At 37.5% G+C, this 122860-nt stretch overlaps 5 protein-coding genes and 2 long non-coding RNA genes across 9 annotated transcripts; all 7 read left to right on the plus strand.

The window, feature by feature from the left end:
• Positions 1-1071: 1071 nt before the first annotated feature.
• Positions 1072-20755, plus strand: gk5 (glycerol kinase 5). Its single transcript, XM_067453998.1, has 16 exons — positions 1072-1702; positions 1798-1891; positions 4480-4555; positions 4640-4733; positions 6905-7036; positions 7111-7186; positions 10973-11034; positions 12051-12124; positions 12218-12278; positions 12417-12543; positions 13274-13378; positions 13622-13716; positions 14169-14272; positions 18641-18700; positions 18785-18918; positions 19530-20755. Exons 1-16 carry the CDS (start codon positions 1574-1576, stop codon positions 19694-19696), a joined length of 1590 nt encoding a protein of 529 aa, XP_067310099.1. The 5' UTR covers positions 1072-1573; the 3' UTR covers positions 19697-20755.
• Positions 20756-21152: 397 nt separating this feature from the next.
• On the plus strand, positions 21153-27350 carry ppp1r7 (protein phosphatase 1, regulatory (inhibitor) subunit 7). Its single transcript, XM_067453999.1, has 10 exons — positions 21153-21278; positions 21960-22055; positions 22180-22235; positions 22330-22395; positions 22537-22667; positions 23400-23562; positions 23693-23809; positions 23890-23994; positions 24398-24484; positions 26057-27350. The coding sequence occupies exons 1-10, from the start codon at positions 21155-21157 to the stop codon at positions 26231-26233; spliced, it is 1122 nt and encodes a 373-aa protein (XP_067310100.1). The 5' UTR covers positions 21153-21154; the 3' UTR covers positions 26234-27350.
• A 1048-nt stretch (positions 27351-28398) lies between these two features.
• Positions 28399-43318, plus strand: ubxn7 (UBX domain protein 7). Of its 2 annotated transcripts, XM_067454000.1 has the most exons (11): positions 28399-28551; positions 30184-30340; positions 30437-30504; positions 33268-33333; positions 33426-33538; positions 35275-35421; positions 35526-35616; positions 38515-38642; positions 38723-39179; positions 40003-40082; positions 42533-43318. In XM_067454000.1, the coding sequence occupies exons 1-11, from the start codon at positions 28482-28484 to the stop codon at positions 42692-42694; spliced, it is 1539 nt and encodes a 512-aa protein (XP_067310101.1). In that variant the 5' UTR covers positions 28399-28481; the 3' UTR covers positions 42695-43318. The 2 variants fall into 2 exon arrangements, with proteins under 2 accessions (XP_067310101.1, XP_067310102.1); XM_067454001.1 differs by lacking the exon at positions 33268-33333.
• Positions 43319-56108: 12790 nt separating this feature from the next.
• LOC137090191 (serotransferrin-1-like) lies at positions 56109-62816 on the plus strand. 2 transcript variants are annotated; one of them, XM_067454002.1, is made up of 21 exons: positions 56109-56253; positions 56340-56491; positions 56589-56691; positions 57250-57429; positions 58423-58558; positions 58644-58699; positions 58836-58996; positions 59142-59286; positions 59519-59667; positions 59762-59858; positions 59960-59980; positions 60111-60272; positions 60373-60523; positions 60633-60700; positions 60803-60990; positions 61237-61399; positions 61522-61577; positions 61756-61801; positions 61929-62014; positions 62163-62208; positions 62336-62816. In XM_067454002.1, the coding sequence occupies exons 1-21, from the start codon at positions 56217-56219 to the stop codon at positions 62467-62469; spliced, it is 2337 nt and encodes a 778-aa protein (XP_067310103.1). In that variant the 5' UTR covers positions 56109-56216; the 3' UTR covers positions 62470-62816. The 2 variants fall into 2 exon arrangements, with proteins under 2 accessions (XP_067310103.1, XP_067310104.1); XM_067454003.1 differs by having other exon boundaries at positions 61929-61984.
• A 417-nt stretch (positions 62817-63233) lies between these two features.
• Positions 63234-67129, plus strand: LOC137090192 (uncharacterized). The gene is made up of 3 exons (XR_010907829.1): positions 63234-63541; positions 64695-64746; positions 65595-67129. It is a non-coding gene; the product is annotated as an uncharacterized lncRNA (long non-coding RNA).
• Positions 67130-89255: 22126 nt separating this feature from the next.
• LOC137090193 (serotransferrin-1-like) lies at positions 89256-95724 on the plus strand. Its single transcript, XM_067454004.1, has 17 exons — positions 89256-89394; positions 89481-89653; positions 89747-89849; positions 90522-90704; positions 91492-91627; positions 91713-91768; positions 91905-92065; positions 92190-92328; positions 93402-93550; positions 93645-93741; positions 93845-93865; positions 93969-94130; positions 94248-94398; positions 94509-94576; positions 94675-94859; positions 95076-95238; positions 95346-95724. The coding sequence occupies exons 1-17, from the start codon at positions 89358-89360 to the stop codon at positions 95375-95377; spliced, it is 2016 nt and encodes a 671-aa protein (XP_067310105.1). The 5' UTR covers positions 89256-89357; the 3' UTR covers positions 95378-95724.
• Positions 95725-95783: 59 nt separating this feature from the next.
• Positions 95784-96487, plus strand: LOC137090195 (uncharacterized). The gene is made up of 2 exons (XR_010907830.1): positions 95784-96074; positions 96149-96487. It is a non-coding gene; the product is annotated as an uncharacterized lncRNA (long non-coding RNA).
• Positions 96488-122860: the final 26373 nt, after the last annotated feature.

The raw sequence follows: 122860 nt of genomic DNA on the forward strand, positions 1-122860 counted from the left end.
TGACTTTTGCGCCTGCGTCTCTCGTCACGTAAGAAACAGCATTCTAAAACAGTGAGCTTAAAAGAAGTTCAACGTGCATCTCATTACCTTGTGTTATTATTTCCCCTTTCACTGCCACGGACGCATTGATTCTTTGTGAACTCCCGTTTAGGACTGGCGATGTGTTGCCTGTCTGCACGTCTGCACGCGTCCGTCACAGGACAGCGGTTAATCTCCTCAGCTCACTTCACGCGCAGTTGCGCAATAGACACTCCCTCAACCGCCACAGTCAGATTTTCCACCACATTAAAGAGAGCTTATTAACAACGAAAACGAATATTTATTTTTGCTAATTATTATTTTATTTCAGTTAGTTTTTTAGTAAGAGTAGTTAGTTTCGTTTAGTTTTAGTTTTTTATTTATTCAGATTTTTTAATTTTATTTCAGTTTACGAAAATGTTTTTTGACCAATAGTTTTAGTCTTAGTTTCAGTTTTCGTTTACGAAAATAACCTTGCTCTATTGTACTCCATTATTACACACCACTCTGTTTGCTGCTAGGATTATAAAAAAGTACAATGTAAAATTTTTAGTTTAGTTTGGCTCAGCAGTCAATTCTGCTGTTAAACACGATTATTTTAAAATAAACTGATATAAAGTTCAAGCAGCAGCAAATGCCATCGATTAACAACATAGCTCACAGTATGGTTCTCTTTAAAGGTTTTTACATGTTCAAAATCAAAATAAATAGAGTTTTTACTTCTGGAATCTGACTGTTGCACACTTGCGCTGACTGTATAGACAAAGTGGATTCCATAGATAATTTTTCGGGTGACAAAAAATCACGCAAATAATAGCCTAATGAGTACTGAAATCTCTCTTGCTTCTAAATTGAAACGTAATGGTATTGTTATTTAAAAGTAGTTTCACAAAATACTTCAATATTTATTCTTCTGAACAGCTCTATTAGCATATTTACGGTTTTTCGCAGCGAGAGCACATGACGTCAGCGGACTGAGAGTTCATAACCCTTTTGTCTTCAGAAAATGGTGCTCTGTCTCTTTAAGAACTCTCCACACCTATCGACTGATATGTGACGTACAGTTTTGTACAATCGTACTAATCGACCGCCCGCGCCCGCTGTTATTTGCTCTGTCTTAACCGAGTTTGTCGCGTGTTCTTCTAGATTTTGTTTCCTTTTATCATCCACTAATGAAAATAAGAGAGTGTTTTAGGCTCAAATTACAACTGTAACGTTAACCGTTAGATGTTTCGTTTGCCGGTTTAAAATAGGGCGCGAGACCGGTTTGGGAACGTTTGGGGACACAAACGTCATACAATACTTTCTATATTGTTTGTCCATTGAAAATACAGCTTTAAAGGAATGAAGTGAACACATTCAATCGTCTTTCTTAACGGAATAAACAAAGAACTGCCCGAATATGGCTTTCAAGTCTTTAGAGGAGTGAAACTTAAATGTCTACGGAGCAAAGTTGAAAACGGGATCATTTGACTTGAAGTTTGGATCCTCCCTGACATGCTCAAAGCCATGGTGACTCAAATAACTGCAGTTTTCTGAATAAGCGCATTGTGCAATGGGGACTCAGAGAAACGGGTTCTGCAAACGAGAGACTTACATTATCTCTGTTGATGTGGGAACAACCTCCATAAGGTGCCATGTGTACGATAAGAGTGCCAATATCAAGGGGTCCTGCTCCTCTAAGGTAAATGACAACAGGTTGACTGGAATAACTGACTTGACAGGATTGTGCCAGAGCCTTCCATGTGTGAAATCTTACAGCAATTATTGTTTTTACAGGTGTCTCTTCTTTATCCTCGGCCTGGATGGGTAGAGATTGAACCTGAGGAACTGTGGAAGGGGTTTGTCACTGTAGTCAAGGGAGCAGTTCGAGGTGAGACTTGTTATTCGGCTTCAAAAATCACACAAGCTTATAGCGCCCCCAAAAACTAGTTGGACACTTGTAAACACGTATCATGAACATCATTGCATCAGATATCAAAACATCCCATCTATTAGTATGCATGCTGACAAGTCATTCTATAGACAAATGCTGCATATTATATATTTTGTTTAATGAAAACAATATAATATAACATTTTAAGTATCAAATTTCATATAATTTTTATTTCGACAAGATAAATCAAGCACAACATGTTTATTGTGACTGTCTTCTGCATGTAATTTATTATTTATTTGTTATTTATTTGTATTACATAATCTTAAATAAAAAATAAAAAAAACACTAAAATAAAGATGTTGAACTGTCATTAAACTGACATTTTTGAGATTATTATATTCATTGTTTATTTACATACCAGAGGTGTATGCATATGTATATATAGATATATGTATATATGTGTGTATGTATGTATGTATATATATATATATATATATATATATATATATTATCAGAATATTTAAACTAGATTAAATTAGCTCCAACTAGATGGCAGATACCAGACTAAGACTCTTGTCTGCTATTTAAATAAAAGAAACATTAGCCTTTATAGACATTAGGCATGTGCCGATATCAATTTTTCATGCTGCGATTATTTGATGAAGTTTTATCACGATATACGATATTATCACGATATTTAAATAAGTTGCAAAAAAAAAGTGTTGCCATAGCATAACAGCTTTAAGAACTATTTTTGTAAGAACAAAAATAACTGAATGTTTAAATACAATAATGCACCAAAAATATATACAGCTCTGGAAAAAGAATTAAGAGACCCCTCATTGAGAAATCAATGTTAAGTGGTCTCTTGATTTTTTTCAGAGCTGTAAAAGTAAAATTTTCAAACAGATTAAAGTGCAAAAGAATTAGGCTATAAAGAACAACAGGTAGGCTTACAAATTACAATAAGGGCTCATTATTTAATGCATTACCTAAGATTGAGCAATAGCTACATTTGGTACAGAAAGTAATAATGTTTTTGTTAATGTTAGTTAAGAAATACTGATCATTGTTAGTTTTATCTTAGGTCCATTAAAAGTTATTTTGATTTTGATTTTAATGTTATTAAAAAGTAACTAAGAAATGAACATAGAATGATTAATTCTTTATAAGTATTTTTCATTGTCAGTTTGGTAATAATGAATTAACATGTTAACTAATGAAGTCGTATCTCAAAGTTATACTGAAATATAACAAATAATTAGAACAGTTCTAATTATTAGGGTTGTAGTCCAGATTAAAACATAAAAATGTTTAAATTTGAAAATAAATAGCCTATTAAGTCTTTAAGTATTAAGTATTAGGTGCTGTGATGAACAACATTGAGATTACAAAAACGAATGAATGTTTTAAAAACTACACGCGTTTTTTTGTTTGTTTGCTGGTTTCCGGGGTAATCGGCTCCATTCTGCAGTTTATCAGCGCCTTCTGCTGTCACTGAGCGGCACTTCAGCAGCGCGTCTCCTTCACCGGTTCAGTCATGTGCAGACGCACATTGGGCTTGTTTATATCTGAGCGCGTGTCCCTTTGACGCAGAATACAGCGGTGTTGAGCATTTATACGGTTGATGGGCAAAGTATTCTTGAGTGCATTATAAAAAAATTATAAATTGTTAATAAATTATTATTTACGATATTTTAAAGTGCCCACGATAACAATATCGTGCATATTCATTATCGTGATAAATCGCATTATCGAAAATCGGCACATGTCTAATAGACATAATGTTCTTGAGTAAAGAAACACTGTACTTACACAAACATCTTAAACGTTCTTTAAGTGTGTGGCACTTCATTCATGATAGAGGTGGGTGGAGTTATGTGGTTTGACCGACAGTTTGAGAATCCAATGGAATTACATGGTTTGACCACTTTTACATGCTTTGTAGCATTTTTTTGTAGTTATTTTTTTGGAGATTGGTCGTTTTCCACGGCACACCTGGCAACCTATCACTAGTGTGTGTGGTTGGGAAAAACTGCCGTAGACTGTCAGTGGAGGTACAGAAATCTCCCAGATTCTCACTTTTGAATATGAATAAAAGACTTACGGATTTGAATGACGTGAGGGTGAGTATATGATGACGATTTTTTTAGTTTAGTTTGTAACTTAAATTAATTTGAAACCCTTTAAACTTACCAAAACGATCATCATTTTTTAGAGAAATAGTAAAGGTGAATGCATATACAAACAAATTCTCCGTTTAGGTTTAGAACAAATTAAACCCAAGCCTCAAGTTGTTGACGTGGATGATTACTTTACTGTGAATTTGATTGGTCCGAACAGCTCTGGTTCAAGCATAGTTGCTCTACAATAGATCAAGTCTAGACCGAACTTTCTGACCTCAAATGTTGGAATCCAGGCTACCTTTAAATAGGAGGCCTTTGAATATTGTCTTGTAAAAAGGGGACCTTGTTGTCAAAGAGGTTTAGAACCACTGTGGTAAATTTTGTTGGTCTTGAGTTTAAAGGTCTGATGAAGGTTAGAATAATGACAGGTACCTCTTTATCCTCTGTGTCATTCAGACTCAGGCTTACAGATGTGCCAAATGGAAGGTCTTGGCATCTCAACCCAGAGGGCAACATTCATGACCTGGGACAGGTTAGTACATGTAAAATCCTGTGATGGCTCCTCAGAGAGCACCTTGTACTGACAGAGGTGATGTTTTTCTGTTATTATCTCCAGAAACACAGGAAAAACATTTCATAATTTCATCACCTGGCAGGATATGAGGGCAGACGAGTTGGTGAGATCTTGGAACGGATCCTGCACTATGAAGGTGAGGCTGCTGTGGATGATGTCCTCATCTTGTCGATATGTTTGTTCATTTCAGAATCTACTTAAGCCAGTCTCTCGAACAGAACAATTGACATTATCCAAATGATCACATCTTGGATCGACATTGACAGTTCATTCATACATTATTATTATTACCTTTCAGACATTTGTGGTCAGTAAGATTTATTTTTCAGCAAGGACACATTAAATAGATAAAAAGTAACTAAGGACTTTTATAATGTTACAAAATATTGCTATTTAATATAAAATCTGTTCTTTTGAACTTTCTATTCATCATAGAATCGAAAGATGAAAGATGCATCACAGGAATACATTTCATGGCAAAATATTTATTACAATTACAATTTACTGCTTTTTACAATTTATAAAGTTACTGCTTTTACTGTATTTATGATCAAATAAATGCAGCCATGAAACTTATTTCAAAAACGTACAAAAAATCTTTTAAACAGTAGTGTAATTTTATTACAGCAAATTATTAAGCAAATTAACAGCAAAAATTAACGCTTATACAATATTTATGCAAAACATAAATGATGTATTATTGGTTCCACAGCTGTTGGGTACAGTTAATGCTAATAATCTCCAAATGGTTAAACAATTGCTTATACTATTTAATAACAGTCAGTAAATAACAGTTCGCTGCAGTTTATTACTGCAAACAAAGTGTGTATTGTTTGGACTGTGACAGTTCGTAGTGTTTGTCATTCATTGTGTACGTCAATGAATGAGTATTCATTTCAAGTCCTGTAAGCTAAATAAGCAATACAGCAGTGACACAAGAACCTCTACGACTTTTCAAAGACAGTGAATATTTTGGCCTCAGTATTTTTGTGACACTGACACGTGCTAAAAGTGCTCATGTTTGACTCGGCAGAATTCCCTCAATAGTCGCTGGTTTGAGTTTCATGACCCAGTGTGGTCAGTTAATGCTCCTATGGTTTGCATCATTCACATTGTTTAGTTTGCGTCCCATCATTGCTGAGACAATCTAGTTAGTTTGAAAATTATGACCCATGTTATTGGAGTTGGCTCTAAGCATCCCTGATCCTGTATTTGTAGTCACAGATAAAACTGGTTCTTCTTGAACAAGTTTCAAAAGAGAAAAATGTTTTCACTATCTTATCATAGAGAACAAAGATCATTCCGGAAGGTGGTGGTGTCATCTGTTTTACTTTTTTGAAGTTCCCTTAAGGGGCTTTTCACGTCTCTTTGTTGTAACTACTGTAATGCCGTGTTTACACTGCCCGATTTTAGCCACAATTTTGACTCGCCGACAAATGTCCGAAAAAAGAATCTGCGATGACGGCCATTGAGTGAGCAAGATACAGGGCAGCAGGTAGTTGGGGAAGAAAGTTATAGACCAGAATATCAGTATTTAGATGATTTACAATTAAATCAAACCGAAACAAACCACAAAGATTTGCTTGACCAGCTGAACAGCAGCACATTGCAAACTGATTTATTTATGTCCAACTCAATTTGCAGAGCACTATCATTGGTCCCTGTGTCTCCAACCATTTTCTCCTCCATAATCTTATTTTCTTTTTCTCCTTGCACAAGAACTGACACATGTGTGATCTCGCGTTGTGATTGTGAAACATAGTTTGCGAACGGGACAGGGCTGTCGGTGATTCTTCCTCTTGTACAGTCATGTGGTGTAAAACCCCCTGTCGCCTATCCATTGTGCAGTGTGAATACACCAGCAACTGAATGCTGGCCCAGATAGTCATGCAGCGTGAAAAGAGCAGTGATCTGACGATTTTGAAAATCGTGCAGTCTGAACTCATCATAAGCTGCTTTAATATTTAAAATATTTAAAGTCGGCATAAAACGGAAGTGAACTAGAAAACGTTTGAAATTTGTTGATTGTTGTGATTTTGCTGTGATCCCTAGTGAGTGAGATTGTCCCGCCCTAAAAAACCTCTAAGAGAAGAGAGGTGATGTCTTTGCAAAAGGGAGAAGGAGTTATTTTATAGTTGCGGGCACATGAATAAAAAAAAATGCTGATGTGTATTAAATACTGTAAAATCTTCAGTATTTAATTGTAATACATTTTCCGTAAAAAAATAAGAATAGTCAATTTTGATTTTGTGACTAACAGCATATTTACTTGTATGTATGTATATATGTATGTATGTGTTATGACAGACAGTACGTGGTGTGATGAAGATGCTGTACTTCCTTACCAGACAGAAGCGGTTCCTTGCAGCCAGTTTGGTTGTTTTTACCACCCAGCATATGTCACTGCGTCTTGTCTGGGCCTTGAACAATATTCCTGAGGTAAACAAGGACTAGTTCAATTATGGCATTCTGGATTTGTCCTCTCTTTTTAACCTAAACTTCTCTCTTCTCAGTTGCGGCAGGCGGTCGAAGACGGCTCGTGTTATTTTGGGACCATAGACACCTGGCTGCTGTACAAACTCACTAAAGGTGGCCGTTTCATTTTGAAAATCTGATCGATCCTATTGTATAGAATTCACCTGAATGGTGGAATTCAGATCTTTATGTGCATAGTATTCTAGCTGGAATCCCTTAGCTATGGTCACACCATCAGTCCAAATCCGATTATTTGTTGGAATCTGATCTGAATGATCGACTGTCCAAACTGTGTATCGAAACTGTTCAGATCCGATCTGTGTGTTTTGTGGCACGCTTTCATTTTCTTTTTTTTTCTTTTTTTTGATTCTTTATTTATTAGACATTTAAAAAAATGTAACTATTTACAACAGAGCCCAAAATCCACCCACGATCACAAGACGTAAAAATAAGACTTGAAAATATTAACATGGATCCATTTAGAAAGATTAGTATACCATGTGACACAAATAAAAAGAAGGAAAGCAAAATATACAAACCTAAATATACAGACTTATAGATAAAGGTACATCTCAAGATTTTTACTTTTTGATAAAATCTTAAAAAGAGCACGCTTTCATTTTCCAGAATATCTTTGCTCTCTATTGCACTGACATTGCCTTGGAAGGCATATCCTAAAAAAAAACAACAACAGCAGCAATACAAACCCGATTCCAAAAAAGTTGGGACACCATACAAATTGTGAATAAAAACAATGCAATGATGTGGAAGATTCAAATATCAATATTTTATTCAGAATACAACATAGATTCATAAACTAAGAAAATGTTAATAATAATAATAATAATAGTTAGTAATAATTTTAAGGGAATCGCATCAACTAAACTCAAAAAAGTTGGGAAAAGCCCATGTTTACCACTCTGTGGTATCCTCTTTTCTTTTTATAACAGTCTGCAAATGTCTGGGGACTGAGGAGACAAGTTGCTCAAGTTTAGGAATAGAATTGATGTCCCATTCTTGTCTAATACAGGCTTCTAGTTGCTCAACTGTCTTAGGTCTTCTTTGTCGCATCTTTCTCTTTATGATGCACCAAAAGGGCCTGAAGATCATGGGTATCCTGTATTGTTTTCCGGCCTTGACCCTTACGCACAGAGATTGTTCCAGATTCTCTGAATCTTTGGATGATATTAGGCACTGTAGCTGATGATTACTTCAAAATCTTTGCAATTTTTCTCTGAGAAACTCCTTTCTGATATTGCTCCACTATTTTTCGCCGCAGCATTGGGGAATTGGTGATCCTCTGCCCAACTTGACTTCTGAGAGACACTGCCACGCTAAGAGGCTCTTTTTATACTCAATCATGTTGCCAATTGACCTAATAAGTTGCAAATTGGTCCTCAAGCTGTTTCTTATATGTACATTTAACTCTTCCAGCCTCTTTTTGCTACCTGTCCCAACCTTTTTGGAATGTGTAATGCTCATGAAATCCAAAATGAGCCAATATTTGGCATGACATTTCAAAATATCTCACTTTTCAACATTTTATGTCATCTATATTCTATTGGGAATAAAATATAAGTTTATGAGATTTGTAAATCATTGCATTCCATTTTATTCACAATTTGAACAGTGAACCAACTTTTTTACAATTGGGTTTGTACTTAAAGATTTGCAATACAGATATTGTCTTAGAAGCTGTCTACACTGGACGTGACAAAGTGACCGTTGAAAAGCATTTGTCCTTTATATCAGATATAAATAGAATGAGGCATCGGTGTAGACAACATCAGTGATTATAATGGGCAATATGTCTTTTGTTGCGTTGAATAGCACCGCATCGCACTGCTCGTGTCCAAAGTAGACACCGTGTTACAACATGATGAATAGGTCTCAAAATTCAAAGAAGTGTTTAGACCAGGCTGACTAGCATTATATTGTAATTTTCCACTCAACCTGCTCTTCGCAACAACACAACCTTGTTTCTGCAACAACTTTCAGCATGTTTCCTACAACAAGGTCTGTCATATTTACTTTTTACTTGCTGTAAGAATGTGACAGGCAGCAAAATGATCTGTTCAATGAAGTGTGGACAGATCTGATGTCTTACACCACTGACAGAAACTAACCCTAGAAAGCAGTTTTCCCACAATCATTGGCAAATGTGACCGGTATACTGACATTGTTAATGAGTAAATAATCATTTGCAATCATATCTACAGTGATGATTATCATTTTACAGTGCTTATTTTCCAACTTGGCACATCATTCATAAGGATGGCCAGGAGCCAGTGTGTGAGTGTTTGTATTTGGATGTATTTTACATTCACTGATCACATACACTACTGTTCAAAAGTTTGGGGTCTCTTATATTCTTATGCTCTTATGTTTTGTGAAATATTATTACAATTTAAAATGGCTGTTTTTTTCAGGATTTGACTGAAATTGCTGATCTGATGCTCAAGAAAGATTTATTATCATTGTTGAAAGTAGTTGTGCTGCTTAATATTTGTTTGGAAACTGTAAAAAAAACTTTTCTAGATTCGTTGATGAATAGAGAGAAATATAATATAGTAAATAGAAGTGTTGTTTTTTTTTATTGACCCAAACTTTTGAATGGTACACATTTTTTTCCCCAAAGCAAATACAATGCAAATTGTCCTTGCTTTGTAACAAATATATATTTGTCTTTGAAGCATTAGCTATAATGGCATGCACATAATAAATTTGGGTCATGTTTAAAAATCAGTAATGTTTTTATGGATTTATGGCTGTCATGGAGATATTATAGCGTTAACATTTTAATATACACCAATTAGGCATAACATTATGATTATCTCTTCTTCATGGCACCTGTTAGTGAGTGGAATATATAAAGCTGCGAGGGAACAGTTTGTCCTCAAAGTTGATGTGTTAGGAGCAGGAAAAATGGGCAAGCGTAAGGATTTGAGCGAGTTTGACAAGGTTCAAATTGTGAAGGCTAGATGACTGGGTCAGAGCATCTCCAAAACTCCAGCTCTTGTGGGGTTTTCCTCAGTGGTCACTATCTATCAAAAGTGATCCAAGGAAGGAAGAGTGGTGAACCGGCGCCAGCGTCATGGATGGCCAAGGCTCACTGATGCACATGGAAAGCGAAGGCTGGCGCGTGTGGTCCGATTAAACAGTTTAGCAACTGTAGCTCAAATTGTTCAAGAAGTTAATGTTGGTTCTGATAGAAAGGTGTCAAAATACACAGTGCATCACAATTTGTTGCTTATGGGGCTGCATAACCACAGATCAGTCCGGGCACCCATGCTAACCCCTGTCAACCGCCAAAAGCGACAACAGTGGGCCTGTGAGCATTAGCAATTGGACCAGGACCATGGAGCAATTGAAGAAGGTGGTCTGGTCTGATGAATCATGTTTTCTTTTACATCACGTGAATGGCCGGTTCGTGTGTGTCACTTACCTGGGGAACACATGGCATCAGGATGCACTATGGGAAGAAGACAAGATGGCGGAGACAGTGTGATGCTTTGGGAAAATATTCTGCTGGGAATCCTTTGGTCCTGCCATTCATGTGGATTTTACTTTGATACATGCCTACCTAAGTATTTTTGCAGACCATGTGCACCCTTTCATGGAAACGGTATTCCCTGGTGACTGTGGCCTCTTTCAGCAAGATAATGCGTCATCTGTTTTGACAGCAAAAGTGGGGACAAACAATATTAGGATTCAGATTAGGACAATATTAGGTCATAATGTTATGCCTGATCAGTGTAATATATATTGTCCCGCATACCAAAAATGTTGGTAAAAACAGCTCTGGCTATAAATAGTTTTAGCTGGTCAGTGTAAATATTAGAAGGGTAGTACAAATCTGATCTGCTTGCAGTAAGTTATTTTTTTACTGTCTGTTTGCAGGCCTGGTTCACGCTACTGATTACTCTAATGCCAGTGCAACAGCAATATTTGATTCCTATCAGGTCAGTTTGATTGATTGATTGATTATATACTTTATTAATCACAAAGGAAATTCAAGGAATCTAGATTCCAGTATTTTTTTATTGATGGAGTAGCCAGCTATAGTTATCGGGTACAGCTGTCTGATTACTTGTAATATTTGTGTAATTGCTGTTATCTGATCATTACCTTTGGATTGTGGACTTGAGTACAAACGAACGTGCCTGTCTAGAAAAATAGATAGTTTACCCAAAAATGTACATTCTGACATTATTTACACAAGTTTTTCCAAACATGTATAACTGTTATTACATAAAAGGAGAAAAATTGCTGATCTGTAATAAACAGTTGCTTTGAGAACCCAGACAAAATTTTAATAATTTAAAACATGAACTGTTCTCTTCTGTCATAGCATATAAAAAAATATAAAATTACAACCTTTGAAATTACTTTCCTGACAAGTCTTTTTCAGACTTTCCCCTACAACCTTCTGGGTAGATTCTGGCATGTTATTTTAAGTTGTAATAACATTTCACAATATTACATTGTTTTACTATATTTATTTTGGTCAAATACATGCAGCATGCAGCAAAAAAAAAACATTTTCAGAAATATTAGACTGTCAGTTCAGAAACATTAAAATAAATTGGAATGTTTGGCAAACAGAACAACACATTTTTGAACATTTGACAAAGCAAAATTATTTTCAGTCAGTGTTTATATTTTTGTTTGAAAATAATTAACTTCATCTTTACTAATTTACAAACACATTACGTGATTTCTTGTAAATCTTGTAAGTTTTCATCTAAATTATTTTTTAAACATTTTTTTTGTGTAGGCAGCATTGAATTAATTGAATTATTGGTCTATCATTTTTGGGTGAATTATACTTTTAGGGCATGAATTATGCCCACATTTATCTTGTGTTTGTGTTTTTTCTGGTATATTTTGTCCATACAGTGTTTTAGAGCATGTTTCTGTAAGTGGTGCTTGTTCATAGATACTGTCTGTGTTCATAGTGTGTTTGTGTGATCATCAGATGTGTTGGAGTGGATTTCTTTGCTCACTTCTCTCTATACCTCTCTCCATCCTTCCCACAGTGCAGAACACAAGGTATTCATGCACCCTGAATTGCTCCAATATTTCCAGAAAACGTTTTAGTCCATGTTTGACTAAATAATTGATACTCTCTTTACTTGTATTTAGTCACAAATTTGGATCATGTGATCCATCCATATTCGGGGTGCCCATCCCAATCATGTCTGTTGTGAGTATAATGCAGTTTTACTTGATTTATTTATAAAGAGAATACACAGTAATTAACATTTCTGTAAATGTCCCAGTTTTCTATTTTTTAATGACATGAACTTGATTGTGTTTGGTGCCACAACCCTACCTGTCACAGATTGCGGACCAACAAGCAGCCATGTTTGGAGAGTGTTGTTTTGACACTGGAGATGTGAAAATTACTATGGGCACAGGGACCTTCATGGACATAAATACAGGAAACAAACCACACACGTCTGTAGCTGGTATGACATTCCAGTGCTGATCTTACCTAGATTAATAAGCTCACAATATTCAGCTGTAAAATACCTACTAATAATTTACTAGAACTATTACTAATCAAAACCAACTACACAATAACACACAGCTAATTTAGACCCCATGTAATCTAAATTGAAGTTTTATGACTTTTAGTGTATAGTACCATTCAAGAAATTCATATTTTTATTCAGCAAGGATGCATTAAATTGATCATTAGTGAGGTCATGCTGGTCCTTTGAACTTTCTATTAATCGAATCCTGAAAAAAAGGATCACTTTCCACAAAAATATTAAGCAGCAACTGTTTTTAACATTTATAATAAGAAATATTTCTTGAGCAGCAAATCACCATATTAGAATGATTTCTGAAGGATCATGTGACTGAAGACTGGCGTAATGATGCTGTAAATTTTGCTTTGACATCACAGGAATAACAAAAATTTTAAATATAGTCATTTTAAATTCAAATTATATTCCACAATATTACTCTTTTTACTCGCTTATCAAAAAGATTAGCCTTAGTAAGCATTAAACGCTTCTTTCAAAAATATAAAAACATACTGACCCCAACACTTTGTTCAGGAGGGGACATTACTGGAAACAGGAGGTTAGGCATGATGTGAGTTTGTGTGATCAGTTAGAAAGGAGACACTGATGTGTCCGTTTCTTGATCCCTCTCTCCTCATGTGGTCTGTATGATGTTTTTTCTGAATAGGCCTTTATCCGCTGGTAGGGTGGAAGATCGGTACTGATGTTGTGTATCTGGCTGAAGGTAATGCTGCTGGAACAGGTTCTGCGATTAAATGGGCACAGGATCTAGGTGAGTATGATGTTTAAAGTGCATTTAGACCTACATGCAAAATAACTTCAATATGCATTTTGTACTACATAAAAAATGAAAAGAACCATTGAAGATTGTAGATGCACTCTCAACTCCATTATGAGAATTTATTTAACTTGATTGCTGAAAAAATGCTGAAATCACTTGGTGACACCGTTATTTTGTTGCTGTAATTCTATTATTGTAGTGTAATCTCTTTGATGCTCTGTTGATGTCTTACAGAACTCTTTTCTGATGTTAAGGAGACAGAAGCCATAGCTACTAGCGTGGAAGACTCAGACGGCGTGTATTTTGTGCCTTCTTTCAGTGGTTTACAGGTGTGTTTGTGAATAATATATGTGTATGTATGTATGTGTGTGTATATATATATATATATATATATATATATATATATAAATATATATATAATATATATATATAATATATATATATATATGTGTGTGTGTGTATATATATATATATATATATATATATATATATATATATATATATATATATATATATATATATATATATATATATATATATATATTAAAAAAAAAAGTTTTTGTTTTCCTAATCTTTTTTTTGTTAAATAACTTTCATTGTTGTCTATACAGGCAGGTCTTTTTATTGCTACTCTTTTACTCCATTGGTCCATCTCATGTATTTATTACAAATACAGGAGAAATCTCCTTAAATCATGTCATTGTCTGAATGAAATAGGTAATGAGATCCAAGATGATCTGAAATCTGGACGACTGTGAATATGTATGTTTGTGTGCCACAGGCCCCTTTGAATGATCCTAAAGCTTGTGCCTCTTTTATGGGCTTAAAACCTTCCACAACCAAGAGACACCTGGTCCGAGCCATTCTGGAGTCTATAGCGTTCAGGTGAGCTGATTTGCAAGATCTGACTGTATAAAGATCTCTCGTGATTCAAAGAATATGATCCGTTAAAGTTAGGAAAAAGCAGAAAGGATGGATTGTGTCAATGTCATAAATTAACCAGGGCTTTGGGAAAAATGGGAAAATTCTTGCCCTTAATAAAAACTAAAGTTAATAATTTCTGACACTAGTACTGTATATGACCAATAACACTAAAACTAGCCAAATTAATGAATGCACGTATACAGTGCCTTGCGAAAGTATTCCCCCTCATTAAACTTTGTGACCTTTTGCCACATTTCAGGCTTCAAACAAAGATATAAAACTAATTTTTTTTGAAGAATCAACAACAAGTGGGACACAATCATGAAGTGGAATGAAATTTATTGAATATTTCAAACTTTAACAAATCAAACTGAAAAATTGGGTGTGCAAAAATATTTGGGCCCTTTACTTTCAGTGCAGCAAACTCTCTCAAGAAGTTCAGTGAGGATCTCTGAATGATCCAGTGTTGACCTAAATGACTAATGATGATAAATATAATCTACCTGTGTGTAATCAAGTGTCCGTATAAATGCACCTGCACTGTGATAGTCTCAGAGGTCCGTTTAAAGCGCAGAGAGCATCATGAAGAACAAGGAACACACCAGGCAGTTCCGAGATACTGTTGTGGAGAAGTTTAAAGCCGGATTTGGATACAAAAAGATTTCCCGAGCTTTAAACATCCCAAGGAATCAATGCAAGCGATAATATTGAAATTGAAGGAGTATCAGACCACTGCAAATCTACCAAGACCTGGCCGTCCCTCTAAACTTTCAGCTCATACAAGGAGAAGACTGATCAGAGATGCAGCCAAGAGGCCCTAATCACTCTGGATGAACTGCAGAGATCTACAGCTGAGGTGGGAGACTCTGTCCATAGGACAACAATCAGTCATATACTGCACCAATCTGGCCTTTATGGAAGAGTGGCAAGAAGAAAGCCATTTCTTTAAGATATCCATAAAAAGTGTCATTTAAAGTTTGCCACAAGCCACCTGGGAAGATTGTGCTCTTGTGAGATGAAACCAAAATTGAACTTTTTGGCAACGTTATGTTTGGCGTAAAAGCAACACAGCTCATCACCCTGAACACACCATCCCCACTGTGAAACATGGTGTTGGCAGCATCATGGTTTGGGCCTGCTTTTCTTCAGCAGGGACAAGGAAGATGGTTAAAATTGATGGGAAGATGGATGGAGCCAAATACCGGATCATTCTGGAAGAAAACCTGATGGAGTCTGCAAAAGACCTGAGACTGGGACGGAGATTTGTCTTCCAACAAGACAATGATCCAAAACATAAAGCAAAATCTACAATGGAATGGTTCAAAAATAAACATATCCAGGTGTTAGAATGGCCAAGTCAAAGTCCAGACCTGAATCCAATTGAGAATCTGTGGAAAGAACTGAAACCTGCTGTTCACAAACTTTCTCCATCCAACCTTACTGAGCTCGAGCTGTTCTGCTAGGAGGAATGGGCAAAAATTTCAGTCTCTCGATGTGCAAAACTGATAGAGACATACCCCAAGAGACTTACCGCTGTAATCGCAGCAAAAGGTGGCGCTACAAAGTATTAACTTAAGGGGGCCGAATAATTTTGCACACCCAATTTTTCAGTTTTTGATTTGTTAAAAAAGTTTGAAATATCCAATTAATTTCATTCCAATTTCGTGATTGTGTCCCACTTGTTGCTGATTCTTCACAAAAAAATAGTTTCATATCATTGTTTGAAACCTGAAATGTGGCAAAAGGTCGCAAAGTTCAAGGGGGCCGAATATTTTCGCAAGGCACTGTACATATTATAGTGATGAGGTCCATTCTTCGTACATCGCTAACTCAGTCTGCTGGATTTGATTGTTGATGATTTGACATGGTCTTGTATAGTTTGGTTCTTCAAAGCTCATCCTGGACTTGCTGTCATGGCAACAGGTCTGTGAGATCAAACTATACTTCCGAGGAGGTTTATTTATCGTAAGCAAGATTAGACTGCATCTTTATAACGGCATTGCTACTTAAAATTTGTCCCAACCACTACTACTTTATTACAAGAGATCTTTACTGATCCAGGGGTAATACTAATTTATAATAATGATGATATAAAAATGAATTTAAAAATAATATTGAAATATTAATATCAAAAATAATAATGTTGTGTAGCCAATAATACTATAGACACTCCCACTTGATTGAGAGATTTATTTTTGATGGAATCATTACTTTATAATTTTATTGGAGTCTTATAATCTGTACAGTTAATCTGAGTTTTGCATTAATTTGAGTGATGATGGATATTATGGTAGTGGCTTGATTCAGAGAACTTGATTTTGACCCTTAAGAAACTAATTAATTCTGCACGTAACAATTGCTAACAACAAAAGGCTTGAACATTGAAACACTAGAAATGGTGAATACAAATGATTGGGAATCATGTTTAAAAAAACCTGCACATTTCATTTATCTATTATAACTTTTATGTTGTTTTGGTTGCTTGGCTGTTTCCTTTTAAATGTCCAGAAATTTGTCAAGTTTTTCATGAGGTGTCTTTTTTAATTTATATGATGTAATTACGCTGCAGTCTTGCCACCAGCCAATCGCTGCTTTGCTAATTGTGGTTTCGAGTATTGATGCATCTGTCATCTTCACTGAACACAAGAACATGCAGTAATCTCAGACAACTTAATCCAGATATTTTTTTAATCCAATCCACAAATTAGTTTGAAAGACCAAATTAGCTAGAGATCAGTTATCACGATTAAAAGATCTGGGATCTGTCAAATCAACTCGGATGTATTAATCGAGGTACAAAGAACGGACCCCAGGATTGCTTCCAATCATATGTTATTGTTCCTGTTCTGATAAAACACAACATACTACCTACCTACCTACTACCTACAATATACAACCTACTTAAATGATTAACTAACATCTTTGGAATGGAAAATATTTGAGTTAAACGGGTCACTGAAGATCAGTGTAAATAGACTTTGTCCTCAACCACATGTATTCTGAGGCATGTGTAATCCTTTTTGTAGAATTTAGCTTGGTATTTAACACTTTTCCTAGATTTATTGAAGTTGGCATTAAACAGAAGTTGTTTCAGTCTTTTCCTCTCTATTGTGAAGTATATCTAAGTCAAATGGCTTCTCGAAAAAATGTAGGGTAGGACTTCATTTTGTCCATATGGTATTGATTGGATGATTATTGTTTGCTTTTGCCATCATGCTAGTAAATATCATCAGAGAAGAGATGAGATGTTATTGAAAAAGGGGATAGAAGATAGATTACGAGGACACAAAATAATGATGTGTACTGATTAATCATTTATAATCAACACTTCAGTATTCCATTCCATTCATGACTTAAATGTAAGTGAATTATTCACAATGAATGTCAATCAGATATTGGCAATGCACTTTTAGTTTAACTTTCACTATAGTTCTTTACTGCAGGAAATTATCAAACTATAAAATTTGTAGACAAGAAAACCTGCCAATTCTTTGAGCACAACAACTCAAACAGTGTCTGCAGGGATGAAAATGTCACTTGAGTTATAAAGATAAAACATTGGCCATCTTAGACCCCTGATGAGGCTTTGCTTCACTCATCTCATTCTCACAATCAGTCATTATTGTAAACATAATGAGTTCTTCGATTGTCATCTGACTTGGTTCTGCCACTGCACATCAGAAAAAAGAAAGAAATGAAAAGGTGATTGGATGCAAACCACCCTCCTTTGGATGAACCACCCTCTCCTCTACCAATCTAGAGTAGTTAATCGAGACTTGTATATCAATAGAGACTCATTCCTACTTGGTTGCCCTTTTTACCCTTTAGAAAAGTTTCATACTTCAGATAAAATAAAGCCTGAACTCAACAGCCCTGGGGGGTTGAACTATGGATTGATTAACCCAAACCTTGTTTACTCGAGGTATGCTGGTTCCAAAACCTGATCTGGAGCAGGTTATGTTCAAAGAATGAGCTGCTATGCTTACATGCATACCCTGAAATTTACAAGTTGAGTAAACTTACCAGTCAAAGTCGCATAACATGCTTTCTGGAATCTTATCCTACTTCACTCCTCAGCTGGTGTCTTTGACCATTGTAATAATTATTGACTTATCCAATCCCATCTCATGAAAAATGCTGTTTTACAAGTTTGCAATTTCATTTTAATTTATACATTTTAATTTCGAATGAAAACATGCGTTTAAAAATAAAAAGCATCAGAAGTATATGGGGTCCAACACTATAACCTAACCTTCAGTGGGCCATGAGAAGATTGTGCAAATTCATACAAATGGCCATATAATAAATAACAACAACTCTGATTTTCAGGAACAAGCAGCTCTTTGATGTCATGCTTAGGGAAACGCGTATTCCCATTACTAAAATCAGGTGAGGGTCTCACTCCGGTTCTCTGTTTTGTGGCATAGCCTGATCCTACCTGTTGAACTTTCATATATATCTACACTTTTATAGGGCTGATGGAGGTGTATGCACAAATGATTTCGTCATGCAGCTGACGGCTGATCTGTTGGGGCGAAAGATAGCACGTCCAAGGCACTTTGAAATGTCCTGCCTTGGAGCTGCGTTTGTTGCGGGACTAGGAACAGGTAAGGAAAAAGATTACATTATAGTGCAGCAAACAAACCAATTCCTAATCTAGGCTTTATCTGATTGTATAAACCCTATAAAGTATTGTATTTGATATACACCTTTCTACGCCCTCTAAATAATCTACAAAATTCTAATATTTGCTGAAACACCTGTTGTACACAATCTACTACATGCCACCTGGTCATGTGATTGACAGTTCATACTTTTTTAGCTAGTAAAAGACCCGTTAATAAAATTGTGAAAAGCTTTGCTCATAAAACAAAGGATTTAAATATCATCTCACTAAGACATTGTATTGAGAGATATACAAGGAGCAACTGATATGTGTATGAATATATATTTACAGTAGTCTGCTGTACTATTATAATGAGCTCATTGATTTACGCTACAAGCTTACAATCAGAATTTCATATTTTTGCTCTGTTTGGGCCTCTAAATAAAATCCCTCATATATCAAATATGATGCTCAAAATGTTTATTATCTTTTATCTACCGGGTCAATAAACTGTCACTTCTTTTTTTCTTCTTTATTTAAAAAAAAAAAAAAAAAAACAGAATATTATTTCATATGTCAGGCTTTCCCATTTAATTCTGAGTTGTCCTTTAGGCTACTGGAGGAACCAAGAGGAACTGAAGAAGCTTTTGACCACTGACCAACATTTCCTTCCCAGAAGGAGTAAAGGGGAAGGGGACAAGGGGGGCCAATACAGAGGTGTCCTGCAGAGCTGGGAGAGGGCTCTTCAGCGGTCCATGCACTGGTATAGCCAGCCATGATTTACCACAAGTTTATTCTATAAAAAGGTGTGGGGCGATTCTTTCTCACTGTGAAAAACACTTGAAGAATATAATTTCCAATCTGGTTTTGTTAAACGGTTTATGTGAACAGTGTAGAGTCTTGCCTAATCATTAGGAGTTTTACAGATTTACAACTTGTCTGCAAATCCAAGTCATAGCACCAAGTTGTGAATCCAGTGGTATTATGATGACTGGGTGGTAGGCTGCAGCACAATTCCTATTTTAAAATAAGAAGATGTATTATGACTTTGCCAATCGATACTTCAGCCATTAGGCACTGAAAATCAATTAGTGCCTTTAACCATCTACTGTTTTCTTGTTTATTATAAATATGAACAAATGGATTTGAACTTGCTATGTGCCTTAATTAGGTGATTTTGTACGAGAGATCCACAGTGAGTTAACCTGGTTTCTCATCTCCCAAATGTTGACATCTCACCCTGAGAGAAGTATAGTAATTATATGTAATTAATGTTGTTTACATAGATTGGATGGGAATAATAAGTTAAACATACTGCTCTTTCTCACCTTTATTAATTGACTGAGTTAAAACACATTGTTCATCCATTAGTAGGGTATGGCTATTTATACAAGCATTCATTAATGCTATTGTAATTTTAATGTAATAATAGCTGACATTTTCTAATTGCACATACTGTCTTAATGTTATATAGGTTATTTTTGTATATTAAAAGTACCTCTTAATACAAAGAAAATGCTGCACACATGGAAAACTTGTTACCTGAAGTGCTATAGTGTTGTTGGGGTAGTTTTTTTTTTAACTTTCGATTTCAATTGATACTATCAAAAGTGGTTAATGATATGATGCATTCAGCTGTAGCAAATAAGTAACTGTGAAACTGTAATATCATACGCTGTTATCTCTATCAGGGGGTTTCAAAGAAAATATACATGACATTTGCTATAAATAAAAATGTATTTTATGAATAGACTTTCAATGAACTCTTAACATTGTGCCATGTTTCATGTCAGTATGTGATATTATTTGTTTTAAATAAATATGCTATTTTAATGTCATGTTTGCGTTGTCATGCAAATAATGCAAATAATTGTCATCTGGGGTGAATGGATGTATATAAAACGTGAGATTTTGAAATGAACTAAAGATCTGATAGGCATTATGTATGGGTCTAAAATTGTTAGTTACAGACGTGCTTTAATGAAAACAGTTTGTTGAAGCTCTGGGTAAGTCTTACGTCTGCCTGCCAAACAATGCAATAAAACAACTGTGCAAAGTCTCAATAAAGGGCTAAATCAAATAAGGATCCCACTACAATTATAAATATAAATTATTATTTTAGGATAAAATGGTATGTTTAAAAAAAGTATAATCTTAGAGCATTATTGGCGTTTGGTTTTTTTCAAGTCGTGCATTCAATTTATTATATAATCGTAATTATTTATAGTCCACGGACCATGGGCGTAGGAAACGGCCTCCATGTTTTTATTGGTCGATCCAGGTGTCAATCATCTAGCGAAGTGGGCGGATCTAGAGCAAAAATGGCGACGTTATCTGTTGGAGAGCCTCAAGAGATGGAAGGTGAGCGGACTTGTCTATTTTTAATGATTTAGTTTCAAAGGAGCATTTAATAAAGCGGAGATTATTCTTTTTGCTCTAGGCTTTTGTACACAAGCTGAGTTATTATTTTTAATCAATTTATATTTTAGTGTCTACTTACCATTCATTCACAATGTAATGTGTGATTGTTTACGTTTATCACACAGCTAACTAAAGATACTCTAACAGTCTGCATGCATGAAATGGCGATAAAAGCTGCTTCGTTTCTTGATATTTATTTTCAGTGTATTTAAATATATCATTATTTAGTACAGCCCTCTTTTTGGCTGTTTGTATAGTTGTGTACAGGGCGTCACATCTCACTGGTTAGCTAATGTAGCCCACCAGCTCGCATTACCTGACAAAGTCGGATGGTTAAAGTGTACGAGAACATGAATGTGAGCTATCAGATGTGACAAATCGAGCTTTTCATAGATGCCTCCATTTGTTTCCACTGCTGTATCAGCACAGTTTGCTAGCATGCTGTTGTTGTGGGATGAGGGTGTGTGTGTGGGATGGGCTCATTTAATAGATGGAGGCTATGAAGTCGTGTTTTCATATGAAGGCATTTTTGACCCAGATAACAGCAGTGGCATTTTGTAAGCAGGTTGCTGCTGTATGTATGCCTAAAATTAATAGAAAAATATTATATGTGATTTAAAGTTGACAGGAGGGGTGAGTCTGAGGAATCTGGTGATGATGAGACCAAGAGGAAGAGTCTCAATGGAGAGGTCGACTCTCTGCAAGCCCCTTCGACTGGTGAGACCTGCCTCGGTTTTATAAGAAGTTTTAGGGTGACAATTAAAAAACATAATCTATAAAATAAAATAAAAATAATTATCCAATTCTGTTTCCTTACCACTTCTCTCACTTCCACTTTTAGTACCCGAGGAGTCACCCGTTGACATGGACACCATTACTTTAGACCCAGATGAAGAGGTGACTGATTTAAAAAAAGAATTTTTTTTTTTAAAAGAATTTAGATGATGTAATTATTATTAGCACCATGATTCATTTATTCTTATTTATTTAGGATGTGGATCTTGTACACTGTCGCATTGGGAAGATTGAGGGTCTGGAGGTTCTCCAGAAGGCAAAGGTGAGAGTATCAAATCCTGTTTCTTTAAATAATTGATGTCGTAGAATTGGATAAAGTATTGCAGACAGTTATTTATTTACTGTATCAATTAGGCCTAACTACAAATCTTAAATGAGTAATTTTCTTTGTTTCCACAATCAGACGATTTCCCTCAGACAAAACCTCATCAAACGGATTGAGAACATGGACAGCCTCGTCTCATTAAAGGAACTTGATCTTTATGACAACCAGATCCGTAAACTAGAGAATCTTCAGGCCCTAACAGAGCTAGAGTAAGTTATTATTATGTCCAGACCGAAAATGTAATTTTACACTACTTTTCAAAATCAGAGGAACTGATTAAACTTTATTGTTTAGTATTACAGTTTTTTTTTTTTTTTATGTATTTAATACTTTTATTCAGAAGGATGTATTCAATTGACAGTAAAGGCATTCATAATGTTACAACAAAAAAAAACTATTACAAATAAATGCTGTTTTTGAATGTTCTATTCAATCATCTTGTTTTTAATATTGTAATATTTAAAAATGTATGGTTTTATTTTTAATAGCCTTGGTGAGAATAAGAGACTAACAACCAGGAACTTTTGAATGTACAGTGTCTTGAATACACTGCTTTCATGATGAGCCTGTTTTTAATTACTGTTTTCAGATTACTTATCTTTTTGGGGGGACTGATGTCAAGACTAACTGCCGTGATACCATAATGAATAAATAAAAGATTTGTTAAGAGAAGACAAATCTTGAAAAATTAACCTTAAGTAGTATAATCAAAGTCATGTGGTGCAACTGACATTCAGGGGGAAAAAACAAAAAATATAGAGAGGACCAGAGAGGAAATGTTTTTCAAAACCATATAAAACCAACATGAATTCAAAGAGTACATTTAAGAACATTAAACATATGTTTTTATCATCTCTTGTATTTAAAGAATTGATACAAAAAAGCAACCATTTAAAAGAGTTGCTGCATGCAGTTTTCTCATTTGTGATTGTGATTTGCAGGCAGCTAGATGTATCATTCAACTTACTGAGGAAGATTGAGGGATTGGATTGTCTCACACAAGTCAAGAAGCTCTTCTTGCTTCACAATAAGATTACAAGCATTGCCAACCTTGATCACCTGACGAGCCTCCAGATGCTTGAGCTGGGCTCTAACCGCATCAGGGTGAGACATCCAAAACTCAATCTTTACATGCTACATTCTCCTTCGCTTACTTAACATTTCTCCATTCATACTGTTAATGTGTTTTTAAGATCTCATTTTATACACGTAAATACTTTTATGCTCATTTCAGATTATTGAGAATCTGGATTCTCTTAGTTCTTTGGAGAGTTTGTTCCTTGGCACGAATAAAATCACTCAGCTACAAAACCTTGATGGATTGCACAATCTGACGGTTCTCAGTATTCAGGTGCGTTTGCGATAGAAAGAGCTTTTTTAGCCATATTTACCTTCTCTGTCTGTGTTATAACACCTGTTCTTGCCCAACAGAGTAACCGTATCACGAAGTTGGAGGGACTCCAGAATCTTGTGAACCTGCGAGAGCTTTACTTGAGTCATAATGGCATTGAAGTCATGGAGGGCCTAGAGAACAATGTAAGATCTACTATGGTTGCTCATGGATGCAGTATTCTTCCCTGTCAACATTTATCCATAATATACTCTCTGAATAATAATAACTTGCATGATATATTTGGGACTCAGCAGTGGTTTACAAACTTATCAAATATCTGTAGCAAATTGCAAGATAAAGAATTCATCAGAAGAAGCTGTCAAGCTCAAAGCGGTCTAGTATCTAGTAGTCTCATGCTTAATTAAATTTCCCCATTTCACAAGCTATTTTGAAGTTCTATGCCTCTCCACTGCACCTTTACTCCATAGGGGCTTTTTTGTGTTCTGATCTGTCGTCGCATCTAGCCGTGGTTTTATTTTTATCTGTCCCAGAATAGTTTAGTGCTAGAATATACAGATCTTACATCTTCCTCCCTTTCTTTTTTAGAAAAAGCTGACAACTTTGGACATCGCTGCAAACAGGATAAAAAAGATTGAAAATATCAGCCATTTGACTGATTTAAAAGAATTTTGGGTAAGAAAAAAAGGTTTACAGTTTGTACATTTTATGTATCATATACTGTATGTGAATTAATATACTGATTAATAGATTTTTATATAAATACAATATTTATTTATTTATTTATTTTAAATATGCTGTTCCTTTGAAATTTCTATTCCTCAAGTTTACTTATTTTTAGATTAGGGTCCAATTCTCACTATTAAAGGTGCACTATGTAGTATTTCTGCAGTAAAATATCCAAAAACCACTAGGCCAGTGTTATATATTTTGTTCAGTCAAGTTCCTACAATATCCCAAATGTTTCCAACTATTTGTAAATTGTGAGAAAATTGCTATTTTAACTAAGGACCGGGACGTTTCAGCATAGCGTCTGAGGAAGTTGCCTGTCAATTGCGTCATATCTGCGCTACTCTCGGTTTCGGGTTTTATTTGGCAGGAGCGCTTTACTCTTAGCAGTGTGACCAAGTGAACGCACTGAGTAATGTCATAACATCATTTTCAACACACTTAAATGTATCTAATATGATAAACAGAGCTGCATTACCTCATAATCATAACCGGAAGAGCGAAAATACTGCAGGCGCCCGGCGAATGTGTCCCGTTCCGTCATAATAAAAGCCCCGGTGTTCGCGAGGCGGGTATTTGTGTAACAATCTCTCCAGCGGCTGTGCTCAGCTCCACGACACTCAGTATTGCTCTGCTTTACACTACAGTAACGTTAATAACCGCATGCATGAACGTGATTTCTGCCCAAGTCAGTATTTTCCACCGGCTGTGAGGTGAAGACCACGTCCCAATATGCTGCGCTCAAACTTGGCGTCATCAAACTATGCCTTTGTTTTGAATAGGTGCCCTCTAGTGGATGGAAAGTTGCATATTGCACATTTAACTAACTATTAACTACAACTTTTGCTGCAATAAACTCTCAAATACTGCTTATTAATAGTTAGTAAGGTAGTTGTTAAGTTTAGGTATGGGGTAGGATTAAGGGATGTAGAATATGGTCATGCAGAATAAGGCATTGATATGTGCTTTATAAGTAATAAGCAGCCAATATCCTAGTATGGTAATAAGTAAGTAGTTAATAGTGAAAATGGGACCCTAAACTGAAGTAATACTGAAAGTCAAAAAAAGGGATAGTTCACCCTCAAGCAATCCTAGGTGTAGATGACATTCTTCTTATAGACAAATAACATCGGAGTTTATGAAAAAAATGTTCTGGATAATCCAAATTTTATATTGGCAGTGAATGGTGGCAGCCCAAAATTTGAAGCTCCAAAAGGTGCATCCATCCATTAGTCATGCTTACAGCGGGTTAATAAAGGCCTTCTGATGTGAATTGATGGGCATGTGTAAGAAAAATATCTATATTCAAAACTTTATAAAGTAAAATATCTAGTATTCCCTGCCATTAAAATGCTTGAAGAGCCAGGACATTTTTTTTTATATATAAGGATTGTATTTGTCTGAAAGAAGAATGTCATTGCCAGTATGCTAATATAATTTTTTTTCTCCATCTAAAAGTTGGAAATCCTCAACACCCTTGAAGCTTTCATATTTGTTTTCTTATTCTCCCTTATATAGATGAATGACAACCAGATAGATAACTGGGCAGATTTGGACGAACTCAAGAACGCCAAAGGTCTAGAGACTGTCTATCTGGAGAGAAACCCCCTGCAGAAGGACCCTCAGTACAGACGCAAGATCATGTTGGCACTTCCCAGTGTCAGGCAGATCGATGCCACCTTCATCCGTTTCTGATCATCCACTTCACCTGCCCAGCCACATTTTGCCCTCCCTCCCTCCCTCACCCAACCATCCACTGCACATTACAAACACAATGCCACCATATTTCCTTCATGCACCTCATGGACACCCTATTTACCTCTTTTATTTAACAACAACGAAAAAGAATCTCACACTCCAAGTGTTGCCATTCCATGTGCCAGCACCTTTTACTCACACTGAGACTATATACCTATGCTCTGACTTATACTATAGTGTGAATGCTTGTTAATTTATTTTCAATTTAAGACCTGATCAGTGTGAGCTGAGAAGAGCTGATGCCTGTTGCTCGGAAAATATATCAATGCTGACCCTTATTGCCCTTAGCATTTTGGTTTTGCACTTTGCATTCTAGTCCCTTCACGCATCCTTCATCCGTTTAGGTTATAGTCTAATATCTATGAGGTGGTAAAATCGTCACATTGCATTCAGGTATTGAAGACGGCTATGAGGAAATTCTTATTCTTTGATGTGATCAGGGACTTTCCTTGAGTGAAATGTAAGGCTACACTCACGGATTTGATTTGCATATCAGTTCTGTTTTTTGGTTGTAGCAGTATGTTAAAATATTAGCTGGTTGAAATGTGACAACGCATATTGTTCACTCTTCTTGAATATATAATAACAGCCTCAATTAGAGATTAGTTCCATTTTAAAACCAAGCTTATGTCACATTTTTTAAGTCCATGGCATTTTAGATGTTCTAAAGATCAAGGTGATATTAGGTGATTTTTGTTTTTGTTTGAATTAGACCTTTTTTTGAAGAATTAAATATCACATGCACTCTGAATATTCACACACTTCATTTTAATGCATGACCTGAGGAATAATTTTCTCCCCCCTAATAGAAGGTAAATGGAAGAGGCCACAGTATGGTGACTGTGTTAGGCCACTCCCATTTGACCAGTGAGTGGGGGAGTCTAGGAGAGCTCAGCTGATGCTGTATAAAATTAACCCAACCCATTTAAAAGGGTCAAAGAACAACTGCATAGAATTGCTTTTAATTTGCTCAAATTTTCACTTTGTTTTACAAGCTTGGTTGACTGTTTCAGAATTGAATGTACTATAAATAATAAACTGAATTTGAACAGTGCTCATCCTTCAGACACTTGTTTTGCATTCAAGACACAGGTTACCTCTCATTTCACAACTCAACTCACAATATGTTGTGAATTACAGTGATATTGGATTAATTTGATTATTTAAATCATATACAACATATCCCCATAAACACATACAACTGAATTGAAAGATCGGACATTTTCTAATCCTTGTCTGTGAACAGGCCATATTCATATTAATATTCCCAAAATGTCCCTGTGGTTTTCAAACTATCAAGATGGCAGTGCTAATTTATCTGTGTTTATTCTCTATTTTGACAGAAATAATGGGAACACCACAGGCATAACAGTTAGCACCAATTGATTAATTGATTGATTTTTATTTATTTTGGGCAAGTGAACATTTGTATACAATGAAACCTTAATAGCATCTTTTTTAACAGTTTGTGCGGGTATCCACACATGCAATAACAAACTGTTTTGTTACATGCATAGCTTGCATGTAATCTGCAAGGTTATTTTCCCATTTTCTTCCAAAAAGGAGTGGGCAGATGAAAACGTTTTTAATCCCACCCCCATTTCACACAAATCATATAACAACATAATGAGCTTCCATATCTTTGGTAACTTAATCATTACATTGCAATAATAAAGTTAAGATACCAACAATGGTAAGTTTTTTTTTTCTTTAGCAGATCTCCAGTAGCCTATTTGACTAAAATGTATTAAATATTCTTATTAGGCTAAATATAGCATATTAACAAAACGTTAAATAGATAGGCAGCAATATAATTTATTTTAAAAATAATTACCAGTTCTTGTTCTTCCTATCATTTTTTTATTTTCATTTTGTTTTCCACTAAAATTAAGAAAAATACATTTAGAAAAAGAGTTAACTCGTAGCAAAAATAAGGTTCTTTACATGAATGTGTAATGAGAAACCTGCTGTATTTTTGCACTCGTGCAGTCGGTTTATTATATAATTAACACAAAAATATGTTTATTATTTATTTGTGCGCACAGTGGCACCTTATTAATGAAACAACGAATTAACTACATTACCCAGAGAGCCAGTGAGGTGACGCACAGAGTCAGACGTAGAAGATATCCTATTGGTCGATGCTGTGCATGCGTTCAGTCGTGTTGTTGTCAGTGGCGGCAAGATGGCGACTCTCGGAGACGCATCAGCCCCGGGGGTTAATGGGTTAATACAACAGTTTACAGCCATAACTGGTAAATATTGACATTTCGCATTTGCGGGAATTTTTGCACTGGCCATTTCGCTTGAGTAAAACATGGGGTCTTTAGAAATGCTGTATGTAGGGAAGAATAATCGAGAGGCATCATCATTACTGCCCCCTCTGTCATGCAAAGGAAAGGGACTAACGAAAGAGCTAGCTGCTACCTCCACTTGCTTTAATATGTCTCTACATGCAAAAGAAAAGAAATCAGAATAGAAAAGTGTCGATCAGATGTAGACCAATGACTTAAGTATGCCGATGGTAATGTAAAACTCCCTCGGACTGAACTTTGAGCATGTGATTGTAACGTTACTTGTGTAATTTCACCATCGCTACATGTAACACCTCTAATTTCAAACCAGATCAGTACAGCAGTAGGATTTTCATACTCCCCGTTGCCAAATTGAAATGCTACAGGTTGATTATGTGTGTTTGGATTTTCCAGCCACCGCGAATGTTTAACAACTTCAGCAAGTGTGTCTGTGAATATGAGCCACAGTCCACAATATGGCGGTTTGTGTAGGCTGATTCTCAATCATTTATCCGTTTGTACTGTATGCTTCTCACAAGTCACATCTAAGTGAAAGGTACATGCGAAACTGTGATGTCCTAAACGCACTGGGAATGATTGGTTTAACTGTTGTTAGAAGTGTACACACGGGCTGCTCTAGAGCCTCGCATGATGATGTGTATTAATTGATAGTTTCGGTTCTGTTGGTCATAAATACAAGCCATGTTGAGCAGCCAGCTCGCTACTTTTTTTGTAAAAGGTGAAAGATGCGCGGGTTGTGCGCATGCTCCCTCTGAAAAGGCGGGGTTTAAAACTGAAACGGAGCGAGAGAGCCCAGCAGCTCGCGCTTCTTATATGCGTTTGCAACGTCATATTTCAGATTTTATCGAAGCATTTTGTTTAAATCCTTTTTCGTGTATTGTTGCCAATAAGCATATAATGTGATCTGCATCTGTATGGGACTGAACAAACGAGATGTTTTTATAAGTGTTGAATAGTGTCGGCTTCCTTTGACATGTTTTACATACCATACATATACATAGTTTTTACGCACAGTTTAGCTTATTTAATTGTTTTATTTTCCACCAGAATTCTTAAACCCTTTTAGGCCAGGAACAGCAAGCCTTCTATCAACATATAATTCAAATAAAATTGCATTTTAAGTCTGTTCTAAGCATAGCATCAAGTAATTAAAAGTGGATTTCATTTTTTTCACTAGCAAACTTGATGGAGCACAATTATATATTTAAATTGAAAACAGTTAAAATATGCCACAATGCAGTGCCATGTCACTTCTTGGTGAGACGTATGGTTTCAACACGAATACAATGCTGTCATCATATAATCCTTGTTGTTTGAAAGTGTTTGAAGATATTTGTAACTGCAGTGAGAAAAAAGGTGTCAAAGTTGTACCTTTACGAGTATAACAGTGTGTCACTGGTGCAGTACCCTTGAAAGGACATATTTGTACCTCTTTTTTTACCACAAAAAGGTTATGTATTTCCAGTTAGAAATACACCTCTTGAAGAACATCTGCTCTTTTTTTCCCCCCAGTGTGTTTGGGGGGATAATAAATCTTTCCATGTGTGTGTGTGTGTGTATGTTTGTTTGCAGGAGCCACAGAGAGTGTAGGGAAGCATATGTTGGAAGCATGTAACAATAACCTAGAGATGGCCGTCACCATGTTCCTAGATGGAGGGGGCATCGCGGAGGAACCCAGCACAAGCTCCAGTTCAGCCGGAGCCTCCAGCAGCAGGCACCCCCCTGCAGAGTGAGTGGCAGTCTTTCCCAAGCAGCATTATGGTGTTTGTAAGTCCCTGCATGCTCTGTGCTTTGAGTTTGATTGTTGTGTCCTCGTCTCTGGCAGAGATGATGTGCGAGCACCCATTCCTCAGAAGCAAGACATTCTGGTGGAGCCAGAGCCCTTGTTTGGAGGTATGGAGCCCTTGTAATGGTCACATGACGTACAAGTAAATGAATAAAATAGTGTTTTATTTTGACTTTGTTGCTAAGCTGTAAAGTAGATTCACTCAGTCTGCATTACATTCACACTGGTGTTTTAGGAACCCAATTTAATAATAATCATTGCCATCAAAATAATAATCATAATAGTTATGATTATGTTTTTATTATTATGTAAAAACAAAGTAAGAACTATGTAACTGTTGTAAATTACAATTGTGCTGTAAAATAAAATACATGAATACTTCATAACTATATTATTGCTTTCAAACCTTTAGTGTTTGAACTGCCAACTAGTGATGCACCAAAACAAAGAAACCAAAATTAAAGTTTTAATTTAGCTAGAAACTGTAACCGAATATGTTTATTTAATGACCAATTCATCAAGTTTATTTAATGACCAACACTCAAATAAAAACTTTTTGTATCAGTGTTTTAAATATGTAATTGTTTCTACTCCAATTCATTGTTGAAATATAAACATTTAAACAGTGTCATACATTAAATAAGGAAGACAGGAGGTTAATTAAAAATATAATGAAAATGTAATATTGCATATAGATGTATTTATCAAAATACTCCTCTCAGGAGTTATTTTTATATATATAACTATGGCGATCTATGGTCATTGAATGGCTTTCTTGAGGTAAATGTAATAGTACGTGACATATTGTTACAAGCTGTTTTATTGACGTCTTTACGCCGTTGAACACTGATCGAGCAAATACATGAAAAATACATTTTGGAAAGTTGTTTTACATTCATTTATGTTTATTTTCTTCTTTCAATAGTATTAAAACAAAATAGATGAACCGGTTTTGTGTGCTCCATGTTGCCACTTAAATTGAGGTGGCTGTAGCGATCTTTCATGCCACATTTGAGAGCATCAAATAAAACTATTTCTTTTTTGATTTTCATCACAAAATTGACATCATTTAAAAGTTTCATATTAAAGCCCTAAGCTTATTGCAAATATTAGATAAAAGGCATGCTAAAATGTTTATTTAGTTAAGTTTTGTTCTCGCATCAACTGCCAACAGCAATAGACACTAATAGTCAAAACATGCCATCAGAGAAGCGCTAATTAACAGAGTTTCAGTTAAAGGAACATGCTGACTTTTTGGGACTTCACCTTATTCACCGTATCACCCAGAGTTAGATCCATGCATATGCAGCACCTGAAAATAGGCTAACTTCCATCTACATAACCAACGAGACAACCTTTTTGAACAGAGAGCATGGACTATTTTCAGGCACTGCGTAATATCATTGCGCCGCTGCAACCATGGTACGGCAGCAAAGTTCCTGGATTATCACATAGGAATAAGAGTATAGTTCCTAGCCATATCAGTCTAAAAAAAATTAATTTTTAATTTTCATTTGTTGTCTTAGTACACAATGCAACTATACACATCACAACATGTAAATAGGAAAATGTTGCTGTAATTTTGTCACTTATTGAGCAGTAGGCTAGATGTAGCCATTAGTTATGGTACACACAGAGATAAAAATGTTTTTTATGGCCTTATTTAACTCGGGTATAATAAGCAAATAGTCTAAAGTCCCAAAAAATCGGTGTGTTCCTTTAATAATTTCCCCCTTTCGCTGAAACCTAAAATTCTTCAATCTTTGGTTGTCAAAATTTTGGTGCATCTTGTAATATTTCGAATATTCAGGCTTTAAAGGCACAATATGTAGTTTTTCACCACTAGGGGTCGCCTATTCAAAACAAAGACATAGCTTGATGATGCAGAGATTGAGTGCGTAATCTTGAGAGTTGTCATCTTCAACTCACAGCCGGTGGAAAAGAATCAGGACAGTATGCAGGCAGAAATTCTGTTAATGAGATTTATTAATGTTACTGTAGTATAAAGCAGAGCAGGGCCGACTGCTGTGGGAGATGAACGAGGCCGCTGAAGTGATTGCTAATGAGAGACAAGCGCGACACATGGCGCAACAGCAGCGGAGCTTTAATTATGACACAGTCGCCGCATCTGCTTCTTCCGATCAAGCGTATGCGGGGTAACATTATTACTATATAACATTTTCATAAATAACATAGCATTTGACATTATAGCTTTATCATATTAAATACATTTGAATGTGTTGAAAATTGTTATAACGTTGCTCTGTGTATTCGCTCCGCGTCTGCTATGAGACACTTGTTGCACACTGCAGTAAGCTAGATTGATATTAGAATATCATATTAATATGGCTTGTGTTGCTAAATTGCATGCAACTAATTTTAAAACATTGTATGACAGAAAAAATGCTGTATTACTTTACAGTAATTAATTTTCTGTCTATAAATGTCTCCAAACAGTTTTCCCTTGTCTAATTAAACATAATATATTAAAGCATATTTGTTTCCATGGTTTCTACAAAATAAAACTTGAAATCAAGGGTAACGTGGGTATGATGTCTTTGATAGGCGATGCATGGACACGGTCTGTGTCCTGGTTAAAATTTAAACATTCTTGGAAAAATTTGGGATAATGTAAGTACACAATTCAACTAAATGTATAACATTGTTCTAGTGGTTTCTAAATATTTTAATTCAAAAATGCATATTGTGCCTTTAATTTTCTGTCCACAAAAATAGTGCAAATTGTGCAACTTTAAATTTGTTTCAAAACCTTTTAATAAAACTATCGATATAATCAATTATTAGCTTTTCATCCCTTATGAACTCTCAGGGGGTTGTGTTAACATAAGCTAATATATATCGTTTTACAGTACCAAAGAGGCGTAGACCAGCACGATCAATCTTTGATGGATTTCGGGATTTTCAGACTGAAACCAGTAAGTATATGTGATGCATTCTGATGGTTTCATTCAGCACACATGGTCTGGGTCATCCTCTGAAACCCTGCTGTTGTGTTGTGAATCTTTAGTCCGACAGGAGCAGGAGTTGAGAAACGGAAGTGCAATGGACAAGAAGCTGAGCACTCTAGCCGATCTGTTCCGTCCTCCCATTGAACTCATGCACAAAGGCAGCTTTGAGACGGTAAGGTCTATGACTGCTTTAGTACACCTATTAGTATTACCAGTAACGCTTCGAGTAAGTAACTAATTCACACGGGTCAGCCCTCTATGTCATTAAGTTCAAACTTTGTCAGCATAGTAATCTTTTTTGTTCCTGGCAAAGAACAAGTCAAGCCCTGCAAATCAGGGAGTGTCCAAACAGAACTGAAATCAGTCTGGGTGCAATCAGTAGACAAGTCCTTAAAGGAATGTTCCTGGTTCAATACAAGTTCAGCCTTTTTGACAGCACCTGTGACTGACAGATTTTGCAAGTGAGCCAAGACTATTAAAATACACATTTTATTTGATTTATTCTTTTGAGTTTTTTAAGAAATAAAGCTTTTTTATAAACTTTTTTTTATATCTGTGAGTTAGATTTGTCTCAAAGAGAACTGCATTCGGGATTGCGTGGTGTCTGAGAGGCGTCTTTCTGGGTGCGCGCTTCGTGTGTGTGCCATTCAGCTTTTTCGTGGCTTATTGCGCTTAACTCTGTTTAACATTAAAGGACAACTCAGGTGAAAAATTTACCTAGGGGTAATTAACACTTGGTTACCGAGTAGATCGTTCTCTGAGATGCGTTTTCATGAAAATCGAATGTAAAGAGTTTTTTTTATCTTCAAAAAAAGATGATCTTTTAACGCTTGTTTATGGGACACAAAATAAAATCGCTAGTTAATACCACTAACAAGGCTCAAAATAGCCTCACACTAACACGGTAGCATAATGAGGGTCCCTACATGCAAACCAAAGCATTGAGAACTTTGTAAGAGTACAAACAGTTTAATAAGAAGATACTTTATAAACACAGTACATTATGCATATACGGACAGCAACCATCTTGAAAAAAAGTCTCAACGAGTCGAGCCAGGAACGCTGTGCTAAGTGAGCTGGTCGATAGGAATTATGTTTGTGAAATCTAATTACATGGATATTTTTATTTTTATTTATTTATTTTATTCGGTTGCGTTCAGTGCTTTCTTCCGGAAACAATGGACCATATGAGATTCCAAGTCACAGTTCATCACTTAGCACAGCGCTCGTGGAACTGTGACTTGGAATCTCATATGGTCCGTTGTGTTAGGCTATTTTGAGCCTTGTTAGTGGTATTAACTGGCAATTGAATTTTACTACTCTGTGCCCCATAGACAAGCGTTAAAAGCTCATCTGTTTTTAGAAATAAAACTCTTTACATTCGATTTTCATCTACTCTGTAACCATGTGTTAATTACCCGTAGGTTCATTTATCACCGAAGTTGTCCTTTAAGCATGTCCTGCACTTTTATTTTCTCGTTCAAGCATGTTCTTTCCGAAAAAAGATAAAAAAACATCAGCCACAAGTGCTTTGCTTCCGGAGGGCATACTCAACATTTTTATTAATAGCCTATAATAGGAGTACTTTATATTTACAATAAATATTTGTATATACATATAAATACATTAATATGTATGAAAGGCCTAGTTAATCTCATATTTTAAAAAATCAAGTTCTTTTGTTTTTGTGCATTGATGTAGAATCGTTCACATCAGCATCACAATGCATCATAAAAACAGTTATATTTGACAGCTCTAGAAAAAAATAGGCTCTTTGACAAAAGTATAAGCTGCTTATTTCTGCTTTTTAGTTTGTATCGGATCTGGAACATTCCTGTAAGTCAAGTCATTATTTCCCACTATCTGTATTAACTCTTTCCCCCAATATATATTTATTTCTCACTTCAGGCAAAAGACTCTGGTCAGCTTGAAAACAAATGGCTGATGATCAACATTCAAAATGTCCAGGATTTTGCCTGTCAATGTCTAAACCGAGACGTGTGGAGCAATGATGCTGTGAAAACCATCATCAGAGAACACTTCATATTCTGGCAGGTAATCTTACACAGACATGAATGTCTTCTGTCTCTGTATCTTCAATAACATGGCTTGTGAATGTGAGCTGTTGAATTGTTTAGGTAAGCTGTGTTTGCTTTTAGGTTTACCATGACAGTGAGGAAGGCCAGAGGTACATTCAGTTTTACAAGCTTAACAAATTCCCCTATATTTCTATCTTGGACCCCCGTACAGGTAAGACAAACAAGGCATTGCTGAATCACTCCTCCTCAATGTATCTTTTTACTTGATTTATTACTTTTTCTTGCAAAATGTTTGGATCAATGACACGATGCAATTTTTTGCCCAAGTTTATTCATTTAACAATTAATTTTATAAAGAAAATAACTTGAAAATACATTTTCTATAATGAGCCTGTTTTTATTCCTGAGTTAAAATTAATTTAAGCTGACATAAAAATCAAAAACGCATCATTATAAGTTAAATGATCACAAGATATATATTTTATGACAATGCAAGGTTAGGTACAGGTAAGTAAAGGTTGTAAAATGATTACCAATAAGATAGTTATTTTTTAATTAACCATGGTAAAATATATTCAAAAACTGAAAATACATATATATTACATTTAAAATACATATATTCAAAAATACTTGATTTTATGATATTTTTAAAGTCATTAAATACTACTTTTTTTTGAAAATGGGAATTAAAAAATGTGGACCCACTTTATATTAGGTGGCCTTAACTACTATGTACTAACATTGTAATTAATCATTTGATACACTTCACTTATTGTGTACATACATGTTTTTACATTGTACTTACATTTTTAAAAAATACCTGCATGTAATTACGTCTGTAATTAATTTCTGTAGTTACATTTGTAATTACACAGTTGGCACATCCCTTACACCTAACTCTACCCTTAAACTAACCCATCCCACCACACCTGCCCCTAACTCTATCCGTATCCCACCTCAATATCTGCTAAAGTGCTTTGCAATACAATTTGAACACAGCAAGTACATTGTACTTCTTTTTGATATAAGTACATAGTACTTAAAGCCACCTAATATAAAGTGGGGCCAAAAATATATTTGAAAACCATACTTGTAATTGTCATGTGACATTTTTAACATGTATAATATAACAATAACATTTTCAATCAACATTGATGTGTTTTTCTTGCATCAAGCTGGTTTTGCTGCAGTTCATGTGTAATTTAAACTTTCCAAGAATTTCTCTTTTAAAAGGGGTAAGCATTGTAATAACGTGGTAACATGCAAACCTTTGAAATGTTTCATTCATTAAGGGGGGTGGAAATACTCAGTTTCAGTCAATCTCATGTCAATTTTGAGTACCTATAGAGTAGTATTGCATCCTTCATATCTCCGAAAAGTCTTTAGTTTTATTATATTTATAAAAGAAAGATAGGCTGTATCGAGTCTTTCCGAAAAAAACCAAGCACCTGGAGGCGTATCTTGTGGGTGGAGCTAACGATAACGCTCATCCTTCCGGGAGAAGAGCCCGTACATCCTGTTAGTGTTGTCACGATACCAAAATTATGACTTCGATACGATACCAGACTAAAATATCGATATATCGATACTAAATCGATACCACAGTAAAAAAAAAAAATAGATAAGATAAGATGCTTAATATGACAACATAACTTGTTATTATTCATTGTTATCTTTTACTAAAAATTTGTAAAAGTGGCCAGCATGTTCCTTAGGGTTGGGCATCGTTTTGATTTGAACAATTATTGATCAATTGATCAATTACTATTAAAATTATCTCAATGTATTTTTTACAATGGGGTAATTGTGTTGCAGTAGCTTACACAGCACAAGAAAGCTTGATTTCGAATGGTAAATTGAATTTAAAAAGACGAGTAAACAGTAATAAAATAAGAACAAAAAAACAGGTTACAAACAATAGCACAAATAAATGCAATAGAATAGAAGATACAAATTAAATAGACTGCTTTATTTTTTCAGGTAGGTCTAACATTCAGATAAGAAACTGAATAAAAAAAAGCATAGTAATTACATTTAAAACAACATTGGATAATGTTCTTTGTAAAAAATTCAATAGCGCACAGATGAAACTATTGAAGTTACACAAGTTCGTTTGTCTTTTTGTAGTTTAAATAACAAATGACTGCGGTCCCTTTAAGACTCATGGATCCTAAACACTGTTCCTGTTACTCGTTCTTCCTGAACTGTTTGCGACTGTGCTTACGTTAATACTCTTCCAGATGTGCACTGATAATTCTTTGAGTGTATTTGACCAATAATAAGCTGGAAAAAGAAGCAAATGTTTGCACTTGTATCATGTCAGAGGCGGCTTTATTACGGTAGGCTATGTGTGTGCGCTTCAGTTGTGAGCACGAAATCTGCGGGGATTAGTAGAATTAATTTATGTGCAATCCCGCGCGAAATTCAGACCGATCACACACTAACACTAACACACTGTCATGAGGAAAAAGTCCAGCAGAACGCGCGTTCGCCGTGCTCAGAGGTTAACCGGGCTGAGTGAGAATATGCCGGTGTGTGTCAACTCCCTGACGGTCAGAGAAGGAGAGCGCAGCTGGTATCGATACTTTAAAAACTGAGAATCGTATCGTTTCAGATATTCACGTATCGATACATATCGAAATATCGATATTTTTGACAACACTACATCCTGTACAAGGAAATTCCGCCCCATCTACGTCAAGCCGACCCATACTCGAAAAAAACTCTCCAAAACTTGTGAGAAACCGGAAGGGGTATTTTTGACGCAGAAATACTCCATCAAACGTCCAACTTATTTTTTGAAACGGTGTCCATGTTTAGGATGGGAATCCAAGTCTTTAACAGTGTAAAAAGCTCAGTATGCATGAAACAGCCTTTCATCCCCCTTTAATGAAAATTGTTCATCAGATACATTATGGGTTTGTTTGAAAAATATTAAGTTATAACTCATTCAAAGGTTTATGTTCCACTGGGTCAAAAGGTTTTTTTATACATTATAAGGGTGAAGATAAATTATTAAAAATTAAGAAACTGTTAGCAATGTATTTAAGTTCTTCTAGTTATTGTCTGAAATTCAGAGTATTTCAGTATTTTTATCTCTGACAAACAGGACAGAAGATGGTTGAGTGGAACCAGTTAGATGTGGCTTCGTTCCTGGATCAGGTCACAGGCTTCCTATCAGAGCACGGGCAGCTGGATGGGCAGTCTAGTCAACCTCCCGCCAAACGTGCTCGTTCTGTAAGTGTCCCCTTTAAGGTTCCTGAGAAAACATTTGCGTAACTTTTCTTTACGTCGCAATCCTTTATGTGTCTATACAGGAGAGTTTGATAGATGCCAGTGAGGACAGTCAGTTAGAGGCAGCCATCCGGGCTTCTCTTCAAGAAACACATTATGAGTCCGCCCAGGAGAAGGCAGAGTCACGCTCGGATGATGATTCGGATGCCGAGCCTTTCTCTGACAGCGAGGGCCTGATTTCAGTGGACGGTTCGGATAATGAGGTCGGTGGAGGGGAGGATTCTTTAGATGGACACATCTCTGCAGAGATAGCTCCTCCCACAAGGCCAGACAGCCCAGTCCATCACAGGAAGTCTCCGCACAAAGAGTTGTGCCACAGGAAAGAGGAGAGTAAGAAGAATCACCTAGAGCCTGTTGGGTTCAGTCACAGTCAGACAGGACAAACAGAGTCCCAACAGCGACTGGGAGAAAACCACAGATCAACATCACACCAGCCCTCAGAACCTGCCGGCACCAGCACAGCAGATCCAGACGACAACGGTAAATGGCTTTCCTGTTATGTCAGATGTCTGTTTCATCTTTGGGTGAACTTTAAGCCAACGTAAATTCAGTTCTCTCATTATTTACTCACCCTTGCCTCTTGTTATTCCTGATTTCAGTTATATTTTCCACAGAACATAAAAGGACATTGTTGAACATGATGGCCGTTCCTGGGAAACTACTAAAATCACAAAATCAGCCTAAAAGTAGTTCATATGACTTTTGCTTTATATTCCAAGTGCTCTAAAGTCAACTTTGTGTGAGAAACTTACTGAAATTTAAGTCTTCCCCCGCCAATTAACTAATTTTGAGAATCATTATGACCGCATAGAGACAGTGAGCTGATTGTGAGAACCGACGCAATCCTGTTTGTGAATGAATCAGATAAGAACTAGTTGATCAAAATTCCAAATCGGACTGAAAGATTAGGTCACAAACCCGTTTTAACTGTTGATTCAGTGATTCAGTCATATGCAGTTTGTGTGCTAACAGCTCACTCAAGAGGGAGATTTTCAGTTATGACTTAGATTCCAGTCTACTTCTCAAGCAAATCTATTGGATGCTTGTAGAAGACTTCCATTAGAGCACACAAGTCATATGGCTAGCTTGTGTAGGTTTTGTTTTGTCATTTTTGGAGCTGTCATATATGGAAAGGAGCTGACCTTCAAACATGTTCTTTTATGTTTTGTAGAAAACCTAACATGCAGGTTTAGAATGACATTTATTGACATGTCACGTTTAAGGATTTGAACTTTTATACATGGTTATAATATTCAGAGAGAATGTAGTAATAATAAATGTACTAAAACGACTCTGTCCGCAGGTCCAAAGGCCCGCTTAATGCTGCGATATCCAGATGGCCAGAGGGAACAGATAGCATTGTCTGCTAAAGCTAAACTTATGGTGGGTAAAGCGTTTCACAATTTGTGTAGTTCATAGGTGTCACACTTTTTTGCCATTGATGACTTATTTCTTGGCATGTAACAGTATCAAATTCATAACAGTATTGAATCACATTACACAAACAGATTTAAAAAAAACTTGAGTGTTGACCTTTTAATTAAGTTTAATAACTTTTTTCAAAAGACAAAAATAGCCTTTATCATTTAAATACAATAAAACTGTATAAAGTCAACAAATAAAAAAGAACAATAAAGAAAAATTTTGAACTATTTACCGTAAATACCTTGTTTGGGCTGGCATATTTTGGTATAAGTGTAAACTAATTTTTATTAAAATTTTATTTAATTTTATTAAAATAAATATTAAGATTTTGAGCATCTTTGAATACGTAATCCAGCGTATACAAGAATCAAATCAAATACAAAGATTATACAAAAATCTACATGTCTAAAAAAAAGTCTAAATCTGTTTTAAAGCGTGTAAATACAGTTTGACTTTCAGTGTTGCTTTGTGGGCCAGGGTATTTCCACATACTATCAGAAAGCAAATTTGTATTTTCATTCCAGTTAATTTGTAAATTTTAACCGGTTGATGGAAAACACTAGCCTGACGTCGTCATCCTCAGATTCTAGTTAGATTATGAGTCTGATACTGCTCCATTGGGCTCTGATTATGGGATGTTTCAACCGAACCAGGAAAGAAAATGCCTCTGTTGCTCTGATGGATTGTAGGTCTATCCAATTGAGTGCAGAGTAAGTGACATTGAGCGCATAGATGGTTGAGTGATGCATAGTTGTCCACAGTACTCAACTGCACGCATGCGGGAATAAGTAGAAGAAGAAGATGAGTGTAAACATCTGTGCCGGTGTTGTGAAAAGAATGTAAAAATACACAAAGTACTTACCAACAGAATCATAATTTTTGAGAGAAATAGTAAAGGTGAATGCATATACAAACAACATCTCCGTTTAGTTAACAAATTCAACCCAAGCCCCCGTTGGCGACGTGGATGATTACGTTACTGTTGATCATCTGTCCATCATCGTATAAAGCCCACCCTGACAATTGAATTGGTCCAAACAGCTCTGGTTGCGCTAGTTGCTCCACAACGGATCAAGTCCAGACCGAACTTCCCTACCTCAAATTTTGTGGGCAGGGCTAAGTTCGGTTGGCATCCAAGCTAAGAAAAGACGCAATTTGCATAATAAGGTATCTAGAATTATTCACAGTTCAAATGCCCACGATTACAAAAATGGGCATGTTCATTACCGCAAGTTTAGCTCCTACCAATTTATGTAAGGAATAAGTGACTTCAACAGAGAAAAAATACACACCCGAGGTAGCAATGCCATTAACCACGGGCATGCAATATTTGTCTAATAATTCAACTGCCCAGAGTCAATTATTCTGCTTATACTATGGTTATCACACCTCAAAAACACTAATTCACCTTAAATCAACTACCAAAGTTTGGTACCTGTATTAATGAGGACATGAATGCATGAACGTCATCTCCAAAGCTGCTCTGAGAGTCACTTTATAAGCATATTACTGTTTCATTTGACAAAAACTACCATCATGTCATAAACACACAGAAACTTAAAGGCATTCACGGCAGCCCATCAAAATAAAAGTTGGGTTCAACTTGAGAAATATATTACTGTTTTATAGTAGAATTTAGATACATCTCAATGTAATAATAATACTAACACTAATGTAATAATAATTATTATTGATGTAAATATCCCTAAAATACAGAAAAAGGTATCATTGGGTTCCAGTTAAAATGTGAACCGTACCCAACCCTAGTCTCTACTAATAACGAAACTGTACGTTTATCTGTTTCAAGAACAGAGACGTTATTACATTGCAAGTGAGAAATGTCTTGTAGCTTTTAAGTTGTTAAACTATTTTATAAATTAATCAGAGCAGCGCTGACAACATGTTTCTATGCAAGCGTGTGTCTACTGTATGTGTGTGCTTTTGAGTGGGAGAGAACAAGCAGAAGAAGGAGAGTGTGTGCTGTGCATACCATATAAAATGTTATTTTGTGGCAAGTCGTTGTGGGATTTTTTGGTTCTTTTGCAGTTGTCGGCTGTAAAGACATTTGAAATAACTGTAATCAGTTGGGAAAGTGATATGGAACTGTAATGCGTTCAAGACCTGCCTGCAAGCACTTTTGCCGTGCATTTCCCTGAAAATAATTGCACACCTTAGAACGTTCGTCACTCAGTGAGATTCAAGCATTCAGCAGCCCCGTAGTATAAGTAAACAGAATCAAGGCTAAAAATGGAGGAAAAAAAAACTTGTAACAAGATGTATATAATACATTGTTAAACATGAGGTTTCCCAGATTTGTTCTAATGAATTTTGTTTTAGTCATGATCTAATGTAAAAACTAAAAAGAACATTTTTACCCTTCATTTTCTTCCTTTGTTCTTTTTTTGTAGGCACTGGTGAGACACGTTCAGTCTAAGGGATTCCCCAACGAACGCTTCGAACTTGTCACCAACTTCCCCCGCCGAAGACTCGCTCATTTGGACTATGACATCACACTGCAGGAAGCAGGACTGTGTCCGCAGGAGACTGTGTTTGTGCAGGAGAGAAATTAGCCCCTCCCATTGTAGATAAACCACACCCCCTTCTATCCTGTCACTTGTGCCCTAGAAAGACTGAATTGACTGTGCCCTGTTACCACTTGTATTTTTTTTTTTTTTTTTTTAAATAATAAGTCCAGGATACACAGAACATTTGGTAGTTCATAGGGAGCGTCCCCTGAGCTGCATTTGTCAACGTATTTATTTACAAACAACTCGGCACATCCCATCCTGTCTGGGTCTGTTTCTTCAAGACTGTCCGTGTCCATGAGTTATGCTCATTTTGATATTGAAGTTTAATCCCCAAAAGCTTTTACAGATGGCCTTGATATAAGGAAAACATTGTGTATTATGTGTATGCAAAGTTTCTAAGGATTGAACATCAGTTCCAAAATGCCTACAGTTCCTGTCAAAATCATTGGAGCAGGTTGGGATCCTGTTGAACATGGGTTCAGGTGATGAATTGGGGTGGATGCTTATTATTTAGAGGTAAACCCTCACATATCTCATCTGCAGTGTGCAGGGACAAATGGAGTAGAGTGACATTTAGCTATAGTAAGTTTCTGTCTCCTTTTTTTATATACTGCATCATTTCCACAAAAAACTGATTCTCAAATATAATCATTGAAACAAAAGGGACAGCTGGTCCACTTGAGTATTTCTTCAGTAACTTTCTCCTGATTTGTGGCATGATTCTTGTTGGGAACATTGCGGTTCTGAGCCGAATGTTTCAGAGGGTGCTTGAACAAGACTTGTGTGCCACAGATCTGGTTGTCTTTATATGCATTTAGGGCAACCTTTTATTTTTGCATACAGATCTTAAGTGATTCAGAGTGACAGATTATGAACCGCATGAGCACAAGAATGTGTCCACTGGGGGCAGATGAATACTCAAATTAGCTGTAGCAATTTTCTTGTTGATATCTATGTGCGCATTAGTGGCTGTTTCATTTGCTGCTAATAACTTAAGACTTCCACTGAATTGGAACGGTGCAACCGAGTTATTCACATTAATGAATATCTATTTCTGCAGTTGTCTTAAACAATGATTTACACATGATTTACTTTATAGTTAATGTTAGATAATTCTGTATACATTAAATAATCATTATTTATAAGAACAATTTTATATATATATATATATATATATATATATATATATATATATATATATATATATATATATATATATATATATATATATATATATATCAGAATCCTACCATAGGTGTCTTACAACTATGCTGCACATTATAATATTTTCAGTGGAAATTCATTGGTTTGTTGGTGTGAGTGATGAGCAGCATCTGAAAAGCTGATTGTTTCATATAAAGGCTGTTTTTTAGAGCTCATTATCCATCAAAAATATTAAGCAGCAACTGTTCAACTTTGATAATAAGAAATGTTTCTTGAGCGGCATTCAGCATATGTGGATGTTTTCTGAAGGATCATGTGACACTGAAGACTGGAGTAATGATGCTGAAAATTCAGCTTTGCATCACAGGTATTAAATTACATTTTAAAATATATTTAAATAGTAAACGGTAATTAAAAAAAAAAAATCATTATTACTTTTTTTTTTAAATCCCTGTGCTCTTTTATGCTTATCATTAAGGTATACCATAACATCAAACCTTATCTGGGCCTGTAAATATCTAGACATTTTTACTCAGTGAAATTTCTATAGTGAATATTATTGTAGTTATGCATAGCTCTAATACCGTATATTTCATCATTTCAAAGTTGCTTTGATGACTGAAGTTTGATGGGCAAAGTCAAGAAGTTAGAGTTTGCCTGGAGCAAGAAAACTGCTAAACATTAAATATGATTTAAGGAAAATCTTGAGATCAGACAAAGGAGGAGAGAAATATCAAATAGCAGGATGCTTCAAGTACAAGATGTGTACCTTCTGAAGATCAATACCTACACCTGAAACATGAGAAACAGCTTCGGGTTTTAGATTCAGTCCCTTGTGAACAATAAATTAACTGCGTCATAACACCACTGCAGGATAGTGTCAAAGTCAAGTCAAAGTTAGCTTTATTGTCAATTCTGCCACATGTACATTACATACATACATACATACAGAGAGTTGAAATGTTGTTACTCTGAGACCCTTTGAGCGTGCAGTTGACCCTTAACAGTAGACATAAGAATACAGATAAATATAGTTCAATTGTAAATAAATGCAAACTAAAAGAATGGAGGGGGGGGGGGGGGTTCAGAGGGTTAGAAATCAGTGGAAAAAAAGAAGGGATGTTGGCAAGGTCCGGAGGGAGTTCAGCTTCCTGACAGCCTGGTGTATGAAGCTGTCCTTCAGTCTGCTAGTCCTCGCCTGGACACTCCGCAGCCTCCTCCCAGATGGCAGCAGACTGAAGAAGCTGTGTATCAGCTGTGTATCACCTACGATGCAGACTGTTTGCGGGTGAGACGGGTGCTGTAGATGTTCTGGAGGGAAGGGAGAGAGACACCAATGATCCTCTCAGTTGCTCTCAGTATGCGTTGAAGTGTCTTTCGGCAGGATGCGTTGCAAGTTTGTGAGTGAGCTGTTGAGGGATGATTGAGTCGAATGCCGAACTGAAGTCTATGAACAGCTAGTGATACCAAAAGTATGACAAAAATATTTTTTGTCCAGATGTGTGAGGGCAGGATGCGTTGCAAGCGCCATACCACACAGTGATGCAGCTAGCAGAATGCTGGGGGCCGCTGCTCTAGCTCTTCTCAGCTTGCGGAGGAAGTGGAAACGCTGCTGTGCTTTCTTAGCCAGTCCTGCAGTGTTGTTAGTCCAGGGGAGGTCCTCTGATGTTCACACACATGAACTTGGTACTGCTCACTCTCTCCACAGTTGTGCTGTTGATGGACAGAGGAGTATGTCGTGTGTGGACTCTCCTCAAGTCAACAACAATCTCTTTCATCTTCTCCACATTCAGTGCAAGATTGTTGTCACTGCACCACTCGGCCAGGCGGCTCACCTCGCTTTGTCTCATCGTCTGTAGTTCGTCTCATTTCTGTTGCTGGTGAAACCCGCCACAGTTGTGTCATCCGCAAACTTAATGAAAAGGTTGGAGTTGAGTGATGGAGTGCAGTCGTGGGTAAGCAGAGTAAAGAGGGGAAGGCTCAGCACACATACTTGAGAAGCCCCCATGTTCAGTGTGATGTTGCTGGATGTGTTACTGCCAACCCGTACTGCCTGAGGTCTTCCAGTCAGGAAGTCCAACAGCCAGTTGCACAGAGAGATGTTGAGCCCCAGCTGGAACAGTTTGTGAGTGAGCTGTTGAGGGATGATTGTGTCGAATGCCGAACTGAAGTCTATGAACAGTGTTCTAATAGTGATACCAAAAGTATTTTTTGTCCAGATGTGTGAGGGCAGGATGGAGGGCAGTGGCGATGGTGTCATCGGTCAAGCAGTTGGGCCGATATGCAAACTGAAAAGGGTCCAGGGAGGGGGGCAGGACAGACTTGATGTGGTGCATGACTAGTCGTTCAAAGCACTTCATGAGGATGGGAGTAAGTGAGACCGGACTGTAGTCATTGAAGCAGGATTGAGACGACTTCTTCAGCACTGGAATGATGGTGGTAGCCTTTTAGCATGTGGGGTAAGTTGGTAAGTTCCACTGCACAGTCTCTCAATACATGCTCAGGTATGTTGTCAGGACCCGGTGCTTTCCGTGCATTGATTCCACTGAGGGATCTCCTCACGCTGTCCGGGGACAGCGTTATCACCTGGTCGCCAGAAGGAGGTGGAGTTTTCTTTGCAGCGGTGCTGTTTTGTACCTCAAAGCAAGCGAAAAAGGCATATAGCTCATTCAGGAGGGGGATGGTGCTGTCACAGGTCCGGGGTAGGGGCTTGTAGTCCGTAATGGTCTGAATCCCCTGCCACAGGCTCTGAGTGTCTCTGCTGTCGCTGAAACAGTGGGCTATCTTCCTGGAGTACTATCTCTTAGCCTCTCTGATGCTGCGTGACCCTTGCTGTTCTAGATGGCCACCTCATCTCCAGCTCTAAAGGCAGCGTTCCGAACCTTCAGGAGTCTGTACTCTGACTCACACATCATGGTATTCAGAAACTTTAAGGTTATTCAGGTCACAAAAAATGAAATGGGCATTGTGCAACCTGCGCATACAAAGTATGTTATGCTGTTACAAAAATCCTGACCCTCGCATACGCGTAAAAAGTGAAGTACACTTTGGCCTTTAGACAGGATGTGAAAACGTGAACTGGGATCAGAACAACCAAGTAACACTAGAATCAGACATTTATGATAACACAACAGGACAACATATACTTAAAGTCACAGTATGTACAACACAGGAGTAGTTTGATGATGCATTGAATGAGCGTGGAATCATGGGAGTTGTCATCTTTACCTCCACAGTCGATGGAAAGCAATCCAGTGGGACTCGGGGAGAAATCGTGTTAATGGGTGAGCTAATGTAGACCTATTTTAAAGTGTTAACTTTACTTTACTTTAATATTAGCCTCTCGTCTCTTTTAGGTCTTAAGGTGGTCGCACACAAGCCTCGAAGCTCAGCTCCACGCAGCATCTCACGCCTTGTTTTTACTTTCGCCTGTCTCCACTGCGCGAGCCTCCGCTGACTGCGCGCGCTCCTCCCCAAACGGACAAGGCGTTTATACTTGAAGAGCTCGCCTTTGCTTTTCTTTGAAACGACAGAGGGCGATTCGGAGTAATTGTTCTAGAAACCAACGCGTCGAGAAGAAGTGGGCTAACGTGCACAGCTGATTATATTTATTTTAGTACATTTCACAAAAATCCACACTACAAAAGAATCGTGTAACACTCATTAAACCTTGGCTTGATATTATTACTTGTGACATGAGAACAAAATGTGCACTAAATTAACGATCTCTTAAATGTTTCCTAATTTCACTAAACTTTAATGTTGTGATTTATTTATTTATTTGCTTAAACATGGATCTTTATTTTAAATGGCTTATTTCTGCTTTTGTAGGCTCATTCAGTAAATATAAGCACCTAATGTGCAAACTGGGGGCCGGTGTGATGAGACGTCATGCTCGGCTAGATTCGCCGAGAACTCGTTCATCTTCGGATGCGGAGCTGTGCGCGGAGTTACAAAAAATGTGTATTATTTTGTTGTATAGTAATATTTTTGCAAATATTTCTTAAAAATATCAATGATATTTGTCCACTGGAACGATCACTTTAAATTGAAAACGGTTTACATAAAGCAATTATATTTCAAACAGATGGAATTAGAAACACAGGCCTGCCCCTAATAAAAGCCTGCTTCAAATAAAAGCCGGTTCCCATCGGCAGTTAAGGTAAATAAAGGCCCCGGACTTTATTTGAGGAATTACGGTATGTAATATGCAAGTTTAATTCTTAGTTTGATCAAGTTTCATTTCCATGGAATCCCAAAGGTGAAAATAGAATGTGGCAGCAGCTAAAAATTAAGTATAAAAACAATTCAAACAGGTAAAGATTTAAGCATAACATTTTTAGATTATATTTAGGTTGACTTTACAAATATTTGATATATTAAATAAATATCATTCTAAGATCTTTTCCCATAATTAAATCATGTTCTCTGATCCAGTTACATTTATTAATTAGGGTATTGAAAATAACATTTGATTTCTACTCAGGCCAGCCAACAGATAGAAGCTTGCAAAACACCAGCACCACTGACAGATGAAGAGGAGACGGAGGAAGAATATTCAAATCTAACAGGGAAAAGAATAACGTATTTGTAAGAAATAAAGATGAGCATAATAATATGTGTTTATTTAACAGCTGTGGTGGTGGTTACGGCACATATCTCAGACTACCCAGCCATCTGGCATCCTTCCTTACAGTAATCCATTTTTAGAAAGTGCGATGATGGGAATATACGTGTTATCAATGCATCCAACCACTGGAAATCCTAAAGGAAATTCTAATTGTTAGGTTACTTCTAGAGGTTTAGCAAGTGAATGTCAGGATCCTGTATAAAATAAGGACATGCCATTTCTGTCACTTGATAAAATAGGCAGAATGAAAGGTTGTTCCTGCACTCCCAAGAATGCTTTTCTTACTTTAAAATTTGAAATTCGTCTTGTTTCCTGGTTATTTTGCTGGTTGTGCAAATGATCTGCCAAGTGAGGTAAGAAAAATAATCTTTTTTCTATTTGCATTAAGATAATTTTGTTTTGTTTTTTAAAGGGGGGGTGAAATGCTGTTTCATGCATACTGAGCTTTTTCACTGTTAAAGACTTGGATTCCCATCCTAAACATAGACAAAGTTTCAAACACTAAGGTGGACGTTTTATGGAGTATTTCTGTATCAAAAATACTCCTTCCGGTTTCTCACAAGTTTCTGAGAGTTTTTTTTGAGTATGGGTCCGCTTGACGTCAATAGAGTGGAAGGTCCTTGTATGGGCCGTACGAGCTCTTCTCCCGGAAGGGTGTGTGCGCGTGACTAGAGCGAGAGTCCAAATGCACGCCCATAAACACTGCTCTAAGGTGCAGCAGATCCACTACTCCGTGCAACACGTCTGTCGCGCCTCGTGCCATGCTCCACTTTATTCCTATGGGTGACATCAAGCGACTTCAACGCTTCAGCACAGCATTCTGGGAAGGCAGTGCTGCATTTGAACCGATTTGAACGCAGAAATGACGGGAAGCGCCACAACATCCACTTTTGTGACCGAAGCGAATCTCCATGGTCTCTGCTGTCAGAACTTCACAAAATCAACAGTTAACTTACCAAAGAAGTGTGTTTTTGACGGAGCGGTCCCACGATAAAGGTTCGCGGTCGTGCTTTGGAAACTGCTTCAAATATCTATGTTGTTGGCTATCGTCGCGTAGGTAAACATCAGTAAACAACACGATCGTGTATAACGTTAGTTAATTTATTAATGGAGCATGCGATCTATGGTGTGTGTTTAAATACGTTTGTTAAGCTGACCACTATAGGTGTCAGTTTGTTTGAAAACCACCCAAACATAAACCTAGTGTTCTCATAAAGCACGCTTCTTCATTCAAATGCACTAACGGTTACTCCATTGTTGTTCTATGTATAACGTTACACTAGTCTGACGTGCAAAACCCTTTTGCTTGCTACTGCTAAGGTTTAGTCGCATAAAAAAGTCCATAAACGAATCATGTCCTCATAAACTGCGAGTAAACACACACAAATGTAGCCTAGAAATCTAGACGCACCCTAGCAGCAGCAAATTTAATTTGCCCGCAAGTGTGGTCTAGCAACTCTCAATTCCTATCTGAGCTGTATTCCTCAGAATCTGGACGGCCCAATCACATCGTGTAGGTAGGCTATAGAGTCGGCGGGCGGGGCCATAATGACGACGGCCGAGTTGCGTTTGCGTGCTTCTAGTAACACAGAAACTGGCGAACGGCGGCGGTCTTTCGAATCAGCTCTGCCCGCGCCTCCGGAAGACTTGGAGTTAAGCTTTCCTCTGAGATAAGAACAAAGAGCGGCGCTGAAGTCATTCTTAAAAAGGGAAGATGTGTTCGGAGTTTAGCCGACCGGATGCGGCGAATGTTTAATCAGTCAGCGAGCTCCCCTTCACCGTCGTTGCTCCGGTTGGTGTACCGCTATCCTATCGCGTGCAGAGGGAGTTTGAAAGACAACCGTTTATCCCGCCCCTCGGACTGAGCCCTGTCTATGGTGAGTTTCCAGACCAAACATCTTGATGTGGGTCTGGCTTGTCAGGCTAACACAAATGTTGACAGGCCACTAAATGCAGTACATACCACAGAGACAGACGTCCTGCTGTTGTTGCTTCTCCTGTTCAGTTTATTTCAGCCTCTGGATCTGATTCTGGATCATATCTGTATTAGTTGAATCTGATAGCCATGGTTTATTTAGGGTAACGTTTTCATCTCCATGCTTGATGATGTCAGCTTTCAGAAGCTCTCGTGCAGTAGCTGCGCGCTGGTCATTTTTTAGCTCCGCCCACTCGATACGCCTCCAGGCGCTCGTTTTTTTCCGGAAAGACTCGGTACAGCCTATATTTCTTTTATAAATATAATAAAACTAAACATTTTCGGAGATACGAAGGATGCAATACTACTCTATAGGTACTCAAGATTGACATGAGATTGACTGAAACTGAGTGTTTCACCCCCCCTTTAACTGTTTTGTTTGATTGTTTGGGCATGTAAACAAAACTATCACCAGAGCGTAGGGGTGTCCTGCTATTTATTTTGAAACTTGTTTGGGTTCTGTTTCTATTAGGTAGTTAGGTTAGTTAAATGTATTTGCTTTTGCTTCCATTAGGTTATTTAGTGTATCTTTCTTTTTAGGTTTGTTTTGTTTATGTTGGCCTTTGGACACCCTGACGAGATGCTCGCCCTCTTATGTATGATTATTTAATAAATTTATATTTACTTATAATTGGTTGTATGTTTGATTATCGACCGGAGTGATTCGGTGCTGGGATTCCAAACCACAACCTATTTTCTTATTATTATGCTCGGTTAATGTGAGTGTTTCCTTCCCCTAGATCGCGGGGCGTAATAGTGAGTAATCTGATTGGTTGATCAATTTTACCTTAAAGGGTTAGTTCACCCAAAAATGAAAATTATCTCATTAATTACTCACCCTCATGTCGTTAGACACCCATAAGACCTCCGTTCATCTTCAGAACACAAAAGAAGATATTTTAGTTGAAAGCTGGTGGCTGAGAAAGGCTTCAGATAGGCCCTCATTGACATTTAGTAAATTTTTTACTCACTCGACCCATAGAGGCACTAAAAACGTCGTTACAAAGTCCATCTCACTGCAGTGGCTAAACAGTTATGTCACTAAGCGACGAGAATAGTTTTTGTGCGCAAAAAAGAAAAAGACATAACTACTTTATCCACCAAGTTATTGTCTTCTGCGTATGCCTCGGACATGAACTCACGAAGCACCACGACGCATGGCCGAGAATATGACGCAGTCCGCCGTTCGGACACGTGACCCAGAAGCAAGGAAGTTTGTTAACAAACAGAGGAAGGGAAGACGCGCTGTGCTTAAGGCCAATGTAAGCTACTCTGTTGTTGTAAACATCCAGTGAACTAGCAGCACATGCTGAGTGCATCATCAAATCCCTGCTCAAATTCTGTTTTTGAGAGTGAAGAGGTTTCAGATTGCATTCTCGTGTCTATCAGAATGAGACAGAGAGAACCCAACAGCGAAGGCAAGTAATAGTGTCTTTATAAATAAATAAGCCAAATGGCCACTGAGGCTGATGAACAGAAAGTTTCTCTTTAACAATCAACTTAGGTGGAAGCCCCGGGCAGGGTAACTGGTCCGTAGATGGGGTGAAGGAGGGCAGTGGCAGCAGTTGACAGGTGAGCGTCAGGAGCCGATCACAGCGTTCAGTGGCCGGTGAGCTGGGCAGAGCACAGGTTAAGCACACAAACACTGTAGACAATTAGGGTAGACCAGACGAACATGTAGACCGGGAAGGACAGGACACAATCTTCAAGGTCGAGCGATCTGACACGTACAAAACAAGTCAATAATCTGGCAGAGGACAAAGAACAGACGAGGACTAGAAGTAGCGGAGCTAATCAGAGGGAAAGAGGGGACAAGTGAGAAATGGATGAGCGTGATAGCGACAGATAATGAGGAACAGCTGTATCCAAGAGCGGAGGTGTGAGAAAGAGTCAGAAGGATACTAGCAGGGGGAGAAAGAGAGGGAGTGAACCAGGATCATGACAGTGTCAATATACACTCACCTAAAGGATTATTAGGAACACCTGTTCAATTTCTCATTAATTAAATTATCTAAACAACCATTTAGATGGCAGTTGCTTCAATGCATGTAGGGGTGTATTCCTGGTCAAGACAATCTCCTGAACTCCAAACTGAATTTCAGAATGGGAAAGAAAGGTGACTTAAGAAATTTTGATCATGGCATGGTTGTTGGTGCCAGATGGGCCGGTCTGAGTATTTCATAGTGATGGGCAGGCCGAGGCTTCGTGAAACACTGAAACAAACACCTGACTCCCGTCTCCATGACGCCATCTAGTGGACACTTGCGTGTATTAATCTGAAATAACCTTGACAGTGATCAAATGTTTGAAAAAACTAAAATAAATATATATATATTTTTAAATCTGTCTGACATCTACTTGGTTTTGTAACCTTTGGCCTCCTCAAAACATCTGCGCTAGTATTTCACAATCTGCTCAGTTACTGAGATTTTCACGCACAAACATTTGTATGGTTTACAAAGAATGGTGTGAAAAGGGAAAGGCATACAGTATGCATGCTGTTATTTTAGTTATTTTAAATAACTATTTTTCATGAAAAATAATTAAGATTAAAATTAAATATTAAAAGAAATAAAGCCACAATGTGTCATTTGCTACAATTTTTTTTTTTTTTTTTTACATATAATTTCTCCCGCCTTTTAATAAATCCTCTCATAAGGGACATTTGTTGCTAGCATGCACAAATATTTTTTTAGCAAGTACATTCAAATGAGGAAAAATTACTGAAAAAATTAAGTTAATAGATCATGCATTCTGCACCAATACATTACACAATACACACATCTCACTTTATGTGGTGTTTCCAAATGGAAATGCTCCCACACCAGATTTACAGCATCTCTTATGTGGAGTCTCCATATCTAGCTATATATTACCTATGAATATCTTTTATATCTATGTAATTCTATATATTCTATATCTATAATTCTAAGGTAGTTTATATGAATGTGTCACTAGCCTATATCTATCCTAACCATCTGTCACTGTCTTGACCTACCAGTCAATGTATCTCATTTAAATAGCCTAAATATAACTAACCAAAGTGGACTATAAATCTCACTTATATCACAAAATCTCTCTCCTCTCACAAAAACCCACGAGGTGAAGATGGATTAACTTCACTTTTAAACTGTGGGGAATGAGGTTCATTCAGATGTGTTACTGTGGGGTTTGTTCCCACCCCTTTTAATCAAAGCAGTTTCGACAGGTGCACCTGATGAAACACTTCAGCGCTTCATTTAGCCATAATCACGTGCCATGGGTGTGTCGAATCACAGTTCGGAGCAGCGTTTCGAAGCATCTGCGCTAGTATTTCACAATCTGCTCAGTTACTGAGATTTTCACGCACAAACATTTGTATGGTTTACAAAGAATGGTGTGAAAAGGGAAAGGCATACAGTATGCAGCAGTCCTGTGGCCAAAAATGCCTTGTTGATGCTAGAGGTCAGAGGAGAATCGGCTGACTGATTCAAGCTGATAGATTAGCAACTTTGACTAAAATAACCACTCGTTGCAACTGAGATATGCAGTAAAGCATTTGTGAAGCCACAACACGCACAACCTTGAGGCGAATGGGCTACAACATCAGAAGACCCCAACGGGTACCACTCATCTTCACTACAAATAGAAAAAAGAGGCTACAATTTGTACCAGCTCACCAAAATTGGACAGTTGAAGACGAGTCGATTTCTGTAGAGACATTCAGATGGTAGAGTCAGAATTTGGCGTAAACAGAAAGAGAACATGGATCCATCATGCCTTGTTACCACTGTGCAGGCTGGTGGTGGTGGTGTAATGGTGTGGGGGATGTTTTCTTGGCACACTTTATTGCCAATTAGGCATTGTTTAAATGCCATGGCCTACCTTAGCATTGTTTCTGACCATGTCCATCCCTTTGTGACCACCATGTACCCATCCTCTGATGGCTTCTTCCAGCAGGATAATGCACCATGTCACAAAGCTCGAATCATTTAAAATTGGTTTCTTGAACATTACAATGAGTTCAGTGTACTAAAATGGCCGCCACAGTCACCAGATCCCAACCCAATAGAGCATCTTTGGGATGTGGTGGAATGGGAGCTTCGTGCTCTGGATGTGCATCCAAGAAATCTCCATCAACTGCAAGATGCTATCCTATCAATATGGGCCAACATTTCTAAAGAATGCTTTCAGCACCTTGTTGAATCAGTGCTGCGTAGAATTAAGGTAGTTTTGAAGGCAAAGGGGGGTCGAACACAGTATAAGTATGGTGTTCCTAATAATCCTTTAGGTAAGTGTGTTTGAATATGAAAAGGGTTTCTTTGTCTGAGGGCTGATGCAATGCACATCCACTGTTTCTCTGATTTTCAATTGTCTATCTTCCATTTAGTCTCTTTAAGGAATAAACAAAGGCAACGTGGCAGTTTTAGCTGATTTACAAGATGTTATAGAATCATTTTGTGCTACTTGGCTAACCGCACCCATGGAACAGGGAGGGAAAGTCTGTGTTCTCTGAGTGGGCATAACAGCCATGGTCTCTGTGAGTGTGAGCCACTCACAGAGAAATTAAATTATGTTTCTTAAAGCTACACTGTGTGATATTTTCCCTCATCTAGTGGTAAAAAGATATATGACCATCCAGTGAATAATAGTTTCTGTTCCTCTCAATTTCGATTTCGTTTCAACTCCTACGGTGGCCGATTTAGTAAAAGATTATGGCTTCCAGTTCGACCGCTTTGATGAGTGTTGCTTCAAGTGATGAGGTTACTTTTGAAAACTATTATAATTTGCAGTTATTTAATTTGCCAAATGATCTGATCAAATTAATCTATGTAAAATGAATAATAGTTTTACGTTTTCATTATTTTATAATGAAAAGAGAGGGAGACCCCCTTTTATCAGTGCTATGGTTATTTTGTATATTGTACGACATCACTAGCCTAAGGCAAAGTTTACATTGTAGGCAATATCATTTTCTCTAATGACCTACCAGTGCCCTATTCATAGGTGTAGGCTAGTCATAATAAGGTGTCATAGTGTGAAATATATTTACATCGTACAATAATACGTCTTGTTTGTTTAATCTTGAGTTACAGGTGATTGGCTAAGGGAAGGTGTGGTTTTCGCACCTGAACCTAATCATGTTTCTTTAAGAGGGACTAGATCAAACAAATTATGAAAATCTATCTCTTGTTTTTATTAGTAAAAAGTTCTCTATATTTTCTATACAGCATTGATCCACCAGGCTACACACTAGTTCCCATGAATATTTTATTAAATTAAAAAAAAAATTGTACAGTCATGAGTAGCCTAGTTTAAATAAGGTTACTTTGCTGGACCTCCATCAGTTTGTACTTTACACTTTTGCATTGAGTAATAAGCCTATTTACAATGTACAAAAGTCAAATACAAACCAATAAACTGATTTCCAAGAGCACGCAACCACATAAATGTGGTTTTGCACTCAAAATCACAACTACAATTTCAGTATCATGATTGTTGTAACTGTTTAATAAACTTAATACAATCAAACTAAAATTTAAATGAAATAAAATTAAGTAAATTAAGTACATTTTATTGAAAAGCAAATTTGTCACGTTTTATTGTAATTTTAGAAACAACTGCTCACTGCCTGCACAAGCAGATATTGAGAAACTATGAGCAAATTATTATGATGATGTAGATAATGATGATGATGATGATGATGATGATGTCTTGTGTTTGCCTGACCCAACCCACTAGTGCTTCCAGACCTCCTATAAAAAGCACTGTCTCTTCTGTCTCCTCCTGCCAGAAATCCCTGCTGAAGGCCTAATATGAACATCCTGCTCATCTCATTGCTGGGCTGCCTTGGTAATTCTCATCTTTGATATTGTTGTCATTTTATTCTTCAGTTCATATTTAATCATTGTGTTTATCGCTGATTGTTTTCTTTGCAGTTGTGGCACTGCCCTCGGCCAGTGCTCAAAAAGTCAAATGGTGTGTGAAAACACAGAATGAGCTGAAAAAATGCAAACACCTTGCCAGCAAATCAGCAGATCTTGAGTGTCTTCTTCGGCTTTCTACAATTGACTGCATAAAGAGCATCGAGGTAATAAAACGTGTATTATTTTACCTCTCACACACACACCTTTTTTTTTTTTTCGTTTAAACCATAGCATTTTCATCAAACTGTCTATAATTCACAGAAAGGTGAGGCAGATGTTGTAACTGCAGATGGAGAACATGTTTACTTCGGTGGACGCAAACCTTTTGAACTCCGTCCTCTCATTGCAGAGAAATATCAGAAAGGTAAATATTTTATTGTGGTGTTCATTTATTTATTATTATGTAATGAAATTATTATTATAATTCATGGAGTTCAATGAATAAGATGCACATGATTTTAAACATCTTAATTATTCATCATAACCTGTAGACCAATAAATTGGTACCATTCAATCTAAATAGTTTATTGCTTAATATATAATTTATTATATGACAATTAAAGTACAAATATAGGTCTGTATTTATAATGTATAGAATAATGTAGAGCAATTCATATGTATTTCTTTACCTGTGATTTTTGTTTCATGAATCTTTTTTTCAATGAAATTGTCAAAATACACTCATTTAAATAAACTTTTTAAAAATAAATAATTAATGATATCATGGATTTGACATTCCCCAATGAGGCAAGATGACCCCTACTATTTTCAAATAAAATGGCAAATGTTTCCTTTTTAGTTCTTATTTGATGCATCACCAAATCTGCATGGTAAAATCTCAATTAAGCAGTTGTTGGGTTTTTTTTGTCAGATTTTGGTTTTTGATTCTGTTCCTCTCTTCTCCGCTTCTCTTCTTTTCTAGAGTCCTGTTATGCTGTGGCTGTGGTAAAGCGTGACACTGACTTCAGTATCAGAGATCTCAAGGGAAAGACTTCCTACCACAGTTGTTATAAAAGTCCTGGAGGCTGGACTTTACCCATTGGAAGACTGGTTGCAGTCAAGATAATTCCGTGGGATCCTAATGACATGACTCTTGAGTCAGGTTAGTGTGGAGATCAAATGTAGATTATTACATAGCTCTCTGAAATACTGGCATTCAGTGGCCTGGTATGTCCTAATATTGACCGTTGTCCATGGCAGCGGTTGTATATCAGTCCACTCAGCCATGCAACTGAAACCAGCACCGCTTTTGTGTCTCTCGTATCACGCCACAGACTCATTTAATACAAACGAAACCACCGTCATCTTGAGTCTCAGTTATTGATTGTTTTAACAGTAACCTCAGAGGACTTCAGTATGCTGTAATATTTTTTGACATGGATTTTTTTTCTTCTTCTCAGAGACAGCTTTATAAAATAATTAACCTTCAAATCAATAGTTAAAATTTATTTTTTGTATTTATTTATTTGGCAAAGCATATGATAAAATGGGATTATTGTGCTGAAATAAAGCATGAAATACAAATAAAATTATAATATAAATCTAATAAATATTAGATTAAAAACTTAAAATGACATTACCAAAATGACTAAAACTAAAATATAAAATACTGCACTTCAAGCTAGAAATATAAAACATGACAAAAGCATATAACAAAATTGGTAACTTAAACTAAAATTAAAACGAAAACTGAAAATATAAAAAATAAAAAGTATAATATACTATATACTATATTCTATATACTAGGGTGACATCCTGTTTTCAAGTTCAGTTCTAGGCCTAATATAACAATTTTCTATCCATACAGAGGGGGCATACTTTAAATGGAGTAAGGAATCTTTGAGTAAACTTTGAGTATCAGTTGGGTATCTTATTGCCGGGCCGAGTTTTTGGTAATCAAAATATGGTCACCCTACTATATACGGTAGTATAGTATAATAGTATATAATATAATACTAAAATAACATTAATAAATCATATTGGGATAATGAGCTTACTGCATGACCTTTGAGGTATTAAATGTGATTTTTGGTCATGTGAATTGTTTTGTAATTGATGTATAAGTGAATAATGGGACACTTTTTGTGTTCTCCAGCCGTGTCTCATTTCTTCTTGCGCAGTTGTGTTCCTGGAATATCAAAAGCCCAATACCCAAAACTGTGCTCAGATTGCCAGGGTGACTGCAGCTGCTCACAAAATGAACAATGCAGTGGCGATGGAGGAGCCTTCCAGTATGAGCCTTCCACACTAGTACACTCATATTTCCACTGTCTTCTCTCTGAATACACAACAATATAACTCATGCATCCTTTACAGGTGCATGAAAAAGGGTAATGGAGACGTTGCCTTTATTTGCCAAGATGGAATCCCAGGTGAGTGATATCTTTTGCCAAAATCTAAAATATTATTGACGGTCACAAAACCATTAAAGATATTAGAGTTGTGGCAGGAGGTTATGATTTAAAGGCTGTTGATTTAAATGCTTCTTGTCTCATCTGAACTCTCAAGAGATTGAGAGACCGAACTACCAGCTGTTGTGCATGGACGGCAGGAGGAAAAGTGTTGAGGATTACAAGACCTGCAACCTCGGCAAAGAGCCGCACCGTGCTGTCATCGGCCGGAAGGATGCTGATTCACAGCACATTTATAAAGTCCTTAAACAGATTCCGGTATGTCATTCCAATGGACACTGCATCAGTAACTTTTAATTTCAACATTAAATTGATCTAAATCTAGATATTTAACCCTGTAATACAATACATCCAGGAGACAATCAAATACTTTTTTTGAATATTGAACTGTTGTGCTCAACAGGGTTCAGATCTTTTCTCATCTGATGTTTTTGGGGGTAAAGACCTGATATTCTCAGACTCTGCGTTTGACCTGATGGAGCTCCCAAAGATCACAGACTCCTTCCTCTACCTGAAAGATGATTATGGGGCCATGCATGCCCTTAGAGGTGCACACAATTATACTAAAGATACATGTGAATTAATACATTAGCCCTAAAAAAGTATTGGGCAATTAAGCCACAAATAAACATGCATTAAATTACACTTAATACTCTGGGTTCGGGCAAATTTTCCGAGCCCGGAGCCCTCCCCGGACAGCACGCCAAATACGCATAATCTTTACTCTATTTAATTGATGTAAGTGTGAACTCGTGAATTGTATGTATAATTTCTCATCAGAGGGGAGCCCACCAGCTCGGGCTCCGGACGGTAAAATTCAGTGGTGTGTTATTAGCCACGCAGAGCAACAGAAGTGTGACGGCTTACAGATTCCTCGTGTAGAGTGCAGAAGGGCATCATCTGTGGAAGAGTGCATCCAGAAAGTCATGGTATTGTTGGGTCACATGAGTGCTGAGGTTGATGTCAATCATCTTTACGTGCTGTCCACCTGTAGGTTAATATTCTGTTTTATTTGCATTAAAGCGCAGAGAAGCGGATTTCTTTGCAGCTGATGGTGGCCAGGTGTATATCGCTGGAAAGTGCGGTCTAGTTCCAGCAATGGTTGAGCAGTATGATGAACGTAAGAATGAACACTCATATTTCATGAATCAGTTCATAAGCCACTTATTAGTCCGAGTGTACATGTTTGATGAAACCTAAAATGTCTCTCCTTCCTTGCAGAAAGCTGTCCTGATGGTGGAGGCAAGTATTGTGTACTTTTACTTTTGAAAAGCTCTAGACTGCATTTTTTTCATCCGTTTTCTGACAACAGTTTTCTATAAAAATGTATCTGCTAATCTTGGTTTAAACTTCATTTCTGTGATGTGCACAGAGTACTCAAGTTTGTTTGTTGTGGCGGTTGTGCGTAAGGACTCAGGTGTAACGTGGAATAAGCTGCGAGGACGAAAGTCCTGCCACACTGGCCTGAACCACAACGCTGGTTGGATAGTCCCAGATTCAGTCATATGTGGCAAAACACCTGACTGTACCCTATGTGAGTCTCACTGAGTGTTTTCTCACAGCTGGTTATTTCATATTTTCTGATTTAGTTCCTGTATTCACATAAAACACCATGTTTTGTCTTAATTTCTCAGATGAGTTCTTCAGTGAAGGCTGCGCTCCTGGTGCTGATCCTACATCAAACATGTGTAAACTGTGTAAAGGAGGTGGGAAGCAGGTGGGAGATGAGAGCAAGTGCAAAGCCTCTTCTGAGGAGATGTATTATGGCTACGATGGGGCTTTCAGGTACTGGACCGTATCCCAGACTGGAATAGAAAGGGAAATGTGTTTTTTAGATCTGTACTCTGACTCAAATCCATAATCGAAATACTCCATAATCTCGCTGCTCTTGTAGGTGTCTTGCAGAAGGAGCTGGAGAAGTTGCTTTTATCAAGCACAGTATTGTTGGGGATTACACAGAGGGTTAGTGTGGTTTACATTGATTAATAAAGCTTCACACTTTTCATAGTCACATTTTTAAATATGTTTTTTCCCTGGTCTAGTTCCTTCTCTATATCTTCTCAGGTATAAGACCGGATTGGGCTAAGGATCTGAAGGCAGATGAATTTGAACTGATCTGCCCAAAATCACCAGACAGAACATTCAAACACACTGAATTTGCTGACTGTAACCTTGCCAAAGTGCCGGCTCATGCTGTGATCACCCGGAAAGATGTACGCAGTGATGTGGTGTCCGTTCTGAGGGAGGCTCAAGTAAGTTCATTGCAGATCTGTTTAGATTTTCCTGTGGTTTTAATTTTTCTTCATTCTTATATTCTGAATGTCATCTTTTGCAATGATGATTCTAGCACAGGTGGAAGATCTCAGTAACTCTCCGGTCCTGTTCACGTTTTGTTTACTTGTATTTAAAGCAGCATCTTTTGTGTCACTCAATCTGTTTCTAAAATGTATCTTCAAAGTACTTTGTCTCATCGCTGAATTCTCTCTTGCATGCTTCAGAAATATCCAGACAGTCCGTTCAAGTCAAAGGGTGAAAGAAACCTCCTTTTCTCTGATTCCACTAAATGCCTTCAAGAAACCACTAAACCTCTGCAGGAATTCCTGACTAAAGAGTACACAGACATGATAGAAAGGACCTACGCGACTGGCCAGGGTGTACCAGGTATTGAATGTCTATTATTTCCCACAATCATTTTGTAAAAAATTTGAAGATTTTATAGCCTAGTCTTGTTGCTTTTGACTTATGAAATGAAGTGATTCCTTCTAATGAGTTTGTCTTCACAGATCTGGTGAAGGCGTGCACTTTGGATGGCAGCAGAGATCAACTATCAACCCAAAAAGTGGTTACAAGAGTTAAAATTTTGGTTGAGGTTGATGGTGTTTTAAAAGACAGTGTCACAATTAATTCTAGTTCCTAACAGAAATACACATCTACTTTATGCCATATGAGCTTTGTCTGACATGTTTCCCCAACTAAGAATCTACCTCTCTGAATCACTATTTCTTCAACCTCTGCAGGAATTCCCGACTAAAAAGACCGACATGACTGGCCAGGGTGTACCAGGTATAGAATATGTCTATTTCCCACAATAATTTTGTAAAAACATTTTTGTTTTTGTTTTTATGGCTGTGTCTTGTTGCTTTTGACTTATGAAATGAAGTGATTCATTCTAATGAGTTGTTCTTCACAGATGTGGTGAAGGTGTGCACTTTGGATGACTGCAGACATCATCTATCAACCCAACAAGTTGTTACAAGAGTTACAGTTCTGGTTGAGGTTGATGGTGTTTTAAAAGACAGTGTCACAATTAATTTGAGTTCCTAACAGAAATACACATCAACTTCATGCCATATGAGCTTTGTCTGACACATTTCCCCAACTAAGAATCTACCTCTCTGAATCACTATTTCTTCAACCTCTGCAGGAATTCCCGACTAAAAAGACCGACATGACTGGCCAGGGTGTACCAGGTATAGAATATGTCTATTTCCCACAATAATTTTGTAAAAACATTTTTGTTTTTGTTTTTATGGCTGTGTCTTGTTGCTTTTGACTTATGAAATGAAGTGATTCATTCTAATGAGTTGTTCTTCACAGATGTGGTGAAGGTGTGCACTTTGGATGACTGCAGACATCATCTATCAACCCAACAAGTTGTTACAAGAGTTACAGTTCTGGTTGAGGTTGATGGTGTTTTAAAAGACAGTGTCACAATTAATTTGAGTTCCTAACAGAAATACACATCAACTTCATGCCATATGAGCTTTGTCTGACACATTTCCCCAACTAAGAATCTACCTCTCTGAATCACTCGATTTCTCTTTACAAGTGAGCCAGTATAAGGCAAGGCAAGTTTGTTTGTATAGCACATTTCATACCCAATGGCAATTCAAAGTGCTTTACATAGAAATCAATTAAAATAGTGGTAGCATATGCTTGAGAAATACGAATACCATGTGTAAGAATTAAAATTAAAAACAAGGATAATTAAAACAGTTGTAAAGATAAATAGAACGTAAAAATAAAATGAAAATGGTCATAATAGTGGTCTGAAATAAAATTAAAACATCTTTCAGTTTACGGTTTTCATACATGCACCATCTTAGTTAGATCACCTCTCATTCCACGCAGAGTTCTTTCAGAGCAGAGAGAGATTTGCGCTCGCGCATTATATTCCGCGCGCGAGCCGAGAGATTCGCGCTGGCGCACTATATTAATGTACTTTCGCGCTACAATAATGCGCTCTAGACCTTTGACAGAGAAATAAAGCCATATTCTGAAATTTTGTTTGGAGTTCAGGAGATTGTCTTGACCAGGACCACACCCCCTAAATGCATTGAAGCAACTGCCATGTAAATGGTTGTTTAGATAATTTAATTAATGAGAAATTGAACAGGTGTTCCTAATAATCCTTTAGGTGAGTGTATATTGACACTGTCATGATCCTGGTTCACTCCCTCTCTTTCTCCCCCTGCTACACTGAAAAAAGTGAAACTACTGTGTCATTTATTTAAAGTACATTTTTACATTGGACTAAGTGAAAATCATGATTTCTGGTTTAAACCTGTTTTGTTCAGGTTTCCTTAAAGCAAATAACGAACACCCTAGACAAAATTAAAAGCAACAGTTTGAGTTAAATAGCATTTTTAACTCAAACCAGAGTTTTTAATGTCACGTGACCCCATGACGTCACATCAACGAACTCCTTGCTCGGCCAGCTAGAGTTTTTCAATCCGCCATTGCTCCCTTCGCTTCGAAGACATCAAGACTCCGGTCTGTGGCCCAGGAAATCTCCTTGACTCGGTAAGCATTCGATATTGTATTATTTTTTTACGTGAATAAGTGTTTTTCATTCATATTTATGGTTAGTGGCAGGATGGTCGACTGGGCTATTACTTTACATACAACTGTGTTTGTGCAGGTGTTAGCTAAAGCTATAGCCAAGCCTCTGTTTGACAAATTCAAAGTTAACTTTTTATTATTTCACTGTGATGTAATGTAAATTTGATGATGCTGTATTGTGATGAGGCTTGTTTGTCTCTAACAAAGTTAGTCAAAGTGCTTGAATAAATTAACGTTGTTAAGTTATACCTCTTTTCTCACATGCACTGCAACCGTCAACTAACGTTAAGTTAATTTAAGCACCTTGCAGCCTGCAGGAACAATATATGAAAAAGCCAATGTCCGAATTAGCTAATGTTCGATTGAGCCCATGTGTAATAACTCCGGAAAATAATTATTCTATTAGGTATTCTACATTTAAATGAACTTTAGATTTTGAATAAAAACTCCCGCCCGAGCGCGCCCTGCCCCCACGGCACCGTTTTGATATCTCCGTGCATGGGGGATGGGATCGATCGCACTCAGAGCACTCGGCTCGGGTATTCATAACGGAGTGATGCAGACGGAGCAAAGTGACTCGTGAGTGTTTCAACTTTTCAAATTCATTCCTATGAAAGTTAAGCACAGGAATGTCACACGTACCGGTACTTTAGTCCCAATTTGGTACTGAAATTTAAAAAATGTTAAGATACCAGCATTTCTGTGGTACCGATTCGAGTATATCCGGTAAAGTGACCCGCTGCGTTCAGTCACTTCCTATCGTTACTGTGTATGTGAATATTAAGCTGCAAAATACTATTAAAATAGTACTCCTGCATGTTCTGTGTGAATGACGGGCACTTATGATGAATAGCTCTTTGCTCTTGTAATGAATGAACTGACTCGTGCTGCGTTTTGCATTTATGAAATGCATTGGAATAGAAAATGTGTTCTGATTTAAGAATTCATATTCCATTGTTTCACCTGTCAGCATAATCTAGTATTGTACAATATCACCAGTATGTCTAAGGTCTAATTAATAATGACAGTCTAGTGATTATTTTGGAAAGTGCTTTAACTGCCCCAACAACAACAAACTAAATTGTGACATTTCAATTTTTCCTTTGTTTTGCAGGTTGATTGTGTTTCCTGGAAATCTTGCAATTTTGGCCTTCTTGCTGAATTTGGTGAGTCCCAAAGAATACAACTGTGTGGTAATTTCAAAGCTATTCTCTAGTGTTAGTCATTCCTATTTAAAAATACATGAAAATAATGTTCAGAGGTATCCTTGCTAATATTATACACTACATAATAGTATAAAAATACAATGGAAGGTTCACTTCATGTCAGTATTTAATTTATTTGATATATTTATTACATTTTTTGAGAGAACCCCAAATCAAAACTAATCTAGAAGTTACCCAATTTAATGTGGTTTCTTTTACCAGGCAGTATAAATAAATCAATAAAACGCAAAGTTATTTCATGAAGCTTCAAATGTCCTAAAATATGGTGTAGAGATACTCGCAAGAAATCACTTGAGCGCTTGTATCCCATTGAGATGTGCCATATCGTTTAATTTGATCTCACTTGCAGGCAGTGATGGCGCATTACATTTTTTAATATAAATACTGTTGTGTTTCTCGCATAAACTGATCGTTCCATGTCTTAAGACATCAATGTGTCTCCACGAGCCACAGGGTTTAATATGGATCCCTATGTCTGTGTGTTTTTTACTCTCATAGAAGTAAAATTGACATGCATTATACGAGCAATGAGTTAAAAATCTTCATTTGTGTTCTACACACCTACATCTTGGATACCCTGGCGGTCAGCAGATAAACATCACACTCTCATTTTTGAGGAATTCAAAATTTCCTAAATGATATTGACTGAAATTTCTTCTTCTTTTTTGCCAGAACTGTCAAAATATATTTGTTAATCAATTAATTTGTGAATATGAATTTAATGTAAGATGCTATGCCCAATTTTGTACAAAAGCTAATACTATTGTTTCTTTTCTTGTTTCAACAAGATCCTTTTGGATGGGCAGACCTGGCAGTCAAAAGGCCAGCCAAGTCGCGGGTTATTCTGAATCCCGATGACACCAGGAAGCTAATTCTCCCTCATGGCATTCCAGAGTCAATGGAGTATCTTATGGATGAAGTCCGGAAAGTGTGTGGGTTGAATGGCAATTTAGGACTGCAATACCAAGACAGAGACTTTGGAGATGCGCTAGTGAACTTGACATCTACTGTGGAACTTGAGGATTTGGCAACTATCAAGGTCATCCCAATAACTCATGATTGTAGCCAAGTAATCACTCTCACTGTCTGTGATGATATAGTGTCTGCTCAATCAGATGTAGTTAAGATGCATCTCTTAGCTCTGTATCATGCTTGAAGAAATTTTGTATCTCTATTTGCACTTTGAATATTGAGTACTTTGATTACGGTTGTACTTATTGTTTGCACTATGATTGACACTATGACAATTTGTGGAAAGGAGTTCAGTTAGGAGGTCAAAAGTTGTAGGAGCTCATAACACGTGCACCAAGTCTTAAAGGGTTAGTTCACCCAAAAATGAAAATTATGTCATTAATGACTCTGTCTAATGTCGTTCCACACCCATAAGACCTCTGTTTATCTTCAGAAAAAGTTTGATATTTTATATTTAGTCCAAGAACTTTCTGTTCCTTCATTGAACATGTATATGCGGTATACTGTCCCTTTCCAGAAGGACCAGAAAGGTAATAACAACATAATCAAAGAAGTCCATATGTGAAATCTGTGGGTTAGTTAGAATCTCTTGAAGCATTGAAAGTGCATTTTGGTCCCAAAATAACAAAAACTATGACTTTATTCAGCAATGTCTAGACGCCATTGATAATGCTGAATAAAATCGTAGTTTTTGTTATTTTGGGACCAAAATGTATTTTTGATGCTTCAAGAGATTCTTACTAACTACTTTGATGATGTTTTTATTACCTTTCTGGTCCTTCTGGAAAGGGACAGTATACTGTGCATACGTTTTTAATGAAGAGACAGAAAGCTCTCTGACTAAATATAAAATATCTTAAACTGTGTGAAGATGAACAGAGGTCTTACAGGTGTGAAGCGACATTAGGGTGAGTCATTATTGACATAACTAACGGAGAGTTTTAAAGGAGAGGTGTACGAAACAGTTTTGCATTAGCGTGGTTGCATTTAGTGGAAGTTTACATAAGGTTTAAAAAAAGGTCTGGAAAAGACCATTTACTTTATTCCCCAAGTGTTGATGTGTAAAATGCATACCGGCTTGCCTTACTGGCAGCACAATTTGACAACAGTGATGTATCTTATAGAAAAACTATCACAATAAACATTTGGGTGTTTTGAGAGAATATTCCTGTCTTTATTTACAGTAAGTCAACTATTTTCTGACAATGTTTTTGTTTTATTTTAAATGTAAATGTTTCTTTTATATTAAAGCAAGCTTAGCTTTTTTCATGGTAAAAGTTAAGTTGTAACAAAGCAAAAATAAATATTATAGTAAAATGTTTTCTTGTGGCTAAAGAAAATATGATTAAGTTTGTACAGAATCAGAAATTTAATTTGAGCTAATTTAAAAAAAATGCTTGTAACAAAATTACAGCATTTTATTTAGTTTAGACCAAACTAAAAATTATACTTTGTTATTATAATAAAAAGCAAGTTTTTCCAAAATACAAATTTAAGTTGTACCAAAGTAAGAAAAATGATTCATGGCCTCTATAATAAACAATATTTTTACTTTGTGTGAATGTAATTTTTTTATCTTGGGCAGAAGAACTATTTTGATTAATATTAAATTAAATTGTTAAGTTTCAACCAAATTAAAAATATAGCTTGAGGAAAAACTAATAAATTTAGCTGTAACAAATTACAGTAATTTTTTTAGGTTGGTCCAATGAATCATTTTTTTCAGTGTAGTATCCTTCTGACTCTTTCTCACACCTCCGCTCTTGGATACAGCTGTTCCTCATTATCTGTCGCTATCACGCTCATCCATTTCTCACTTGTCCCCTCTTTCCCTATGATTAGCTCCGCTACTTAGTGATGGGCAAATGAGGCTTCCTGAACCACTGAGGCTTTCCAGCCCATTGGTTCACCAAAAAGTTCATTTACCTGAAGCCTCGTGAAACAGTGTGTAGTTCTTTGGGTTAGTGATGACAGTAGCTGCGTTTCCATTGCAGATTTGCGAAAAACTTTTGCGATATTTCTTAAATGTCGATAAAAAACTGTTGCGAAATGACAGCGTTTCCATAGCTGCAGTTATGCGACTAAAACATATTACTTTCCTCTCGCGATAGGTCAGTCCAAAATGATGGCACTTGGTAGGTTTGTACATCCCATCCATCACACTAGCCATTATTTTTATTGGAAGGAGACATATGTGTTATCCAAGCATTAATGGCAAGGAAAGCCCCTTAGGTTACTTAAGCGGCACGGATATGAGGTGTGTGTGTGTGTGTGTGTGTGTGTGTCAGATCTGCTTCAAGGTCTTCATGATAATGTAGCATTTCTGTGTTTAGAATCCAGTATTACTGTAATCCTATATTGTCTTTTATGAGTTTAATAAAGAACTCCATCTCGTCTTCTCTCCAAACCGAACCATCATCTGTAAAGAATGATCGCCTTTTAAGCGCGGCAGGTTGACGCATAGAGAAGAGCGAAATGTTTGAATTTGCATGTTAACTCAAATGTTTTATTTTTATTTTCACCACTTTCGTTATTTTGGCTAGATATTTGGTTTGATTGGCATTTGAACTGAATTTAGAAATGCTTTGGAAAAGAAAAAATTGGCATTTAATAAACAAAATATTTTTTTTGAAATGGAGACCGCGTTTGGAGTGAGTGCATGCAAAATAATTAGTTCCCCGAGTCCACAAATAAAAATAGACAGTTTATAGTATATAATTATGTCTTGAACTCATCTGTATAGCTAAAAATGACAAGAGTATTGTAAATTGTTTCATCTCTCTTAAAGGAAGAAGGAAAACTGAGAACGTCGGCGCTTTTATCGGCCGTGGGTTAAAGAAAACAGCCTAACTACGAAACTAAATAGGCTGCGTTTAGGCCTAAACATTAGCCTGTAATATTATTATTTTAATGTATATGTTGGTTATGAAAAGTGAGCAGCATGAGTAAGAATCGCAATATGTTTGAGACCTGGAGAGTCACATGATTTTGATCACTTCGAGTTTTATTTTCTAGAAAGTCTTTCTTAAAAAATACATTTAGTTTTGTATAAATTGTATTTTTATTTTGATCGATGTTTCATCAATTAAATGCCTGTTTATTAGATAAGAAGCAAACTAAGATCGTCTGGAATGGATTGACGTGCGTAACTGGCCTGTTTCCTCTGCCTTTGAGTAAGGCTGAAAATACAGGCTGACTCTTTCTGCTTTAATACATTTCTTGAATATATGTCTTAATTACAGTATATATAGCCTGTAGTCCTTATTAGGAGAAAATATATGTCCTTTTAACTACATTATCTTGTTATTACGACACAATTGAGTGGAAAATATAATATATAGGCCCTATGTTGCAGCAATGCGTCACCGCAACAGGTGACATGTAAATGCGAAAAAAACGTTTCCATTGCAGTTTTGCGAAAATGTCCTTTTTCGAATCGCCTGAAAAACCACCTCATGAGAGCGTAAAAACTTTTTTGCGATATATGGGAGTTTTTGCGAAATTGCCGCGTTTCCATTGGGCGTATTTTCAATTCGCAATTTCAATTTGCGCAATTTGAAGGGTAATGGAAACGCGCTTAGTGAATGCCCAGAATAATTGTAAATAAATTATTGTGAGTGCAGTGCTTATGGGACTGGAATTGTGGAACAGCAAACTCCAGGGATGGGAAAGCTTTCCCTAATACAGTCTAGTCTCATAATAATATTAATAATAATAATAATAATAATAATAGCAATTATATATATATATATATATATATATATATATATATATATATATATATATATATATATATATATATATATATATATATATATATAATAACACTAGGCCTACTACTAATATAGGCTATATATATATATATATATATATATATATATATATATATATATATATATATATATATATATATATATATATATATGTGTGTGATTCTTCAATTGGGGGAACTTTTATGTCCCTGGGTTATACATTCATGTTAAATATATATAGATTATAATTACGTAGGCCTAGTATAGGTATTACAACTAGATATAGGCTAATTTACTCTAATAATCTACTGAACTATTTATAATTTACTCTAATAATCTACTGAACTATTTATAATTTACTCTAATAATCTACTAAACTAAGTATAATGTAATATAATATATAATACAAGCTAATGATATCGCTACTACATAAAACCAACACCTCAACACCAATGTAAATGCCTACTGCAAACCCCACAAGAGGCGCGAGGTTTCGAACCACTTTTATCCGGAAGCGATACTCAGAATGAAGCAATGACGTATTCAACAGAAAACGAGGCCTCGTTTGTCATCGTCACGTGATTTTCACGGAAACGATACAAGCCTCGAATCGGGGCTTCATCTGGAACGCCCCTTTTTGCTCGACACAAGCTCCGGAGCCTCGCTTCAGATGTCCCATCACTACCGCTACTTCTAGTCCTCGTCTGTCCTTTGTCCTCTGCCAGATTATTGACTTGTTTTGTACATGTCAGATCGCTCGACCTTGAAGATTGTGTCCTGTCCTTCCCAGTCTACATGTTTGTCTCGTCTACCCTAATTGTCCTACAGTGTTTGTGTGCATAACCTGTGCTCTCCAGCTCACCTGCCACTGAACGCTGTGATCGGCTCCTGACGCTCACCCGTCAACGGCCACCACTGCCTTTCTTTTATGGCGCGTACTCCGGGCCAAAATTATATGGCGTTCCGACGGGGTCTTTAATATGACTTTGCTACATTCACTCATCTCAATGAACGTCTCACTCAACGTCTTAACCTTTTTTTTCTTCAGCTATGTATTCCATTCAATTTAAGACGCAGACGAGGCGTAGACGTGACGTAGATGTCACGCAGACGTCACGTAGACGTCACGTAAATCACGCGTGGCAGTGAAGTGTCCTCTCAGACGTTACGTGTCTTTCACGTGTAGCAGTGAAGTAATATTTATTTTTTCCGCTAACACGTAGTATAACACGCTGCTCAACACGGCTCAGTGCAGTGTGTCAGCGAATGCACAATTTACTTACTCTTCACTCATTGCTCTCAATGAACGTGACATTAGCGTCTGTCTTATGCCGTGACGTCTGCGTCTGTGACTTTATTTGAGTGTGTGAATTCTTGTTTAATCCCACAAAGACAATATGTGGGGAAACGTTTTTGATAGCCTTTAGGCCTATACATGTATATATATATTAAAAGAATGAAATGTTTAAATTTACATGGCTAGGCCCTATATATTGTTTAGTTATCAGCATATTTTTATTCCTAATGTTCAGCTTTAGATATTAGTTTTTGAACAGTTCATTTATTTAGCTTATTGTTCAATTACAGTTACGAAGGTTTTACTCAGTATAGCCGTCGCAAGGGCTGTGCAAGTGTGCGACCACACAGGGCATCGCGCAAAGTGAAGTGACCGCTGACTTGATGTAAAAAGCCAGTAGGCCCTAGTTAAAGTTTGTTTTTGTCCTTTAAAATACTATAATAATCATAAGACATAGACATAACTAAAAATGTGTACCGTGATGCTGTATTATTCTAGTAGCTACTTGTTCAAATTGTATTATCAACTTGCAATATTTTTCTTTGTGAGAAAGTGATTAATGGGCATATGTCACTCAGCGCGCCATCGCACTTCAGAGAGCTTTATTCGGGTCAATCAAATTTTGATATATATTATTTTTGGGGTTGTTATTGTGTTTTTATCAGGTATAATTTTTATGCAATTACTGGTATGTAAATTAGAATAGAATACGGTAATAGAATAGAATAGAATGTCTGATATCCGATAGTAGCCTACATGCAAAAACTGTTTTGTGTTTATAATAGTTCTAGTTAATGTCCTATATGCCTCGCTACTTTACTGTATAGTTCGTCGATTGTTTATTTCTTTAGGCATATTTCTTCGTCGCAAGGGCTGTGCAAGTGTGCGACCACACAGGGCATCGCGCAAAGTGAAGTAACCGCTAACTTGTTGTAAAAAGCCAGTAGTTAAAGTTTGTTTTTGTCCTTTAAAATACTAGTTAAAAGACATAGACATAGCTAAAAATGTGTACCGTGATGCTGTATTATTCTAGTAGGGGCCTACTTGTTCAAATTGTATCATCTAGTTGAATAACTTGCAATATTTTTCTTTGTGAGAAAGTGATTCATGGGCATATATGTCACTCAGCGGCATCGCACTTCACAGAGCTTTATTCGGGTCAATCAAATTCTGATTTTGTCTGCCTCTGAAACCATAGATATTAGACTACCGAAATCAGCGCTCATTGAAAAACGAAACGAAATTCATTTTTAAATAAAACATGCCTGACCCACTCCATGTCTTCAGACATATGCGCATCTTATGTATTACACATGCTGTTTTTTGTTTTGTTTTACTAATTAACATATGAAATAAAATAAAAATATTATAGGCTATTATTTAAACATAGCCTATTTAAACAGGCCACGTTTTCTTTAACCCATGGGGACAAAGTTGCCGGCGCATTCTTATGGACATTGTCCTTTATGGCAGCGGATATAACTCACAATACAATATACATTTTTAGCCATGCAGATGTAACATAAACACGCCTATATGTCTCCTTCCATTAAAAATAATGGCTATTGCAGTGCTGGGATATACATAAACTTACCAACATAAGTTTCATTCTTTTTGGAATTACTTTCATGAGAGGGGAAAAAAACTTTTAGAAGCATTACAGTGGTTAATGGAAACATTCATTGAACATCAGTTTCAAACTTCTTGAACCCAATGCTGTTAAACTGAATATACGATTTTTTTATATTATTGTTAAATATCCACATAAACAACAATTGTTCGTCAATATAGATCCCCTTTAATGTAGCTACCCCTGGGCCTCACACATCACAGTATTATAAGACTTAGGCTATTTTATCATGCAAACTGTCCTGCCCATGGCTGGCCCTGACCAATTTGTTGCCCTAGCCAAAATTTTACTTGGTGCACCATATATCAAGGTTTAGCACTAAAAGTTATTGCAATTGTGGAAAAACTTTATTTCTTATTGTTGTTGATTTATATGATGTCCAGTCCATTCTACCCCATCATTATATTTATGATATTATTACTTTTTAAAGACTGATGATAGTTAAACTATACAAAAATAGCACCTATGCCACATTACAGCCTAAACTCAAATAGCAAGAGTAATTGCATCTCATTCATGCAGAAACTATTGAGAAGTGTTTGTTTTCCAGTAGATGGCAGCAATCTTCCACTAAACTATACACAATTTTTTAAAAGAGCTAACGATGAGCTAATCTGAATACATTTTTAAGTAATGTTTCTGTATTACACATTTTTATGGCGTGTACCCCGGGCCAAAATTAAACATCCGTCCGACCGACCGATCGAACGTCTAACCGAACGTCTATCCGACCGTCTTGTCTGATGGAGCGGGTGACCCACGTGACGACCTGACGTGACGTCAACGTCTTGAAATTATGTCTTTTTTTTACCATTTATATATACAAGCTGATGTGTAAAGACTATACATTGACACTGCAGGCACTAAATACAGATATATACCTAAAATAATACTCAACCATTTCCTGCTGTCTTTAAAGATGTTGTAGGCTATTTTAAGTCTTTCTTAGTGATTAACTAAAAAAGCTTGTATATCATGACTTTCTCTGTTTTCCATGACAAAAGGAGCTAATGTTTCAAACTTTTAAACATCAGACTCACCTATTTTAACTGTACATCCATGCAGTGGGCTACTGTTAATTAATGTCTTTGTATTTTTCCATATTTTATGTATATGTACGTTAGGCTATATAATTTGCATGTAAACGTTAGCTCTTTTAAAAATTGTCAAACAGATTAATTTTATATTGTTTGTTATTGTTTTACTTGTAAGAGTTAAAAGTTATATGTTAACAAGTTTTAATTTGTAAAGGTTCAATGTAATGGGACCATGCTGTCATTAATTGTCCATTTACTTTTCATGGTAGTAACACATTGACCCCCTTCAGGGGTCGCCACAGCGAATCATCTGCCTCCATCTGTTCCTATCCTCTGTATCCTCTTCTCTTAGACCGACTACCTTCATGTCCTCCTTCACTACATCCATAAACCTCCTCTTTGGTCTTCTTCTTGACCTCCTGCCTGGCAGCTCTAACCTCAGCATCCTTTTACCAATAATAATAATAATAATAATAATAATAATAATAATTATTATTATTATTCACTATATATATCCAATATATTCACTCTCCACCCCCTGAACATGTCCAAACCATCTCAACCTGGCCTCTCTAACTTTGTCTCCAAAACATCACACATGTGCTGTCCCTCTGATGTACTCATTCCTGATCCTATCCATCCTCGTCACTCCCAAAGAGAACCTCAACATCTTCAGCTCTGCTACCTCTAGCTCTTCCTCCTGTCTTTTCCTCAGTGCAACTGTCTGAGTAACACATTAGGTTAAGATTATTCAATAAACACATTGTTTATTTTTACCATGATTTTGTCTCCTTCCTTCTGATATTTCAGACGATATTTCTGACAAAGTTTGCCTAACTATACCTATATATATACCTATATAATAACCTATCTTACTTGCTGTTTAAAAAAAATCAACTAAAAAAAAAAATAGTATAGGCTAATATTTAAACATAGACTAATTAAATAGGCATTTTCTTTAACCCATGACAATAACAAACAATGTAAAATGAATCTGTTTGACAATTTTTAAAAGAGCTAACGTTTACATGCAAATTATATAGCCTAACGTACATATACATAAAATATGGAAAAATACAAAGACATTAATTAACAGTAGCCCACTGCATGGATGTACAGTTAAAATAGGTGAGTCTGATGTTTAAAAGTTTGAAACATTAGCTCCTTTTGTCATGGAAAACAGAAAAAGTCATGATATACAAGCTTTTTCAGTTAATCACTAAGAAAGACTTAAAATAGCCTACAACATCTTTAAAGACAGCAGGAAATGGTTGAGTATTATTTTAGGTATATATCTGTATTTAGTGCCTGCAGTGTATAGTCTTTACACATGTATGTATCAATGTATAGTCTTTACACATCAGCTTGTATATATAAATGGTAAAAAAAAAGACATAATTTCAAGACGTTGACGTCACGTCAGGTCGTCACGTGGGTCACCCGCTCCATCAGACAAGACGGTCGGATAGACGTTCGGTTAGACGTTCGATCGGTAGGTCGGTCGTTATTTGGTACGTCGCTACAACGAATATGGTCCGGTCCGGTTAAGTCTTCACAACGTAACTGTGTTAACTGGGACCGGTCACCGGGGGGCGATCGAGGCCCAAAAGCTTCAGTTTCTGAGAGGGATACTGCAGGCTTGGTCACACCATGTGGCCATTATGGTCATAACCATACACTCGTAGCTCATGCATTGAATTTTCCTGCCCCCTCTACCTGTGCTGCCAGCTCAGATCTTTACCCTCTGTGCTCCCTGCACAACCACATGCTGACAGCACAGATTTTCAGACAAAGATCACAAATGTGTCTACAATGATATTTTTACTATGTGGGTTGCAGTTTTTTATCTAGGGAACTACTAACCACAGTGAATGCCGTTCCATTTAAATCGATAGCCTGAAATGAACCCACAATCTGCATTAGTGGCCAAGATGCTTCACTGTACTACCCTATGAAGAGACCCGAATAGTGCCAAAAGAATCACAAGATGTAAGAAATAGGCTTCAAAAAAGATATTTATTCAAGCGGATCTGCAAATATATATGGCTAAGAGAAATAAAAGCAGGTTATCAGTAAAACACAGTCTTAAAAACTAGAACTGTTGTGTACTAAAACAGTACAAACTCTCCTCTGCATATGAGGACAGAGTTTACTAACCTTGTTCAAATATGTAATACCATGGCTGCAGAATTTCTATTGCACATTTTCTTGTTATTAGTCTATAATTTTATTAAAATGTTGCTGTGTTTAAATGTTTTTATTTGGTATTACAGCAGAAGATCGATTGCAGATACACTTTTATGCAAACAAATCAAAAACATCTTCAATATGCCTGAAAAATAAAAAATAAAATAATGTAATAATAATTAATTATGAATATTAATTAGTAAAAAATAAAAAATAAACACACTCACAACTTCAACCCTATCCAGTGCTATCCAGAGGTAAAAGCAGCACTGTAAAAAATAAAAACGGAAAATGTACTGGTATTTTTCTGCCAGTACATTATCCAGTAATTTTACGGAAATTTCCGTTGACCCTTATAACACAAACTAATGCAATGTGTAAATCAGAAGTGGTAAAAATTTATACTCGAGTGAAAGTATATATACCTAAATAAAAAATTACTCCAGTAAAAATAGAAAGTCCTCCATTCAAACATCACTTGAGTAAAAGTACAAAAGTATCAGATTAAAAACGTACTCAAGTACCAAAAGTAAAAAGTAAATATTCAAATTAACTCAAGCGTGGAGAAGAAAATGCTACCCTAAATAAACCATGGCTATCAATCAGATTCAACTAATACATATATGATCCAGAATCAGATCCGGAGGCTGAAATAAATTGAACAGGAGAAGCAACAACCTGTCAACATTGTGTGTGTTTACTCGTGGTTTGTGAGGACATGATTCGGTTTATGGACAATTGTATGCGACCAAACCTTAGCAGTAGCAAGCAAAACGGTTTTGCTCGTCAGACTAGTGTAACGTTATACATAGAACAACAATAGAGTAACCGTTAGCGCATTTGAATGAAGAAGCACGCTTTGTGAGAACGCTAGGTTAATGTTCGGGTGGTTTTCAAACAAACTGACACCTATATTGGTCAGCTAAACAAATGTATTTAAACACACACCATAGATCGCATGCTCCATTGATAAATTAACTAACGTTATACACGATCGTGTTGTTTACTGATGTTTACTTACGCGACGATAGCCAACAACAGACATTTGAAGCAGTTTTACTCACCGCCTGTTTCCAAAGCATGACCGCAAACCTTTATCGTGGGACCGCTCCGTCGAAAACACACTTCTTTGGTAACAGTTGATTTCGTGATGTCCTGTGACAGCAGTGACCGTGGAGATCCACTTTTGCGACAGGACCGAAGCGTATGTTGTGACGCTTCCCGTCATTTCTGCGTTCAAATCGGTTCAAATGCAGCGCTGCGTTCCCGGAATGCTGTGCTGAAGCGTTGAAGTCGCTTGATGTCACCCATAGGAATAAAGAGGAGCGCGGTGCGACAGACGTGTTGCATGGACTAGTGGATCTGCAGCACCTGAGAGCAGTGTTTATAGGCGGCGTGCATCTAGTCACGCGCACACACCCTTCCGGGAGAAGAGCCCGTACGGCCCATACAAGGACCTTCCGCTCTGTCGACGTCAAGCCGACCCAAACTCGAAAAAAACTCTCCGAAACTTGTGAGAAACCGGAAGGAGTATTTTTAACACAGAAATACTCCATCAAACGTCCAACATTAGTTTTTAAAACTTTGTCTATGTTTAGGATGGGAATCTAAGTCTTTAACAGTGTAAAAGGCTCAGTATGCATGAAACAGCATTCCCCCCCCCCCCTTAATGATTAATTAAACAGACAACTGAGAGTCGGAATGCATGGCTTTGAATACATGAATTTACATTATTAGTTAATGTAATATGTTATTAGGGAATTAATGATGTCATATTTAATTAATAGCAATTCATATATTACTTAATCTATTAATCATGTTGAATGTTCATTAGTTGCTGACGCAGTAATCATTAATAAATGGTTTAGTTCTTCATTAGTAAAACATTAACTCATCTGTGAGTTATCTGTGCATTAGTTAGGCATGAATTAATGCATATCAGTACACCTGTATTGTTTTCATAGGAAATAGTGTGCCGCAAAATAAAACGTTTGGGAAACACTGAGCTAACGTTAGTGTGGCAAACCTGACTTGTCAGCTTTTCCAAGTCTATACCCGATTGGATCATCCATGACCGACCAGACCGGTTTGGAAAGCAAATGTAATAAATACTTGGAGCGGGGAATTGGAAAATGTATTGGTGTAAAAAAGTAAACTTTACCTTTAATATTAGTGGAGTAGAGTAAAAGTAGATGCAAATAAAATATACTCAAGTAAAGTACAGATCCCCCAAAAAATACTTAAGTAAAGTATCAAAGTATTTTTACTTGATTACTTACCACCCCTGGTGTAAATACAGGTAAAACACCTGTAAAAAACTAATACGGAAAATTCCTTCATATTTATACAGTACATTGTGCCCTATTTTTACTGACTTTTCTACAGTGAGGTAATGGAGGCATGATACACATTAATCACAAGTTTGCAGAAAAGAAATAAAAGGGGACCAAACTTTTTCAAATAATAGAATCTTTTCTTTTAGGGTAAACCTAATTCTTTCTAAATGTAGTGCACCAGTCAACTCTGTCAGCCATGATTTAAGAGTTGGAACTTCCTTTTTTTCCCAAAACATAAGAACAAGTTTTTTGATCCATACGAAACAAAATGTTGTTGTATCCGTGTAAGTCTCAAAAATTCTCCAAAGATTGTTAATAGGATCTGGTTCAAAATAAATGCTCAATGAATCTGTAAAAACCTGAAACATTTTATTCCAGAAATTTTGTACTTTTGGACACATATCATAGGTATGAGACATGCTGGCATCTAGAAAAATTACATTTATCACATAATGGATTCACTTCAGGGAATATTTTGTTCAATTTACACTTGGAATAATGAAGCCAACAGCACTTGAACTGAACAAGACAATGTATTGCATTAATAGAACACCTGTGGACAAGTTCAAGACTGCGTTATTTCAATATGAACTTCCACTGCAGGTTCCTCTTCCCATGCAGGCAGATTTAATTTTCACATAAGGACTTTTCAACTGTTCTAAAGCTTTGTAAATGCATCCAGATAAATTTGTGTAGCAGTGACAAAATTAGGAATGTGAGACTTCACAAAGTCTCTAATTTGAAGGTAGGCTACCTAAATTATTACGAAATTATTAGAAGGAATCTAATATTTCTCAACAGTTGTTGCAAGGAAGCAAATTTACCATTCACATATAAATCACCTACCTTTTGTAAACCGACATTTTTCCACATTTCAAATGCACTGTCCAACATCGAAGGGCAAAAGAGGGGTTAGCCGAGATAGAGATCATTATTAACATTTTGCTAATGATTTAAAATAATATTCAAAATGTTTCTCCACATGGGTCATGATTCTTTCTCAGGGTAATACATAAAGGAAAGTACTGAGTTAACTTTCCATTACAGTACACCTGCATAGTAACAAGCACAAGAGCATCAACTTTAAGAAAAGTCAAGATAATTATACATTATATGGTTAAAACCCGGTTTATAAATCTTGATGGCCAGTTGGTGGATCAGAGAACAAATGTATTTTGTTAGAAGTAAAATTTGAATGGAAGCTCTTGAAGAACACAACAGTTTAAACAAATAAATAATATCATATTCAGAGTCAGAGCAAGGGGTGTGCAGGGTGAAAAGGGACAATGTGAATGAGTCACATGAGGTTCAAAGGCTGATAAATGAGGTTACAAAAACAGAATTCCAATGAATGTCCCAAGATATCTTTATTTACCTGTGTGACGGGATCTCCAGAGTTGCAAAAGCTTATATTATATGCAGCCAAATTCATTAAACAAATCAAAGTCATATTGTCACGGGTGGTTGCAGGATGGCAGACGAATACGATGATTATAGGATTACAATGCAAAGTTTAATGCAGAAAATATAAATGATATCAGACTGACAGGAGCAACACACTAACTGTGAGAGTAGACCAAACAAAGACAGACTGTAAAGGGAGAACTAAAATACTGGCTGCGTCCGAATATCTAAGCAGCTGACTTGTTGCCTTACTGACTTATCAGACAATAACTTGAAAGGCAGCGTTTGTGCATGAAGGCAACTCACAAAACTGATTTGGACTGATTTCTAAGGCAGTGTAACAGTTTAATGAATTACAGCAAAACAGAGAGCGCTTTGAGAACTAAACAAATATTTAATTACTAGGCCTACATTAATAATTTCTCGCTAGAAATGACATCAGAAGTGGAAAATGTTGGTCAAAATTGTGCATTTACAGACAATTTAACCAGTAAACACAACTTTCGTACACCATCTTTTTTCCCTATAGCTCAGTGGAACCTCTACATTTAAAGGAAGTACACATGCATTATAAGCAATGACGGTATCTCAGGAGAGAGGAAGTGAAGCTAACATTACACTCTAATTTATTTTTATTTTTTTGTTGGTTTAACTTAAAAAAGTAAGTAACCTGGTTGCCTTAAAATTTTGAGTTTATTGAAATTACAAATTTGAGTTGATACAATGAAGGAATTTGTTTAATAAATAGAAACTCAAAATATTATTGTATCTGAACCACATAAAATGTGATAAATCATGAAAATAGCACTATTTGGCATGTTGCACTGCCTCATCAGAAATAAAACACACACAATTACCCAATATGCTTACAAAATCTTTTAATAATATTTTAATAAAGATTGTCGAATCTCAAAAAATTTTCATTGTATTTACTCAAAATTTTAATTTCAATGAACTCAATTTTTTAAGGCAACCAAGTAACTTTTTTCTAAATAATTTTTTTACAGTGCAGGAACACAAAGGAACACATGATGAGAATGAAAATGAACTAAATGTCCATGAAAACTAAGACGAACTGAAGATAGCCTATACTTTTTGAGTCACTCAGAAAGTTTTTACTGAAGATCATTAAACCGTTATGCTGCCTCAGAAGCCTGAAATCAGTTTCGTGAGGTAGCCTACCTTTGTGCAGAAATCCTGCCTGCAGAGTCACGGCCTACGTTTTGGTTACAATTTAATAATTAAGGTCATAGATAGAAGTTTCATGATATTTTTTTATCTTACTACTGGAGCCGCCAGTTTGCAAAATTGCAAATGATTATTAAACAACAAGCTCAAACTGCGAAAGAGGCAGCCCTTCCCACTCACTCAGTGTCTGAATTAACTCACTCATTTTTATCCACTCCCTCAAGTGAACTATATTAGTGGAGTAACGTGGGGAATATTGAATGAGGGAATAGGGGGCAATTTTGAACACAGCCCTATGTGCCTTCCAGAATCTGGCAGTAAGTTTTGGGAGTTCATTTTTAGTCCATCTCTGCAAAACTGACTTCACGAGATGGACTGAAAATGAACTCCCAAAGAATGTGACTATTCTGGAATAAGAGATTCTGGAAGATGAATTCTTCAAATGGTGGTTCAAGTGGATGTGGTGCTGGTCTTTCAAGAGTCACTCTCAATCTGTCTATAAAGCCTATAAAAAAATCAGTCTTCTGTACACTTCAGCTTGGGATTGGTTACAATTTAATAATTAAGGTTATAGATAGAAGTTTCATGATAGATATTTTTTTATCTTACTACTGGAGCCGCCAGTTTGCAAAATTGCAAATGATTATGATTATGTTGGGGTCATTTTTTAGGATTCTTTACCTAACGTACACATTGCTCTTCTGGAGACTCCAGGTAGGTTGCAGTTCTGGAAAATGGTGGCACTGGAGACTAACGGTAACGGTTTGGTTAGTTTGGTCCGGACCAAAAAAAACAAAAACAAAACATATAGCCCTGGTCCGCTTAGCGTTTACACTGGCATTTTTAACAGCGAACCTAAAGTCACCGAACCAAAGGCATAGGGAGACGGTCTCAACCTGATTAGGAGCTTGCTTACCGAACATTCAAAACAATGCTGTATGCTGGATTAAACGCGATCATTTTATGCGTGTACATATGGCATTATTTTTACCCGCTGAGAACTCATGAAGAGCTCATAAAATGTTCAAAACATTTAAAACAGCAGCAGAATTTCCTCCGTTGTGCAGAAAAGAGACGGCCGTTCTGTTGTCTGTAACTGCTAATAATGGGCAACACAGGTCCTTTGATGAGAATAACCAGGTTTGCTTTTTGTGCGTTTTTTTCTAGCATTTTCGAAACATGCTCGTCGGACCAAATATTGATGAGGCACTTCCTCGTTGCTCCACGTTTGCCCTCTAACGTTAAAGTTATTAATTTTGGATACACCGATCTTTCTGCGTCGTCAAATCAGCTGATTATGCGTCGCATCTTGTGACATTACGTCCGGTTTTTGGTCCGTTTAGATGTCTTTGGTCCGTGTTGCATTCATATATCAATCGAACCGCACCAGAGTTTGTTTGGAAGCGGACCGAGACCCATCTTTTTAGCGGTCTCGGTCCGCTTGTTTGGTGCGCACAAGGGTTTGGATGGCAGCGTTCACATATGTCCAAATGAACAGCACTTAACGAGCAGGGTTCATTTTAATCGAACTAAACATGACAAGTGTGAACGCACCCTAAAGGGTTCCTGGTGGTTTCACACTTAATTCTTCAACTTAATTCTTAAAGGGATAGTTCATTGAAAAAATGAAAATGTTATGTTGATCTGCTTACCCCCAGGGCATCCAAGATATAGGTGACTTTGTTTCTTCAGTAAAATACAAATTATTTGTAACTCCAACCATTGTTGTCTGTACGTCACATAATGCATGTGAATGGTAACATAATTAATGAGAGTAAAAAAAAAAACATGCACAAACAAATCCAAATCAAACCCTGCATCTCGTGACAACACATTGATGTCTTAAGACACGAAACGATCGGTTTGTGTGGGAATCCGAACAGTATTTATATAATTTACCTAACACACCACTATGTCCGACAGCCTTGAGCGTGTGATCACTTTCGGTAAGTGAGGTCTGTACACAATCTGGCGTAGAGATACGCACGAGAGATCACTTCCGTTGTGTAAACTATGTCAGATTGTGTACAAAGTTTTTATTTGTAAAAGAAATGTGCCTAATAATTCTGCACACCTGAATATAAGGCATTTTTCATTTCCAGCATTCATGAACAATTATATATCGCTTATAAATTATTAAATACAAAATTAATAGTAGTTAAGATTAATGTGGTTTGGAATTGGTAAACTTGTGGCTGGGAAAAAAATATGATCATAAAATCAACGTGCCTTATAATTTTGCGCACAGTATATAAGATCCTTCAGTACTATCAGCAGCTATCGTGTTCCTCCAGAGCTAATTTACCCTCCTCCATCCCTAGCTTGTCCAGTCAGGATTTGGTATTCTGATTCCCCTTGAATCAGACTAAATTCCCAAACTATTTTGTACATTTAGGAACTTCACATTGGTAAAACTTTTAACTTGTTTCCTCTTTATCACAATGCATGTTTGCGAATGTGGTAGGGTAAGTGACTTCTCTTATTGGCCAGCCTGGGTATGGTTGGTAAACCAATGAGGTGCAATGGCTGTAGTATTTAAGCACCTTTATATTGACTGGTTCGTACGGTCCTGTTTGATTCGGGGTTTGAACGACGTCCTGAGTTGCAGCCGGCCGGCCTTGTTCCCACGAAGCCTGGCTCTGAATAATTGTAATGTTTAACATGTCTCACAAGAAATAGTTTTAATGCTTTTTTAAAATAATATATATTATTGTAGCGATACCCTGTCTCACTACATATTCTTTTGCCTTCAATTTGGTAAAAATTACCTGTGTCCTTATTTGGAGAATTTTCCTGGTCCTCCACCGGGATGGCGTAGTCTAATTCATTTAACTGATTCATGTTTCCCATCACTGGGGAATGCCACACATAGGCATACTAACTTTTGTTAATTTTTGCAAACAGGGCTAAGTTAAATAGCGGCGGCTGATCAAACAGGGCTAAGTTAAATAGCGGCGGCTGATCAAACAGGTCAGTTATTTGCGAGCTCTACTCATACAATACTTGGGAATGTAGAATCAAAACAGAGAGATTTGACATACTCAGACTTGAACACCAACATGCTGTCTGTCAGTCCGCACAGATCAGTTAGTAATGACAGCTAGTAGTGAAGTAAAATTCAAGAGCAGTGTTGATCAAGAGACTGTAGAAATATTCCTGTTAAAGTACTGCAACCACGTCAGTTTTCAGTCAAACCTATGCTGCTATATTTTTCATGTTCTGCGATTTGAGCATATCATATAACACATGATCTCTTCAAACAGTGGCTCTATATCTCTGGATAATGTATCATGGAGTTACTGCTTGAAGCCTGTCTGTTATCTCATTCAGATAGTGGACTGTCCATGGTTAGAGTTCATGAGATAGATAGTTGGACCTGGTAAAGTCAAAGTGTATTATTTGAAATGTCCTGGTATAATGAAAAAAAAAAAAACAATTTAAAAGAATGTGATTCTTAATATAATAATAATATAATAATAAAGTGTTAATTTAATCGCCCCACTGCTTATTCTTCTTCTTTCGTTCCCTTCAAGGGTCGCCACAGCGAATCATCTGCCTCCATCTAGTCCTATCCTCTGTATCCTCTTCTCTCAGACGAATACCTTCATGTCCTCCTTCACTACATCCATAAACCTCCTCTTTGGTCTTCCTCTCGACCTCCTGTCTGGCAGCTCTAACCTCAGCATCCTTTTACCGATGTATTCACTCTCCCTCCTCTGAACATGTCCAAACCATCTCAACCTGGTCTCTCTAACTTTGTCTCCAAAACATCTCACATGTGCTGTCCCTCTGATGTACTCATTCCTGATCCTATCCATCCTTGAAAATGTATGCATCAATCAAATCAAAGTCATGCGATGCAATTTACAAATAATTAAAAAACAGAAAATTATACCATAGAAATTACTTAGAATCCACATTCGTCCACTACAGACATGTCGGCACGCCCGCCATCTTGCAACGGTCAGCATGTCGTCATTCTTAGTAGAATCAATAATGCCACAACATTACGCACATTCTGTTTGTGAAATTGCAGAGATTTAAATTCCTGAAGAAATGGGATAACTTTTCACAGGAGAGAATGTGTTTTATATGCATTAAATTAGCACACATTTTTACTATGGTAACTTTTTAATGTCATGTCAGCTGACACCTTCATCTTGTATTGTGTTAGTTTAGCAAAATCATCTGCTGAAGTCGATTTCATTTATAGATATTCATAAATGCATCTAACTACGGTTGTAGATGCTCAGTCAACTTGCTCTAGAATGTTGGAAAGGTCCAAGCCGGTCCGTGAACATTCGAGAGCAAGTTGAGTGTCTGCAACCATAGTTAGACGCATGTAGCTATTAATTAATGTCAGACATTAAAATTTACTGTAGTAAATGTAAAAACATTAAAAGTATCATAGTAAAAACATGTAATATTGAGATATACAAACACATTCTCAACTGTGAAAGGTTATCTCATTTTTAACCTTAACAGAGATTTCATTTAAATCTCTGTGGTTTCACAACCAGAAGCTGCAGTGTTTTGGCATCTGTCATGGGTTGTGCAACCCGATCACATATAAATGCGTATAGATAGTACGAGTGTGCAATGTCGTGGAATGTATACGCCAAAACTCATTTTGGCGTGCATATGATACGCTGTTTTTCGTGTGCATATAATACGCACTTTATGGCGTGTATATGACACGCTCTTGGGTAGGTTTAGTGTAGTGGGGTGGGGGGTTCGTATGTATAATACGCCATAAAGGATGGAGGGCAGCGCACAAAACATCCATACATGAATGAACAGAACCAAGGGAACTTTACACATTAAACAAGAATAATTAATCACACACCTGAAATTGAATAATGAATAAAATTGATGACAGTAACAACAAACAAGGCAGGGATGAAAACCAAGTCAAAACTGAATAAAACTGTGACAATCTTTGATTGTACTGTGAATGACGACATGTGGACCATTGCAAGATGGCGGCTGGACCAATGTGTCTGGTCCGTTCAAATGTGTTTATTTACATATAAATATCTATGTTATTTTAGTGTCCGTGATGTACTATTTATTTGTTATAATTTTAAATTAGATTTTTTATAAACATTTTATATTTATTACATTTTCATTTAAATTATGTTTTTGTCATTTTATTAGTTATTATTTTATTTCTATATAGTTTTCATTAAGTTTTATTTTTAAGTTTATTTAGGCTATTAGTTATCTTAAACTAACTGAAAATGTGAAATGTTTTTTATTTTAAGTATTTTATTTCGGTTAATGTTATTTTATTTCAAGTATGAAAATCTTTTTTATAATTTTATTTAACAATCAAAAAAATCTGTTAATATATCAATTTGATCTTTTTACGACAAGAAAAAAATATAGTTCAGTATGTAAAATGTCATGATAGGCTATGTGATTTCATGTGATTAATGAAAACAAAGGTATTTATGAACTAATAATTCATGATATTTGTAAATACTTTTTTACCTTAAAGTTATTAAGATTTGTGCACTACTTTTCCATTAGATTGAAAATGGTTTCAAATACGATACCAACAATGAGTACATTATTGATCATTTCTAATATTATTCTAATAATTTTTCTTTGGAATAGAAGACTGACACTAAAAATCTGCAATGTGGATAGTGCGAATGGCATGCCAAATAATGCATTAATCAGTCAAAATGTGTATTGTATTTAGCAATAACTCACTTTTTTTCTCTCTCTGGAAAGCCCAGAGTTGTGCAATGCGCACAAACTGGTGTGATTTTTGTGATTTAGTAGCAGATGGTGCCCACAATGTTAAATCTGGACATCATCACACTTCTGACATACCCAAAAAAGGCTTTTTGGTTACTTTGCTGAACCTCCATCAGTTTGTACTTTACACTCTTGCATTGAGTAATATTTACCATGTACAAAAGTCAAATACAAACTAATGAACTGATTCTCTGAACAGAGACCATGTTTACTCTGGGTAAATGTCTTTACAAATGGTGCCATCCACCACAAAATGAGTTAATCAGGTAAAGGAGCACGTAAGGATTGTGCATCTAGGCTGTGTTTGAAATAAATCAACACACTTTTATGCTGATGCATACAGCAGTAAGGGAGACCGTGGCTAGTTGTCACAGGGACTTTATCTTAACTATAAGATTTTGCATTAAAAGTCCAGTTGCATAAATGTGGTTTTGCACTCAAAAAACACAATAAAGTCACACGGTTTTGACGTCACGGTTCGGTATGGTTTTAAATAGTTCGATAGCAAGGGGAGAAAACATGTTTTTGGGTTTTTTTTTATTATTAAACTGGTTTACTGAAAAAATGTGTCTCAATTGTCTCTTTTTCTTTAGAATAAAAAAGATATCTGCTAATCAGAGGTGGAACATTGGGGTTTACAAAGCTACTTTAGGGTGTCCATAGACTGTGAAAGAATATCATGTGTAATACTTATTTGTTTTCATTGTTTTGACCGATGTAACATTGTATTCTAATAAATAAGCAACTAAAATTGTACAAATTTCACAATTCTTGATTCATAAATGTAAAACATTATTGAATACAAGTGAACAGTCAGCCAGTTCTAAGAATTAAGTGCTTGAAGGTTCAGGTCTAACAGTATTCAGGTAGCCTACAGAAATTGAATAATAAAATGTAAAATAACATTGTATAATCTTCATTGTATAAATTAAATATAGAGTAATGCATGTTAAAACTAGCTACAAAAGTTATTCAGTAAATATCAGTGAGTGTTATTTTTTTTCTTTTGTTCTTTAATTAACTTTAATGACAGACTGAAAGAGGTGCGGTCACTTTTAGACCAAATGCACAATGTTAAATCCAACATGCATCCGATTTCACGTCAACTGCTTACATTCTGTTAAGAGATAGCCGAGTATGTTTACTATTACTCACAGTTTTTTGGCATATTTAACTACTCTTGTTCAAACCACCCACTCCAAGCGGGACTCGTACCCAGGTCCACCAGCATGAGAGTCGGACCCTCTAACAAGGAGGCTAAAGGCTGCAACCTCTAGCATCAGTCGCTAGAGCGTCCCTTGAGGTCAGAGGAGTGAGGTTTTACTCGCACAGTGACTACTAGCTGGCCTCTGTTACTCAAGCTCAAGACGTGCTCTCTGTGTTCGCGCTATTGATGAAGCGCTTAATGCCACACACCAGGCGCGTTGCGTTCTCATGTTCAAGGCGGCAGTGCAAAACAGTAAATCTAATCACCATACAGGCAAAAAGGTTCATTTCAAGAATGAAAAAAGTGCCGTTGATTTGTTTTGCTGTAAAAACAAAAACAAGAAAGCACAAACTATAACCTTTCCCTAAACACAGACTTTGCACAGAAAAAAGAAAATACTTTTAAGTCTATAGGTACACATTCTTCCATCCTAGGGTGAAGTCATTATAAATTAACAACATTTTAAAGATAAATGGTGTCAAATGGTGGTGCAGGATTGTGAAGTCTGCTCTTATGCGCACACGACCCATTTTATAATTGTTCATCTGTTTGACAACTAATCATTCTCCTATAGGGTTAGTTCACCCCCAAAAATGTATTATCCCATGATTTACTCACCCTAAAGTCATTATAGGTGTACATTACATTCTTCTTTACCCTCTACCATCAGATCCAGGGATCGGCTGAATGGATTTGAAAACAGAATGTTGGAAAATCCATCCTACATAAAAAGTTAAGTGTTCCTTTAAAGGACAACTCCGGTGAAAAATGACCCAAGGGTTATTAACACATGGTTATCGAGTAGATCGTTCTCTGGGATGCGTTTTCATGAAAATCGATTGTAAAGAGTTTTATCTCTAAAAACAGATTAGCTTATAACGCTTGTCTATGGGGCACAGAGTAAGTGAAATTAAATCTCTAGTTAATACCACTAACAAGGCTCAAAATAGCCTCACACTAACACGGTAGCGTAATGAGGGTCCCTACATGCAAACCGAAGCATTGAGAACTTTGTAAGAGTACAAACAGTTTAATAAGAAGATACTTTATAAAAACAGTGCATTACACATCTGCGGACAGCAACCACCTTGGAAAACGACGAGTCGAGCCACGAACGCTGAAAAATTGCATTTTTTTTTGTTGGAATTTTATGATAACATGGAGAGAGTTTGAAAGATTTTGTTCTTATATGAAGTAACAAAACGTGGAACATATTGGGATAATTGGTGGTTGATTGGGCTACAACGTTGAAACCTATTTGTTGTTAAAGACATGGGACGAATTAGTCCCATTACACCATTATTATTCAATCAAATGTCATGGAAGAAAAATTAATGTCATAAGGTAGAGTTAGGTCAGGGCTGCGGTAAGAGAGGTGTAGGCCTATTGCATTTTCCCAGTTTACTTTGAATATTGCAAATGTTGAATATATAAAAGTACATTTTACTGAAAGGCAAGTTGTCACATTTCAATGTATTTTTTAGGTGCGTGTACGGAGAAAGCTAAGGTTGATTTTCAAAGTTAATAAATGTTTGACATTAACTTTAGCTATACCAGGGGATTTCCATGACAGAAAATGGCCACTTTGCAAATGTGAACTGGCTCACTGCCTGCACAAGCTGATAGGCTATTGAGAAACCATGAGCAAATGATGATGATGATGATGATGATGTCTTGTGTTTGCCTGACCCAACCCACTAGTGCTTCCAGACCTCCTATAAAAAGCACTGTCTCTTCTGTCTCCTCCTGCCAGAAATCCCTGCTGAAGGCCTAATATGAACATCCTGCTCATCTCATTGCTGGGCTGCCTTGGTAATTCTCATCTTTGATATTGTTGTCATTTTATTCTTCACTTCATATTTAATCATTGTGTTTATCACTGATTGTTTTCTTTGCAGTTGTGGCACTGCCCTCGGCCAGTGCTCAAAAAGTCAAATGGTGTGTGAAAACACAGAATGAGCTAGATAAATGCAAAAAATGGCAAGGCCTTGCAAAATCAGACCCTAGCAAATCAGCAGATCTTGAGTGTCTTCTCCGGCTTTCTACAATTGACTGCATAAAGAGCATCGAGGTAATAAAACGTGTATTATTTTACCTCACACACACACCTTTTTTTTTAAAGTTTAAACCATAGCATTTTCATCAAACTGTCTATAATTCACAGAAAGGTGAGGCAGATGTTGTAACTGCAGATGGAGAACATGTTTACTTCGGTGGACTCAAACCTTATGAACTCCGTCCTCTCATTGCAGAGAAATATAAGAAAGGTAAATATTTTATTGTGGTGTTGAGAATATTGTGACAGAAGCCCCATGGTATATTGTTGCTGGTGTTTTTAATTAAATTAAAATGAATTAATTAGAGTTCATTTTAATTCAATTAATTAATTAAATTTAATTATTATTAGATTTCATGGAGCTATTTAATAGTTCAATTAATAAGATGCAAGTGATTTTAAACATCTTAATTATTCATCATAACCCAAATTTATTGGTATCATTCAGTCTAAATAATTTATTGCTTAACATATCATATATAATTTATTATAAGACAATTAAAGTAGAAATGTAGGTCTAATTATCTTTAATTATAGGTATTTAATTTGTAGAATATGTGCCATTCAGATGTTTCTCTGTACCTGTCATTTTTGTTTCATTATTCAGTTTTTTTTAAATAAATTGTCAAAATACACATTTAAATTAAATAAGTTTCAATAAATAAATAAATAATGATGTCATGGATTTGACAATCCCCAGTAGTGAGGCAAGATGACCCCTATGATTTTTAATTAAAATAGCAAATGTTTCCTTGTTATTCCTGTTTTGATGGATCACCAAATCTGCACATGGTAAAATCATCCCAATTTAGAAGTTATTTTTTTCTGTCAGATTTTTGTTTTTGATTCTGTTCCTCTCTTCTCCGCTTCTCTTCTTTTCTAGAGTCCTGTTATGCTGTGGCTGTGGTAAAGCGTGACACTGACTTCAGTATCAGAGATCTCAAGGGAAAGACTTCCTACCACAGTTGTTATAAAAGTCCTGGAGGCTGGACTTTACCCATTGGAAGACTGGTTGCAGACAGGAAAATTCTGTGGGATGGTCCTGATGATTTGCCTCTTGAGAAAGGTTAGTGTGGAGATCAAATGTAGATTATTACATAGCTCTCTGAAATACTGGAAATACTGGCAAATACTCTGAGTCCACTCAGCCATGCAACTGAAACCAGCACCGCTTTTGTGTCTCTCATATCACGCCACAGACTCATTTAATACAAACGAAACCACCATCATCTTGAGTCTCAGTTATTGTTTGTTCTAACAGTAACCTCAGAGGACTTGGGTATGCTGTAAGATTGTTGCAGTTGTTTTGTACATGGACTATTTTTTTTCTCTCAGCTTTAAAATATTATGTTGATAATAAAATGATAAAATAATGAACCTACAAATCGATATTTAAATTTTATTTTTTGTATTTATTTATTTGGCGAGTCATATATATATAATATGATAATAATGCTGAAATATGGAAAACAAATAAAATAATAATATAAATCTAATGAATATTAGATTAAAAACTTAAAATGACATTACTAAAATGACTAAATGTAAAACTGAAATAAAAATTACTTAAATTAAAGCTAGAAATATAAAAAATGACAAAAGCATATAACAAAATTGTTAACTTAAAAAACTAAAAAAATGAAAACTGAAAATATAAAATATAAAAAGTATAATATACTGTATAGTATAGTATAATAGTATATAATATAATACTAAAATAACACTGATAGATCAAATTGGGATAATGAGCTTACTGCATGACCTTTGAGGTATTAAATGTGATTTTTGGTCATGTGAATTGTTTTGTAATTGATGTATAAGTGAATAATGGGACACTTTTTTGTGTTCTCCAGCTGTGTCTGAGTTCTTCTTGCGCAGTTGTGTTCCTGGAATATCAAAAGCCCAATACCCAAAACTGTGCTCAGCTTGCCAGGGTGACTGCAGCTGCTCACAAAATGAACTATGCAGTGGCGATGGAGGAGCCTTCCAGTATGAGCCTTCCACACTAGTACACTCATATTTCCACTGTCTTCTCTCTGAATACACAACAATATAACTCATGCATCCTTTACAGGTGCATGAAAAAGGGTAATGGAGACGTTGCCTTTATTTGCCAAGATGGAATCCCAGGTGAGTGATATCTTTTGCCAAAATCTAAAATATTATTGACTGTCACAAAACCGTTAGAGATATTAGAGTTGTGGCAGGAGGTTAAGATTTAAAGGCTGTTGATTTAAATGCTTCTTGTCTCATCTGAACTCTCAAGATGATGAGAGACCGAACTACCAGCTGTTGTGCATGGACGGCAGTAGAAAAAGTGTTGAGGATTACAAGACCTGCAACCTCGGCAAAGAGCCGCCCCTTGCTGTCATCGGCCGGAAGGATGCTGATTCACAGCACATTTATAAAGTCCTTAAACAGATTCCGGTATTTCATTCCAATGGACACTGCATCAGTAACTTTTAATTTCAACATAATATTGATCTAAATCTAGAAATGTATCCCTGAAATAAAATACTTTTTTTGAATATTGAACTGTTGTGCTCAACAGGATTCAGATCTTTTCTCTTCTGATGGGGGTAAAGACCTGATATTCTCAGACTCTGCGTTTGACCTGATGGAGCTCCCAAAGATCACAGACTCCTTCCTCTACCTGAAAGATTATTATGAGGCCATGCAAGCCTTTAAAAGTAAGAATTATAGTAGAAATACATGTGAATGTATACATTGTCTCTAAAATGTATTAAGTCACAAATAAACATGAATTAATCAACATTTATTTTAATTATTAACATTCATTAAAGAGATAGATCACCCCCCTCCCTTTTTTTTTTTCATAATTTACTCACTCTTCCAAACCCGTATGACTTTCGTTCATCTTCGCACAAATTGTTCATGAAATATGCCAGATTTCTCTCCCTCCATTCACAGTCTATGCAACTACCACTTTGATACGTTTAAAAGTTCATAAAGAGATCATAAAATGATTCCATATGTTTTAGTCCAACTTTTCTGAAGAGACTCGATCGCTTTATATGTTGAAGAGATTGGATTTTGTCTTTAATTCCAGTATAAATATTGATCAGTGAACATAAACAGAAAGAACAAATGTGAGAACAAACCTCACTGGTTCTTGCAGAAGCTGAAACGGGCTGCGTAACACGAGAGAATCAACCTCATTGGTTCTCGCACGTCAAGCGAACATGCTTGAGCTTTCGTTTACCACAACTGATGTGTGGGTTAATGAATGTTTATTTGTGATTGTCTGTTGATTATATAAAGCGATCGTGTCTCTTCAGAAAAGAGATTGTGTCAAACTGCTCAATTCATATATGGATTAGTTACGATCACTTTATTAACTCTTTATTACAATCTATTTATTAACTAATTAAGTGTCAAGTGGTGGTTGCGTCAACTTTTAATGGAGGGACGGAAATCTCTTATTAAAATATAGTAATTTGTTTTTCTAAGATAAACATAATGCTAATAACAGTCTGATGACAAAAGTAATTCATGACAGAATTTTCATTTTTGGGTGAACTAAACCTTTTAATTAACTTACTAAAAAACGTTGTTTGTATTTATCCCCAGGTATAACGTTCTAAAAAATACTCTAGCATCAAATGTTTGCAGATGCCCCATTTCAATCCTGACTTAGGTGTCAAGACACATTTGGGATCTTGTCTCTGACCTAACTGTATGTTGTTTCTTGACATTTACTTGAAAAACTTGATTATATATTGTATGTATAATTTCTCATCAGAGGGGAGCCCACCAGCTCGGGCTCCGGACGGTAAAATTCAGTGGTGTGTTATTAGCCACGCAGAGCAACAGAAGTGTGACAGCTTACAGATTCCTCGTGTAGAGTGCAGAAGGGCATCATCTGTGGAAGAGTGCATCCAGAAAGTCATGGTATTGTTGGGTCACATGAGTGCTGAGGTTGATGTCAATCATCTTTACGTGCTGTCCACCTGTAGGTTAATATTCTGTTTTATTTGCATTAAAGCGCGGAGAAGCGGATTTCTTTGCAGCTGATGGTGGCCAGGTGTATATCGCTGGAAAGTGCGGTCTAGTTCCAGCCATGGTTGAACAGAAGGATGAACGTAAGAATGAACACTAACTCATATTTCATGAATCAGTTCATAAGCCACTTATTAGTCAGAATGTTTGATGAAACATTAAATGTTACTCTCTCCTTCCTTGCAGAAAGCTGTCTTGTTGGTGGAGGCAAGTATTGTGTACTTTTACTTTTGTGAAGATCTAGACTGATCATTTTCTCATCAGTTTTCTGACTTTTCTGCCTTAAAGTTAATTTCTGTGATTTGCACAGACACCTCAAATTACTATGTTGTGGCGGTTGTGCGTAAGGACTCGCATTTAACTTGGAATGAGCTGCGAGGACGAAAGTCCTGCCACACCGGCCTTAACCGCAACGCTGGTTGGAAAGTCCCAGATTCAGTCATATGTGGCAAAACACCTAACTGCACCCTATGTGAGTCTCATTGAGTGTGTTCTCACAGCTGGTTATTTCATATTTTCTAATGATTCTATCAGATTTAGTTCCTGTTATCAGATTAAACAACATATTTGTCTTAAATATTGTTCTCAGATGATTTCTTCAGTGAAGGCTGCGCTCCTGGTGCTGATCCTACATCAAACATGTGTAAACTGTGTAAAGGAGGTGGGAAGCAGGTGGGAGATGAGAGCAAGTGCAAAGCCTCTTCTGCGGAGATGTATTATGGCTACGATGGGGCTTTCAGGTACTGGACCGTATCCCAGACTGGAATAGAAATGGAAATGTGTTTTTTTAGAACTGTACTCTGACTCCAATCCACAATCTAAATACTCCATAATCTCGCTGCTCTTATAGGTGTCTTGCAGAAAAAGCTGGTGAAGTTGCTTTTATCAAGCACAGTATTGTTGGGGATTACACAGAGGGTTAGTGTGGTTTACATTGATTAATAAAACTTTACACTTTTTATAGTGTCACATTTATAAATATATATATTTTTTCTGGTCCATCTATATCGTCTTAGGTAAAGGACCGGAGTGGGCTAAGAATCTGAAGGCAGATGAATTTGAACTGATCTGCCCAAAATCACCAGACAGATTCAAATACACTGAATTTGCTGACTGTAACCTTGCCAAAGTGCCGGCTCATGCTGTGATCACCCGGAAAGATGTACGCAGTGATGTGGTGTCCGTTCTGAAGGAGGCTCAAGTGAGTTCATTGCAGATCTGTGTAGATTTTCCTGTGATTTTCATTTTTCCTTATTCGCATATTCTGAATGTTCTCTTTTGCAATACTGATACTAGCACAGGTGGGCGTTCACTTGTATTTAAAGCAATCTTTATCTTTTGTGTCACTCAATCCGTTTCTAAATTTTGTCTTCAAAGTAATTTGTCTTATCACTGAATTCTCTCTTGCATGTTTCAGAAATCTCCAGACATTCTGTTCAAGTCAGTGGGTGAAAGAAACCTCCTTTTCTCTGATTCCACTAAATGCCTTCAAGAACTCACTAAACCTATGCAGGAATTCCTGACTAAAGAGTACAGAGACATGATAGAAAGGACCTACGCGACTGGCCAGGGTGCACCAGGTATAGTCTATGATTTTACACAATAATTTTGTTAAAAATGTGAAGCTGTCTTGTTGCTTTTGACTTATGAAATAAAGTGATTCATTCTAATAAGTTTTTCTTCACAGATCTGTTGAAGGTGTGCACTTTGGATGAGTGACATGATGTACCAACCACCAGTCCAGTAGGTTGAGTTACAAGAGTTAAAACTGGGGTCAGATTAAATTGTCTGATGTTGAATGTTTTAAAAAGACAGTGTCACATAATACATTTGAGTTCATATGACCTTTATCTGACATGTTACCCCAACTAAGAATCTACATCTCTGAATCCCTCTATTTCTCTTCACAAGTTATCAGTATGAGGGAAACATGATGTTCACATGTTGCAGTGTCAGTATAAATGCATAAGATCTAACACAAAGTGTCACACTCAAGAACAGAGATGGATGTGATTAGGTTTCTGTTTTATGACAACAGGGGTTGAAATAAAAAAAAAATCTCAAAACCATGTCTATGAGCGTGTTTCATTTTCAATTATAGTCAGGCAAACTAGAAGGCAACAGTTTAAAGTTTAAACTGTTGCCTTCTAGTTTGCCTGACTATCCACCTGACAAAAAATGTATTCCTAAATTGTTTAAACTTTAAACAATTTAGGAATACATTTTTTGTATGTCTGCACCCTCTACTGGGGGAACTGTGCAATTCATATCAAGTTGAGCATTATTTTTAATTTATGTAGAAATTTATTTGCCTTTCTCTTGCAGATCCTGCTGCAGTAACAACACTTGCATGAACTTTCTTACAATAACCACACACATATAATATGTATATTATACATATTGAACCACACACATAGTTATAATGCTATGCTGTATGACCTGCAATCTGCTGTGTGTAATATGTGACATATTACACACAGCAGATTGCAGGTCATACAGCATAACATTATAACTGTTGACAGTACAGACTACAGAGCATTGTGGAAAACATAAAAACATATTGAAATGTATAGAAATGGACTTCTGATATTTGAATGGATGGATAGATGTTAAGCTGGAAAGACTGAAAGAAGGATGGATGAATGGAACACTCAGATACCTGCAGAATCACAGACCTTACGCTTACATGCACAACCTCCAGAAGTTGATCCAGATGTTTTCCTCCTTATGGACTCAAATGGGACCCAGAAAATCTCTTTCCACATCAAAAAGTCACCGCAAAACAATACAGCACAATAAACCAAGCCCACCAGATCATAAGAAACTTCACAGGAGACCCCTCATGTGTTATAACCCACAAATCATTTTGAAAATGTATAGGCCCACCAAATGATAAATATAATCAGATTAAACAAAGTCTACAAACGAAGACACAATTAAAAATAGTCAAAATCCACCTGACTCACAATTACACTCTGAAGAATTTACACAACAAAAACCCCAAAAACTCAAAAGCCAATAAGAAATCTTGCGGTCCTGACACTGGTAAAATGCTGAAACAGCACACCTGAGCTGACAGCTATGCTCAAATTATGAGACAGCTATGCTCAAATTATTACACCTTTTATTTGGTTTAGGCTGTTTTACTGACATCTGGGGCCAAGGACTTGTTACCGTAATTCATAAGAGTTGAGATAATTTCAGAGAATTTATCAGGCCTTGAACATAAATTACACACTCACACCCCAAACATTCTTATCACTTATTTATTTTAAAATAAACAAACCAGCTTCAAAATTCACGTTTCCCCAATATTGGAAATGTATGTGGTTTTATAGCAGAGACTGATTCTAATACAGGCTCAATGAGCACAGTCTAGCCATTAAGACTAGTGGACACAGAAAGAGCTGGTTACCCAGAGAGCAAAGTGTGTACTCACTGTAGGATGGCCTTTGTGGTGTTAAATTGGGAAGATCTTGAGTTTTCCCTGAAGGGCGGCCTCACAAATGTTGATGTTTCGCCATGACACAAGAATTTGTTGTACCTCAGGCATACAATGTCCGATCTGCCTCAAACTTCATATGTTTGACAAGAGTCCTGACCTGAAGACATCTACATTCCAATATTCAGTCAAAGTTATAGCGCCACCAACTGGCAGCAGGATGTGTCACTTTTTGAATTTTTTTTAATCACTGTCTTACTTTCACCCGATTTACTTCAAACTTCATCAGTATAATGTGAAAACATGACAGATATAGACATACGAATGGATTCCTGATATTTTATATACTGTTGCTATGGCAAAGTGTCATTTTAATTATCTTTTGGGTGTTTTTGAGACTTAGCATGCTTGAAATTGTGTGTGTGTGTGTGTGTGTGTGTGTGTGTGTGTGTGTGTGTGTGTGTGTGTGTGTGTGTGTGTGTGTGTTTTTCTATACATGGGCTTTACAGAAGGTCATTTGCGGTTTTTGAAAAGACACATGTCTTAAAATTAATTATTTACTGATAAAAATCAAATTGATTTAAAAAGTAAATTTCACATGATTTTCTAGTTTATAAGTTGTCTGGGTATCACCAGACCAAGCTCAATTTAAGATTGATCAATGAGCATTATTTGAATGACTCTGTATGCAATTGGATAGTCAACTAAACAGACTACTAAACTCCCCAATAGCGTGCCAGGTGAATAAGTTAGTCTGTGATTTGTTCCCGCAAAAGTGTAACAGAAGCAGTAGAAATGAATGTACGGGTTTTCAGACTGTGTTGCAGGGCGAAGTCAAATCGCTGGCAGATCAGGCTGGGTTTACCCAGTCAGTCTAAGTAAATTTTATAATAAAATTTATAATAAACTTCCATAAAATTTAGACGCGCATCTTACTCTTACCTGACACTAATATTAAAAGTGTGCACAAATATCTATCACTTTATTGTGAAAAATAAGTAAAAACTAAAACATATTATATCTTTAATTAAATACTGGTCTTCTGAACTTACAAAATTTTGAGCTGCAAAAAATACATTTGCACATATTTGAAAGTGATATCCTAATACTTTTAATTGTTTTCTATAACATGGGCTTTAAAGAAGGTCATGTGCTGTTTTCAAAGATCACGTATGACACCTCTTTAAACTAATTATTTATTGATAGAATTCAAATGGATAAAAAAAATTACATTTCACATGAATTTATAAAAAGAGTCTGTTTATAATAAACTTCCATAAATTATATGCACACATATTACTCTTACCTGACACTGATATTAAAATCATTGTTGCGGTTTCTGTGTTTTGGCTTTATTTATTTATTTTATTTTATTTAAAAAAAATATTGAATGCCACACATATTGAAATAAAAACAAGTATGCTTTTTGCTGCATAAGATTGGTGAACAATCACAAGCTACAGTAGGTCAAAACACATAAAGAGAAGTGTAAGGATAATACAACTTCAGCATTTGGACAGTATTCTGCACTCATTTTGAAATTGACATTTGACATCATCTGACATAAAATTAATGAATAAAATGTAATTGATCTCATAGATGTGAGTGTTGTGGTTCCTGGTCATAGCAGCACCAGTTGCTGCAGTTAATGAGGTGAATTCAAATGACATAGTCCCTTTATTTATTTTTTCCCATATTAAATGCCTATTGCCTGCTGTGCACAGTTAAGCTGATGCCACCGGGGTGGCGGTGCCCCTGGCTTGGGCCCGTCATCGCTGCTCGCAGCTTTAATTTCTATTTGTTGTTTGATTAAACGGAAACAACAAGGCAATTATATATTACATTCTGAATCATATTATAATCTTTGTGTGCCCTTTGTTAGAATTGAGCTTGGTAAAATGTCCTTCAAATAGGCTGCAGCCTCAGATTGGAATTGGCTCCAGATGAGTTAAAGCTAAAATATTTGGTGACATGTAGTCATTTTAAAATTTTACTACATAATTTTGAGAGTAAATTAATGGTGTGTAATTGTTTTTAACTGGTTGTATGTTTAATGTTTTTATGTACGTTTTTATGCATAACGGTACATGCAAACACAGCTGCCTATCTTGGCCAGGACACTCCCGACTATCTGCGATAGGCATCACTGGTGCACAGCAGTTCGTATCAGAGACAGCAGTTTGTAAGGATAGGTAAAGATCGATCAAGTACCGTTACTATCACTCATGGTGTACCTCAAGGTTCTGTACTTGGTCATCTCTTATTTCTCATTTATGTGCTGCCACTAGGTCAGATAATCATGGTCTAGGTCAGACGACATGGTCTTTACTTTCAAGGTTATGCTAATGATATTCTGATTTATTTTACAGTTAAACCCAATTTAGCTCATCCTTCCGCTTCTGTTAACTTATGCCTTCAGGAACTTAAAACCTGGATGACTGATAACTTCCTACAATTAAACCTCTGGTGCTCTTCGGTCATTTCTGACCGAAAATTTTTCTGTTTTAAAATTTTAAAAATCCCAGCTTGGTGACTTTTTTAGCATTAGGTATGTAAACACACAGAAAAATTGGGGTCATGATTCAAGCATGATAATTGGTCATAAAAAAAAAGTAACGTTCATTGTCAAAAATACAAAAATTCTCTGAATATTTGTGTGTACAATCTACAAATCGGCCACAATGCTGAAAAAAAGTACACAGCAGTAAAGGGGTGAGACTCTAAAACATCAGGAGTGTGATATTGACACATCCACTCACACACACGCAGGTATGTAAACACACAAAACAATTAGGGCATGATTCGAGCATGCTAAGTGGTTGTAAAAAAAAATACTCCCACTTGCCTCTTTGGTCAAAAATGACCACCATAGGAAATGAATGGGAAATCTCCAAAAACACAAATTCACAGAAGAAAAAAAATCACCATTTCAAAAAAAAAAAAAAATTATATAAAAATAGTATTTGATATTTTTTAACTACATATTCAAATCCAGCTAAAAAAAATGTTATTGAAAGTGTTGAAAAGTGAACTTGGGAATTCACAAGCCCCTCCATAGAGGTTAGAGGTCTAGTAGATTACACCCATGGTTGCATAATTTCTTTAATAATTCCAAAAGAGGGCGCTAATCTGTCTTCAACATTTTTTTTTTTTTGAAGGACTAGTCTCTATTTTAACCTAAAATACTGCAATAAATAAAATATATATGTATATTTTTTAATTAAATTATTTTATAATTTTAAGTCGAAAAAATAGACAATAATTATTGCATAAATATTAAACAAATACCATCAAATCATCTCAAAATACAAAATTAAAAAGAAAAAATATTATAGAAGAAAAATAAATTGCATTGGTTTTACTGGGGTGGAGGAAGTTTAATTTTTAGGTGTCCGGTCCCTTATGACCGGGAAGACAACCAAATACTGATAAAACTGAAATCTTGTTGATTGGCCCTAAATCACAAAATTTGCAGCGTGATGACATTTTCATTAATATTGATGGTGTACGGATTAACCCTTCAAAAATTGTGCGTAATCTGGGAGTATTGCTTGACTCTTCATTAACTTTTAACTCAGACAGTTAAGACATGCTTTTTCCACTTACGAAATATTGTACGTATCCCTCAACTTTAATGATGCTGAAACTGTTATTCACGCATTCATAACCTCGCGACTTGACTACTGCAATGCTCTATACAGCGGCTTACCAACAAAGGCTATACATCGCCTCCAAATGGTACAAAACTCTGCTGCCCGAGCACTAACATTTAATAAAAAAAATCTGTTAACATCACACCCATCCTCAACCAACTTCACTGGCTTCCTGTGGCCAGCCGCATCCAGTTTAAACTGTTAACTTTAGTCTAAAAGGCCATTCATGGCCCTGCACCACTATACCTTGCCGAGTTAGTTCACCAATATGTTCCTGCCCGGACCCTCAGATCCAGCAATGATAATCTGCTTGTTGTACCAAAGTTTAAACGCACTGCTATGGGAGGTAGGGCTTTTAGTGTTACTGGCCCTACATTATGGAACAAGCTGCCCTCGACTATCCGTAACGCACCGACTCTACAGTTGTTTAAATCCCAATTTAAAACTCACCTTTTTTCTCTGGGCTTTAAATAATTATCTCTCGCACCCTGTAAAAAAGGCCCCCTTGTGGCCGCTAAGCATCAGACACTTTACTGTGACTATCTCTCTCTCTCCTACTGGAAGATGCCTCGCTTCACCTGGACTGTTAGCCAATCACAAGTTGTCTTAGGAGCGCTGCACGTTGGTAGCGTTCTTTCCGGGTTTTGAGTTACAACCCACCTTGATACAACTGCGTTATGCTGTGTGCGTCTTTACAAGTAAGAATCTATCTATTTTGTTGTTATTTTACTGCCATTGGTAAGGTTAGATTGGTAGCTTTTTGTCCGTTTAGTGTTGCTAAATGAAAGCTCAGATTTTCCTGCCTGGCTAGGCCTCGTGATGTCGTGATGCTTCTTTCTAACAATGTATAGATTGCCACTCGGGCATTATTCTTTGTTTAAACATTGTAGAATACCAGTTAAGCACCATCTGTGTGTATTGCGTAAGCTATCGCGGTGATATTTGCCTGCGATACAGTTAATTAGTTATAGGGCACGCAACCCCGCATGTACACGGGTCGTCACGTGACATCTCTCGGAGCGGCCTGGTGTAGTTCTTTGCGCGACCAGAAGAGGGAGACATTGTATTGCGACTGGATCATCCTCTCTCATTGATATATTTGTAGCTGCTTAGACCCACAGCACAGTCCTTTTCATTCCTTTAATGTCAGTTTTGGCTATGTTAAAATATAATTGTATTTTATTTCTGCTATATTATTAGAATAGAATACAGTTAATACAAATAGAGGTTTGTTGCATGATAATCATTTATTTGCATTTAACTAATTATGTTTGTTTTATTTCTTTATTTGTCCAGAACCACTCTTCACTGTACATATGCAGTTGTCAATTCAATAAATACTTCCAATGAAGAAATCTTGCGTGATTCTGATCAATCACCCGCTGTGAGCTCTACCTAACGATCCTCAAACTATCTAAACCAAAGAAGCCAGTCCTCTTCTGCACAAAGTGGTCCTTCGAGCCGGATCCAGAGCCTGCAACGGAGCAAGATGTTTACCACTTCGGATAAAGAGTCTAGTGTTCGATCCAGGAGGCAGCGGTCCCTCCCTAATTACTTGCAAGATTATGACTTATCTGATCTCCCGACCAGCTCTCAAAACAAGAAGCCTTCTGAATCACAGTCTAGAGAGCCTCTAGACGAAGAGGATAACCGTAGACCTGATTCACGTTCTACATCCCCAGAAAGTCAGCTGCACCACAGCCCAGCGCGATTGTCAGTCACTGATAAATGGGAATCTTCAGCAGCTGAGTGGAGAAGGGAGTGCTGCATACTAGAGCGTGAAAGGGAAGATCTCTTGGCATCAATGGAGGAATTAAAAATACAGAAGGAACAGCTCAGAGCCAGAGCAGAAACCATCAATTCCCGTTCAGAGCCACGTCTTGTAGCTGCTAGAGATAGACTTTACAGAGAAGGGCTGGATTATGGAGGTGCTTCAACCCAGTTTAAATCAGTCTACTTCCGGGACAGGGAGACACCAACACAACGGCCCTCAGATAGGCATCATGACTAAAGTAGAGAGACAAAGGACTACAGGGAATCAACCAGATATGACTTTCCTTCACCTAGGCGCTCTCCCGAGCCTGTACGCACCAAGCACCAGGCCTTGCGACGACGCTATGAATCCACAGAAGGTTGCTACAGTTCTCATTCAAATTATGAACAGTGCAGCCACCACCGCTCACCTGAGCACTACTCCAGATACAGAGACTCTTGTTATTCCTCCAGAGAATACAAAGAACCATCAAGCCGAGGTGACTACTCTCCTGCACGCCGCTGCAGCTACTCTCCAGACCAGCGCGAGAGACATAGACCCCCTTCATCTTGGCATGAGCCCCGACGTTCATTGACTCCCCCTGGTGGACAGGAAAGAACATACAGAGGGCCCATTCCTACAATCCCGAACTTCAACAGTCCTAACCCAAGAGACTTTGCGAGACTCCGTATTGCCCTAGACAATCTCCTTCCTAGAGATGCCACTGAACGTTTCAAGTTCCAGATATTAGTGGATCATCTGAAGCTGGAGGAAGCATTGCTGGTGGCAGATTCTTACAGCAATTCTGACTACCCATTCACTGACAGTATGGCAGCTTTAAACCAGCAGTACGGGCAGCCACACCAACTCGCCCTTCAGCGTATTGCCGAACTGATGGACGGCCCCAACATTCAGAGTGGAGACATCAAGTCATTCAGGTTGTTCGCACTGAACGTCAGATCACTTGTGAGCATGTTGGAGCAGCTCGGTTTAAAAGGGCAAGTAGAGCTGGACTGTGGTTCTCATGTCACCCGTCTACTGGGCAAGCTACCACACGACTTGAGGTCCAGTTTCAGGCGCTACATCCACCCGCTCCGTATTCCTATCCCCACTCTTCTGGACCTAGCAGATTGGTTGGAATACGAGCTCCAGATCCAGGAGGATATAGCACAATATCACTTGAGGAAGGACATTGGATCTAAGCCCAGAGACCTCAAGAGTAATGTGAAGTCGTCACCTAAGGCCTCAGTCCTCATGCTGGGGGCTGAACCCAAATCGATTAGGGAGCCGACCAAATTCACTCCTCCAACCAGTCTAGATTCAAAGAAGTTCTGCCCATTCTGTGAGAACTACAAGCATACTCTGAATAATTGCACAAATTTCAAACTGCTCAGCGCCACCCAGAAACGTACCTGGATTCAGGACAACAACCGATGTTGGCGATGCGGCAGAGAACACAGATCTGCTGAATGTGATCTGAAGATGTGCTGTAGAACATGCAACAGCAGACACCTGCTTGCTCTACATGATGTCAGCGAAAGAAGTTTAGCCAAGACTGACAAAGTTGAGAGAAGACCTGACCAGGTGATGTCCAGTGAGAGCAAACCTTTGTCCGTTCCAAGTGCAGAACAAGTGCTATACATTGGCAAGCCACCGCAGGGCCATCGTGTGCTTCTCAAGGTCAGTAAAGTTATCCTTCGCCACGGTGACCAAACTCTGGAGACATACGCTGTGCTAGACGATGGGTCCGAACGTACCCTTCTCCTCCAACCGGCTGTCCAACAACTGGGAATTAAAGGCCAGCCCGAGGATTTGCCCCTTAGACAGGAGCTGCAGACGCTTCACGGGGCGGCTGTCTCATTTAGCATCTCTCCAGCCTGTTCTCCAGCCATGGTATACAACATCAAAGGAGCCTTTACCGCACCCAAGCTCAGGCTGGGCCAGCACACATATCCCTTCAAAGCCCTGCAGAGCAAATACAGACATTTGAAGAAACTTTCTATCCCTTCATTTAAGGACATTGTCCCACTACTGCTTATTGGCTCAGACCACCCTCACTTGGTGACTCCAGTTGAGCCAGTCATCTTTGGTCCCCCTGGTGCGCCGGTTGCTGTCCGCACCCGTCTCGGATGGACGCTGCAAGGTCCTACCAACAATCTAAAGCAGCACCTTATCGAACAACATTGCCTTTTCACCACCTTCGGGGCACCTCCGGCTGACATCTACCAGCATGTGGAGAGGCTGTGGCAGCTGGACGTCCTCCCATGGCGCAGCGAAAAGGCCAGTATGAGGTCACAGCAGGACAAGGAGGCCCTTGAATGCTTGGATAAACAGACTGTGCGAGTACATGTTAATGGTGTACACCGCTATGCTACTCCTCTCCTACGCGTGAAGAACTTTCCCCACCTCTGCGCACCAAAGGAGGCAGTACTGCCTCAACTTCGGAACACGGAAAGGCGGCTGGCGAAGAAACCAGAGACAGCCCAAGTCTACAATGCAGAGATCCAGAGACTTGAAAAGGCTGGTTATGTGGAGAAACTACCCCCTGGCACAGAGAACACCTCAAGCAGCTGGTACATCCCTCACCACCTTGTGGAGCACAATGGCAAGCACAGAGTGGTTTTTAATTGCTCCTTCCAGTACAGTGCCGCTAACTTGAACGAACTCCTGCTTCCTGGTCCAACTCTTGGTCCACCACTCCTTTCAGTTCTCCTGCGATTCAGAGAGCATTGTGTGGCCTTTAGTAGTGACATACGGGGTATGTTTCACCAGGTCAGGCTCCTTCCTGAGGATGAGCCTCTCCTCCGCTTCCTCTGGAGGGAGCTCAAGCGTGATGAACAACCCACAGTCTACCAGTGGAAGGTGCTGCCCTTTGGCACTACCTGTAGCCCCTGCTGTGCTACATATGCCCTGCAGAAGCACATTATGGACCATACTCAGCCAGCGGATGCAGTGAGAGACTCTGTGTTAAGGCATTTCTATGTGGATAACTGTCTACAAAGCATGCCTACAGTTGAAGATGCCAAGCCCATCATTGACAAGCTGCAGACTCTTCTTGCCGAGGGAGGCTTTGAGCTTCGCCAGTGGGCCAGTACACATCCAGACACCATCCGTCACCTCCCTGTTGAGGCAAGATCGGCTAGTGCCGAAAAGTGGATCGCCCAAGGTCACCCAAGCATTTTACATTTACATTTAATCATTTAGCAGACGCTTTTATCCAAAGCGACTTACAAAAAAGGGGAGAGTAATAGAAGCAACGGAACAGACAAGGCCAAAAACCTGTAAGAGCTGTAAGAAATCTCAATTAATTAGCACAATACACAACATTTTTTTTTTTTTTTTTTTAAGACAGACATCTACAACAAAAACTCACGTCCGCAAAGTGCCGAACACTGGATTTTGATAGCTATGATAACAACCCATTAGGACTAAGGCTGTTGCCCCAGCTGTTGTCGTTAATGCAGATTCAGTGGCCCAATGGGTTAGTTTTGTATTCTAGCTAAACGCGCAGCAATAGCCATCTACAACAAAAACTCACGTACGCAATATACAGAACACTGGATTCTGATAGTTATGATAACTATGTAACATACCCGCCTGAAGGCACAAATCCGGATGAGAGACGTCGATATGATCCAGGAGTGTGCGCTTTTGGTCGTTGCTGTGGTGATCAGTAAGTGCTATTCTGTATTGGTCAAGTGCAAATGGAAAAGATGTGTCTTAAGATGTTTTTTAAGAATGGCTACAGACTCGGCAGCACAAATTGAGATCGGCAGGTCATTCCACCAAGTGGGAACGGTCCAGGAAAATGTCCGTGAGAGCGATTTCATGCCTCTTTGGGATGGAACCACGAGGCGCCGCTCACTCGCAGAACGCAAGCTTCTGGAGGGTGTGTAAGTCTGAACAAGTGAATTTAGGTAAATTGGTGCAGAGCCAGTGGTTGTTTTGTAGGCGATAACTAGTGCCTTGAATTTGATGCGAGCAGCCATTGGCAACCAGTGCAGTTTGATGAAGAGAGGCGTAACATGCGCTCTCTTCGGCTCATTAAAGACCACTCTCGCCGCTGCATTCTGGATCAGCTGCAAGGGTTTGATAGTGCATGCTGGAAGCCCAGCCAGAAGAGCATTACAATAATCCAGTCTGGAGAGAACAAGAGCTTAAACCAGGAGTTGTGCAGCCTGATCTGATAGGAAGGGTCTAATCTTTCTAATGTTGTATAAAGCAAATTTGCAGGACCGGGCTGTTGCAGTAATGTGGTCAGTGAAGTTTAACTGGTCATCAATCACAACTCCAAGGTTTCTTGCTGTCCTTGATGGAGTTATGGTCGATGAACCAAGCTGAATGGAGAAATTTTGATGAAGTGCTGGGTTGGTTGAGAAAACAAGTAATTCTGTCTTTGCAAGATTGAGTTTAAGATGATGCTCTTTCATCCAGTCAGAAATGTCTGTCAGACAGGCAGCGATACGAACACTGACTGTAGGATCATCTGGTTGAAATGAGAAGTAGAGTTGAGTGTCATCAGCATAGCAGTGATAGGAGAAGCCATGTTTCTGAATGACAGAACCTAATGATGACATGTAGATGGAGAAGAGAAGTGGTCCAAGGACTGAGCCCTGTGGAACCCCAGTAGCTAGATGATGTGACTTAGACACTTCACCTCTCCATGACACCCTGTAGGACCTACCAGAGAGGTAAGACCTGAACCACTGGAGAGCAGATCCTGAGATCCCCGTCCTCTTAAGTGTTGATAGGAGGATCTGGTGGTTAACTGTGTCAAAAGCAGCAGACAGATCCAGCAGAATGAGCACTGAGGATTTGGAAGCTGCTTTTGCCAGTCTCAGTGCCTCAGTTACCGAGAACAAGGCAGTCTCGGTCGAATGGCCGCTTTTGAAGCCGGATTGGTTGTTGTCTAGGAGGTTGTCCCGTTCAAGAAACATAGAGAGTTGATTGAACACAACTCGCCCAAGCCAAGAAGAATCAGCCCTGGGCCTGCAGTGGGACTGCCGAGAGGACACACTGTCCTTCAAGTGTCGAGAGGCTGTAGCCAATGAAGAAGTCGTCACTATGCGCTCAATCTATAAAGTGGTGGCAAGCCAATACGACCCCCTTGGTTTTCTAGTACCTTACATAACCAGGGCCAAAGTTGTCATCCAACACCTGTGGGACAAAAAGCGTGACTGGGACGACCCTGCTCTGCCAGATCACCTGCTAGCCGCATGGAGAGAGTGGGAGGACGAGTTACCTCACCTACAGAACATAACACTTCCGAGATGTTACACTAGCTGTGAGTTAGATTCTCCCACCTGTGAGCGTGAGATCCATGTGTTTTGTGATGCCTCAGAGCAAGCCTATGGCTCTGTGGCATACCTCCGAACCAGGAATCCTCATGGAGTCGTCCAAGTAGCTTTTGTCACTGCAAGATCCAGAGTTGCTCCAAAAAAGCAGCAGTCAATCCCACGCCTGGAGTTATGTGCTGCTCTTACCGGAGCACAGATGGCCCAGATCCTCAAATCTGAACTTACACTGCCCATCCAGCGGGTGGTGCTCTGGTCGGACTCTACCACTGTGCTCCAGTGGTTGCAGTCGGAATCATGCCGTTTCAAAGTGTTTGTTGGTACACGCGTGGCAGAAATTCAAGATCTCACCAAGGGTGACACATGGCGGTATGTGGACTCTGCACAGAACGCGGCCGACGACATAACGCGTGGCAAACCTCTTGCCACATTGACTCCAGACAGCCGCTGGGGTCAAGGCCCAACCTTCTTGTGGTGTTCCCCAGACAAATGGCCACAAAGTCCTCAGATCCAAACTGAGGCAGGTCAGGGTGAAGAGCTCAAGAAACCTCAGTTCTGCTACCTCAATACTACCGAGTCAAGTCACCTCCCGGATGCTAAGCAGTTTTCTTCCTTCAGAGACCTCCTGACTGCCACGACAAAGACTCTACATGGGGCGGCCTCAGGCAACGTCACAGCCTACAGGGAAGCCCAGCTGGCTCTGCTACAACAGGTCCAACAAGACAGTTTTCCTATTGACTATGCCCAGCTGCAGTCAGGGAAACCAGTCGATAAGAGCAGCAGATTGTTCAAGCTTGCACCAGAGTTCGACCACAGTGACAAGCTCATCCGGGTCGGTGGACGTCTGCGTCATAGTAACCATCTGGAAACGGATATGGTTCACCCGGTGGTGCTGGATGCCAAACACCCAGTCACACAGCTGCTCATCCAAGAGTATGATTCCCAGCTGCACCATCCAGGCCCAGAGAGGGTCTTCTCAGAGATGCGCCGCAAATACTGGTTACCAGGAGGGCGAGAGGCTATCCGCCGCTTTCAGCGCAAGTGCCAAGAGATCTTAGGGATTTGTGGAAAGCCACAAATCCCTAAGATGGCAGACCTGCCTCCATCTAGAGTCCGACTTTTCAAGCCAGCATTTTACTCAACAGGAGTAGACTGCTTCGGGCCATACTCAGTGGCTATTGGAAGGAGGAGGGAAAAGCGCTGGGGAATAATCTTTAAATGCATGACCACCCGAGCCTTGCATATCGACATGCTCTCCAGTTTGAATAAAGACTCATTCCTCATGGCCCTAAGACGGTTTATCGCCTGCAGAGGAAAGCCATTCGAGCTGATTTCAGACCAGGGGACTAACTTCAGAGGTGGTGATCGAGAGCTCCAGGAAGCATTCGCCGACATTGCTCCAGAAATCCAAGCTCAACTTGCATCTCAGCAAATCGACTGGAAGTTTAATCCACCCAACGCCCCCCACTTTGGCGGATGCTGGGAACGCGAGATACGTTCAATAAAACAAGCCCTGCAAGTAACCCTTGGAGCCCAGCTTGTGACAGATGAGGTGCTGAGAACCCTACTAGTTGAGATTGAAGGGATTCTCAACTCCAAGCCGTTAGGCTACACATCGGCAGACATCGCCGACCCTGATCCAATAACTCCCAACTCATTGCTCATTGGGCGGCCAGATGCCTCTCTCCCGCAGGTGGTGTATCCTGAATCCGAGCTCCTGAGCAGTAGGCGTTGGCGTCATAGCCAGCTGTTGGCTGACCACTTCTGGAAACATTTTATCCGCTTCTATCTGCCCAGCCTCCAAGCCCGACAGAAGTGGAATGCTGAAAACCCAGACCTGCACATCGGCAAGACGGTCCTCATCATTGATCCGCAGCTCCCCCGCTCACTGTGGCCAGTGGGTAAAGTGACCAGGGTCTCCCACGGCCTCGACAGTAAAGTACGGTCTGCTGAAGTGAATGTAGGAGACCGGGCTTACACCCGCCCGGTGGCTCGACTCATCCAGCTTCCAGAATTATCAGACTAACCACTACAGGATGAGTGGGCGCCTTTTCTTCTTCTGCAGATTCCCTTCAGTAATCTGGGGGCGGCTGTAAAAAAGGCCCCCTTGTGGCCGCTAAGCATCAGACACTTTACTGTGACTATCTCTCTCTCTCCTACTGGAAGATGCCTCGCTTCACCTGGACTGTTAGCCAATCACAAGTTATCTTAGGAGCGCTGCACGTTGGTAGCGTTCTTTCCGGGTTTTGAGTTACAACCCACCTTGATACAACTGCGTTATGCTGTGTGCGTCTTTACAAGTAAGAATCTATCTATTTTGTTGTTATTTTACTGCCATTGGTAAGGTTAGATTGGTAGCTTTTTGTCCGTTTAGTGTTGCTAAATGTAAGCTCAGATTTTCCTGCCTGGCTAGGCCTCGTGATGTCGTGATGCTTCTTTCTAACAATGTATAGATTGCCACTCGGGCATTATTCTTTGTTTAAACATTGTAGAATACCAGTTAAGCACCATCTGTGTGTATTGCGTAAGCTATCGCGGTGATATTTGCCTGCGATACAGTTAATTAGTTATAGGGCACGCACCCCCCCGCATGTACACGGGTCGTCACGTGACATCTCTCGGAGCGGCCTGGTGTAGTTCTTTGCGCGACCAGAAGAGGGAGACATTGTATTGCGACTGGATCATCCTCTCTCATTGATATATTTGTAGCTGCTTAGACCCACAGCACAGTCCTTTTCATTCCTTTAATGTCAGTTTTGTCTATGTTAAAATATAATTGTATTTTATTTCTGCTATATTATTAGAATAGAATACAGTTAATACAAATAGAGGTTTGTTGCATGATAATCATGTTTGTTTTATTTCTTTTTTTGTCCAGAACCATTCTTCACTGTACATATGCAGTTGTCAATTCAATAAATACTTCCAATGAAGAAATCTTGCATGATTCTGATCAATCACCCGATGTGAGCTCTACCTAACGATCCTCAAACTATGCTTGTTTATTTTTTATCATGAACAGGCCGATTTTTTTTGTACTGCACTCTTAGAAGAAAAGGTTCTATATAGAACCCTAAAAGGTTCTAGCGGTGCTGCAAAAAATGCTTTTCTTACTTAGTATTTTTGTCTTGTTTCTAGTCCAAACATCTAAACATTCTTAAAACAAGAAGTATTTACTAGACAAGCAAATTGTCTTATTTTGGGGAAAAATAGCTCAAAATTAAGAGAGTTTTTGCTAAGATAAGAAATGCATTTTTTCTTTGATAAGAAAGTCATTTTTTTTTTTTTGCAGTGTTCTATAAAGAACCCTTTTTAAGTCCCAAAAGGGTTCTTTCTTGTCATTATAGAACCCTTTTAGCATAAAAGGGTCTTTGGAGTATACTATACTCAACTATACTTCTAAATATAACCTTTTAAGGGTTCCAAATATGTAGCGCCGATAGAACCTTTTCTTCTAAGAGTGTACATTGTAAAGCGACCTTGGGTTCCTGAAAGGCGCTATAAAAAATAAACATATTATTATTACTATTATTACTCCTGTAAAATAGATTTTAATCTCAGTGAGTTTTTTCTCCTTGTTAAACAAAGGTAAAATAAAAATATTCAAACCTTTGATAATATTGTAAATAAAGAAAATTTTAGTCAATAAAGAAATTAAGAGAGAGAGAGAGAGAGAGAGAGAGAGAGAGAGAGAGAGAGAGAGAGAGAGAGAGAGAGAGAGAGAGAGAGAGAGAGAGAGTCTATTTTGTCTACTGTACCTCTCCGAAATGAACACTTGTCCCCTAATAAAAAGGGGCATAAAAAGCCTATAAAAAAGACTATAGGGTCTGGGCACTTGATTTTTGAGCTGCTGGTTGCAAAAACTTTATCAAGCCTGGTGACGTGCATCGGAGAGGTCAAAGGTAAATTTTTGCATTTTCAGCTCATTTATCATGGAAATGTGTTTTTTTTAACCTTTTAAACTGGTATGCTTCTACTGATGGCCGTCAAAGTTTGCACGCGCTTTACAAGAATGCGGCGCACATGTTCAGCCGATTTGTTGAAGTTCTGCGCAGAGCAGGCAATTTTTAGTCATTTAAATGTCATTTTGCATAGTATAATATAATGTTTCACCTTTATAACAGTTAAAGCACCACGACGGCCATAAAAGTCTGCAAGCCTCTTTAGGGTCACGTGACGCATGCGCATGCATGATTTCGTGAAGCTGTATGCAGATCAGGCAGGAAGAGGTCTCCTTTCAGGCATTTAATGGGATTTCCCATAGATATACATAATTTTGATCCCTTTTTAACCATTATAACGCCACCAAGTGGCCAGCCGCAGCGTCCTTTTTCACGTAGCCACAGAATGAGCTCTTACATAGGCGTGCTGAGTTTGGTGAAAATACATTTGTCCATTCGAGAGTTTTAGCCAATTTAGTAAAAGTGGCTCCTCTCCCATCCAATGTTTTGGTGGCCCTTAGGGACAGTGAACCTGAATTTTTACTTTTTTTTTAAATAACTTTTGACATTCAGACTCCAGAAAATCTTGCTGCGCTGGTTTTGTTCTGGTTAGGCCAAAAACCTAGGACTAGTTTGCAAAAGTAAGTTTTGCAACAAAAAACAAAAACAAATACCCAAATTGTCCTACTGTGCCGAGCAAATACACATTTTGCATGCATTTTGTCCATCTTGAGCCAAGGTTTCCAGCGATATAAGACGTATAAGATATAAGATATAAGGCTACGCCTTACGGTCGAGGAGTTATGAGCCGTTTCGTACTTTTGATCTCCGTTTTGTACATTTGATCACTGTAGCGCCCCCGTCAGGCCAGTCGGGGCGGGCTTTGGTAACCTCTGTAGTCGTTGTGAGTACTACCAGCCGTGAAAGTTTCAAGTCTCTAGGACTTACGGTTTGGTCTGCCCAATCAGTTTTAGCTGGAGAATGATGCATCATAGGACAATGAACAGTTACAGTAGGGTTTCAGCCTGACACCTGACTTTGATTGGGTTTTATTACCCCTGAAGGGGGGGGATTCTGAAATCCACTGCCGCTTCAATATACCTGTATATATTCATATCCTAATTAACTTCATAATCAAAACCTTAATTAATATTTATCTTCCTATATTACCTATATTATTATAATGATTCTTTCCAGTTATGAATTTGGTTTGTTTCTTGTTTTCTAAAGTGTGTATTTGGTCTCTGAGGAGTGACTGAGGGTCTGGCCTAGAGTTGTGTGATATGTCACTAAACACTGGCAACAAGGTCATATGTTTGGATTTTGGAGGTATCACACACCCCTAACATGTCAGGAGTGCAGTAACAGCGTTTGCTCACTTAGCCCGGCTTCCAGATATGAAATATGGATTTGTCTTTCATTTAATTATGTTTTATTTCTTTTACATTTCCTTTTACTGAAACACTAAAGACTCAAGATGAATATTGCCTGTACTATTGTGTGTCCCTCTCACTAAATGAAAGCACATGTTATCAGTATGTTTTGGTAAGAACTAGTTAGAACTGCAGCTTAATCAGCTCCAACCTTGGAGAGACTGTGTATCTGTGTATGTGCGCAATATTCTATGTTACAGATCAGAATGGTGTCAATGGGCACCCTAAGAGATGGGTGGACTTGTTGTTCTGGGCAAGCTGGCGCCTGCTCCAGATCTGGAAGGTCACTACGGGCCTGATTCTGGGGTGAAAGCATCAACAAGTGACACGTCAGTGGAAACGTGCATCAGATTAACTGACTCGAGTGGAAATTTACCATGACTGCGCATTGTCTCTGAGCCAATCAGAACCATCCACATCGCAGTAATGACGTGGATAAGACCTTGAAAACGGTATAACTGTTGGGACAATTGTATGTACGATAGGGCGAGGCAACGAGACGGTGAGAGAGGGAGCGCGGCCTACGAACTCCTTGTGAGACTTGAAGCTGGCTTCTGCTTTTGAAACTGCAAACTATTCTTAAGTAAATTTTTCTTTTATTTAATTGCAATCCTGACTCTGTCTTCATTTCTTCACTACTGGTCCTGGGTCATAAGCTGTTAACCCCTAACAGTTTTGGTGGAGGATGCGCGGGCAATCATTCCTTGGTGACACCCCTGGCAAAACAACAAATAAGGTAGTAGAAAGCTTTAATTATTTGGTTAGGGTTGTCTGAATGGAAGAGATTGGAGAAGGAGAGCAGTGTGCTTCGCTTCATTCCACTGGTGAAGAGTGAGGCATAATTATACTAAAGGGTAATAGTATAAGAAGTCGCTGAGAGCATCGTGACGTGCTGAAGGCATAGGTAAAAACGGTAGCAGACAGTGCAAAGAAGCGGACTCAATAAAGGGGAGGCCCTGCGGGGCAGAGGTAACGTCCTCTACAGGAGCCGTCTTGGATCAACTGGTAAGGTCCAGGAGACATTGTGAACCTGCTCCATCTCTTCCATCTCAGACAGGGGTACCCCGAACTTAGAGTTTAGAACTTAGAGAATCAGGCAGTCAGGGAATAAAATATTAGTTATTAGTTAAACAAAATAAAAATAGATTCAGGAGTTGTTTGCCAGGGATGCATCTGGAACGATCCCGAGGAAAATAAATATTGTGGCCCAAATTGGCACGGACCAGTATGTGTGACGTTTTCGTACAAGTGTCCTTTGCAGTTTCATAACGCAGAAGCCACAGCTGTGTTGTGTAAAGATCGCCACCTCCATCTCTTGCTGTTTCGGTGAGTCTGAACTTTGACTAATATATGGCTGATAAATTGTGAGATGATCAGTAACTTGATCAGTCTTGATAATATATATTGAAAAGAAAGAGAGCAAATGCTGTAACTAGCTTTGCTCTGAAGCCCTCACTTAAAAGAAATTTGCAGAACATATTTATAAAAAATAAATAAAACATGGCAGCAAGGTTTTAATTCAGACTGAAAAGTTAAATAGCAACTTGACTGGCTACAAACAAAGAGTGCTTATTAATGAATTTGTAAAATGGGTGGGGGTTTTAAACCCTGAAAGAAAAATCCCAGGAGATTACTGAGGGATGGTATATTCTAATTGCCAAATGTAATAAATTGTCTGAAATTACTGGAATTGAGGTGTAGTCTGAAAAAAGGGCTTGAGATTGTTTTTGAAAAAGCGAAAACACCAAGATGTGTGAGCAGCCAGTCTTATCTGCCCCCTCCCCTCTCGCGCGCTCTTCTCTTCTCTGACTGTCCGAGCGAATGCCGCTTTAGGCACCGCCTTACAGACTGGGAACTAGACTGAAACATGCCAGTTGCTAAATGACAGAGAGTTTTAATTGTGGTCAGCAGGGCCATTTTGTATGTAACTGTAACTTCCCACCCATAAGGTGTAGAAATGGTGGCAAATCAGCCCATCAGATTCAATTTTGTAGATGAAACAAAGTAAGAAAGTAACAAAGTGAAATATGAATATAAGGTCTTAAGTAATTATTTTTGAAGGAAAGATCTATGAAAATTAATTACAATTTTGAGGTAAAATTAAAGACATTGACTGAAAAACGTGAGGCAAGAAAATTTATAAATAGTAACAGAAGTTTAAAAGACAAATTTATGAAAAAGGTGGTTCCTGTTACTCTAACTCTTGAAAAATTCTAATAATGTTAATTTGCCTCAATGTTGGTAAAAACAGTTTTTATAAGATAAATTGGTGTTAATATGTTAAAAACCCTAGATGCTGAGGTTTTGGTTTCAAAAGATAAGCTGGTGCAGAGCTGTAATAAAACAATTCGCTTATCTGAATCTGGCCCCCACCGTTTCTGGTGCTATGGCCAAACTTGCTACAGTAACAGAGACCTAATCTGAGAAACGTAAAGTTTCTAAATTAATTGTATGGGAAAAAGACAAATATAAAATTAATTAATTGAAAATGTGATCTCTGTCTAAGGATAGAGTTTTAAAAGGAAATGTTTGATGTCTTATTTGAAAACAATTTTAATTTCTAGCCAGATCTTATGCTGAGCTAGTGTGAGTAGTATAAAGTTTATGAAAACACAGTGAACCATCCTGAATAACTCAGACTCTCTCTCTCATTCAAAACCAGCTCTATGCTGTTATCTGAGCCTGTGTCTTAGGTGATAAGAGATTTATAGTAAAAGCACAGTGCACCAGTTGAAAATCATAGAGACAGTGATTTGTTAAAAAGAGTGAAAGAGTGCCATTAGGAGGGCAATAATAAAGGTATAAGATGTTTTCAAATACAGAATTTTAATGAACTGAAATTTTTAAATAAATTATTCCATGACCAGTGACATCTTTGTCTAATCTTAGCCGCCACCATGCACAGGACCAATGGATCAGGTCAAAGTCAACATGCAGGACATTAAATTGAATGGACAGTTGTTATGGCTAAATTCACTGAGTATAATCTACGCACTAATATGTTGCGGTTTGAAGGATGTAAAATGGTATCAGTGATTAAATAGTGTTATGATTAACCTGTCTCCATGTTTTACCTATAGTAAGCAGACTAAATGGCTCTGGTGACTCTTGAATGCACTTTCCCCAAGGCTCCAGAAAAACATTTGATCCATTTTAAGGATCAAAGATCTCAAGCGATGACCAATGTGAATGAGGGTGATTCGCCGAAGACGGGTAAGATCCTCTTTTGGCCAGCGGGGGACGACCTAAGACATGGGGGTCACCGCCATTGGGCACTTCCAAGAAGGGAGGTGTTTTATGTGAGGTGTGTATGAGAGTTGAACCGATGTCTGTGAGGCCAGCAGCATCAGTAAGGGGGGACGCTGTGGTTGTAGGGGCCGAGAGTCCAGACAAGACACAGCATGGCCTGCCCTAATAATGGCTCCTCCATACCGCTCACTCAAATACCGCATTGTTTGTGAATGCCAGGGAAGACCCTGAGTGAAAGTTATGATGGGTAAAGGTCATTCAAGAGCCAGCTGAGACCATGAGGTGATTGTCAATAACTTTTGTGGAGACCAGAAAAAAAAAGAAAAAAAGAAAAGAAAAAAAAAGTATTAATTGAATCATTAAAACTGTGATATTGAACTAATATTTCCATATCATGAGTTTAATCCCGCAGGTCATTAGATATGGCAGAGGAGAATTTGAAGGCATGGTGGTGTCTAAAAATAAGGACAGCTGTTGAAGTTTAAACAGGAGGTCTGGATAACAAAAGGTATTTAACTAAAGTAACTTGAAGAAAAAAAAATTCATAGCATAACTTATTTTGAGATGATTTTATAGCTCTAATTTGAAAGTTAAACATTTACATTTCTAAACTTTGTAAAGGTTAAAGGTTAATGAATTTAATATAAGAGACTATCCGTGTAAGAGAGAAAGAGAGACTGCTTGAGAAGGAGGAATGGTGCTCTGTCTGTTATCGTCGTGCTAAAGCTGAAACAAAACAAAAGCAATGATATCAGAGCCAAAACAACCCAGCTGACTTCTCTAAAAATGAAGGAATAATGAACAGACATGATTTGAAATTGGTTAAGAAACCATGTAAGAACTGAGTTTAAATATTTTTTAGTTAAACACTAAAAGCAAATTTTGAGAATGAGCAATTCAAAATTAAATGTTTAATGTTTGTGTTTGTTGATGACTGCACTTTATGTTTTGTATGTGTTGGTTTGTGAAACTGTTCTGTCCTGATAGTGTGTGTGAGGTCATTAACCTCTGGAATGAGTGTTTATCATTACAGAAGGGTTAAGGCAAACGACAACCTTTAAAGGAACTGCTAATTCTGAAGGAATCTGGAAAAGTTGATCCAGAACATGGGACGAGCTTTAAGTGGACTGGTATCCAGCTCTGTCCGTTACTGGTAATTATGACTAATTTTGTCATTTATGATGCTGATTTGAATTAATCTCTGGATTAGTTGAAGTGGAATTATAAAGTTAAAGATTGCCGTTTCTTAATGGGTTAAACACCCATCTCTAAATTTATCTGAGGGTTTAAATTGAAATAATGTCAATTGATTAGAAATGGTAAACATAAATGTTAGAAACTTGACGGCAGAGACAAAGTGACAAATTGGCTGAAGTCACTATCTAAATCATCCAGAGAATCCCTCATATTTCTGAAGGCAGAAGGGCGACCAAAAAGATCACTTCTAAAAGAAAAAATTTTGATTTTTATTTTTCATCCCTTAAATGGATGCAGGACATTAGATGTCTAGTAATAATGTTAAAGGAGCATGTGACTAAGTTTTTCTGTGTGACTGGGATTGAGAGATAATGTAAAATTATATTTTGGTTTCTGTAGAGCAGTAGAGATAAGACTGAAACAATAATGATCACATGGTGCATCAGCAGACTGACTATTTTTGATAAAGAAGTTAAATCAAGAGAGAAATAGCCCTAAAAATTAATGTTGTGAAAATAAAACTTCTGACAGAATTTATTTTACCTGAAGTCAAATTAAATACATTGAATGATTTTCAAAATACAGATTGTTTTAGAACAGTTTTAAATAAATTGATGATGACAGTACAAATTTGAATACTTTATAAAGTAATATGGGAGATTATGAAAATTTGTAAGTTCTTGGTAAAATTATAACAATTTTGGTGTAAGTGGCAAAGGAAGGCTAGTGAGGATTTGATGAGAAGTATCACTGCCAGATGACATAAATCAACAGGGTTAAGATTTTGGTCATTTGGAGCTTACGCCTAAAGAGTTTTAATGGACAAGACATTGAAAGAAAAATGTTACTTTAAAGGAAACCCTAATGAATGGATTTTGAATGGTTTACTAAATAACATGGGTTTGAAAAGTTATTTTGAAAAATAATTGGTATTGAGTATGATTAAGCACAATGTCACAAGATAAAGATGTGAACAAGCTGGTTGAATGTAATACAAATGGATAATTACGTCATTTTGATGAAGTTTTCAACATTAACAATTTTATGGTTATGTTCATTTAAGTTAAAAATGATGTGGGCTATCATGAGTGAAAACTGGATTTGATGGAAAAAGCAAGTGTAACAAAAAGATTTGAGTATGTGGAAATCTATGTGGAAAAGAAAATGGAGTTATGAAAATAACAAGAAAATAATTGATAACAAGAAAATAATTGATAACAAGAAGGTTCTTGAGTAAAATCAGCGAAAAGCGAATGAAATGGATGTTATGAACATGTTTGAGAAAGAAATGAATAGGATGTGTAATTAAGATGGTACATGTATGTAGACTGTAAACTGAAGGATGTTTTATGCAGAGACTAAATGTAATTGGATGGATTATTATGCCTATTTATTTTGTTTATTTTTATTTCAGACCACTGTTGTTTTTGAAGATGAAGAAGGTCTGTGTTTAAAAGAAGTGTATTTAAAATCCCTCTTTTTAGATAAGATATCTTGGTATTTATAATGGGGTGGTATTTAACATGGGGTGCTAATGTAGTATGTCCTCTTGAGGATGAATATGTGCTTATTGTAATCAATCAAGCCATTGATAAAACCAAATTAGATAAGATTAATAATGGTTGAAGTTAAATCCCTGAGGGGAAAAGAGATTTTCTTTTTTTCAAAGATTATAAACTAAAAAGGGGAGGGCATGGAACATTATGAAGCGGTCTAAATTGGTAGACCAACTTTAGGGGGTCATTGGGACCCCAAAATTGGCCTTTAGGAGGGAGTGAAGGGGGGGGATTCTGAAATCCACTGCCGCTTCAATATACCTGTATATATTCATATCCTAATTAACTTCATAATCAAAACCTTAATTAATATTTATCTTCCTATATTACCTATATTATTATAATGATTCTTTCCAGTTATGATTTTGCTTTGTTTCTTGTTTTCTAAAGTGTGCATTTGGTCTCTGAGGAGTGACTGAGGGTCTGGCCTAGAGTTGTGTGATATGTCACTAAACACTGGCAACAAGGTCGTGTGTTTGGATTTTGGAGGTATCACACACCCCTAACATGTCAGGAGTGCAGTAACAGGGTTTGCTCACTTAGCCTGGCTTCCAGATATGAGATATGGATTTGTCTTTCATTTAATTGTTTTATTTCTTTTATATTTCCTTTTACTGAAACACTAAAGACTCAAGATGAATATTGCCTGTACTATTGTGTGTCCCTCTCACTAAATGAAAGCACATGTTATCAGTATGTTTTGGTAAGAACTGGTTAGAACTGGAGCTTAATCAGCTCCAACCTTGGAGAGACTGTGTATCTGTGTATGTGCGCAATATTCTATGTTAGAGATCAGAATGGTGTCAATGGGCACCCTAAGAGATGGGTGGACTTGTTGTTCTGGGCAAGCTGGCGCCTGCTCCAGATCTGGAAGGTCACTACGGGCCTGATTCTGGGGTGAAAGCATCAACAAGTGACACGTCAGTGGAAACGTGCATCAGATTAACTGACTCGAGTGGAAATTTACCATGACTGTGCATTGTCTCTGAGCCAATCAGAACCATCCACATCGCAGTAATGACGTGGATAAGACCTTGAAAACGGTATAACTGTTGGGACAATTGTATGTACGATAGGGCGAGGCAACGAGACGGTGAGAGAGGGAGCGCGGCCTACGAACTCCTTGTGAGACTTGAAGCTGGCTTCTGCTTTTGAAACTGCAGACTATTCTTAAGTAAATTTTTCTTTTATTTAATTGCAATCCTGACTCTGTCTTCATTTCTTCACTACTGGTCCTGGGTCATAAGCTGTTAACCCCTAACACCCCTTACTATCAATATTTTGACATTTGGGCTCTCACACGTGCTAGATTCGTCTCAATCGGACTAGCGGTTTCGAAGATATCAGCTAATTTTTTTAAGCGCTAAATAATTTTTTTTAGCCATCACCACGATACCCTGAAGTTAGGGATGCACCGAATGTTCGGCAACCGAAATTATTCGGCTGAAAATAGCCAAAAAAAGCACTTTCGGTATTCGGCCGAATAAGTAAAAAGGCCGAATAATTTTTGCCGAACAATGACGTTTTTAATGACGTGATCAAATAGTAACACGCGTAGAGTGAGAGGCGCGCGCTTTATGCAGGTAACATGTCAGCAGTGTGGAAGCACTGTTTAGTGCTGCATCTCATGTCATCGGTGAGAAAAGGAAACGACTTTCATGTGAGAAAGCAGAGAATACTTTTCATAAAGAAGAACCTGCCACTTTTCCTGAAGAAGTAGGCTAAGTAGGCTTATGTCTAGGACAGTTATTTATTTGTTGTAGGTTCATCCACGTTTTTTGCACTATTCAATGCACATTTGTTGTTGTAGACATACAGAGTTACATTCTTTCAGCAGTCAGTTATAGGCCTAACATAGGCTATTCAAGAAGGGGGGCTTCAAAGATGGCCAAATAAAAATATATATTTTTATTTTACTAATTATTTATTTTAAGTTATGTTGTGCTTAGTTTGTATAATATCTGCTGGAATGTTAAAAAATGTTCAGTGTTAAATAAATATTTTGAAATTGTATTTTTGTTATTTGATTTATTTCTCTGAAAAGCAACACAAAATAGTAAAAAACACATTTTTACTATTTAATTATTGTAATTGTAAAAAAATTGCCAAATAAATGGAAAAAATGCGAAACACCGCGTTCGGTATTCGGCCTTCGGCCAAGCATTTCATTATTATTCGGTTTCGGCTTTGGCCAAGAATTTCATTTCGGTGCATCCCTACCTGAAGTAGCCTGAGAAGTATGGGAGTGAATTGATGCCAAAACCATTGAAAATGGACAGACTAAAAAAAAGTCACTAATAGATATTACAACTTGTAAACACAAAACACAATCTACAAATAGATAAAAAAATCCACAAACAAAGTCCACATGTAAAACAAGATCTACAAATAGATACAAAGTCCTCAAACAAACTCTTTGTGATCCACAAATATAAAGCATGGTCTACAAAAATATTAAAAATCCACAAATAAACATTTCCTGATTCACAAATACAAATCAGTAACTTGTACTTGAAAACCAGAATTTGAATGAATGAGTGACTTGTTTGCAGGTGAAGATCATGTTGTTTGTAGATTATGTCACATTTGTTTTCAGAATTCTGACATTATCGTTTCATTTTTGTGACAAAATAATGGCATTATCATTGAAAATGTAGAGACTATGAGTCAAAAATGCATATTACAAATTGTAAGCACAAAAGATCTACAAATAAATTAAAAATCGGCAAACAAACGCCTCATGATCCACAAATGTAAAACAAGATCTACAAATAGATAAGAAATCCACAAACAGACTATTTATGACATACAATGTAAAATGCAATCTAAAAATAGATTTAAAATCTGCAAACTAACTCTTTATGATTCACAAATAGAAATTAGTGACTTGTACTTGATGACCAGGATGTGAATGAATGCAAAGTGTTTTGTCTGCGCACGGCGGTCATTATTTGTTTGTAGATTGTGTTGCATTTGTTTACAGAATTTTGGCACAACTGTTTCGCTGTTTTCCCATTAAAAAATCTACAAATGCCCTCCTCATAATTTGCAAACAAACACAGCCTAACTTGTATTTTCAAAGCACTGTAAAAAGACATTCTTACACATTCTGTGCAAAGCTCAGCATGCAAGCGTTGAGTCTGTGTTTGCAGATCACAGGGCATTCACAGATCACTCTTCACACGCCTTACTTACAAGATCTTTTTGGCACTATCTTTCCACAGGGTTGCCATTCGGTTAATCGCACAATCATTCGAATATACTCCAGGGTTTCTACTGATACAAAACCATATGCTAATCGTTGATAACCCTTTAAGCACATTTGTAAAACCTCCTTCCACCAACTTCGAAACATCTCCAAACTCCGTCCCCTTCTAACCCTTCCAGATGCAGAGAAACTTGACCATGCCTTTATCTCCACCAGGCTGGACTACAGCAATGGACTCTACAGTGGCATGGCAGAGATATCCAAAAGCTACAATCTTGCAGAACAGCGCTGCCAGATTCCTTATGAGAGTCCGTAAATATGATCAAATATGATGAAATAAAGTAATTCAAATCGTTCCTTATTTCAGTGTTTAGTCATTTCATATTTCGCAATGCTTTTAAATAAAAATAAATGTATGCTCAATTCATTGTATTGTATTAAACTGATGCCACTGTTTTATTTTTGTTTTGCACAAA

This window comes from Pseudorasbora parva, chromosome 9 (genome assembly GCF_024679245.1).
Source record: "Pseudorasbora parva isolate DD20220531a chromosome 9, ASM2467924v1, whole genome shotgun sequence".
Taxonomy (NCBI): domain Eukaryota; kingdom Metazoa; phylum Chordata; class Actinopteri; order Cypriniformes; family Gobionidae; genus Pseudorasbora; species Pseudorasbora parva.

Excerpts from the sequence above, each read along its gene's own strand:
- LOC137090191 (XM_067454002.1), top strand. The coding sequence starts at position 56,217 with ATGAACATCCTGCTCATCTCATTGCTGGGCTGCCTTG. Across the intron at positions 61,400-61,521 it reads GACTGGCCAGGGTGTACCAG|ATCTGGTGAAGGCGTGCACT; the intron begins GTATTGAATGTC and ends TTGTCTTCACAG. Across the intron at positions 62,209-62,335 it reads GACTGGCCAGGGTGTACCAG|ATGTGGTGAAGGTGTGCACT; the intron begins GTATAGAATATG and ends TGTTCTTCACAG.
- ubxn7 (XM_067454000.1), top strand. The coding sequence starts at position 28,482 with ATGGCGACTCTCGGAGACGCATCAGCCCCGGGGGTTAATGGGTTAATA. Across the intron at positions 28,552-30,183 it reads ACAGTTTACAGCCATAACTG|GAGCCACAGAGAGTGTAGGG; the intron begins GTAAATATTGAC and ends GTTTGTTTGCAG. Across the intron at positions 35,617-38,514 it reads TATCTTGGACCCCCGTACAG|GACAGAAGATGGTTGAGTGG; the intron begins GTAAGACAAACA and ends TCTGACAAACAG.
- LOC137090193 (XM_067454004.1), top strand. The coding sequence starts at position 89,358 with ATGAACATCCTGCTCATCTCATTGCTGGGCTGCCTTG. Across the intron at positions 94,131-94,247 it reads AACACCTAACTGCACCCTAT|ATGATTTCTTCAGTGAAGGC; the intron begins GTGAGTCTCATT and ends TATTGTTCTCAG. Across the intron at positions 94,860-95,075 it reads CCGTTCTGAAGGAGGCTCAA|AAATCTCCAGACATTCTGTT; the intron begins GTGAGTTCATTG and ends TGCATGTTTCAG.
- ppp1r7 (XM_067453999.1), top strand. The coding sequence starts at position 21,155 with ATGGGCGTAGGAAACGGCCTCCATGTTTTTATTGGTCGATCCAGGTGT. Across the intron at positions 23,810-23,889 it reads TGACGGTTCTCAGTATTCAG|AGTAACCGTATCACGAAGTT; the intron begins GTGCGTTTGCGA and ends CTTGCCCAACAG. Across the intron at positions 24,485-26,056 it reads CTGATTTAAAAGAATTTTGG|ATGAATGACAACCAGATAGA; the intron begins GTAAGAAAAAAA and ends TCCCTTATATAG.
- gk5 (XM_067453998.1), top strand. The coding sequence starts at position 1,574 with ATGGGGACTCAGAGAAACGGGTTCTGCAAACGAGAGACTTACATTATC. Across the intron at positions 4,734-6,904 it reads ACGGATCCTGCACTATGAAG|ACAGTACGTGGTGTGATGAA; the intron begins GTGAGGCTGCTG and ends GTGTTATGACAG. Across the intron at positions 7,187-10,972 it reads GCTGTACAAACTCACTAAAG|GCCTGGTTCACGCTACTGAT; the intron begins GTGGCCGTTTCA and ends GTCTGTTTGCAG.